The 136,707-nt window shown below is 45.3% G+C and overlaps 21 protein-coding genes, 1 non-coding gene and 1 pseudogene across 33 annotated transcripts; 12 read left to right on the top strand and 11 right to left on the bottom strand.

Annotated features, from left to right (window-relative positions):
- Nucleotides 1–2,580: 2,580 nt before the first annotated feature.
- On the top strand, nt 2,581–3,582 carry LOC127774704 (oleosin G-like). Its single transcript, XM_052300988.1, has one exon. It carries the CDS (start codon nt 2,643–2,645, stop codon nt 3,162–3,164), a length of 522 nt encoding a protein of 173 aa, XP_052156948.1. The 5' UTR covers nt 2,581–2,642; the 3' UTR covers nt 3,165–3,582.
- A 5,520-nt stretch (nt 3,583–9,102) lies between these two features.
- LOC127774339 (uncharacterized) lies at nt 9,103–10,021 on the top strand. Its single transcript, XM_052300565.1, has one exon. It carries the CDS (start codon nt 9,242–9,244, stop codon nt 9,773–9,775), a length of 534 nt encoding a protein of 177 aa, XP_052156525.1. The 5' UTR covers nt 9,103–9,241; the 3' UTR covers nt 9,776–10,021.
- A 1,162-nt stretch (nt 10,022–11,183) lies between these two features.
- LOC127772609 (probable 2-oxoglutarate-dependent dioxygenase AOP1) lies at nt 11,184–13,703 on the top strand. The gene is made up of 3 exons (XM_052298558.1): nt 11,184–11,622; nt 11,716–12,037; nt 12,646–13,703. The coding sequence occupies exons 1-3, from the start codon at nt 11,228–11,230 to the stop codon at nt 12,886–12,888; spliced, it is 960 nt and encodes a 319-aa protein (XP_052154518.1). The 5' UTR covers nt 11,184–11,227; the 3' UTR covers nt 12,889–13,703.
- A 2,079-nt stretch (nt 13,704–15,782) lies between these two features.
- LOC127772608 (zinc finger CCCH domain-containing protein 39) lies at nt 15,783–18,255 on the bottom strand. Of its 2 annotated transcripts, none has more exons than XM_052298557.1 (3): nt 18,144–18,255; nt 16,881–17,613; nt 15,783–16,748 (listed from the first exon to the last, which is right to left on the bottom strand). In XM_052298557.1, the coding sequence occupies exons 2-3, from the start codon at nt 17,583–17,585 to the stop codon at nt 16,410–16,412; spliced, it is 1,044 nt and encodes a 347-aa protein (XP_052154517.1). In that variant the 5' UTR covers nt 17,586–17,613; nt 18,144–18,255; the 3' UTR covers nt 15,783–16,409. The 2 variants fall into 2 exon arrangements, with proteins under 2 accessions (XP_052154517.1, XP_052154516.1); XM_052298556.1 differs by having other exon boundaries at nt 15,784–16,748; nt 16,881–17,619.
- Nucleotides 18,256–37,585: 19,330 nt separating this feature from the next.
- On the top strand, nt 37,586–39,085 carry LOC127775093 (uncharacterized; annotated as a pseudogene).
- Nucleotides 39,086–44,536: 5,451 nt separating this feature from the next.
- On the bottom strand, nt 44,537–48,251 carry LOC127773233 (uncharacterized). Of its 4 annotated transcripts, XR_008017549.1 has the most exons (8): nt 48,014–48,251; nt 47,489–47,877; nt 47,260–47,366; nt 45,637–46,524; nt 45,368–45,523; nt 45,149–45,277; nt 44,982–45,068; nt 44,760–44,857 (listed from the first exon to the last, which is right to left on the bottom strand). XR_008017549.1 is itself a non-coding variant. In XM_052299261.1 (7 exons), exons 2-7 carry the CDS (start codon nt 47,538–47,540, stop codon nt 44,755–44,757), a joined length of 1,602 nt encoding a protein of 533 aa, XP_052155221.1. In that variant the 5' UTR covers nt 47,541–47,877; nt 48,014–48,251; the 3' UTR covers nt 44,537–44,754. The 4 variants fall into 4 exon arrangements, 3 of the variants coding, with proteins under 3 accessions (XP_052155221.1, XP_052155222.1, XP_052155223.1); XM_052299261.1 differs by having other exon boundaries at nt 44,537–44,857; nt 44,982–45,277; XM_052299263.1 differs by lacking the exon at nt 44,760–44,857 and having other exon boundaries at nt 44,916–45,068.
- A 923-nt stretch (nt 48,252–49,174) lies between these two features.
- On the bottom strand, nt 49,175–55,808 carry LOC127773232 (translation initiation factor IF-2, chloroplastic). Its single transcript, XM_052299260.1, has 12 exons — nt 54,281–55,808; nt 54,168–54,200; nt 53,541–53,654; nt 53,295–53,444; nt 53,109–53,207; nt 52,928–52,990; nt 52,692–52,847; nt 52,496–52,561; nt 50,901–51,137; nt 50,533–50,808; nt 49,964–50,152; nt 49,175–49,753 (listed from the first exon to the last, which is right to left on the bottom strand). The coding sequence occupies exons 1-12, from the start codon at nt 55,595–55,597 to the stop codon at nt 49,592–49,594; spliced, it is 2,862 nt and encodes a 953-aa protein (XP_052155220.1). The 5' UTR covers nt 55,598–55,808; the 3' UTR covers nt 49,175–49,591.
- A 6,507-nt stretch (nt 55,809–62,315) lies between these two features.
- On the bottom strand, nt 62,316–63,117 carry LOC127774510 (uncharacterized). Its single transcript, XM_052300769.1, has one exon. The coding sequence runs from the start codon at nt 63,064–63,066 to the stop codon at nt 62,641–62,643; it is 426 nt and encodes a 141-aa protein (XP_052156729.1). The 5' UTR covers nt 63,067–63,117; the 3' UTR covers nt 62,316–62,640.
- Nucleotides 63,118–68,683: 5,566 nt separating this feature from the next.
- LOC127775017 (protein SLENDER RICE1-LIKE 2) lies at nt 68,684–70,283 on the bottom strand. Its single transcript, XM_052301317.1, has one exon. It carries the CDS (start codon nt 70,231–70,233, stop codon nt 68,728–68,730), a length of 1,506 nt encoding a protein of 501 aa, XP_052157277.1. The 5' UTR covers nt 70,234–70,283; the 3' UTR covers nt 68,684–68,727.
- Nucleotides 70,284–73,576: 3,293 nt separating this feature from the next.
- On the bottom strand, nt 73,577–77,666 carry LOC127775014 (pentatricopeptide repeat-containing protein At1g15510, chloroplastic). Of its 4 annotated transcripts, none has more exons than XM_052301313.1 (3): nt 74,605–77,666; nt 74,459–74,520; nt 73,577–74,126 (listed from the first exon to the last, which is right to left on the bottom strand). In XM_052301313.1, exon 1 carries the CDS (start codon nt 77,532–77,534, stop codon nt 74,922–74,924), a length of 2,613 nt encoding a protein of 870 aa, XP_052157273.1. In that variant the 5' UTR covers nt 77,535–77,666; the 3' UTR covers nt 73,577–74,126; nt 74,459–74,520; nt 74,605–74,921. The 4 variants fall into 4 exon arrangements, with proteins under 4 accessions (XP_052157273.1, XP_052157272.1, XP_052157274.1 ...); XM_052301312.1 differs by having other exon boundaries at nt 73,577–74,113; XM_052301314.1 differs by having other exon boundaries at nt 73,577–74,086.
- A 672-nt stretch (nt 77,667–78,338) lies between these two features.
- On the top strand, nt 78,339–81,832 carry LOC127775024 (uncharacterized). 5 transcript variants are annotated; one of them, XR_008017860.1, is made up of 9 exons: nt 78,339–78,636; nt 79,975–80,017; nt 80,099–80,191; nt 80,291–80,353; nt 80,439–80,534; nt 80,617–80,694; nt 80,765–80,837; nt 81,307–81,413; nt 81,489–81,832. XR_008017860.1 is itself a non-coding variant. In XM_052301326.1 (9 exons), the coding sequence occupies exons 1-8, from the start codon at nt 78,452–78,454 to the stop codon at nt 81,397–81,399; spliced, it is 648 nt and encodes a 215-aa protein (XP_052157286.1). In that variant the 5' UTR covers nt 78,339–78,451; the 3' UTR covers nt 81,400–81,413; nt 81,489–81,832. The 5 variants fall into 5 exon arrangements, 3 of the variants coding, with proteins under 3 accessions (XP_052157286.1, XP_052157285.1, XP_052157284.1); XM_052301326.1 differs by having other exon boundaries at nt 81,383–81,413; XM_052301325.1 differs by having other exon boundaries at nt 81,383–81,832.
- Nucleotides 81,833–83,097: 1,265 nt separating this feature from the next.
- LOC127775016 (3-ketoacyl-CoA synthase 11-like) lies at nt 83,098–85,347 on the top strand. The gene is made up of 2 exons (XM_052301316.1): nt 83,098–83,339; nt 83,435–85,347. Exon 2 carries the CDS (start codon nt 83,624–83,626, stop codon nt 85,184–85,186), a length of 1,563 nt encoding a protein of 520 aa, XP_052157276.1. The 5' UTR covers nt 83,098–83,339; nt 83,435–83,623; the 3' UTR covers nt 85,187–85,347.
- Nucleotides 85,348–85,849: 502 nt separating this feature from the next.
- On the top strand, nt 85,850–88,143 carry LOC127775023 (GTP-binding nuclear protein Ran-2). Its single transcript, XM_052301323.1, has 8 exons — nt 85,850–86,004; nt 86,097–86,166; nt 86,803–86,859; nt 86,943–87,060; nt 87,178–87,267; nt 87,350–87,529; nt 87,637–87,714; nt 87,813–88,143. Exons 1-8 carry the CDS (start codon nt 86,002–86,004, stop codon nt 87,880–87,882), a joined length of 666 nt encoding a protein of 221 aa, XP_052157283.1. The 5' UTR covers nt 85,850–86,001; the 3' UTR covers nt 87,883–88,143.
- A 910-nt stretch (nt 88,144–89,053) lies between these two features.
- LOC127775022 (malate dehydrogenase, mitochondrial-like) lies at nt 89,054–92,986 on the top strand. The gene is made up of 7 exons (XM_052301321.1): nt 89,054–89,460; nt 89,549–89,722; nt 90,281–90,449; nt 90,572–90,633; nt 90,977–91,101; nt 91,975–92,092; nt 92,577–92,986. The coding sequence occupies exons 1-7, from the start codon at nt 89,227–89,229 to the stop codon at nt 92,715–92,717; spliced, it is 1,023 nt and encodes a 340-aa protein (XP_052157281.1). The 5' UTR covers nt 89,054–89,226; the 3' UTR covers nt 92,718–92,986.
- A 2,623-nt stretch (nt 92,987–95,609) lies between these two features.
- LOC127775025 (histone H2B.9) lies at nt 95,610–96,301 on the bottom strand. Its single transcript, XM_052301327.1, has one exon. The coding sequence runs from the start codon at nt 96,249–96,251 to the stop codon at nt 95,793–95,795; it is 459 nt and encodes a 152-aa protein (XP_052157287.1). The 5' UTR covers nt 96,252–96,301; the 3' UTR covers nt 95,610–95,792.
- A 5,362-nt stretch (nt 96,302–101,663) lies between these two features.
- Nucleotides 101,664–101,802, bottom strand: LOC127775267 (small nucleolar RNA Z247). Its single transcript, XR_008017939.1, has one exon. It is a non-coding gene; the product is annotated as a small nucleolar RNA Z247 (small nucleolar RNA).
- Nucleotides 101,803–105,006: 3,204 nt separating this feature from the next.
- LOC127775020 (phospholipase A1-II 7) lies at nt 105,007–109,112 on the top strand. The gene is made up of 2 exons (XM_052301319.1): nt 105,007–105,695; nt 108,504–109,112. Exons 1-2 carry the CDS (start codon nt 105,081–105,083, stop codon nt 109,110–109,112), a joined length of 1,224 nt encoding a protein of 407 aa, XP_052157279.1. The 5' UTR covers nt 105,007–105,080.
- A 59-nt stretch (nt 109,113–109,171) lies between these two features.
- Nucleotides 109,172–110,810, bottom strand: LOC127775018 (phospholipase A1-II 6). The gene is made up of 2 exons (XM_052301318.1): nt 110,083–110,810; nt 109,172–110,008 (listed from the first exon to the last, which is right to left on the bottom strand). The coding sequence occupies exons 1-2, from the start codon at nt 110,683–110,685 to the stop codon at nt 109,376–109,378; spliced, it is 1,236 nt and encodes a 411-aa protein (XP_052157278.1). The 5' UTR covers nt 110,686–110,810; the 3' UTR covers nt 109,172–109,375.
- Nucleotides 110,811–114,316: 3,506 nt separating this feature from the next.
- Nucleotides 114,317–118,989, top strand: LOC127775015 (protein CHUP1, chloroplastic-like). Its single transcript, XM_052301315.1, has 6 exons — nt 114,317–115,759; nt 116,883–117,014; nt 117,116–117,297; nt 117,404–117,515; nt 118,461–118,595; nt 118,743–118,989. The coding sequence occupies exons 1-6, from the start codon at nt 114,488–114,490 to the stop codon at nt 118,872–118,874; spliced, it is 1,965 nt and encodes a 654-aa protein (XP_052157275.1). The 5' UTR covers nt 114,317–114,487; the 3' UTR covers nt 118,875–118,989.
- On the bottom strand, nt 118,959–122,646 carry LOC127775021 (uncharacterized). The gene is made up of 2 exons (XM_052301320.1): nt 122,152–122,646; nt 118,959–120,077 (listed from the first exon to the last, which is right to left on the bottom strand). The coding sequence occupies exons 1-2, from the start codon at nt 122,418–122,420 to the stop codon at nt 119,210–119,212; spliced, it is 1,137 nt and encodes a 378-aa protein (XP_052157280.1). The 5' UTR covers nt 122,421–122,646; the 3' UTR covers nt 118,959–119,209.
- Nucleotides 122,647–125,460: 2,814 nt separating this feature from the next.
- Nucleotides 125,461–128,828, top strand: LOC127774344 (ketol-acid reductoisomerase, chloroplastic). The gene is made up of 10 exons (XM_052300569.1): nt 125,461–125,790; nt 125,893–125,985; nt 126,258–126,323; nt 126,657–126,797; nt 127,038–127,265; nt 127,351–127,468; nt 127,535–127,674; nt 127,745–127,912; nt 128,027–128,182; nt 128,299–128,828. The coding sequence occupies exons 1-10, from the start codon at nt 125,530–125,532 to the stop codon at nt 128,662–128,664; spliced, it is 1,737 nt and encodes a 578-aa protein (XP_052156529.1). The 5' UTR covers nt 125,461–125,529; the 3' UTR covers nt 128,665–128,828.
- A 733-nt stretch (nt 128,829–129,561) lies between these two features.
- LOC127772532 (uncharacterized) lies at nt 129,562–130,562 on the top strand. The gene is made up of 2 exons (XM_052298466.1): nt 129,562–129,967; nt 130,494–130,562. The coding sequence occupies exons 1-2, from the start codon at nt 129,599–129,601 to the stop codon at nt 130,560–130,562; spliced, it is 438 nt and encodes a 145-aa protein (XP_052154426.1). The 5' UTR covers nt 129,562–129,598.
- Nucleotides 130,563–133,355: 2,793 nt separating this feature from the next.
- LOC127772699 (nuclear transcription factor Y subunit B-4) lies at nt 133,356–136,216 on the bottom strand. Its single transcript, XM_052298653.1, has 5 exons — nt 136,046–136,216; nt 135,761–135,968; nt 134,590–135,604; nt 134,432–134,509; nt 133,356–133,748 (listed from the first exon to the last, which is right to left on the bottom strand). Exons 2-3 carry the CDS (start codon nt 135,964–135,966, stop codon nt 135,436–135,438), a joined length of 375 nt encoding a protein of 124 aa, XP_052154613.1. The 5' UTR covers nt 135,967–135,968; nt 136,046–136,216; the 3' UTR covers nt 133,356–133,748; nt 134,432–134,509; nt 134,590–135,435.
- Between the last annotated feature and the right edge of the window lie 491 nt (nt 136,217–136,707).

Raw genomic sequence — 136,707 nt, 5'->3', positions numbered from 1 at the left:
GGCCCGCGCAGATTTCGCGGCTAGCATCATTATATTTTCTCTCATATAATAGCATATATGTTTTCTCATTATATTATTCAAATATATTACAATAACAACATAATTTTAAATTTTGCAATAACTTTACAAAACTACTAATGTGTAATATTCATATTATATTTTATATACATGTTAGTTATTAATTATTTTTAATATTAAATTTTAGTTATTTGTAAATTATATATATTCCTATATGGACTCTAGACTCGTCTTTTAATATTTCTTTTTTTTAATTCCGAATTTCCTGCAAATTGTATTTCTATATAGACTATATGCTCTTCTTCCAATATTATTTATTTTTATTTCTGAATTTTCATATTATATTTTATATACGTGTTAGTTATTAATTATTTTTAATATCAAATTTTAGTTATTTGTCAATTATATATATTCCTATATGGACTCTAGACTTGTCTTTTAATATATTTTTTAATTTCGAATTTTCTGTAAATTGTATTTCTATATAGACTCTATGCTCTTCTTCCAATATTATTTATTTTTATTTCTGAATTTTTATTATTTCTAATTGTATTTCTATGTGGACTTTAAACTCATCTTTCAATCTTTAATTTTTAATTTCGAATTTCAGTTACTTCTAAATTGTATTCCTATATTTGTAATCCTATATTGACCTTAAACTCTTCTTCCCATGTTTTTCTTAATTTTGAATTTTTGTTATTTGTAAATTGTATTTTTATACGGACTCTAAACTCTACTTTTAATTTTATTATGTTTATTCCAAATTTTAGTTACTTTTAAATTCCTATATGAACTCTATACTCTACTTCTAATATTCCTTATTTTTAATTCCGAATTTCTATTTTTTTCTTAATTGTATTTCTATATGGACTCTATACTCTACTTCTAATATTTCTTATTTTTATTTCCGAATATCTATTATTTCCTAATTGTATTTCTCTATTCCTTATTTTTATTTCCGAATTTCAGTTATTTCCTAATTGTATTTCTATATGGACTCTATCCTCTACTTCTAATATTCCTTATTTTTAATTCCGAATTCCAGTTATGTCATAATTTTATTTCTATATGGACTCTAGTCTCCTCTTCTAATATTACTTATTTTTTAATTCCGAATTTCAGTTATTTCCTAATTGTATTTCTATATGGACTCTATCCTCTACTTCTAATATTCCTTTTTTTTAATTCCGAATTTCAGTTATTTTCTAATTGTATTTCTATATGGACTATAGTCTCCTCTTTTAGTATCCCTTATTTTTTAATTCGAAATTTCACTTATTTCCTAATTGTATTTTTATATGGACTCTAGTCTCCTCTTCTAATATTCCTTATTTTTTAATTTCGAATTTCAACTATTTCTAAATTGTATTTCTATATGACTCTACCTTTTCTTTTTCTCCAATTAATGTGAGAATTTCTAGGCCATGAGAGCGAACGTGGAGGCTTCTTTTTCTATTTCTTTAATAATATAATAGATATTTATATTTTTTTTAAAGAAATAAAATAAATGGTTAAACGTTATGCGAAAACTCAACGACATATTATATTTTGGGATGAAAAGATGACATACTATCATTAGTCATGACATTAGTACCTGATTGTTGCAGTCTGATAGCTTATTTATCATTAATCATGGCAAGTCCGGTTTTTCTCTACTACCTGATGTTCATGACAAGTACCTGTTGGCTGTTGCAATCATTGTAGTTGTGCCAAATGGGATAATATATTAGCAGTTTGCTAATGACAGAGTAGTGACGTTGTTTTCATACATAGAGAAATCCCTAGGGAACATGGCACCCTGCCGGCTCCCTTCGCAACTTGGTGACACCGACCGCACAAGTTTCAGCTGTCACCATCTCTTGGGCCGCATGTTGGTGGAGAAAGGCAGCCCAGCCGTCTTCTAGTTGAAACTAAAAGGCCCACCACAACTCATCCCGCACGGTTTCGCTGATGAATCGTTGCGGGTTGCCGCTTTGGACACCGCCTAGGCGCCTACTCCACGCGCCGTCGGATTCCTGCCCGGAACTAGCTCGATCTCACTCGTTGTCGCTGGTGACTTGTGCCGGCTTGGCTAAGATCAAGTTTAGTAGAGCCTACTCCTATCTTAAAATCATCTATAATTAATTTAATAGCTAATACATATAATAGTTATCTATAAATATACACTATACTATTGATATATAATTTCTCATGTTATATACATAATACGTTTTATGTTTTATATATGTATGTATATAAGTTGATTTATAGTATACTATTGTATAACCTGCTCTGCTCGATCTCATCTCGGTGATCCCATACTTGGCACGTACACGTGCCCTCTTGATGACATAAACAAAGAGCAGACAGCTTGTGTGCGCTTGTCTAGGTAGAAAAAAAGGGATCCGATCGATCCGAAGAGCATGGTGAAAAGCACGCTATTACCAGTACCACCACTGTTCGTTTCGTTTGTTGGGTTTCGGTCATCGCCCCACACATGTCGCGCATGCATGGTTGTCGCCGAGACACGTGCCGGCGCGCGCACCTCCCTCTCCGCACCTTAACTCCTTCGCTCTCCGCCCACTTCCCCATCACGCGCGAGCGCTGCCATCCTCTCCTCCTAGCTAGGTCGATCGACGTCGAGAATGGCAGATCGGCAGCAGCAGCACGCGCACGGCGAGGGCCGGACGGCGGCGCAGCGCCTCGGGTACGCGCCCGCGGCGTCGGCGGACTCGCCGTCGACGACGCTGCTCCGGCGGGTGCAGACGCACGCGCCGAACTCCACCCAGGTGGTCGGCTTCCTCACGCTGGCCGTCTCCGGCGCCGTCCTCCTGCTCCTGACCGGGCTCACGCTCACCGGCGCCGTCGTGGCGCTCATCTTCCTGGGGCCGATCGCGCTGCTCACCAGCCCCATCTGGGTGCCCGTCGCCGTCGCGCTCTTCGTGCTCGCCGCGGCCGCGCTCTCCGCCTGCGCCTTCGTCGTCGTCGCCGTCGCCGCCGGCACGTGGATGTACCGCTACTTCACGGGGAGGCACCCCGTCGGCGCCGACCGGGTGGACTACGCGCGCAGCCGGATCGCCGACACGGCTAGCCACGTCAAGGACTACGCGCGCGAGTACGGCGGCTACCTGCATAGCCGGGCCAAGGATGCCGCGCCCGGCGCGTAAGCCGCCCGCGCGCGCCACATGTGTGTCGGTGTGTGGCATGCAGCTTAGATGTGATCGTTCTTCTTCGGTGTGTTTGTGTTGTCGATTTCCTCACTTCTTCTGTAGGCTACTTTAATTTGGTATTTTGATCTTCTTCTTCTTCTCTGGATCGTACGTCACTCGGGTTGTATTTAGTTTGGATCATAAGACGTCGCACCGGGCTGAATTGATCTTCGTCATTTGGCCTGATTCGATCTCGCAATGGTCGATCGCAATTCCTCCCAGCTCGAGGTTACGCTCAATGACGACTCTTTGCGTGTGAGATGTGACCTAGCTAGAGAAGTCCAAAATTTTATCGTTTTCGCAAAGCAAAAGATGTGAAGAAGCAAACGGCACAGCATTAAACAAGCAAGAAGTTAACCAAACAATCTGAATTGGAAGCGGTTTTGATATGTTTTTTCAGTTGGGACTGGAGGCGAGCGGCGCCACAAACCAAATTCTGCCTCACCAAATGAGCTGAGATCAGCGTGCAACGGCGCAACCAGTTCCGTGCAACAGTCGAAGATGCATTCAGAGATCAGTGCGCCCACCAGTTCCAGTCGAGCAGAGGGCATCCGCCATGCCGGCAACAACACCGAACCATCGCATCACGAACCGCCGTGAAGACCGAAGAAGAAACAGGGAGACAGGGTAGAGATAGGAGAGGAGGGGATGACACGTGGGGCCTATTCTTGTAAAACTTTTGTGATGACTAGGCTGCCGCGAGGATACCAAGTACTCCGTAAATGAAAACCGCCATCTAAACAATGAGGTAGTTTTGAACGATTTTAACAGGGGAACGGCTAATGGGCGATCGATCTGAACGATCGATCCCCATCCCCTGTACACTCCTCTCCCCGCTTCCTCCCTCCCCTTCTTCTTCCTACTACACCATAAATTTTTTAAAAAATTAAAAAATAAAGTTGGAAAAATCTATGTATAGAAATATTATATATAAAAAAAATTTTGAATTCAAATTCAAATTTGAAACGGGTATGTAAACTTTTGACTTATAAACTTTGGGTCTATAAACTTTAAGTGTGTAAACTTGAGATGTATAGAAATACTATATATAAAAAATATTTGAATTCAAATTTGAATCGGGTACATAAATTTTTGATTTATAAACTTTGAGTCTATAAACTTTAGATGTATAGAAATACTATATATAAAAAATATTTGAATTCAAATTTAAATTTGAATTGAGTATATAAACTTTTGACTTATAAACATTCGCTCTACAAACTTTAGATGGATAAACTTTAGATATGTAAATTTTAGGTGTATAAACTTAATAAAAGAGGAAAAGAAAAAAATGAAAAAAAAACGATCGCCGCCAGCGATCAATCGCTCGTTAGGACTTTCGTTTTAACAGTTGGAGAATCAATATATCAGGCTTGACTGATTGAGGGGGGGGGGGGGGGGGGGCTAATGGGCAATCGATCGCCAGGGCGATCGCCCAGCGATCAGATTCGCCCCCCTCCCCCTATAGGCAATACCTCCTCCCTCTTCTCCCCCTTTCTCCTCCCCTTCTTCTCTTGGGAATGCTAATGGGCGGGTGATCGCTCCCCCGTCCGCCCAGCGATTACTCGCCCGCTCCCTCCTCTATACTACTCCTCTCCTCCCTTCTCTTCATACTATAGTAAACCACAAAAAAAATAAAAAAAACAAAAGGTTAGAAAAATTTATGTATAGAAATACTATGTATAAAAAATTTGAATTCAAATTCAAATTTGAATCGAGTATGTAAACTTTTGACTTATAAACTTTGGGTCTATAAACTTTAGGTGTACAAACTTTAGATGTATAGAAATACTATATATAGAAAATATTTGAATTCAAATTCAAATTTGAATATAATTCAAATTCAAATTTGAATCGGGTATATAAATTTTAGGTCTATAAACTTTATGTCTATAAACTTTAAACTTTAGATGTATAAACTTTAGATGTATAGAAATACTATATATGAAAAATATTTGAATTCAAATTCAAATTTGAATAAGATATAATTCAAATTCAAATTTGAATCGGATATATAAACTTTAGGTCTATAAACATTAGGTCTATAAACTTTAGATGTATAGAAATATTATATATAAAAAATATTTGAATTCAAATTCAAATTTGAATCGGATATATAAACTTTTGACTTATAAACTTTTGGTCTCTAAACTTTAGATGTGTAAACTTGAGGTATATAAACTTTAGGTGTATAAATTTACTAAAATAGGAAAGTAATAAGGTGCCAAAAAAGGAAACCAGGTGGAGGGAGAGAAGGGGGAGGGGGGTAGCGAATCTGATCGCTACCCCCATTGGCAGGGCGATCGATCGCCCATTAGGACTGCCCTTCTTCTCTTCCTACTACAGTGCACCACACAATTTTTTTTTTAAAAAAATAAAAAGTTAGAAAAATTTATGTATAGAAATACTATATAAAAAAATTTGAATTCAAATTCAAATTTGAATCAGGTATGTAAATTTTTGCCTTATAAACTTTAGATCTATAAACTTTAGGTGTATAAACTTTAGATGCATAAAAATACTATATATAGAAAATATTTGAATTCAAATTCAAATTTGAAACAGGTATGTAAACTCTTGACTTATAAACTTTGGGTCTATATACTTTAGGTGTATAAACTTTAGATGTATAGAAATACTATATATAAAAAAAATTTGAATCGGATATATAAACTTTTGACTAATAAACTTTGGGTCTCTAAACTTTAGATGTGTAAACTTGAGGTGTATGGCAATGTTTGGCTAATGGGAAATAGAAATGATTTCCCACCCACAAAAAGACATCTTTAAATCCTAACCATTCATTCTCCCTCTTTCATTTAACCCTAACCCTTCATTCATTTCCCAATTCCAATCCCACCCTCCATTTCCCATTATCCAAACACACCCTATAAACTTTAGGTGCATAAATTTGCTAAGATAGGAAAGTAATGCGGTGCCAAAAAAGGAAACCAGGTGGAGGGAGAGAGAGGGGGAGGGGGGAGGGGATCTGATCGCTACCTGATGGGTCGGGCGATCGATCACCCATTAGAGCAGGTACAATAACGTGATTAAGCTGGCTCCAAATTTTCTCTCACCTTCCCAATCCTAGATTAAGCTAGCAAAATTGAAGAGAGAGAAACGAGCAGGCGCTTAACTTGGCGCCGGGCGCTAGCGCTTCATCCGACGCCGCACCGCTCGCATGCAGCCCACGAAGGCTTTTAACGCTCGCATGCAACTCACAACAGCTGGTATATTCCTACAAGTATTTAATGCTTTTGTGCTTTAACCAAGACAGCTTATAGCCAACTTATAGCTAGCTTGTTATATGAGTTGGCTCTTAAGTTAGCTCTACCTCACTTGACAAAATTTTGGAGATATCTGCTAGCTACACTATTGACTTTCGCTGATTGAGAGATAAAAATCGGATTAAGGGAGTCTTACTAGACTTTTTCCTTGAGAAACCAGCAAAACTAATTCCTCAGCCCACCACGCTGCATCCTTTTAAGACTCCCGTGGTAGCCAGCTATGGGTCATAAAACGCTCAACAAGGTCCAGCTATGGGTCTGTAAGCGGGCTCTAAATTAATGTGGAATACGTAGGTATGCACGAATCCACTTGGGTGTTAAATAAGGGTCCTCCAGTATGGAAAACGAAACAGTCTATTAGTACGTGATTCATTAAGTATTAGCTGTTTTTTAAATAAATTGATCAATATGATTTAATATGATTTTTTTAAAACAACTTTCGTATAGAAACTTTAAAAAAACGCAGCATTTAGTAGTTTAAAAGGCGTGCGCGTGGAAAACGAGGGAGATGAGTTGAGAAAATTGTGATAAGAACACAACCTAAGTGGGTAACCCGTAGTCCTCATGTCGTGATCTGGCTTGCCACATTTAGGGATACAAGTGGGTCAACCCATAAACTTATTTATGGGAGCATCTATCCATTTGTCGGGTGATTACTAATAACCCGTAGGATATCAACTAATTTTACTTATAAGTGGTTTCGCGGGTTGGTCCACTTACATCCCTTGGAATACGGCCCATCTATCGGCTTGCGTGAAGATTATACTATCTCCGTCCCAAAAATAAGTGCAACCGTAGAAATTCGTGTCCAACGTTTGATTGTCCGTCTTATTTGAAAATTTTATGATTTTTTTTTAAAAAATAGTCACACATAAAATACTATTCATGTTTTATCATCTAATAACAATAAAAATAGTAATCATAATTTTTTTTAAATAAGACAAACGGTCAAACGTTGGAGATGAATAGTACAAAATTTCACTTATTTTGGGACGGAGGGAGTAGTACACATGTCCTCCACTCTAAAATAAGTTCATTATTTATCCAGCATCTCACAAGATATAGATCATAATACTCTTAGTTTCTTAAATAATGTAATTAGTTTCCTTTTATTTATTTTTAATATATTTATTTTTCATTTTTATAAATCTCAATACAATAATTACTTGAAGATAAATTTATTTTGGGATAACCGGTTAAACGGTTAGAGCTAAAAGTGAACTTATTAGTGTACGTGATTCTCCTGTGAACACGAGCACCAGTATAAATATGTTTAGTTTACGTTAAAATTGAAAGTTTGATTAAAATTGGAACGATGTGACGGAAAAGTTAGAAGTTTGTATGTGTAGGAAGTTTTGATGTGATGAAAAAGTTAAAAGTTTGAAGAAAAAGTTAAGAACTACTTAAACCAGTCCTTCGAATTAGGTACGACTGAATCAGTGGCGAATTGGCGGCGTTTTACGCTGCCCGATTGGCCTGGGGGTTTGAGTACAAATATGTACCTGACAAGTTTACAATAACGAACCACAAGTCCAACCGCGATCGCACGTACAATGCAAAACGCATGTAACCCTTGCACGCGTATTAATTAGTGCATTTTGCTTCTTTAAACAGGAGGCACCGCCACGCCACAAAAAGGTGATATAACCTGACGAAAATTCCATCACGGACGCCGTGCGATGGCCGTGGTTCCGTCCAAACACCGGAGCCCCAAAACGTCAAAACCTGCGTCTGATTGCCATGACCCGGAAGCCTTTTAATTTTCTGTACTGTCGTCGGCCAACGCAGCCAGTTAGACCCACGTCAGCGCCATTCAAGTCCATTCCTCCGTCACCATGTTTGCACCTGCTAGCTGAGATTAACAAACGTGAAACGTGTACTCGAGTCTATGGCAAATCGTGCACAATTTTTTAAGGTGGGTGATGCATGCGTCGTCAGTTTTAATTTGAGCATTTGAAACACAAGCTGCTGACCTGATCCCTAAACCTGAATACTCAACTCTCAACTTTTCAGTGAACAGATTATTCGGCGATGATGACTCCTGGTATTTGTCTGACCACGTGCATAATGCATTAGTAATTCGTAACGTCACTAATACTTTGACCACCAATTCTAGATGTCATCCAGTTCTGATAATGCACGCGCGAACCATCCAGGTAATATCAAATGTGATAACACAAGACTTTTCCAAGTAATAAGCTAGTAGTTTCAGCTGACCATTAGTCACAAACAAAGTGAAATTAAACAAGCAAGAGAATCTTTCCATCGTTCAAACTACCACTAATTCAAGCTACTGCGTTCTAGTCTTCTAGACGTTCAACGTACACCACATCCCTTTCCCGTTAACTTGGGCCATGCAGTGATGCAGTAGACGGCGCCGTGGGCGAGACAACGACCACCACGCCACAGCGCGCGAGCGCGACCATCACCAACCGGTGCGCACCGCAGGGTCGCGATTCGCGAACTCGCTTACGTGCCCTTCTCCACGACGCGACGCGACGCGAGCGAATCCCCACCGCGTCGCGCTCGTCTCGTTACCGCGCGCTCCTACTACTCCCCACCAACCACGCCCCCACTCCTCTCCGCTGCTTAAAGAGCAAGCCCCCGCATCGGCGTTTCACCAAACCAAAAAACCAAAACCAAACGCGACGCCTCAGCTTTCTCCTGCTCCTCCTGCCACTCACCAACCCAACCCAACCCAGCGCGCAAAGCAGCAGCAGCTGACGACGAGAGAGAGGTCGTCGATCGATGGAGGTGGAGGCGTTCCCGATACGGTTCACGAGGGGGATACGGTCGCACTGGGGGAGGCGCAAGTACCAGCGGCTGGAGGCGGCGAACGGCGGCGGGAAGGCGATCAGGGCGACGCAGCAGCTGGGCGGCGCGCGCCGCGGCGGCGGGGGGTGGGGGCTGCGGCTGCGGCGGCTGCTCCGCGTGCGCGTGCGCGTGGCGAGGGCGTGGCTGTCGTCCCCGGCGCGGCTGCTGGCGCGGATCCGCGACGCGTACGTGGGCGGCATGCTCGCCGTGTCGAGGAAGGCGTCGGGCATGGCGCTGCCGAACGCGCCCGAGGGGCTGTGGCCCAGGCGCGTGCCGCGCCGGAAGCAGCTCCCGGCGGCGCGGCCAGGGCAGCTCACCGACTTCGAGCAGAGGCTCGTCGTCGAGATATACAAGTCCATCGTCGCCTCCAAGGAGCTCACCACCATGCTCCACCACTCCACCGCGCACCTGCCGCAGCAGCACAACACCACGGCGCCGGCGTCTAGTGGCCAGCTGCTAGTCAATTAGCGTGCTGTCTGTATCAACCATCGACATGGAAACTGAACCGCGAGAGCTCCTGCAAGTTCGTTTGCTCGATCGCTGCTCATGTTGATGATTATTACTACTGCTGTTTCTTCCTTGTAATTTGTAAGAAGTATTAGTTAGGACAAGATGATGATGTACACTTAATTTCTACCTGGTGCAAATCACCATGCCGCCGCGAGTATGTTTAATTTCGTAACCAAGAAATCGATCAAGCAAAGTTCGTGCCTCGGCCGCCTTGTTCTTGTTCTTCTTTCATCTTGTATGCTTGTTACTTAAACCAATCCTCGCCATCTCAGAGGGTTGATCACCATAGTGAAAAAAAAAAAAAGAGAGACAATGTCACTGTCATGGTAAACCCTACCACTATCACTGGCTTCGTCGCTGCAGCCTCTGCGGTCAAACTTCAACACATCAAAATCATGTGTTTTGACAAAATGAGACGTGGAAATTACAGACGAAAATTCTCTGTGACCAAAACATGCTATTGGAAAATTTTGGAACAAATGCTTACCTGTTGGCTCATGATCTTTTTTTTTTAATCTAAAGTTTCTTCACCGTCAACGCATGCACGTGGGATTCCTCATGTTCTAATGTTACAAGTAAAATCTGGCCGCTCGCTTGTTCATCTAGAAGCTTTAATCAAGACTTGACTCAACTGAGGCTAGACAATTATTCTATCATGCGTCACGCAGTTCGTCAGGCCTTTGTTTATTGGATCGGTGCAGTTCGTTAGGCTGGCTTGCCTCCATCCGTTTTTCAATAGATTAGCTGAAGATGCTAATCGAAATGTCAGGTCTACCTAGAGCAACAGAGATTGATTCTTTTGTCCTGTCAGGCGAGGTAATCTGCTTTCACCATACAGTCAGCCTCTAATTTGTCGTTCCTCCAACTATTGCTCACGAAATTACTGCTAAAATCCTAGTGTAAAATCACAGCGTTTTAAACGGGTGGCACATGAATTTTGCAGCATTTTGGTTGCAGTGCCCTGAATAATACCCCAAGGTTTTAAGTTTAAATTTTCACATAAGCGAATTTTAAATTGAGTTGTTTGCGGGGCTAAGTTCTTAATTTAAATGGCTGCATATATCCGCTTAGATGTAAAGGCTAGGAAACAAATACTTTTCTCTAAATTTTTTTAAAAAAACTAATTTTGCAGCATTTTGACACAAATCCTTAGCTTAGCTTTGGAGGTCTGGTCAAGTCATAGAAGAACACGGCTACATTTGCTACGGCCCATTTGTCTTCTGTCATGTGCTATGAGTAAGCAAGGCCTTAGGCCTGAGAAAACAAAGCCCAGCCTGAATTCCAGCCCGTCCAATGTACCCACGAGGCTACGACGTCAAGTAGTCAACACTGGCTGCTGTCGCCTATCGCCATTAACGTGGAAGAAAGAAGGAAGCGAGCTCTTGCTGGGACAGTGTCACCGTGAACACGATGGGCGGCGAGGCGGCACAGCTCACACCGGCCAGGATCGACTTCTCCGGCGTGGACCCGGCGGCACCGGGGACCGGGCGGTGGGCGGAGGTGCGCGCCGAGGTGATGGGCGCGCTCACCACCCACGGCTGGTTCGACGCGCACTACCCGCAGCTCACGCCGGAGCTCCGCGCCAGCCTGTTCGACGCCGCCGTCCGGCCGCTCTTCGCGCTCCCCGTCCACGCCAAGCGCCGCAACCACTACGGCCCCGAGAAGCCCTTCCACGGCTACCTCGGCGGCCTCCCGGGCCTCGACTCCTACGAGAGCCTCGCCATCGCTGACGGCCTCAAGCCCGAGAGCGTCCGCGCCTTCGCCGACCTCGTGTTGCCCCGCGGCGCCAACGACGACGGCTTCTGGTAAGCAAACCAATCCCTCGCGTCGCATCCCCCATTCCATTCTCCTCAAATCTTGTTCAAGATTTGGCCAATTTGCTCTGCAATGACACACAGTGAGATCGTCAATGGCGCGGCGAAGCGCATCGCGGATCTGGAGGGGATGGTGCGGCGGATGATCCTGGAAGGGCTCGGCGTGGCGGAGCACCACGAGGCGCAGGGCGAGCCCTTCTGGCACCTGTTCCGGATGTCCGAGTACAGGGCGCCCAATTCCGACGAGAAGGTGACCGGGTACATCGCCCATCAGGACACCAACTGGCTCAGCATCGTGTGCCAGAACGAGGTGAATGGGAACGAGATGCGGACCAGGGACGGCGAGTGGGTCCTCGTCAAGCCGTCGCCGACGTCGCTCATCGTCAACGTCGGCAATGCTCTCCGGGTAAGCATCAGTGTAAATTCTACCATGTGACACTGATAATGCTGTACAAAAAAAAAAGTTTGTTTCCCCATCATTTTTGGATCGAGGATTTGGTGGATTGGCGGTCACAGACAGTAGCTAAGTGAGACTGGTGATGTTGTGGATATCGAATGTGTAAGCAACATTCTTAGTCCGTAGTTAATGTTGCTTACTCATTGTTAGCCCGGCGAAGAATGTATAAGCAACATTTTGCTGGGATGGCCGTAAGATTGAGGGGAAAATGTGTAAGCAACATTAACTACGGACTAACTGAATTCCAGAAATTCAGCAAACATTCTGAAAAAAAAAACATTGTAAAACACAGTAGTAGATGTCAATGGGTCCGTTCCTAACAAATTACAGAATGTGACTCTTCTGCTGCTAGCTGCAACCTTTTTTCAGTTTCAGGCATTCCATGTTTGATACGACAAGAAATGTAGGGATAATTTGTTTGAGTATACATGCATTCCATTATACTTACCACACGTACACACTTCAACACTCACCTGATAATTGATGCTCGTCCTTAATCCTTTAAGAGAAGCATATCTCACACATTCCTTTTTCTTTCGTTTTTTCACAATTTTCAGGCATGGACAAACGACCGTCTGCACGCGCCATTTCACCGGATAATGGTGAGCGGGCATGCCACGAGGTACACCTGCATGCTCTTCTCCGTCCCCAATTTCATGATCCAGATACCTGACGAGCTCGTCGACGAGAGCCACCCTCCCCGTTTCAAGACGCATGACAACGACGATTTCATTCGCTTCTGCGTTTCTGAAGAAGGAGCTCGCCACGAGGATAAACTCAAGGCCTTCTGTGGCTTATAGCCTATAGGCAACATCAGAATATGTGAAATTATTATCATGATTAATATTTGTGATGAACAATTGGTTGTGCAAATGATTTAATCAAAGAATTAGTTTGAATAGATGTGTGGATGTTGGTGTGAGTGTGTGTGACTAATGTGGGTCAGGTTGTGATATATGTTCCCAGAAACGGTTGTTTTGTTTGATTATGTGCAGGTGACTTGAGGTCAGCCTTTATCAATGGTGAGGACTGAGTCTATGTTCAGGGAGGAACAGAGGTCTAGTGCGGTCGGGATACCATGTGAGAAGGTGACTAGAGTCAGGATTCTTGGAGGTCAACTTCGGTCAACTTCGGTCAACGGTGGGGATTAGGACTAAACTCAGGGAGGAGTTGATGTCCAGACGGTGAAGGATACCGAGTGACGAAGTTGGATACGAGATGGCATACGATGGATGAACATCGTGTGGGAGATATCTTTGCAACGGGCTTCACGAGGTGTGCATGCAAGCGTCGGTGTTCGCGAGGAGGAACGAGAGAAGGTAGAGATGTTCATGCACGGTGGAGTGCATGGTTGCTACAGTACTTGTGGTAGTGTAGCGTGGCATGTGTGCATGCAGTATGTATACATGTGTTTGTGCTTGGATCAGTGGATGCTGTCGGCTTGGGAGGCAGTTGGAGGTAGAGCGCAGGAGATGTCCGACTCGGTCGGGATCGGTTGCGGCTGTAGTTTGAGAGTTTGGATATTGGAATTGATTTAGAAATTAAGGATTAAGTCCTAGAGGAACTAGGAGTTCTACACCTACTTTAAGTAGGGGATTTTCTGTGGTATAAATAGAGAGGGAGCGTGAGGCTTCCTGGTATCGGTTTTAGGAAGCCGAATTTGACAGATTAGATAGGGTTTCGTGAGAAACTTTTAAGGGGTGCTGTGGCTGCACCTTGTGAACAATAAAGATCATATTCAATCATCAAGGCATCGACGATTTATTCCGGTTTCGTAAGTTTTATGTTTATGTTTGGTTTCGGTATTAACTTGTGATTATTCGTTTTGCCGCGATTTTGTTCAAGTTAATCCATCCAAAACCTTTCTAATACTTCATAGATCACATCTGGAAAGTTTCGTTGATTGGTTCTTGTTAGATTTGAATTTGCTTAAGTTTTAGGTTTTGTTCCAATTTGCTGAAATTTTGATACAGTTGACTTTCGAGGGTGTTTTCTCTTAAACCGTTTATTATTTTGCAAATCCCTCCGATGAGTTGTTCCTTAGTTTGTCTCGTTTATTCTAGCAAGTTTGCAACTCGATCTAATGGTTGGTCTAAGAGAAATCGTGTTTTTACCGAAGCGCTGTTGTGCTGTTTTCAAGCTGACGGTCAAACCGCGAGAGGACTTGCGATCAGACCGGTTAGTGTTCGGTCAGACCGACCCTAGTAGGTCGGATAGACTGCCAAACGTGTGTTCCATTGGCTTCTGAGGTTGGGGTGTGTTTTGATCTATTAAGATTCGATTATTTGACTTCCGCTGACGTAATCTACCATTCACCCCTCTCTGTTAGGTTTGGTTACTTGTGTTCGATCCTATAGAATCTGCAGCTGGTTGATCCCCAATAAGTGCACTGTCAAACAAAGTAACCCTGGACATCTTGCACAGGTCAAATAGGACATCGATTTTGTGCTGCGTTTTGTACTTCGGGAAGAGTTCAATACCGTGGCGTGCTGTATGTGAACTTTGTTCACCATCTTACAGCATAGCAGCAGCCTTGTGATGAACATGACCACAGCATTGTCTATTTGGTCGAACACCTGGCTGGCATGCCCAATGAGGCCCATCTTCATATACAGAACTACAGATCGATCAACTAGCTCTGGCTGCTGACAAAAACAACCCCAAGTCGCAGTACCTGAAATAAAGAGGAGTTTGGGGTTTTGACCCCTTTTATTACTCATTTTGATTTATTTTTATCTTTACCTTTTTTTTAATAAACTTATAGTTGTATGTCTTATGACAAAAGGCAGAGATGTAATCTATTTCCACTATTTAAAAAGTCGCAGTACCTGACAGCAAGGTTAACTGATTCGTGAAGCCAATCAGTATTAACTGGTTTTCGTATAAGTCAGTTTTTACCGACTTTCTATCAGTTTTCCGTAAACCGGAGAGGAGCAGTTTTTAGGGTGTGTTTAGGTCACACTAAAATTGAAAGTTTGATTGAAATTGGAACGATGTGACGGAAAAGTTGGAAGTTTATGTGTGTAGAAAAGTTTTAATGTGATAGAAAAGTTGAAAGTTTGAAATTAAACCCTGCCTGGCATTGCGCCTGCCTGCACAGAACCAGAAGGTGGTCACCGGGCGCGACCATGACCGTGCCGGAGCGAGTTATCCGGCTTGGCCTGACGTGGAGCAACGCGCGGTAAGCCTCGGTCGCCCGGCAGAACAACTGTCCAGGGTCCACCCATCACAATACTCGTCGAGTTCAAAGTCATTATTTGAGACAAAACACACGCTCAGAAAATTCACAAGGCACCAAAAATCCAAAGTTTACGCATTACCAGTATCACAGGTTTTGTCCGCAGAAAGCAACGTAAAATACTCCCATTGCAATGCAGTTATACACAGGTGCAGGCATAAAGTAGAAACAGAATGGCATCACGCACCGAAGCTTCACATCATCTTCAGTAGTGTAGCACTGAAGAGTGAAGACATCTGAACAAATCTCATAAGACGCAGGATGCAAATAACAACAAAGTGTATACTTAACTATCCATCATATGTCAATCTTTAGTTAGACAGCAAGATCTTAAGTCCTTCTCTGCCTTAGTTAAAGAAGACAGACAAATCACCAGGCAGCACACACACCAGGCAATGCAGTCATGCACTGACAGGCTTCAATTCAAGTTCATCAACTCAAAAGTATATAGTAATTCATTACATGCGCCGCCAAAAAAAAAAAAGTAATTCATTACATGAATGAGCATAGAGAAAGTGGACACAAAATGGCACCAATGCCTCAGTTCAAGTTCACCAAAAAGTATAATTCATTACTTCAACTGCCAATAAAACATTACAACTGAAGAATGAAGATGCCTGAACCCTCACCATACAAGTGTTCCAACACATCAATCAAATTGCAAATAACAGCCTTCAGGCACTTTCATAGCGTACAAGTGTTCAATACATAATTCAGATATCCAAATAACAGCCTTACTTACATGAGTCCAACAATTTGTCACCCGGTTTGCTTAAAACGAAACAAGGAAACAAGATCACAATAACCTATATAACAATATAAACCATAGGACAAAATAACCCCCAATGTAATAACTAATAACTCACATATCTGACCACAACTTAATAGCTAGAACTCTCTAGTATTCACATTTCGCCTGTGTGCTAATTGTATAATTCAGTTCTCATTTGCTTTGTGCAACTAAATAGTATACCTTATTTACGGCCTCTTCTTTTTTCCCCCTCTTTTCATGTCATTGTCAAAGAGAGAGGAGATTAGGAGGGAGTGAGAGAGTGGCGATCGGTGATGGACTGACATGTATGATCAATGGCCGAAGGAGAAGCGGTCGGCGGGGGTGATGGAGTGGCGGAAGTGGCAGCGGTGGCCGTAGGGGCAGACGCCGCCGGCGAGCACCATGCGGCAGACCTGGGTCTTGTAGCGAGGGTGGCGGATGACGGGGCGGAGCTCCGCGACGCCGTGGGCGAACTGGCACTGGTCGCCGTAGGGGCAGGCCCCGGTCTCCTCCCACTTGTTGCACAGCTCCGTCTTGAACATGCCCTGGTTGTACACCTCGAACTCCAGCCCACCCATGGGCGGCTCCTCCTTCACACCAACCTTGTGCTCGCCTCCCTCCGCGCCGTCAATGCCCACGAACACGCGCTGCTGCTTGCATTGTCGCATCAAGAACATCGTACTAGTTAGGATTGGGATTTTGGATTGAGCACTGGAGTTAGTGCACTGCAACAGTGGGAGCCAGACACAACACAATGGAGGAATTGGGGGATTTGGTCTCACCGAGCCGACGTTCACCGGCTTCGACACGCGATGCTTGCCACCCTGGTTCAGCTTCTGGTATCCGGTCGAACGGATGGAGATGCTCTTCGGAAGAACAGCCTGCTTCTCGGGCACGGCGACGGGATTCATCAGTGCGGCCGGTGGCGACTGCGGCGGAGGAGGAAGAGCTGGCACGGTCTGCTCCTTGGGGAGGCGGAGGCGGCGGAGGTCACCGGCGAGGGCGATGGCGGAGCTCTGCCTTCCGCCGAACTTGGCGATGCGGCACGCCAGGTCGTTGTTGGCGACGCGGAGCTCGGCGTTCTCTTGACGGAGCGCGGCCGCCTCGTCCGCGGCATCGGCGAGGTGGGAGAGGCAGAGCTCGAAGCGGTTGGCCATCTCCTGGTACTGGAGCGCGAGGTGGGCGAGGTGGAGACGGTGCTCGGTCGCTGCCGCTGCCGCTGCTGCTGCCCCCGCACCATCTCCATCGTCGACGACGGAGTCGGAGGAGGACGAGCAGTGGGAGAACGAGGCGGCGCGCCGCGGCGGCGGCGGCGGCGACAGCACGCGGGTAGGGCTGAAGGGGGAGTAGCAGCCGTAGAAGAGATCTCCACCGTTGGTCAGCAGGTTGGGCGAGGAGAGCCGTTGATCTCCGCCGCCGAACGGCTTGGGGCCAAAGTCCGAGTAGAAGCGGCCTGGATGAGCCGGAGGTAGGAGAGCTTCCTGCATGGCGGCGATCTCCGCGAACAACTAATCCCTGCAACTAAACGGATCAAAATGTCAATGAAAATTCCAACAAAAATCACACTAAATTCTCCACACGAAGCGAACCAAAAAAAAAAAAAAGTAGAGATGCTTTCCACAGAATCTAGCGCTGAGAACAGGAAAATCGTATCATGGAAGCAATCAAAATCGCATTCGAAGCCACGATCTCATCCACAGTAACAACGAGAACAAGTGATCAACTAATTTCTAAATCGAGAACCAGACTGATTCGAAAAAAAAAAAAGCTAAATCCACGAACAAGCTTGGACAAAAACGCTGAACCGGATGCCTGATCGCGAAGAAAACGCTGAATCCACGAACAAAAACTAGTTTCTCACCAATGCAGCACGAGAAACAGCAAGCTTAGAAAAAAAAAAGCAAAATCGATCAAACTCGCATCCCAAGTGGAGCAGAACAGCACGCCCAACCCCCAACTATCCACTGATTAACTAACTAGTGGCGCAAGCGCAACCAAATCACCAAGCGGTTAACCCCAAGTGTAGATTGGATCAAGCAGCACACCTCTCGATTAGCGCTCACCACCCGGAGCCTTCGATTTTGAGAAGGATGATTTGGGGGAGAAGGGGATAGGGAGAGGAGGAGGGTGTCGTGGGGCTCGCGGCTCTGCCTCTGAATCTCTCTGGCAATCTGAAGAATGCAAGTGCTCTGCACCTGCGCATATATAGGCCGCCATTCCGTGCGGTGGATTCTGTGGGGCCGGTACGCAGTACACCCGCTCCGCGAAATGGAAGTACGTACTGTGTTGTACGAGAAATGGATCGCGCGCGGCGAACTGTTTCTTGCCGCGCGTGGGCGTGGCGGATGACGGTGTTTGGGATTTGGGAATTGGGCGCTGTGACCGCGGGTGTTTTGCACCCCTCTCATCCCGCTACGCGTACGCGCACACCAGCGAATACACCGCTTAACACACGCTCAAATAGAGATGAAGGCCAACAGTACTCGTTAATATCCTATTGAAAACACACCCATCGGCTTGTGTATTATATTTATGAGTAAATTTTACTTTTGAGTCACTTTTATTATCGGTATGTCTATCTGAATAACTCTTTAACCAATATTTTTGTTTTGGATCGGATAATCTTATCTTTATTGTATTTTGGACCACCATAGCTTTCTTACATATGAACAATCTCGATTATACTAACTCTTACTCGTTAATGAATTCCCAACCTATTTTCGACATATGAGATGTAGATCAATAGATGGATAAAGGAGGTAAGAGTGGTCCAAAGTGTCACAAAGTTACGATTATTGGTTAAAAGATGATCCAATATAAAATACCAGTAATAAAAGATGACACAAAGTAAGATTCACTCTATATTTTGGACATATCATAGTGGGGGTGAAGTTCTGTATCCAAGATTTCACCTCAGCATCGTTGGTGCTTTCCATTATTCCTAACTATTTTCAGTACGTTAATGCAGTATATCATTATTACAAGGTCCATGGTCAATTCTCAACTTGAAAAAAAAAACAAGCAGCATGCCTAACATATTCTTAACTCGATGCTCCATAACAAACAAATCATCGAGGGTCCACTCTGCAAAAAAATAATCCAGCAGGTAGCTGAGCTACTAGCAAAATATATCCCTTTGCACGTTAGACACACGACACAAAAACAACGGTATGCTAATATGCTACTCCTATCTAGTGCGGTTCTTGATGCAAGGGATCATTACAAAGCTTTGCTTGCTTGCTTTGCTTTTACGGGTCCGTCCCTCTCTCGGACTCCGATCGATTGATCAAGCGAGCTAACCAACGCCGTCTCGGGAAAGATAGTTAACCAACACATGTACAGAAAAAAGAATTAAGCCGTCACCTTCCCTTTTAACGTTGCTTCCTTGATACAGCTTTAACTAACTTGTCCCACCCATCTCATGCCATTGCCATGCACACGTACGAACGAACTACACACATCACCCACCCCGACCTCCAGGCTCCAGCTGCTAAAAAAATATTGGGGATTTTTTTTTTTGGCTCCTGCTGCCTCGCGATATGATCTCCCGTGGCCGCGACGCCCAAACGAATTCGTGAGGCTTTTTAGGTGCGTCGTCTCTGCTTTCGTTTGGCGGCGACGGCAACCGGGATCAGGTCGGCTAGCTTACACACATGTGCTCGGCGATCCAAATCAATCAGATTAGTTATGGACTTGTTTGTTGGTACGTGCGAGTGAAGACATGCACGCACGCGATGGCGAGCGCACTGATGTGCAGGTTGGACCTGAAATTAATTCAAGGGGATATGCATTAGTATTTCTTTTCAATGTTATTTTGTTTTTCAAGTTCCCTGGATTGGTAGTGTACTATTGTCCCTCTGCTCAAATTAAGCATGGTTATTTGGACATCGATTTCGTGCCGAAGATTTCAAATCATGCACTTGAAACGGGTAATTATGTGGCAGTACGATGTACGGATATGTCCATGAGAAACTTGTTGGAGCTGAACCATCACTGTAGCGTGCCAGAGGCTTTGTTATGGGCCTGGCCTGCTTACGTGGGCTGGTCGATGTCAATCGTGGGCCACGACCAGAGCCACAGCGATACGGCATAGGAAAAAGTACACCGAAGGTCCCTCAACTTGTTATCGAATTACAAAATCGTCCCCCAACCGTAAAACCAGATATATGACATCTCTTAACTTACAAAACCGTTCATTTTACATCCTTCGGTGGTTTTCACCCGGTTTTATTCGACGTGGTGGGTGAGTCAGTGTGGGACCCATGTGGGTCCCACATGTCAGGACACCCCCCTCCTCTCCCTTCCTCTCTCTCTCACTCATCTCCCTAGGCAGGCTAGCCAACAGAAAGATTTACAAAAATAGACCCTGCGGCCCTCCATTTGGGCGGCAAGCTGACGTGGCACACGGCGTCGTGACGTGCCGTGTGCGCATTTTGAGCTTAGACCCTTGGGGCTAAATGTAATTTTTGCCCTGCTAAAAAAAATTGACTAGTTCTTTTTGCATCTGGGCCCCTTGCCGCCCTTGCGAATTTTGCATGGAGGCTCCTTGCCGCCCAGACAGAGGGCGGCAAGGGGGCCACGTGCAAAAAATCGCAGCCCCCAAAACGACCGTCCTGCACCGTGTGCCACGTCAGCTTTTCGCTGATATAATATTTTTATAAATATTAAAAAATAAATCTAAAAATGAAAAAAATTAGTGTTCAACATCTACTCTGAAACAGTGCCAAATATTTCCTGCATCCTTCGTACGGCCCACAGCTAAATATATTTTGGCTACAAAATGTTGGTACCTAGAATGAAATTTAGATAACGAATATGGATAAACTTTTATCCAAATTCGTTGTCGAGTCTGTATATAATTTCTATTCAGATTAATTGTTCTAGTATGGATTAAATCTCATTTTAGATTACAACATTTTAAGACGATGATACCTTCAGAATAGACAAAATGCCAGGTAAAACCTCAATAATATAAAACTCGAAAATGTAAATGAAGTCTGCTCTGCCTTGTGAGGCTAGGCTGTCCAGGGAAGCAGGAACCAAGTCAAGCATGGACTGTAACATATCCATCGTGGCATCCAAAAAGCATGAATGAACAGGACAATCTGCAGAGTGCAGTTATCAAAGATACAGGGTATCTCAACTCCCCAATGTTGAGATGCATTGCAACTCTGCAAGTTCAGTAAAATTTAAAAGAAGCTTAGCATGAAGATTTATTATCACATATTGGCAGAAAAGGTGTCAACTGTAAGGCCTTTGTTGTATTTCTGCATAATCTGACCTTTAAGGCTGTCATAAATAGAACAGTATCTCAGTGCCTTATAATTAATGGAGAGCTCATAAGATAATCACACCTCACAATCCATGCACGTAAACTCGGTTCATACAAGTGAAACTCTCATCCATCAGAAATGTCTAAAACTATTATCCCATTTACAAGTGGGTACTATTTTTTTTTTTTATTATTATTATTATTAGTGGTTGTTCTTTCGTGTAAACACCATAAAGTATGAAGACTAGGTTAATGTACCACATGAGTAAATACCAACCTTAATACTGTTCCGTGAGTCTTTTTACCGGGTTTAACAGTTGAGAGAGTCGTTATACCCAATTTTTTTACGATTGAGGCGAACGATGATCGTACAGAGTCAAACAAGACTTTATTTAAAGCTTTTATCGATCGTAGTAGGCCAGGGCAAAATCACTTCTCTATCATTGCCCAACTGTTGATCCGCAAGTACGTTCAGCCCAATTACTAGCAACTTTGATTGTTTAGGCCCATATTTCTTGCAGGATACTGGATTGGAATAAGTTCATTCTAGGTCCCTCAATTTGTCGCCGAGTCCGAAATTCATCCCTTTAGTACAAAACCGGGTACAACACATCCTTCAACTTACAAAACCATGCAAAGAAGGTCCCTCGGCAGTATTGTACCTGGTTTCAGCTGACGTGGCGCCTATGTGGCTCCGTTGACTAGGTATTCATTCCACGTGGTATTGACGTGGCATTGACGTGGCGCTTACATTGCAATTCAATCCCTTAAAAAAAATAAAAATCATGGAGCCTACATGTCAGCTACATACAAAATAATAATGAATGGTGGGACCCATTTGGCCCCACATGTCATCCCTCTTCTCTCTATCTTCTCTCTCCCACCTAGGCAGACCAGGGTTGACTGGTTGAGCGGGATGGAGGCGACAGGCGGGGCGGAGCTGGACGGGCAGTGGCCGGAGCAGGCCAGTGGAGCTTATAGGATCGAGATGTCGACTAGAGGGGGGGTGAATAGGTGATTTAAAACTAAATGACACCTAATCAAAACTAACCTAAGTTGCTAGGCTTGGTAAGGGTCAACTCTAACTAAGCAACTAAGTTATGTTTTGCAAATCTAGGGTGATAGTGGCTCAATTATATCTCTAGGAAAGTAAATCACACTCCTATGTCAATGTTTAGCAATCCTAGGGTGATATGATCTCAAGTTTGTCTCTAGAAAAGTAAATTACACAAATGTAAATGCGACAATTAAATGAGACAAGGAGACACGAGATTTTTCACCGAGGTTCGGAAACTCGCCGGTTTCCTACTCCCCGTTGAGGCGAGCCCAACTCCACCGCTCAACCACGAAGCCTCCGCATGCCCCCTTCGTCAAGGGGTGGGCAACGCGGGAGCCGACCCACGGAGAGGACTACCCAAGCCTCGATCACTAGGGTAGTTCTTCCTTCACTCCGAAGGTGGTGAACTCCAAACCACTCACAAACCGGCACCGGGCCTCCTCCACAATCTTCTCGGAGAGGTCACCGGGCAACTTCTCCACAAGCCGCCTAGGAGGCGGCAACCTCCAAGAGTAACAAGCAATGACTCGGCGTGGAGATGACCAAGTGCCACACTAGCTCTACAATGGAAGCAAATGCACTCGACTCTTAGCTAATCAACCCTTTAACACTAGATGGATGAACACAAAGCTCAAGTGAGTGTGAGAGAGGTGTAAGGGGTGTATGCAATTGAATTGGGTGCCAAGAGAGCCCCCTTGCTGCTGGTGGGGGAGTATTTATACTCTCACCCACCAAAACTAGCCATTGGGGGCGAAATCCCCCAACTCTGTGCTCTGCCGGTCTGACCGGAGGTATGTGGCCGGTCAGACCGTGCTACTCTGCAACGGTTAGAAAACTAGCCGTTGTAGTGCTGTCAAAGGGCCCCATCGGCCTGGCCGGTCAGACAGGCCTCGGCTCGGTTAGACCGCCATCAGCTCGGTCTGACCGAATACGGCTCCCTCGGCTCTGTATCGGCCATTCCGAGCAGCACCATCCCGGCCTCCAGGGGGCCGGTCTGACCGCGCATGTGCCGCCGGTCAGACCGCCCGCTTGGGGCCGGTCAGACCGGCCAGGGCTCCAATGGTCCAATGGTCTAGATGTGGACATGATACTCTTAGTAGGATGAGAACATGCAACTTGCTTGCCGGCTTGACAAGCACTACAAAGCTTATCTTTCTCAAACTTTACATCTTTCAAGCCCACAACTAGATCACGTTTTGAAAGTTTGCTCAATTGATTGATGTCAACATGGGCTAGCCTTCTATGCCAAAGCCAACCCAAAGAAGTTTTTGCAACTAAACAAGTTTTCAAATTTACTTCACTAGAATTGAAATCAACCAAATAAAGATTTCCATATCTAAAACCTTTGAACACACAAGACTTGTCAAGAAGGCTAGAAACAATAACTTCTTGCGGGAAGAAAGTACATGACAAGCCAAGATCACAAATTTGAGCAACCGAAAGCAAATTGAAATTTAGAGATTTAACAAGAGAGACATTGTCAATTGACAAATCATTGGAGATAGCAATTTTACCTAACCCAATTACCTTTCCTTTGCTATTGTCTCCAAATGTCACTTTCTCTTGTTCATTCCCTCCTACTTCAAATGTGGTGAACATAGCCCTATCACCGGTCATGTGTTGAGTGCATCCACTATCAAGCACCCAATGGCTCCCACCGGTGTGGTAGTTCACCTACAAAAGAAGATCAAGCTCTTTTAGGTACCCAAACTTGTTTGGGTCCTTAGAGGTTAGAGACCAAAGCTTTGGGCACCCAAATGGCATTCTTTTTACCACCGAGTATAGGGGAACCCACATATCTAGCAACAATGCTACCATCATGAGCCTTCCTAAGCATATAATGAGAATCAAACATGCATGTTTTAGGAGGCTTACCACCGGGACAATCATTCACTAAATGCCCAACCTCACGACACTTGGAGAAATACTTACCATTGCTCTTGACAAAACGAGTGGCACGGTGAGAAGGTTTCGTACCCTTCTTTGGAATGAATCCAAGTCCCTCCTTGTTAAGGATGCACCGTTGCTCACTCAAAATCTTGTCAAGAGTGTTCTTACCCTTGAAGCACCTCTCCAAGCTCTTGTTGAGCTTAGCCACTTGCTCCTTAAGCTCATCGTTCTCAACAACAAATGAGGCATCACAAATAGAAACACAAGAGCTAGAGCTAGAGCTAGACATATCCACAAGATCATCACAAGAGGTAGAAATGCTAAATGATGCAACATGAGCAATATGGCAAGTAGCACTATCATCAAGCAAATCACAAGATATGTCAACATCAATGAGAGCTCCATGTTGAGTAGTGGAAAGGAGATTGTCATGAGCTTCCTTAAGCTTCTCATGAGAAATGGTGAGTCTCTCATAAGAAGTCTTTAGCTCCTCATACAAGACCTCCAAAGAAGCATGATCCTTCTTTAGGGCCTTGAACTTGACAATCTCCTTCTCACTATAAGCATGGAGCTCCTCAAACATACTCACAAGCTCATCATAGGAAACATCATCACAATCATCATCACTCTCACTATCACTAAGAGATGTTACCTTAGAAGAGCCCTTTGCCATTAGACAAAGTGGAGCGAAGAGTGATGGAGCCTCCTTGATGGCAACAACGGCCATCTTCTTCTTCTTGGAGCTTGCATCATCACCATCTTCTTCCTCGGACCCGGATGAGGCGGAGCTCTCCTCATTTGAGTCCCATTCCCCGATGAAGGCCTCAATCTTCTTGCCTTCCTTCTTGAGCTTCTTCATGAGCTTGTAGCCTCCACTCTTATTCTTGGATGACTTGTCTCCATCATCATCCTTGGAAGGGCACTTGGAAGCAAAGTGTCCTTTCTCACCACACTCAAAGCACCTCAAGTTGGAGAGAGTCTTGTTGGGTCTTCTATTTCTTCTCCTATTTGAGTTGGAGCCCCTTCCTCTCTCCTTTCTCCTTCCCAAGAGATCATTGAACCTTCTAGCAAGAAGGGCAATCTCTTCCTCCAAGTTCTCATTGGCTTCATTCACCTTGCCCTTGCCCTTGTCTTCAATTTCGGCTTGGAGAGCAATGCACTTCTTGGAAGGTGAGGCTTCCTCCATCTCCTTCTTCTTCAACTTGTACATGTCATTGGTGTTGATCTTCCCCAAGAGGCTTGCCGGTGTCATCCTTGACATGTCGGAGTTGATGAGCATGGTAACAAGGGTCTCATACTTCTCCGGTAGAGCCCTAAGCATCTTTTGGGCAACCTCAAGATTGGTATAGTTTGCCCCAAGCCCCTTGAGATCATTCACAATGATATTGAGCCTTCCATACATGTCATTCACACTCTCATGAGGCAACATGGAGAATGTCTCATATTGGATCTTGAGGAAGTGAAGCTTGGCATCCTTATACTCACTTGTGCCCTCATGGATCTCCGCCAACTTGTTCCAAATCTCATATGCGGTCTCATGGTTGCTCACTCTATCAAACTCCTCTTGGCTCAAAGAGTTGAATAAAGCATTCATGGCTTGGGCATTGAGTTGGAGGTTGCGGTGATCAATCTCCGTCAAGGGCGTGCCGGTGATAGCAAAGCCTACATCCACAATACTCCAAATATGGAAGCTCATAGCCTTGAGGTGAGTAGACATTTTAATTTTCCAAGTGGAATAGTTTGTGCCATTAAACATGGGAGCCTTCCCTACATGGTTCACCTCGTTCGATATTTTCTCTCTAGGCGGTGAAGCTCAATCAAGAGAGACCAAGCTCTGATACCACTTATAGGATCGAGATGTCGACTAGAGGGGGGCGTGAATAGGCGATTTAAAACTAAATGACACCTAATCAAAACTAACCTAAGTTGCTAGGCTTGGTGAGGGTCAACTCTAACTAAGCAACTAAGTTATGTTTTGCAAACCTAAGGTGATAGTGGCTCAATTATATCTCTAGGAAAGTAAATCACACTCCTATGTCAATGTTTAGCAATCCTAGGGTGATATGATCTCAAGTTTGTCTCTAGAAAAGTAAATTGCACAAATGTAAATGCGACAATCAAATGAGACAAGGAGACAAGAGATTTTTCACCGAGGTTCGGAAACTCGCCGGTTTCCTACTCCCCGTTGAGGCGAGCCCAACTCCACCGCTCAACCACGAAGCCTCCGCACGCCCCCTTCGTCAAGGGGTGGGCAAGGCGGGAGCCAGCCCACGGAGAGGACTACCCAAGCCTCGATCACTAGGGTAGTTCTTCCTTCACTCCGAAGGTGGTAAACTCCAAACCACTCACAAACCGGCACCGGGCCTCCTCCACAATCTTCTCGGAGAGGTCACCGGGCAACTTCTCCACAAGCCGTCTAGGAGGCGGCAACCTCCAAGAGTAACAAGCAATGACCCGGCGTGGAGATGACCAAGTGCCACACTAACTCTACAATGGAAGCAAATGCACTTGACTCTTGGCTAATCAACCCTCTAACACTAGATGGATGAACACAAAGCTCAAGTGAGTGTGAGAGAGGTGCAAGGGGTGTATGCAATTGAATTGGGTGCCAAGAGAGCCCCCTTGCTGCTGGATCCCCCAACTCTATGCTCTGCCGGTCTGACCGGAGGTATGTGGCCGGTCAGACCGTGCTACTCTGCAACGGCTAGAAAACTAGCCGTTGTAGTGCTGTCAGAGGGCCCCATCGGCCTAGCCGTTCAGACCGACATGGGGTGGCCGGTCAGACAGGCCTCGGCTCGGTTAGACCGCCATCAGCTCGGTCTGACCGAATACGGCTTCGTCGGCTCTGTATCGGCCATCCAGAGCAGCACCATCCCGGCCTCCAAAGGGCCGGTCTGACCGCGCATGTGCCGCCGGTCAGACTGCCCGCTTGGGGCCGGTCAGACCGGCCAGGGCATGCCGGTCAGACCGCCACTATGTGGCCGGTCTGACCGCCCCTGGTCAGGCCGACCCCAGTGAAGAGTGTGTGTGTGAAGAAATGTGAGCAAAGTCTAAATGCATAATGACCTAATGTGGCAATTAAAATCATCTCTTTGCTAGGTCATTACCCCTCTTAATAGTACGGCGAAACTAAAAATAAACTAGCAAATTTGATCGCCCTACACCTCGATCAATTCTAAATTAAAGCGCTAGTTTTACCGTCTTCTTTTCTTCACTTCGCGCCATCAAATTTTAATCCATCGATAGTCATCCATGCGCATACATGACGTGGACCTAACTTCAAATATTATCTCAATAGCAACGGTTAGTTCACAATTAGCGCTTGTCATTAATTACCAAAATTAACTACAGGAGTCTAGATGCTTCAGAGCTAAGCGGCGGTGGCCAGAGCAGGGGCAAGGGGCGACGGCACCGCGGCGCCGAGGGGTGACTGGCGGAGAGAGGGGCGGCGGCGGAGCAGTGGAGAGTGGCGGTGAGCTCCTGGGAGATGGCGACGGGATGAGGCCGAGAGGACGCCGACGGCGAGGTGGAGCACGCACCTCAAGAAGCGGGTGTCGCCGGAGCAGAAGAAGGGTGGGGGCAAGAGCAAGAAGAAGATGACCTAGACCGACGTGCTCGTCCCGTCCCCCTCGCCATCGCCATCCTCCACCGCGACGACCAACTGCTCCAGCGGCGTCTCGGCCGATGCGCAGAGCAACACAAGCAAGGAGGAGGAGGCGGACAAGATCGAGATCCCCATGCTCGACCCTTGCAGCTTGTCATCACCGACGCAGCCACTGCTGCCGTTATGGCCATGGCGCCGCCTATCAACACCAGAACTTGGTATTTCCCTGAAGAATATCGCATATTGTTTGCTGCTGCTGCTATACCAGGGTGGCGGTGAGCGGTGCCAAGCAAGACGGCAGCAACCTAGATGGCTTGCGATGAAGTTGAGTAACCAGTACAGTATCAAGCATTCAAGCTCTACTGCTTTTGCTCAAGCTAAAATCATCGCATTTAGAAAGAATTAAGAATTAATTGGCCAGTATCAAGAATAATGACGCGGGCTGTCGTCCTCGTGAGCAGCCTCCTCTCCATCATCTTTAGCGCCCAGCGCCGCCCCGCCAGCCCCTGGGCAGCCCACCGCCGCTCGTGGTTCCGGTTGCGCTCCACCTCCCGAAGGTGCGTGACGGCGACGACATGTCGCCTGTGCGTGACAGTGCTGGTCGCCGACATGTACACTCCGCTGTTCGCCGACGTGCTGTGGTGGGAGGCGTTCTTGGTGGCGGTCGCCGACGTGTCCAGACTGAGGGAGTCGCCGGCGCCGGAGGTGGAGCGCCTCCGCGACGGCGTGCGGCTAGTGAAGAGAGGGGAGAGGAAAGAAGGGAGGTGAAGCTGACAGGTGGGGCCCAGGGCCCAGGCCCCACCATTATTATTTTTTTGTGTTTAGCTGACATGTGGGGCCACTGTTTTTATTATTTTTCTGGGATAGAATTGCCACAAGGGCCACGTCAAATGCCACGTGGGACGAAGTCCAAGTCAAACCGGCCACGTTGGCGCCACGTCAGCTAAAACCGCCTTCTAAACCGCCGAGGGGCCTCGTTTGCACCGGTTTTAATAGTTCAGGGACCGATTGTATTTGGTTTTTTGGTTGAAGGATGAAAATCGGATTCGGTGTAAAGTAAAGGGACCTAAAATGAACTTATTCCTACTGGATTTCGCTCTCGGTCTATCCCATCTTCGTCTTCACGCGCGGGGAGGCTCAAAATTTGCCGTTGCGAAGTGTCCCTCAAAATTTGCATAGGCGAACACCATATTTGTCTTGAGACCCAGACTGTGCCTGTGACGTCGTTGCGTTGAGGACAAGAAAACAACATGGGCCACGTGCTGATCGATCGATCCAGAAATAAGTTCACTTTAGGTTCCTTACTTTGGTGTTGTTCGAATCTTATGGAGATGAAGATTAAGCGTTTCACGCAAAATGAGATAGTGATAACGTGTGATTAATTAAGTTTTAATTATTACAAACTTAAAAAATAGATTAATCTGATATTTTAGAACAACTTTCATATAGAAAGTTTTTGCACAAAACGCACTGTTTAGCAGTTTGACAAGCGTGCCACTTTAATCCAAAATTTAATCCACTATTTTCAGTGGATTCGAACAGGGCCTTTATCATCGAGTATGAAATTTGTCCCTAAACCAAAATACCAAATATAACAAGTCTTCCAATTCACAAAACCGAATCACCTGAGGTTCTAGGCAGTATTATGTCTGGTTTTAATTGACGTGGCAAGCTAAGTCTGCGTGGGATCAACACAGGCCCCACATGCTAGTTGAAACACTTTCTTCCACCTCTCACCTCTCTCCCCTCCCTTCCTCATCCTCACCACGGATCTTCTCACCGCCTTCTTCCCAGCCACACCCCTCCCCTCCTAGGTGATCACACCGCCGTGTACCGCTGATGCCCTCAAAACCATTGTCCCACCGACGCCGGCGATAAAATAGTAGAGAGAAACGGAGAGAGGGAGAAGGAGAGGATGGGTCACTAATGTGTAGGGTTCGCCAAATGCTATTTTTTTTAATTTAGACTGAATTGCCCTGACACGTGGATCTCACACTGACTCAGCTTGTTACGTCAGCTAAAACCGGATATAATACTACCTAAGATCTCGGGTGATCCAATTTTACAAATTGAGGAGCCTGTTATATCTAATATTGCGGTTCATGGACGAATTTCGGATTTGCCGATAAATTAAGGGATCTAAAGTGAACTTATTCCACCGATCGAGCATGCGCAGCAAGGAAGGCCCTGGCCCGCTGCTCCTCGTTGGGCCTTGTTCTTCTTCGAAGGTCTCTCCAATCCAACCGTGTGAGCTCCTTCCCTCCCATTCGAATGCGCCTGCAAGTGCCAGGCTGCCAGCTATATAACACACCACCTTCTTCTTCCTTCCGCTCCATCTCCGCCTTGCTCCCCAATCCCTCTCCTCTTCCTCGTCCTCTTGCAGTGCGAGCTCTCCCACCGCCCCATCCCCTATCCATGGCGACCAAAGAGGCGCTCCGATCGTTGTGGTCGGCCTTCGACAAGCAAGCGTCATCCATCATTGAGAAGCTCGTATGGCCTTGGCTGATGCCAGCGGATGATACCGAGGAGGGCGCGAAGAGGCGCGCGGAGGAGATTACCGAGGAGCTCGCGCAGCTGGAGAAGACCAGGATGACGACGTGGGCGCGATCGGTGGTGGAGAGCTTCGACACGGCGCCTCCTCCTTCCCCTCCGCCGCTGAGCGCTACTACGCCTCATCCTCCTCCTCCGTCGCCTGCGACCAGCAGCAGCAGGAAGCCTCCCGCGACGGCGACGGCGACCTCACCGACACCTCCCCCGACCTCGGCCACTTTGCTGTGGCCCCCCATCGTGTTCACTCCTCCGCCTCGCCCGACGAAGGAGGAGGAGGGGGAGGGCCTGCAGCGACGCACGGACGCGGTGCTCGTGAAGAGGCTGAGGAGGGCCCGCTTCGCGGCGTGGACGAGTGCGGCGCTGCACAAGTTCGACTTCGACGCCGCCGCCCCCACGGTGCCTCCTCCGCCGCCGGTCACCATGATACCTCCCCCGACGGTGACGGCTACGATCACGCCGCTGTGGCCTCCGCCTCCCCCGACGAAGGAGGATCATGAGGGCCTCCAGCGACGCACGGACGCGGTGGTCGTGCTCGTGCGGATGCAGAGGAGGGCCCGCTTCGCGGCATGGACGAATGCGGCGCTGCACAAGTTCGACTTCGGGGCCGCTCCCCCCACGGCGCCTCCTCCTCCGCAGCCGCTGCCGAGTCCGAGCACGTCGACGGTTGCCGCGCCGCCGCCACCGACTACTCCGACTCCTTCCCCGAAGTCGACGGCGACGCCAAGTCCTGCCACTGAGATCACCTCTCCGCCTCCCCCGACGCCACCGCTTGCTACGGCAAGGCTTTCTCCGACCACCGCGCCAGCGACTTCCTCTTCGCCTCTCGTCGACTCACCACCACCAGCGGGCACGGATCCTTCTCCCGCGTCGACTGACTCCGCGCTGACATCGTACAGAGTTCTGGGCGGTGCTGTCGCCATCATTTTAGGGGTGGCGATTTACTACATCGTCACCTAGCACTGGACCGGACGGGAAGCCGATCGAACTGACGACTGCGACCTCTGTCAATCAAAGGGACATCGAACTGGTTCTTACTCGTCTTCATGTTGCTATCTAATTTTTTTTCTTCATCTGCATTTGTGTTCCATTTCTGATGATTTCTCTTTTGAGATAGCTACTGATTAGTATGTCTGCGTTTTGGTTCTCCCCTCAGCTGAAGCAGACAATTCATTACTGCAGTATTTGCCTCTATTCATATGTTGGCACTTGGTATTCAGAAAATTCATGAGCCTAGTAGCTCTCTGTGTTTGTGCTTGAACTTTTTGTGACGACTATGCATCATTTTCTGGATAAATGGAGCTACAATTTGTCTTCAAGCTGAAAGAAATCTGAATCATTTTGTTGTTCTAGAACTAGCAGAGTTGCAGTACATATGTTATCCTGTTTAACTTTGTTTACTATACGCAGAGACTAATCCCTGTGTGGTGTTTGTTCTCATTGGGTCCCCAGGGCTAGTTCTTATGTGTTTAAATGCTGATGCAACAACCATACTTGTTGTAATTTGTATCAAACTCCCTCAAGATTTTAATGAATTTGGTCGGCGAAACTTTAGTCGCCCACGAAAAGCAAAATGGGAATATTGAGCCCTCCATGCCCGAATGATGATTTGCTGGTGATTGAGCTTGGCTGTGTGCCTTTCTGATCTTATCATCTGAGATTTTAGTTCCTGCAGATTCATAACAACTTTGGTTCCTGCAGATTGTAGTCTCAGAAGAAATAGCTTGAAGTCTTTGAACTAAAATGTGTGACATGTTCAGACTTAAGAATGCACGGCTAGCATTACTTCTGTTCAGTAAATAGCTTGTTTTACATCCCTGAATTTGCGAAGCTTCCCAACTGTGAGCACAGATAGCTATACCTCTTTTTTTTTTCTTTTTTTGCGGGAATAGAGAGCTTTATTGATTAGGGCACCAAATTACAATCCTGCCGCAGCACATGCAAAATACAAGACGGAGCTTGATCACGCCAAACCGCGCAATGAGCTGTCCGTTTCGCAAGCTGAGCAAGTTTATGAGCAACCCTATTACACTCTCTATTGACATGGTGCACACGCACCTCTTGCAGACGCCTAACAGCCGCTTTTATTTCACGAAGAAGAAAAGTCCATCTAGACCGTTCCATATCCTTTCCTGCGATACTTGCTGTTGCCATTAAACAATCGGATTCCAGTATCACCGGCAAGTGTATCCATTCTGCTGCCAAGTTGATTCCTTCCGAACAAGCAAGAAGTTATGCCTCTTCTGCCTGAGAGCATCGTCTGAGATAGCGCCAGGAGCTTAGGAGCACTCTTCCCAGGCAGTCTCTGATAACCACTCCGATACCACATCTTCCATCGCCCTGATCAAACGCGCCATCCACGTTGATTTTGGCCCAGCCTTCTGGAGGTGGTTGCCATTTGGACTTCGCATGTATCTCCTTCACAGAGGGCTTGGACACACCCCCCAAGGTATTTCCAGATTTACCATTAGGATCGGCTGTGGCTTGTCGGACGAGCGACAGTATTTTCGCATAATTCTGCAGGAAAGCCACCGAACCTGTCACAGATAGCTATACCTCTGATACCTGCATGGCTGCATATCTATCTGTTCCTCTATGATTGTTATACCACTCTATTCAGAAATACTCAGTGTTTAGAATTTAGTAATTTGCAACTTTGCAACTAATATATTGCCCCAGAGTCATGCGTACAGTTGCAGAGGCCAGAGATTACCTCTTGAATAGTCTTGACCTTCCATTATCTTTTTTTTAATAAAATAAATTCACCAACCAGCGGGCCTCAAATGATGTTTTATTTGGAGAGGAAGCACGAAGATGAATACGGTAGTCATACAGACAGACAGTTGGCTTGACTTCGTTTCACTTCCAAATAAGATCTCTGCCTTGGCCGGCGCCGGCGACGCGGAGTGGTACTACGCAACGGCAAATTTTCAGGCTCCCCCAAGTCCGCGCGCGTATTCTGAAGACGACGGAATAGGCCGAGAGAGAAAATACAAGGAATAAGTTCATCTGAGGTCCCTTAATTTTACACCGAATTCGATTTTCATCCTTATAGACATAGTATACCACCTAACGATTTTGTTTCCCCTATGAGGTATAAAAAGAAAATTAATGAACCCGCAAATATCGGCAAAACAACAAGTATTGTTAGCAAAGAAAAATAACTCATGATAAAGTGATAAAAGACGATACGTTTTGACCAGAAAAGCCCATGCCGTTGTTAGACGAAAATCGGATTCGGTGTAAAATTAAGAGATCTCAGATGAACTTATTCCAAAATCCAATGCACGCCGTTGTTGGGCCTTTGGGGTTTATGGGCCTTAAATAACTAGATCAAGCAACAATTGCTTACACATGTAATGGAAGAAGAAAAAAACGTATGCAGAGAATAATCAGAATATTGTGCTACATATAAAGAATAACAAGTATGGGGATCCTGCAGCATAGATCTATATAATTTAATGTTTCCTTTTTGAAGTGTTTAACTTGGTTCTGAATAAATGACTTGTAGCCATTTTTCTGAGTTTACTCTCACTTGTACTGACTGTTCCTGAACTTGTTGATTGGGTCACAAGATAGCTATTGCTAATTAAGGTTACATTCAGACCTACCTCTCGTTACAAAAAGAAACTAATCCTAACCATAAAACTGAATATATGTGTGTCCAGATTTATAGCTAGGATTTGCTTTTTTGAGAAAAGTACGAATTACCCCCTGAACTATTATGTGAGTATAAATAACACCCCTAAACTTGAAAACCAGACATCGCTCACCTCGAACTTTTAAAACCGAATAAGAAACCCCCTGAACACTATTGCGAGCGGTTTAGAGTTCCAATATTACACGTGGCAGTCCAGTCAGCAATATTTTTTTAAAAGTAGTGTGCCCATTTGTCTGATTCCCCACCCATCTTTTCTCTCTCTCTTCTCCGTCTCCTTCAGAAACGCGCGGCCGCCCCGCTGTCCCGCACGCGGGAGAGAGGGCGAAGCGGCGGGGCGCCTGCAGAGGCCGGCGTCATGGAGACGGAGGCGAGGGCAGTGCAACCGGAGACACGGTCGACGGCGAAGGTGCGGCGGCGGAGGCGGCCATGGCTTGTGTCAACACCGTGACAGCGACGCATCGCCAGCTAACCACCGTGCCGTCGGTGGGGCGACGGGCGTTAGCTGCCGGAAGTCCATGGGGCGGAGAGCTATAAAAAAAGAAAAAGAAAAACTTCTTCCTTCTTGGTGGCGTCCAAGCTCTGGGCCACCGTGCATGGCGGAGGAGCTCAAGTGCTCAACTGTGAATCGATTTGAAGCAACAAACGTTCCGAATTCCATGGACACATCAGATCGAGATCGATTATTATCTCCATCTCAAAAAACTGAGTAATGATTTTATCGAACTCGGGCGACCGTGGTACATGGCGTTGTGCGTGAGGTTGTGGTGGTGGCGGTGGCGGCAGAGGCTATGGTGGTGGTGGCTCTCTATCTCCGCCGCCCCACCTTCGCCGTCGACCGCGCGGCCCTCGCCTCCGCCTCCATGCCACTGGCCGCGCCCCGCCGCGTCAACCCTCTCCCGCGCCGCCGTATTTCTCCGCATGCACATCGTGCTACTCCTCCAGAGCGGGCCGGCCGCCGCCGCCGCACTCTTCAGAACGAGAGGAGGAGAGAAATAGAGGTGGGGATTCTGACAAGTGGGCCCGCTATTGTTTTTAGAAAAAAATTACTGACTGGACTGCCACGTGTGCTATTTGAACTCTAAACCGCTCGCAACAGTGCTCGGGGGGTTTCTTGTTCGGTATTGAAAGTTCGGGTTGAGTGATGTCTAGTTTTCGAGTTTAGGGGTGTTATTCATACTCACCCAATAGTTTAGGGGATAATTCATACTTTTCTCTTGCTTTTTTATGGGACGGAGTAGTATTTGCTACTACCGGTCTTCTGTTCCTAACCATGTACGTGCAGTTAATTAAACACTCAATCGTCTTTTGGATCGTCGAAAGTCCTTGCCTGACACCCCCAGTCTAAGAACACACACACCTATAGCATGCCAGTGAGCATAAATGTAGAAATTTACAATGGTAACACATGTCTAGGATTATTGTCTATATATTAATTGATCAAGTTAAACATTCATTTATTATGCAAGTTTGAACATTCATTCATATCAAGGTACATGTGTGCTGCGTAGTACACGATCAATCTTAACCATTAAAATATAAACTCACTATAATCAAACAGTTAAGATTTTTTTTTCTTTTTCTTCAATTACTGTGAGAATTTCTAGCCTCCACAACGAATATGGTGCTTCCTTTCAAAACTATCTTATCATAAAATAATAGATAGATAGATAATTAATGTAAAGTAAATCAAATAATTATTGTTGACTAGAATGTGATGATGCATACATAAAGGTTATGACCTATCAACTTGAATTGACAAATTACAAGTCCATGCATCATCATATCTTACAATCTTCCTCTACTCCATGGTCGTGCATGGGACGAGTTGATCTTATCTAGGACTAAATATATAGTGTTACATGTCACAAACGTGCCTCCCATGAATACGCCATACCAAAATGAGTGTAAATAACATTCGTAGGTATTGTAGCGATCCAAAAAGCGGAAGCAACAAAGATATCCAATCTCCCAAATAACTCTTGCTAATGGATCGGCATCCTGATCCCCTAATCGAGGCATATCCTTGTATGAAAGTTATGTACCTGAAAGCACATAGGATTTAGGATAAATAAAACGGCAGTTAATTACATAAGAAAAAAATGGCACTAAAGATGTCATCCAAAACACAACAAACCCAGGCCAAGACAAAGTAGTCAAGCCACTCAATAGTTTTTCAAGTTAACTTGCAACAGCGATCTGGATATGTATAAACAATTAAACTTTTTTTTCCAAAAAAAGATTTAAACGAAAACTAGGAACGATAAATAATTAACCAGCCTATGAATTAGTGTCAAGGTAACAAAATTAACAAAAGAAGGTAACAAACACTCCCAAAGGTGTAATGGTCCACCTAACACAATAGTAACCGACATAGCCTACCTAAAAAAATGAAGTGGCTTATATTAGTAAAAAAAAATCTTTTTTTTGATCATTAGTAAAAAAATTCTCGATGACATAAATTGCAACATAAAATTTACAATATTATAAAAATTCCTTCCCCCTAACATTTTTTAATCTCGTTAGAAAGAAATCAAGCGACAAGGAGCTGCACCAACTGTTGAGAGAGGGAAGTAGAATAGAAGAACATAAATGTAGGACTCGGTGATGGTACTTGTCGCTGGTGACCATGCACGACCAATTGGGGGAGAGAAGGTTGTAGCGGGAAACATGAAGGAAGCTCTGGAGGAGGATAGGGCAAAGAAGAGGCACACTTTGGGATGATCTGCATTATACAGCAGCGGTGTTGGTTAGCTGGTTGCCCGATGAGGAGGAGGGGAGAGGTGTAAGGATCGAACATGGACAAGAACAAGTCTACCAGAGGAAGCTAGGATGGTGAATGGTAGCAAAAACCAAACAACCAAATCTTTTAGCAGAAATAAAAAGAACACCAAAATTTAATGGACTAACCTGTTAGTGTGATCGTTCTTCTCCTGCTGATCCGTCTGCTTACAAAATAAGGAAACAGAATTTGACTAAAGTTTTGAAAGTGCCCACAAAAAACCCTCTCTCATCTATTAAACTCAAGTCGTTACCCTAGATAAACCCTAGCTTTTCTCTATTCCTGTAGTTACTTGCTCTTGGGTTGAGCCCTTGTCTATTTATACCGAACATCTCTTGCCGTACGGATCCCTGTTTCGTCGCGCGCGCCGATCTCGACTACGTACACGCTCCGGCCTTTTGTCAGCTGGGCTTGCAGCCATGGGCCGCCTCCAGCTGCTGTTGCCTTGCTTCCGATAAAATAAGTTCATTTAAGGTCCCTTCTCTGTTGCTGAGTTTGACATTCTTATGGATCAAGAAATTGGGTCTTGAGGAGAACCGTTTCTAGAAGGGACCCACATCAACGGCCGACAAAAGCTGGCAAGCCGCAAGTCTAGCCTTTCCTCGTCGTCTTCCCGTCTCCTTGTCCGAAATCCCAAAATCCCCCAACCGCCCACCTCGCCATCCACGACCATCACCATGGATGTGTCTCCGGCGCCGCCATGGGCGGAGCTCCCGGACGCCGTCCTGCTCGGCATCGTCCGCCGCATCCCGTGCGCGTTCGACCGCGCCCACGTGGGAGAAATCTGCCGCTCATGGCGCAGGACGCTGCTACAGATCCCGCCACCGCGGCCGCTCCCGGGGATCCTCCTCCTGACACCCCACGGGCCTACCCTGTCCTTCGTCGTCGCCGGCGACGCCTGGTGCACCCACCCCGTCTTCGTCCCCGAGGCCTTCCGCCGCGCGCGCTACTTCGGCTCGTACGACGACTCGTGGCTCTTCCTCGCCGTCGGCCAAGACAACGGCCACGTACTCTTCAACCTCACCGACTCCCAGGAGGAGGAACTGCCCAACTGGGGCACCTTCCAACTCCATGACCGCGAGCTTGAGGCCGAGATTCTCCTCGTCGCCGCCACCCTCTCGTCGAGTCCAAATGTACACGGATCCGTCGCCGGCGGCATCCTCACGGCTGACCTTCCGCCCGCCAACTCCATGGAGCACATCGCGTTCTGGCGCACAGGTTCTGATGTGATGTCAAAGACCATCAGGACAAGCGGGGTTGGGCTATTGGAGGACGTCGCATACCACGACGAGGCCTTCCATTTCCTCACCCTGGACGACATTATTGTCGTGTGCAGAGCGTCGATGGCAGAGCCATGGTCACCAGGCAAGATCGTGGTCGTGGATGAGGTGAACGTGAGTATCGAGCTGGGCAACATCACGCCACGCGATGAACTCGGTTATCGCGACCTGCGCATCGTAGCCAGCTACCTCGTGGAGTCCCGCAATGACCTGCTCATGGTCGAGAAGCTAGCTCCCAACTTGCTGTCGCCGGCATCGGCGTTCCGGGTGTTCCAGATGATCAAGGAGAGGTTACACGACGGCCAGGTTCATTACTCATGGGAGGAGCTGACGACCAAGCTAGATGGCCGGATGCTGTTCGTCGGACAAGGTTGCTCCAGATCTTATGAGGCGGCTAACTACCCCGGCTTGGACGCCGGCGTCTACTTCTTGGATGATCGGAGCACCCGCCACGACCCCAAGATTCCATTTCAAGGAGCCCGCGCACGGCGGTATCTCTGCAGCGACAACGGGAAATGGTCAGGAACACCTCCCCAGATCAAGCTCTGCGTTCACGGATCCAGGCCCATCGAACCACTCTCCTCCCGTTTGGCTTTTCCCTTGAGACGACAGGTTTCTGACACCTTGCTCCACCGATCAAGTTACTCTGTCATCCGGCTAGCTAAATCATGCTTCATCTGCACTGAGTTTTCTGTTTCTGCTTGCTGAGTTCGTTGGCGCTAGCTCCTCATGTTGATAGTTGCCTGATTTGTCTCATGTAGTTGTCTGTGTTTTGTTTCTGCTGGAGTAGAACTCCTACAGTGCACAAATCGGCAAATCACTTGCAGCAGATCAGTGTGTAGTTCAGTTCCTGTACTTTACATCCCTTCCACCATTCTGGAACCTTTTCTGATGATAACCGTGAGCCCGTACATCTTTGCATTTTGATTGATAACTGATGTCTTTTTTTGAACGGAACTGATAACTGATCTCTGAACATCTGCAGTTGTTGAGTTGTGATCCAAATTCATTTGCACTTAATAAAGGCCAGCTTCTGCCGTAGCGGAGCGAAGGCTGAAGCTGACCCATTGGGCTGTGCGCCTGGGGACGCCCGGGGGTGCGGGGGCGGAGCCCCCGCGGTAGGCGGAGCCCCCGCGGTACGGATCATCATCCCTTTTAGGGTTCCACTATATATATATACCTCTTGTAAGCCGCCGTGCGGTGATGTAACCTCACCTCAGATATAGTGAAGATATTTTGCTGGCTGGCGCCCGTGGTTTTTTCTCTCCTATTTTGGGAGGGTTTTCCACGTTAAATCTCGTGTCTTTTGTGATTGATCTATTGTTCTTTATCGTTTGTTCGCCTATCGTTTCCTAACAGCAGTTGTGCATGTTTGTGCTCGTTTTTCGGGTGGATGGAGTTTTACTTAGCTTTTCTTGAAATTGCAATGAATCTGACTTAGTTTTCTGTTGCACTCATCCTGTATGCTTTAGCTTTCTAAAATTTATTTAGTCTCAGGAGAGCTCTCTGATAAGTAACTGAAGAAAGTGAGAAGATTGATGTTCTAGCTGAATTTCAGTCTGATCAATGGCCATTGTAAACTACTCTGATCTTAATTACTTTCTCCCCTTATTGTTTCTTGGCTTGGTTTGGCCGTTGTAAATGACTCTGACCTTAACTACTTTCTCCCCTTTCTTGTTTTCTTGGTTTGGTTTATCCACTGTGAATTACTCTGATCTTAATAGTAATAGTACAAAGATACACAAAGTGTATTCCCGGAAAACTTTCAGACTCATCAATGGCCGAATGATGACTTATTTTATAATCCCTTTTCCATACATTGCTAGTAGAATTTTAATGTCAAGCTTGGTCATGTGTTCAGAGCTTTGTGCACATCTCACCTGAGTGTGTATAGGCTCAAATTATTTTATGTTTGGTGCCTGCAGATTATTCTGATTGTTTCAATGTTGTGGAGTTGGTAGCACTAATAGTCCTTTTCTAGCAGAGAAAACTTGAAACTAAGATGTCTGATTCAGTAATCGTTCTTACAACTTTCTGGTTCTATTGTTCTTGATGAAGTTGTATGCAGAAATAACTGTTCTGGCGTTACATGATCTTTGTGTTGGAATGGATAATTCAGTGTGAGAATGTGATGTTAATTACGTCAAAAAAAAAAAAGGAATGTGATGTTAATAGTGTTTAGACATCCCTGATAGTTGAGGGTTTCACCTGTGAACCGGGTTTACATGCACGGATTGTGAAGTGTGATTACGTTATAAGCTTTCTAAATGATAAGGCATTGCTGCATGGAATATTGTTCTATTTATTATATTATTAAAACAGTTTTGAAAGTAGACATCACATTTGTTATGAAGGCTAGAAATTATCACATTAATCAGAGAAAAAAATTCAAGTAAAAATACAATTTAAAAATAACTGAAATTCAGATGGTTTCCCCACACCGCCACATGAGCTAAGCGAGGACAACGATCGACGGTAGTGGCGCGACGACGGCTCCATGGCCTCGTCCAGTGGGCAGGATGACTTGGATCATCATGACACTAGCCTCCCTTCTCGACATTGCCATCCTTATTCGCACTTCCTCCTCCCCCAAAGGCGGCCTGACGTGGAGCATAGGAGGGTGGTCGTGCAAGGGCGGCGGGGGTTAGAGTGGCCTGACTCCATCTCCCTCATCTAGTCACGTGTGTGTACGAGCTCACCCCCTCCAACGAGTTCAATGTCACCCACCTCGCCTTCTCCACGTCGCGGGCAACCCCATTCTCACCGCCTCCTATTCAACCTTCGTGCTCCTTTTCTCTGGGGACCTCCTCTTGTCATTTCCTTGGATCTCCGTCTCCGAGGAAGTCACCTATACTCGCCGTCGTTTTGCTTCGACTGTGCCCTCCTTGCCTTCGGCGAAAAGAAGGGTGTCGTCCACGTCTTCTGTGCCGACAAGTAGCCATCATTGGACTTGCCCACATGCTCAACGCCCACTCCACCGAGACACAGTTTGTCCAGTACCCCTATCCTTGGCGGTGAAAAGGTCCACCTCTTTACCGTTGGCAATGTGCGCTCCTCCTCTACTAGGATATGTCCTTCGAGATGGCTGTGTTCATCATCCCCGCCTCTCACCGTGACTACATCCGTGCTGGCGTGGTGTCCCTTGCCAACCACAACAACTTCGTCGCAGGATCCTACAACCACAACATCAAATTGTGGGATGCCCGCATTGGGAAAACCTCGATGCTGTCTTCTCTCGTGGCAAATTGGTGGAGAATGTGTTGTTTCGGCAGTTCAACAGGCTGCTGGCAATCGTTGGGCTCGTGCGAATCTTGGCCCATTGTATTGATACGAGGGAGTTAAATTACACCACTTTTAATAATTTAGGGGTGAAGATATCCAGTATTACGGGTGAGAGGTACCTTGGATCTTTATATGAGAGAGTCAAAGTGGACTTACTCCAAAAGATTGTCAAGATCCACAAGAACCAGACAAGAGACCATTGAGGCCCATATCGGTAGAAAGGATTTTCAGGCCTACTTCTACGCTCAACTGGATTTGTTTACGGCCATGAGCTACTACCGAATTCGACTTCGCTCACGGCCCGTCTTGACGGACAAGATATCTATTCAAATTTGAACGAAAGGGGCATGACACGTGTTACTGCCAGCTCAGCACGGCACCGTCGTTCCGGCTATAAATGGCCCCACGCTTCAGCGTCTCGTGCAGAAAGTCCATTACTCTCCTCCCCGCATCAGAACACACACACACACACACACACACACACACACACACAGAGGTAGGAGAAGAGTGGAGGAGCGCCGCGAGGAGGCCATGGCGGGAGGAGGAGAGCTCCAGTGGATCGTGATCCATGGCGTCCGCGATGCGGTCCTCAGCGCCGCTGCGATCGTCGGCCCGCGCCTCGCCGTCATCGGCAACGTTCGCGTCAGCGACGCCCCTGCGGTGCTGGCTCTGCTGGACAAGGAGGGGGTGCGCCAGGGCTGGGAGATCGAGCGCCGCCACCGCCTGGCCAGGCTTGCCAGGCTGGACCACGAGCTCGCCATCGTTCTGGAGGTCATCGTGCCGATGCTGATGCATACGCCGTTCCACATCGTCGCCGGCCAGGAGCTGCAGCGCTACGGGTGGTCGATTCAGCATCTGGCGGCGTCGATCTTCGGCCCCGTCCACGCCCTTCACGCTGCCGTCCGCCCCGTCGGACGCTTCCTCCGCCGACATGCTCGGCATCAGCACCACGGCACGAGGGATGCTGCTTGGCTCGCCGGCAACATCCTGGAGGTGCGCGATCGGGTTTCGGCCCTGAGGTCCCTGGTTGTGATGTTCCCGGAGGAGGACCCTGCTGCCGCTGCAGCCGCTGCGGGCGACGACGACCACGACGACGGTCCAGAGTTCGCAGAGGACGACGAGGAGGAGTAGAGAGGATGACGACGAGCATTAAGCAAAGGTTCTTCGAATTACTTCTCTCCGATCAATTTACTGTCATCTGCACTGAGTTGTTTTTTTGAGTTTGTTGGCGCTCCTCATGTTGATAGTTGTCTGATTAGTCTCTGTAGTTGTCTGTGTTTTGTCTCTGCCATAAGCTGAAGCACAGCTCGTTTACTGCAGAAATCTGTAAATCACTTACCATCATTGCTTTAACCATTCTGGTAACCCTTCAGATAGTTCATGAGCCTACTTGATCTTTTTTTTTTTTTGGTATTCTGAACTTTCTATGGGCATCTCGCTTGCTTAGGAACCAAAATGCAGGTTATTTCGTCTTAGCTGCCTGCAGATTATAATCTTTGTGTCGCTACGATGTTAAATGAATCTAGGAATCCTCCTCTCTGAAATCTGAAGTAAAACTTGTGATTCAATCCCTGTATTTGGTACTTTCTGGTACCCTTTTGTTCTCTGTGAATCTGAATGCTGATGGTTGTGCATGATTTGTGCGTTGAAGAGTTGAACTGAATAATTCAGTTTCTACAAACTGAAAATGTGGTCCTCAGCTAATACGCATCCATGATAAATGCAACTACTCATTCACTGGAGTATCCCATGAACTGGATTTACATGCATGGGATGTGTTCTGGCACTGCACTCAAACGATCAAGTTGCTTTGTCACCCATGCTTCATCTGCGCCTTGTCTGTTTGTCAGTTTAACATCTTTTAACCTGTGTGGAATGCTGATTATTTCATCTTTGATTCCTGCATATTCTAGTCTCAGAAGAAACAACTTGAAGTCTTGAACTAAAATTTTATGAGATGTTCAAGTTCAGACTTCAGAATGCATAAATAGTTGGACTAGCATTACTCCACTGTTCTATTGAAATAGATTGATTTACCATCAAATTAGAAATGAATCAAATTAACTTAACATGGAACCATTTTCTGCTTATGTAGTTTATAAAATTGCTTGTCAATCTTGTTTTATATCCCTGAATTTGCAAAGAAACCCAACTGTAAGCACAGATAATTGTACCTTTGATATATGAAGATCGATTTGCTTCTTTATGGATTGCTAATCCCTATCCGACCACTCTATTTTCACTGCCAAATAGGTACCTTCTACCTATTTGAGCACAGAAAAATGTATGTTTGATAAACTATACATTTTATTTCTACTGTAAGCTGAAGCAGGACTCCTTTACTGCATAAACCACTTGCTCCTAAGAACTTTACTTATCTGCATTGCCTCTCTGGGGAAATTTCATAGTTAGTAGCTCTCGGTGTCTCATTGGATGATTGAAGTGCGGACATATGCATGTTTGTGCTTGGACTTTCAGTTAGCAGTGCTCATCATTTTCTTGCTAATTGGAATTATATTTTACCATCCAGTTGCAGGAGATCTGAATTAGACTGGTGCTGTAGGTCTTTCTATACATATTATATTGCTTGAATTTGTTTACTGTATGCAGGGATGCCTGAGAAATAACTGAAGAAAATGTGAACATTGAGGTTTCAAATTGAAATTCAGAACCCTGCATGGCTGACTGATGATTTGTTGGCTATTATTTTATTTTCCATGTATTGGTACAACCTTTTGTCATGCTTGGTTATGCCTTTCTGGAGTAAACATCTAACCTGTGTAGAGTGCAGATTATTTCATCCTTGGTTCCTGCAGTTTGTAGTCTCAGAAGAAATAACTTGAAGTCTTTTTTTTGCGAACGCGCAAGAGTCTTGAACTAAAATGTGTGAGATGTTAAGTTCAGACTTCAGAATACAGAAATTGGTTGGATTAGCAACTAGCATTACCAGTCTACTACGGCACTCTCTCACAGTGTGAGCTACTTCTCTATTGAAATAGACAGATTTACCTTTAAAGCAGAAATGAATCAAATTAACCGACTTAACGTGAACTCATTTTTCTGCCTATATGGTTATTAATAAATTTATTAATAACAAATTTATTAATAATGTGAGCACAGATAATTGTTTACACCTCTGAATTTATTAATAATGTGAGCATTGAAATAGACAGGCTTGTTTACACCTCTGCCTATATGTCTATATATGATGCTCGAGCCAGCCAGTGCCACAATAATGTCAATTAAGAATGCATAATAACAAGCTTACTAGATAGACACTGAAACTAAAGAGGTAAATCTGAAGCTAACTTATCCAAACTAATCCTGCGCCATCTTAGCTCCTGTGGTGTTTGCCTGTTTTTTCTTTTCCCGGCGACGGCGCTGATACTGAAGGCCCCACATGATGAGACACAGCATAATTAGCATGATATACGCTGTAAACCTTTTGTATGGCACCTACTGCAGGGCTCCAGAACAGTTAACTGTAGTTGGAACTATCTTTTCAATGTACCTCCTAATAGCTGAGAGCTCTCTTGGGGCTTCCATGAGAATACCCTCCTCTATGTGATTACAAAATGGAGAAGTTTTTAGGTAACACCTGCAATCACCATAAATGGTGTCCAATGTAAGAGACTCGAGTGACACCACGTTCTTCAGAATATAACAAGTTAGCTCAACCAAGCTCTTTGCAGAGCAGAAACCAGAGATCTTCAGAGTCTTGAGGCTGTCATGGCGGTTTTCAGGAATTTGCCTCAAACCCAAGGATTTTGCAAAAACCGATTCATGCTCCATGCGTCGCTGCTGCACCTGAAGATGGAAAGGAGAACACGATTGAGATAAATGGACCCAGAGTGAACAGCTATGTTAGCAGGACAGAGTTAATGGACAGTGCCTTACATCCAAGATAAAAGTTTCCAAGGAAGGAGAAGCGTCAAGGAAAGAAACCAGAGAAAAATAATCATAGGACGGGGAAAGTGTCGATACTGCTATCAAACTAATGCTCAGGTGCTTGAGGTAGAGGAATTTGGTAGGCAGCACTGGTGTATTTACCGCCTGTATAACAAATATGACACGTCTAAAATCATACACAGGTATGACTAATGTAATACGCATATATATGTAATACTAGTCTATAACACCTAAAGCTTCTGGATATATATACATACCTCAGGTCCTGAACGTATGTTAAGAGTTTCAAGATTTGGCATAATGGAAGGCAGCTCAGCACGAGCATAATGCACAGCATTCGCACGGCCCATGCCTAGCTTCTTCATTTTCAGTGTTTCTCCAAGTGAGAGCTTTGCCCCGACTCCTCTACAGAAAAAACTGGAGAGATTTGGAGTTTTGTTCTCTAATATTGTCAGGTTAGAGCATCCAGAAACAAAAAAACTGGAGAGATTTGGAGCTTTGTTCTCTAATACTTTCAGGCTGTCACATCCAATAACAGTAAGGTTGCTGAGCTTCTGCAGGGAGCAAGGTATCTTCAAGCAAACTATCTCCGTGCAACTAGAAATGCGCAACTGCTCCAACGCAGGAGAATTGGAAAGAAGACACTGCAATTCTTCCCCCCTGATACTCACCGAACGCAGACGCAGGCTTGTAAGGCTTTGCAAGGGGCCGAGTTCAGCAGTGGGACGAAGGACACACCAATGGAGTCTGAGGTACCTAATTGAATTTTGAATCCCATCAGATAAAAGTGAGCATGGGAAATTGTACTCTCTCTTGGTTTTACACAACACAAGGGTCAGCTCTTCAATCCCTGGCTTAACAACCACCTGAAGCCAACTGTCAAGATAGCGACTGGCATCAAACCCCACGACGCCAAGGTATTCAAGCCTGAATATTTTCACGCCAATGCCTGAGTGGTTCCTCATAATATGGTCAACTTTGCGGCTGAAATTCCCTCCACAAGCACTCGCATTCAAGCCAATTGTATCCTTATTTAAAATGAGATTGGGATGACTTCTCCAGGACTGTAAAAAGGTTCTAGACAAACAAGCAGCACGGGCAGCATCACGCATTGGCATTAGGGAATGTATATGATGCCAGATGTCCTGCGTACACAAGCATGGGATGGAAGATCAACATTGCAGTCGTAAATCCAAATGGTTACTTCCATTAGAGAACGAAAAACGGTAGAACATCATGGCATGCAGCGTTACGTAGAAAGATGGTGCAGTGAAATGTAAACATGGCATATAGAGAATTTTTGCTACCAGTGTCATTAGTGGGTTTTCCAAGGAGAAGAAATAAAGTTGCTAATGGCTAGCACGAATTAACTACCATGAAAAATACTTTTGACTTGGATTAAAAGAATACTTTTACTTGCTGTAGCAAATCTAGCCATTTGTTCTGGATTAAGGTAGCAATACTCTTGTACGAAATGTGAAGCAGGTGGAAAGAAAAAATATTTTTCCAATTCTTCTTAATGCTAATAAGTGCAGCATAGCACTAAAGCACCCCAGTTATGCCAATTTATGAACATGGTACTAAATATGTAAAGCATCGCACTTAGGTAAAATTCTGAAGAGATTTGTTAGTAATACTGCCAGCCTTTGCAGAGAGAAAAGTGGTAACTAGAACGAAGAGAATCTGCTAGTTCAGTACGAGTGTAGGACTGTGGCCACATTGCAGTACTAAAATACTATATCTGACTTCTGTTTATATAAACAATACTGTAATATTCAGGTATTCAAGTATAGTCCCAAGAATTAGCCCTATCAGATCACTCATGGTAATATCATGCTTGGAATCTAAGCCTGCATCATCAGAATTTCATACAGCAGTACCTCAGGAAGGCATGGGTATGGGGTAGAACGTCTCATTGTTTTGACAGCTCGAGAATCACCATGTTGACAAGGTGATCCCTTTCTTTTACACCACCTAATCAGTTCATCTGCGACACAAAAAAAAGGATAAGGATGGCTATGGTTGCAGGTTGCTCATACATGAATGCAGAAAAAAGGAAGAAACGAAGGCCCAATCTCTTGAGTTCAGAGTAAGAGTAAGGTGGCTTACTCTGGGCTCTGATTTGGCGGCGGCGCCGCTTCTGGTTGCGTTTCGCAGGCATGTGGAACTAGTAGGTCGACGACGACTCTTCTTCGTCAGATCTCACCGAGAAATCACTTCCGTTTCCCCTCCTTCAGATCACTATTTCTCTCCTATCTACTACTATCTGTTTTTGTACTTGAATTTTGACCTCAATTTCGGCAAATTCGACTAGGCATAAAAAGGATTGCGATGGCCCTGGTACGAGCAAGAGGAACCTGGACTCTTTTTATTCCCTTCCTTTTCCTATCAGGACTTCTAGAATTGCTCCAAATTGCGCCCTCCTATAGAAAATCGTTAAGATAATGGGAGTCCTTTTTCCTATCAGGACTTCTTGAATTGCTCCAAATTGCGTCCTCCTATGGAAAATCGTTAGAGAATGGGAGTATAAAATTTAGCCATATTGTAACATTTGCGCTGCAAACTTGTCATTTAGATAAGCAGAACAATACTATCTCTCCATATTTAGAGAAGAATGAGTGAAATCGGACTCACCGGACTAGAGATGCAGCTTCTGGGGAGAAGGATGACGGCAGCGGCGGCGGCGGCGGGAGGAGGAGATTGAAGAGCAGCGTGCGATAAGGACGCGTGATGTGACCGGCTGCGGCGAGAAGTCAGCCAAACTAGAGACCGGGCGACGAACAGCAGCGGCGTAGGGCACGTCGGCGACGCGAACCTGGCGGTGGCGGCGGTGGTGCAGCGATGGAAGGAAAGGAGGGGCTAGAAAGAGAAAAAAAAAATCCAAAACATTAAGAGTAAATTACAGTTCATGCCACGTTTTATATTATCAAAGTTTTATTTTGATTACCTTTAAACTATTTTTTTATTTTAGACCATGTAACTTTTTTTATTATTTATGTCTACCCTCTGTTCCGGTGAAGATATGATATGTATAAAGACAGGAAAGTGTATTGAAACCAATTTGATTCAAGTTATTGATTGGTGCTGGAAAAGTTGTTTGGGTAGTTTAATCCGAAAAAATGGTAAAGTTACTTGGTTCAAAATAAAAGGATTAGTTGAAAGATGATTCAAAAGTGAAAATTTAACTATAAAGGATAGTCCAAACTGCAATTTACTAAAAAAAACTTAGTTTACAAGATCTCAATGGTGCTTTAACGGACAAACTAACTTATGGCCAGTATATCAAATACTAGTCATTTCCGGTTTCCACCACCAAATTCCTTGCACTCAAGTGTCAAAGTCGATATCTGTTGACAATCTTTGGCACTACGCTTTGTGATACTTTCCATGGTATATACCGATAATATAGGTATTTGGGATTCAAATCTCCGAAAAAAGATTGAACACAACCTGGGGTTACCTACTTTGAACTAGTTTCATAACACATTTTTTTTTTACTATAGTTGAATCAAATTCAAAGTAAACTCAAACTTGTTCAACACGAAGTTCAAAATTATTTAAAATTTTACATACCCTGCACATCTCGTACCCCAAATTTCACATCGATCAAGCACGTCCTCAAGACGGTTGCAGGTAAGACCGTAAGAGTGCCTAGCAGCGGCCATGCTAGATCATCAAATGGCCGTTTTGCATCACCAAACGGCTGTTTGAAACGAGACCAGGAGATCTTCAGATGCATAGAAACAAATGCATATATTTAGGAATTTAGGAACAGAGGTAGTAGAGACAGACAAATGAACATCATGAATATGCATGAATGATGATTGAATAATGATGGTGTCACCATTACAGAGTAATTACATCCTGTGTCAAAAATCAGGTGGTGTAAAATTAGACAACACTGCTTATCTACCTGTTAGTGGCAAACTAAAAAAAGGTAACAGCTGTCTCCTCTCTTGTTATGTACATCAAAATACAGCATCAGCTGATGCAGGCTATAAGAGACGGCTAAGCTCAGGTTTGGTGACTACTGTACTATGGCTTGCATAAGTTCGTCGTATTTACGATCGAGTAACCAGTTTGTTGTTCTTCGCTAACAACAGCAATGTGATCAATAATGCACCCCGTCTTTCTTTCTTTCTTGCCATGATAAATTTGGCTCCGATTCCCCTGCAGTTGTTGTATGATGGATGCCTATCAGCTTTGCCACTTCTACAGCTGGACGCCGGCATCCTTTAGAGCAGCAGTCACAGAAGCAGAGGCTTCCTCTAGGGTTCTTGTCTTCTTAACTGTGTTGAATGCGTCCACGACATCACCTTCCTCCCATTCGTCAAAATCATCTACCCCAATGCCACACTCTAGCCCAGCACCAACCTAGTGGGGAAAAATGTAAATGTTGAACATCACATTACGGGGACTAATATCAAAATAAAGTGAATGTGAATATAACAAATTAATAATGTGAAAACTTTTTCTTTTTGCAGTGATACTCAGGAAACACATTGTGATATTGCGGGTAAATAACTTTCTCAAAGAGTGCAGTGAAATAAAAATAGTTGATGGATTCATGTTTATCGTACGTACCTCCTTTACAGTTTCTTTCACCCGTCTTAACGAATCAAGTGTACCCATATAAACTTCTTTCCCTTTACGAAGAACCCGAACATTGCAGTCATGAACAACTTTCCCAGTAGTAATCATGCAACCCGCCACCTTGCCACTGCCACTACTAAAAACAGCACGAACTTTGGCTGAACCAATTGGTACTTCCTCCTGATAAAGAAAGACAATGAGGATGGACATCCAAATATTCCAGCAACTTGAAATGACAAGTAAATACTCTAAAGCACACCAAACTATCATGGAAATGGAGAAATAAATAATACTCCCTCCGTTTCAGATTGTAAGACTTTCTAGCATTACTCATATTCATTTAGAAGTTAATAAATCTAGACACATATATATGCCTAGATTCATTAACATCTATATGAATGTGGGCAACGCAAGGAAGTCTTACATTGTGAAACGGAGGAAGTATTTTAGAAGAAGGATTTCCCAGCATGCAAAGGAATGTGGTCCATGTGGACCTATCAACAGGGCATGTCCCAAGACTCAACTGGTTCATAAAAGTTGAAAAGCAATTTTCTGCTTACCTCAGCAAGTTCAAGAAGTCCTTCCATGGCATTCCGCAAATCATCAATCAAATCATAGATCACCTTGTACAGACGAATTTCCACACTTTTCTTCTTAGCATAGCTTTTAACTGATCCTGGAGCTTTGACATTAAAACCAAATATAATCCCTTCTGAAGCAACAGCCAGATCAACATCACTGACACTCACATCTCCCGGAGCTTGAAGTAGGAACCTCAAGGAGACATTTTCTTGAGGCAGCACTTGGATTGCTTGCCTAATGGCCTCAACTGAACCCTATTTGATCATATGCTTGGCATATTTAGCAAATAGAAAAAATGAATAGTTCATATTCGATAATGCATATAGTTTGCAAGAGCAGTGGATACCTGAAAATCAACTTTAAGGATGATATTAAGCTCGTGTGTATCAATTCCTACTTGTTTTCCAGATGAAACAGATGCAGCAATGGATGACAGAGTGACTTTCCCTTCCCCAGCTTTCGAAGATATCCTTTCAATTCTCAGTGCTTCAGCACGTGCGTTTGCCCTTTCACGTGCAACATCAAGGTTGTCCACAGACTCAAATTCATCACCAGCAAGGGGTACATTATTCAAGCCAATAACCTGTCATAACATATCATTTCTTGATAAATTCAGGATGCTTACAATAATACTACAAACTTTTGAAGAACATTTAATGCTCAATGGTACTAAAGTAAAAGGCAGCAAGCTATGGAAGAAATGTTTCCTTTTCAATCCATGAATTGTGATAGTATATGTGTAGCATCCAGCTTCCAAAATTGGCATTAGCTTAATCCTTCTATACGAGCAGGCCCATGTATGTATTGCACAGTACTTATACTCTCATCCTTGCTTCATGAAAAAAGAATTAATCTAGAGGAACACATGAACTTGTGATGCTCCCGGCAGCACAATGTCCTACATGGCAAATGACCAGAATCACTCTTGGTGCAATGCTGTATGCCTCCATAGGCTCATAGGCACTCACACTCCAGCTTCCAGAATCTACATTAGCCTAACCCTTCTGTAGGGACAGGTCCATGCACATATATGTCACGTGCTTCACTCGGTGAATAGCTAGAAGAATAGAGACAGTAGTTGTGATTGACAGGTATTTATTATTATTATTATTATCTCTAAACCTATTTTACTAAATTTTACTAAAATAGCTTATCTGTAAGCCTCATGTGCCTTCTGGCCATGTGCCCCGTGCATTTCCTCCGGTCAACACACCTTGGCCCTTCTACAAGTGTGGTCCCACATGGCAGATAGCACTGTACTTACACATTCTTGCCAAATTAAATATGTAAACCTGGAGGTTTTGTGGTTAGAACATGTGAGCTTATATGCTGACCACAAACTAAATTCTCCATTGGAGACTAATCCCACCATACTGCATAACATGGGCCACAAAGGTCTCCAATAATGGGCTGAGGTGTAATTACTCATCATAATATAGTCCCTGGAAGAAAGCAAGAGAAGTTGATAGCAACAATCAAGCTCAGGAATACCAGGGTGATTAAAGAAAACCCACTTGTGTTTTTTCTTGTCTTCTCCTGTCTACAAAATTGAAATTTTAGAATTTTCAGCTTCTGATAAAAGGGTGCATTTTTACATCATGTAAAAGAGCTCACATATAAGGATGCCATTTAGGACTTGAGCAGGTTTATATTTGCTAGCTAGTCAACAGCGACCTCTATTTATCCATATTCATCAATGTCATGTAACTAACAGTTCTAATGCACATAAACATTTATAGTTTCAGATGCTTTCTCTTTATGTCAAAATTGCATTAGACTTGTGATGAGTATTTTGTTTAGAGTCGTCATGGCCAGAGGGGCCATCTCATGAGGAGAACCAACTGTAATTTCAGTAACTTTTTCATCCGAAATATGGTATATTAGGAAATGTTAGGAAGGATCATGGTAAAAGGAACGGGGAAAATAAAGGAAAGGGAAAACCTGCACGGCATTGGATGGCCCAGCCTTATCGATAAGCTTGCCACCATCATCATACATTGCACGGATCTGAAATGATAACAATGCTATGTTATACTCCAAATGACCCATGTTTGTTAGTTTGTGCTTCTTTTTTTCATGCAAGATATATTACATATTCTGGATCAAATCATAACAAGTAGGAATTGAGCAAACCAACCTTTCCAAAAGCCTCACCACACACAACAATATCACCCTTGTTTAGGGTTCCATTCTGTACAACTAGGGTGGCAAGAGATCCTTTAGCTTTGTCAAGGCATGCTTCAATAACTGTACCCTTTGCATTTCTATGAGGATTGGCCTTTAATTCTTGCAGCTTCAAATCCACAACAAAAGCATGTGAAAAAATAAACTCAATAGATTAGAAGAAAAAGAAGGAACAAATCTGAAGCAAACCTCAGCAACAAGAATGATAGTCTCCAATAGTTCATCTACACCCTCTCCATTAAGAGCACTTATCTGACAGACATAACAACTAAATCAGATCAAATAGGTAACAAGTTCATGGGAAAAAAGATACAAGTTGATGTAGTATATAGCAAGGAAATTTCTCGTCCAGATTGTGAGAATCAACAACCTGAATCATTGGGATATCACCACCCCACGCCTCTGGCATAAGTCCAATTTGGGAAAGCTCTTGCATGACCCGTTCAGCATTAGCTCCTTCCTTGTCTATCTGCTTAATTAGGAGGTTACTGAAACATGACAAGAGAATTTTCCTTTTAACAACTGTAATCGATGATGAAATGACTAGGAAATAGACCTTGTTTATGGCTATCACAATAGGGACTCCAGCTGCCTTTGCATGTGCAATTGCCTCATTTGTTTGTGGACGAACACCATCATCCGCAGAGACAACAATGATACAGATATCAGTTACCCTAGCACCCCGAGCTCTCATTGCACCAAATGCCTATTGTTGTTGAAGAATTAGGAGTTGTAATGCCCCACGTTAATACAACCAGAAAGAGAGAACATATGGTAAAATATACATATACTTTTGCTATACCTCGTGCCCTGGAGTATCAAGAAAAACACAAGCATGAGGGTTTCCATCAACCTGTACAATAACCTGATAGGCACCAATCCCTTGTGTTATTCCACCAGCCTCAGATGCCACCACCTGTAACTAACTTTATTTAGATCTACAGGTTTATAGGAAATAGGTGTTTCCATGTTTTAACATTAGTAATTATTCCACTCCCTTTGTTCACCAAAACATGATGTTTTAGCCAATGTTGCAGAGAACAATGCAACTGTTCAATGCCAGGAAATGGACTAATTAGCCCGTCATCTACTCATTAATCTAAAGCCTTCATTCGTTCCAATACCAACACTGGTCAGGCAAGGCACGGTGAAAGTTCTTCGAATCAAGAGGCAGGGTGCCACATGGAACTGTGAATGTGATTGAACACTTTGAAGAGAAACTATGTACTATCAACTCATCCTAGAATGTGCATCATGGTAAAAAAAACAAATACACATTCCACTAGCTTTAATTTTACCCAGAAAATCCAAGATGTTTCTATTTGAGAACAAAACCAACATACTAAAATGTCATCTAAAAAAGAATGAAGTGAGTATCATCTAAAATCCCAAAATCACCAACAGGAGGAACATGCCAAGGAGTGTCTACCTTGCTCTTGCGTATATAATCCAACAGGGTAGTCTGCAAACAGAAATAACAGTGTCATACAAACAGTGCTTCAGAACAGTTAACAAACTGAAAAATTGATACTGGCTTAGTACCTTTCCATGATCGACATGGCCCATGATAGTTACAATAGGGGGTCTGTCTTCCAACTTGTCCAAATCTTCCTCGTCAAGAAATTCCTTCTTCTTTGCCATCTCTTCCACTTTCACTGGACCACTTTCCAGTACTTCTACATCATATTCCATACAAACCATCTTAACCAGATCTTTATCAAGTGTCTGAACATTGTCAAGCATAGCTCCTCTCACAGATAAAAATCGCAGAATTTCTGATTCGTCAATTGCCAATTGATATGCCAATTCCTCAATTACCATTCCTTCTTCACCAACTTCAAGGATCTCGACTCTAACTGGCTCTTCAACTTGTGAAGCCTCAAGCTGAAGTCTTGCAGCTCTGCGTTTTGCCTTGCTCCATCTCCTCCCCTTGCGCACTGCAGTATCCTCATCAACTAAACCATCATTTTTTGGCATTCGTCGGCGAGGACCAGCTGGTGTGCTTGTTTTTTTACGACGATCATCCTTGACTTTTGCTGGTGGGCCTCGTACTGGCTTTACAGGTTCTATCAGTGCTGCAGCTACAACTGGATCCACTATTGGTTTATTGGAAGCAAATTTATCAATCAGGATGGGTCCCTTTTTCTCCTTTGATGTATCAGCCTTGACAGGCCGACGAGGTGGTGGTGCTACTGAAGGTTTTGTTAGTAGAGGAGGTACTGGTTTTGTTGGAGCTGGCATAGAAGGTTTTGCTGTAGAACTAGACTGATTCCTACTTTCAGAGCGTGGATGATCTCTGACCACCTTATGTACAGTTGACACAGGGTTTCCCTTTCGCCATACGCTCTTAAGTGTTTTTGTCTTCCTCGAATTCGCACCCTCCGCTGCTGGCGTTGCCGAACTATCAGGCTTCGACGCGCCATTCTGCCTCAAGTCACCATTTCCAATTCCATTTCCAGAGGTTGATGCCTTGAGCTTCTCAGCCTTCTCCAACACCTCATCCAATGACTCCCTAACCTTATCCCTATCCTCCAACGTCGGCCTCGACGGAGATGGTGATGCCGCATTTACGCTCTCCGGTGGCCCATTCGCCCGGATTGGCTTCTGCGGTGGCTTCAAAAGAAGATCGCTATCATCACTAGGCTTCACACTCACACTCCCTCTCGACGAGAACTGAACCCCCTTCTCTTCATCGATCAAATTGGTCACAACCATGCATCTACACAGCCTCCCAGGCGCATACTGCCACCGCCGGATACTGCCCAGACCAGCAAACCTGATCCTCGAAGCCAAATGCGATGAGCTCGCCGCGGGCCTCCCGTTGGTCCCCAGGTTGGCAACAGAAGCAGGGAACCCCATCGAGAGAGGAGAGGACGCCCCCCGTGGCAACGGATACAGGGTGGATGCTCACCGGGGATGGCGATTCGGGGGCGGCGGGAGGCGAACGACGGCGCGGCGGCGCCCCCTGGTCGCGGGGTGGAGAGAGATTGGCGCAGGCGGCGGGCGAGCTCGCGAGGAGGCGAGACGGGAGCCGACGCCGAGCCGAGGGGGGAGTAGTAGAGGAGATAAGATCCTCGGCTAGGGCCGCACACTCATTTTGGAACACAATTTTAAGCACCGCTCAGTTTTCTCTCTTTCTTTCTTTCTTTCTTTCTTGGGCCCAATTTTACGCTGGGAATCTGACACGTTTCACTAGTTACGCGACACCTCCTTCCGTGCGAAACTTGTAAATATTTATTTGGCAAGAAAAAAATCAACGATAAAATTGTAATGTAATAGTCCAGCTCTATAACTTTCCTGTAGAGTTTGTCTCCATATAAAATCGTTTCAAGATTTTAAAAGTTTGTTTACACGAATAGATTTGAAGACTTATAACATAATATATTTGGACATATAGGCCTTCGTTAAGATTCCAAAAAATTTTAGCCAAAAACGTCACATCAAATGTTTGGACACATGCATGAGCATTAAATGTGGGAAAAAAACAAATTGCACGGTTTACATGTAAATTACGAGACGAATCTTTTGAGCCTAATTACGCCATGATTTGACAATGTGATACTACAGTAAACATTTGGTAATGACGGATTAATTAGGCTTAATAAATTCGTCTCGCGGTTTATAAACGGAATCTGTAATTTGTCTTGTTATCAGTCTACGTTTAATACTTCAAATGTGCGTCCGTATACTTCAAAAATTTTACACCCAAAGAACTAAAACACACCCATAAGCAATCGTAGACAAAAATGTTATCAAGTGGAAAGTTTTCTTCATCCAACTTAGGACTCCTTGGAAATGCTGAACTGAAAAACTAGAGGAACAGAAAAATATATATAATTGACAAAAGAAATGCAAGTATGAAATAGAATATCAAGAGAATAAAATAAATACAAGAATAGTATTTAATTGAACCGCTACATATGAAAAGATGCATATTTGTTGTTATGTTCTACTGAATAGGAACTATGATGATGGATTCTAATAGCTCGAGTGGACGTCCATCTGTTTATTGCATGTCAACTAAATAATTACGATAAAAAATCAAAAAAAATTGACAAGATAGATTAATATGAAATATATCACTCCACAACACATGTAATTTCAAATTCAGCTTCTATAAATTGTTACAAAAATATCAAATTTACCTGTAAATATACGTATAGTAATTTGAGTTTTGTTTGTTATGTTTGTTACAATTTTGTAGAAGTTGAATTTTAACTTGTATGTTTGTGGAGTGATATATTACATATTAATCTATCTTGTCAATTATTTTTTTGTTTTTTCATAACCATTTAAATGACATGTATTAAGCGAGTGGACATCTACCACTATAGCTTTGTTGTTTTGTTGTTACCACCACCACCACCATTACTACTATTAAAACGGAATTGCTAAACTTTCTATCAATAGACTTTTGGGGGCAAAATTTTTTATCTTTCAACCATTGGATTTGTTCCAAGATTCATGCAGGTAAGGAGATGATGGTATGTACGTTTTGAGTTCTTACATACTCCCTCCGTCTCAAATTTAAAGGGACTTTGGACAAATGGAACACATTGAGTGTCCAAATTCATAGTATGTGTTTATATTCATAGTCTTATAAAGTGTCTAATCCATTTAAAATCTCTTATATTTTAGAGCGAAGAAATACAATTACATACTACTTCAGTACACTCAGAATGAAAAAAACACTATAGTTAATTAGTTGGTGTATGTTTAGAAGTTATTCTCTCGATTTCCTATCGAAAGTTAAATAGCCACTTTAAGAAACAAATCCGAGTGTGAAATGACTTTCGGGATGTAGGCGCCATACAGTAATTTTCTTCTTAATCATACGCGACTCTGCTTTGAATTCAGAACGCCACCACAGACCACAGATCCGCTCGTAGTACGTACTACGAGTCACCACTGATTTCGATCAAAATTGAAAAAGAAGGGATGAAACCGAAACGAACAAACTATGAACAAACGCACCAGCACGCACGCACTCACGCTGTCACGCGCATCCATGGACACGCGACGAACTCCAAGCATCCTTACGCTTTACGCGAGCAATTTTACTGCGCGGTACTTCAATTCACTCCTCTGCTTGATCGGCCGGTGACACTGACGCCGACGCCGACCGGTTTATGCCCTGGCGGCGGCGCCGGGAAGCTCCGGCGTGACGATCATGTTGTAGATGTGCTCCATCATCCGCCGCTCGAAGTCGCCGCCGCTCCCCTGCAGGCGCGCCCGCGGCACCCGCCTGTCCAGCAGCCCGGCCGCCGCCTCCGTCGCCGCGCAGCTCCGCGACCGCGACCTGGACAGCGCGGCGCCGCCTCCGGCGGCCAGCGCCAGCATCGCGTCGACGTACGCGTCCCGTATCCTCGCCATCAGCCGCACCGGCGACAGCAGCACCGCGCGCGCCGCCGCCCGGGCGTTCCAGGACGACAGGCGCCCGCGCCGGACGGCGGCGTCCTTCGTGCTCCGCGCGCCGCCAGCGCCGCCGCCGAGGCGCGCCACGCGGAGGTGCCGCGACGGCGGCGAGCCGAGGCGCCTGTAGTTCCTCCGCGCCCAGTACATCTGGATGCTGCGCCGCGGCTGCGACACGAGGCTGATCGCCATACGCGCGATCCTGCTGCTGATCGATCGAGTTGCTGCCGGTGCTGCACTGCTGCTGCTGCGTTGAGGTGTGTACTGCGCAATGGATGCTTATATAGTAGTAAGAGCTAAGGTTAATTCAGATTAGTGACTGGAGATGAGAGAATTTGTGGTCAATATAATTGGATCAAGCACAAGCTAATCTGACTGTGATTTGGGTTCTTCCTTGACGGCGCATTGATTGGGAGTTGTAGCTCGTCACCGTTGAACCGTTCGAACTGGGTGGGTCGAGTAAAAAAAAGAAGAGCCGCCAAAGTTGCACCGGGAAGAAGCAGATACTGTGCGTATCTGTCGGCGAGGCATACGCCATTCTCGTCTCTTGCTGGAGGGGAGGGTATCGTTGACGATTGACGAGAAATGCGTCGTGACCTAGCAAGTTTTGGATGCCGCTTAACTTTTCGGGGTGTTTAGATTTAGGGGCGTAAAGTTTTAACGTGTCACATAAGGTATTATATAGGATGTTGTATGGGGTGTTCGGGTACTAATAGAAAAACTAATTATAGAATCCGTCGGTAAACAGTGAGACGACTTTATTAAGCCTAATTAATCCATTATTAGCAAATGTTTATTATAGCACCACATTGTCAAATCATGTAGCAATTAGGTTTAAAAGATCTGTCTTACAAATTAGTCGTAATATGTGGAATTAGTTATTTTTTAACTTATATTTAATATTTCATACATGTATTAAACGTTCGATGCGATAGTGCGTAAAATTTTTACGTGTTAACTAAACGGGGGCCTTTAACCCAATCGACGAGTTTCTCAAGCTGCAAATGTACAGCTCATGGAATCCCCCTTGGGATCGTGCACTCATGGAACCATCTGTACAATTTGAGACAAACACACTATTTTCCACACGGAAATTCTTGTTCTCTGACACGTCGCTTTATTTATCACAGCTCCAGCTCCACCTTTCTTGAGGTGAAGTCTAACCAAATAATTTCAGCTCCGCCTAAAATAGGAATGGTGCTAGATGAGACGCTATCATAAAATAAACTAAAGATGTAAGCTGGTTTTAGGCTGCTACTACACAAGTCCACTCTAGATCCAACTCCCGACACTATATTTATCGGTTAGAGTTCTACAAAATAGACCCGTCATATTGTGCGTGCGACTGTGAGGCCTTGTTTGGAAGTTGGAACGGCCCGGCACATTCGCATATAGTCCGCTGCAACTGGGCCGTTATTTTTCGGTGCCGAAAGAGGCCTTATGGAGACCTTGGACCGCACGATTTTCAACCAACGTTAAACGGCAGGCGCTTATTTGCGCAAAAAAGGAATAAGTTCACCTGAGGTCCCTTAATTTGTAGCCGAGTTCGAAATTCATCCCTACACCACAAAACCAGATACAACACATCCCAACTTACAAAACCGTACAAAGAAGATCCCTCGGCAGTATTATCTCCGGTTTTAACTGACGTGGCGCCTACGTGGCGCTCCATTGACTAGTTTTTCATCCCACGTGACATTGACGTGGCGCTTACATCAATTTGATAAGAAAAAATAATAAAATATATGGGACCCACTTCAGTTAAAAACAAATGGTGGAGGACCTAAGTGGGACCCATATGTCATCCTCCCTACCCCTCTCTTCTCTGTCTATCGTTTTCTTTTCTTTTTCATTCTTTTTCTTCTTTTAATTTAGAGGATGGCATCCGGCGACCGGCACTCGGCGGAGAGGGCGGCCGACGAGAGAGGAGCGGCGGCGCGTGCCGCGCCGACGGAGAGGAGGCCGCTCGGAGCGAGGCGTCGCGGGAGAAGGGCAGCACGCGGTGAGCGGCGGCACGCATTCCTCCGCCGCTAGATCTCCGGATTCGTTTTTGTACTTGCTAGTCGCGTCCGGAGAAGAGGAGAAGAAATCCAGTCAATCAGCATCGGCATGTCGTCGCTTGGGGTGGTGGTGGTTCTGAATTTTGATTGATTCGTGCTTTTTCGTTGGGGGTTGCTTGCCATGGGATTGGTGAACGAGGCGAGCTCGTCGTGGACACCATGCTGGTGCTCAAGCTCAGGCTCAACTCCATCAAGACGCTGACGCTCCTCGTGTCACTCAGCATATTCGCCGATGTGGTTGACCTCGGCGCCGTGGGCGTCATTCTCAGGGAGGACATGTCCGTCTGGCTCACCAAGCCACCACTCGTCTTCGCCTGCGGTGGCCTGAGCGCGATCCTTTACAGCATCGGCGTGTCTGTGTACGCTTTCGAGGGATTCGGCATGGTCCATCCGCTTGAGGCGGAGGCCGCCAACAAGAAGAAGTTGGGCGCACCACGCTCGGGCTATCCATGGGGCCATCTCGTCTCCGCCCCCCTGCCCCATCTCCGCCCCCCTGCGGAGGAAGAGGTGCGCAGCGGGCGGCGGCCAGCGACCGTCTCGGCCCCACTCACCGGCCGCCGCATTTTTCCCTCTCGACGCGCGCTCGCCGGCCGGCGAGGAAGGATGGCCGGGAGGGAGAGAGAAGGAGGCGCCGGTCCATCCTCTCCCGTCGTCCGTGGATAGAGAGGAGGGTGGGACCCACTGATACGTGGGTCCCAATATTTTTCTTTTGTGTAACTGATATATGGGTCCCACTTTTTTGTTTTTATTTTAAATTTTTATATTTTGCTTCCGGTGCCACATCACCGCCACGTAGGACGAGGACAAAACAAAAGAGCCACGTAGGCACCACATCAGTCAAAACCACCATCGAAACCGCTGAAGGACTTGCTTTGTACCGGTTTTGATAGTTGAGGGACCCGTTGTATCTGGTTTTACTGTTGAAGGACGAAAATCGGATTCATTGACAAGTTCAGGGACCTCAAGTGAACTTATTCCGCACAAAAACGAAAGGAAATGGGCTTGCCCTGACGAAGAGCTTGAACAGCATTTTAGACTATTAAAATTTTGTTAGCATTAAATCTTGGGTAAATTTTGGCTAGTAGATTTGGCTCAGCTCTACAAATTTGGTAAAAGTTTTTCCTCAATCCAAATGTTTATCAAGTACTATTCGTGGCTATCAAATATTATCTCCCTCACAAAAATAGTTCATTCAGGTGCATAATCATGAATGGAAGACTTGTCTACGTGCATAGCTAGAGATAATAGACTTATACTGGTGCATAGTAAAAAAAATGGGAATTTGTTTTTCAACCTTAAATTCAAAGTCGATTTTGGGTTTTCTTCATCAAAATTTATTTTTTAGCCTTTGTTTTTAGATTGTTAAGAACATGTATATATAAGTTTTATTCAAATTACTTTTTTTCTATAAATATAAAGTCAAACGATGGGGCCGGAAGTCTTTTTGACGGACGGAGCAATTGGTAATGCCGAATTAGTATCAAACCAAACACAACCTTTAGATACGTTTGTGGTTCTATGCCAATTTTTTTACAATTGCAAGATTTGATTACTGATGCAGTCGGCAATTTTTTTCAGAACAAGCAAAAATCATGCAACCTTTAGATACGTCTGTGGTTCTGTCTGTTTTTCTTTTCAGAAGAAACAATCCTGAATTTGACAAAGTACTTACCTTTTTCTTCGTAGAATTAGACTAAAACTAAACCAAACCAAACGAAAGATTTTTCCCATACGACAGGATGGCTGCACTCGGCGAGATGAACAAGGTCACTGTCGTACTACACGAAACGGCAAGAGCAGCTACATGCCTGTACTCCACTCCAACCTCATTTGTTGTACACTTGTACTGCCGATCAGTTCCAAGCAGCAAAACTTGTACGTTTCATCTGAGAATTGCAGTGGTAGTACCGTACGTCTCACACGCGCTGGCCAAATCGCTCGCATCGTGCCATGTTGCCATGTCAAACAAGCTCAAACCGCTCTGTAAAAATCTGAACCTTTCTGATCTGAATTTTCGGTTTCGCTGTCATTTGGAGTTCTTGCTGTGTCTTTCTCTGTCTACTTTTCCTCGAAAGCAACATGGTCAGATTAAGAAACTGTGCATAGGCCAAATAAGCGAGTTATATTGATCAGCTGCAGGATTTGCTTATTTGCAAGCAAAGAATTAAGATACATGGAACATATCACAAATAGAACCATATCTATTTTTCATTTCCCGGCTACTAATAAGTGGGAAGAACATTTATTTCTTCTAGAACCTATAAATAACCAATAGTCCAATACTACCATCTTCCTCGACAAATGACAAGGCAGTAGTAGTCGTATACAAGGCTATGCTAATTTTGCTAAACTAATTTGGGGGTATCTAATTAATCTTCCCCTTTACAAATGCCATGCTCGATCGTGTCACGTACCATTCGTATGTCGCGTTTAGAGGGAGAAGCAGCCCATGCCGGAGCGCAGCGCCAAGAACGGGAGCACGGCGTCGGGCGACGCCGACGCGGGGGGCGGCGCGCTCTCCGCCGCCGCCGCCGCCGCCGTGATGCTGTTGAACCTCCGGCGAGCCGACGGCCGCGGCAGGTTCTCCGGCACGATGTTCTCCAGCGAGTTGGCGCGCCACGGCGGGCACTGCCGGCGGTCGCTCCACCGCGCCGGCCCCGCCGCCGCCGCCGCCGTCGCCTCCGGCGCCCGCGCCATCACGGCGCCTTCGCCGGGGCCGCCCGCCGTCCCGAGCACCGCGCACGCCGCCGCCGCCGCGACGCACGCCCGGCGCAGCTGCTGGAGGTGAGGCGCGCCGCCGCCTCTGCTGGCGGCGGCCGGAGCCGGCGCAGGCTTGAGCTGGCAGGAGACCACCATGGTTGCCGACACGTCTCGCAGCAGCAGCACAGCAATTTTGATGGGAAAAAGGCCAGTTCGAAGCGAGATTTATAGCGTTTTTTTTCCTTTTTTTTTGTTTGGGTGAGCAGAGGAGGGTCAGATCACGGCTGTTGATCTCGACGTGGACGCTGGATTTTAGTGCTAGCTTAGCAAGCGCGCGCGTGTTGCTTTGCTTGGCGTGTGGAACCACCTGTGGCGTGTGAAAAGTTGCATATGGCACGTCGGGGGCGTGGGGTGGGGCCCGCGGGCGTGGTTAGATATTTGGCATACAGTAAATAGCGTAATTAGCAGTTTTCGAGCTTGCAACTTTGCAAGGGGGAAATTACTCAGTCACAGCGACGAGAGGAGATGCATGGGAAACCCGGGAAATTACTTGGCTGCTGCTAAAATAGTCTGCCTTGGACGGGTTCCTTCGTATACCAACCGGAGCGAGACATGTACCGGACTTTCTATTTGCGCCACGCTTGGCACTTGGACTCTTAAGCCCTTGTTCGGTTAAACCCGGATTCAATCCAGGCCAGAAATAACATGCATATTAAGAAATTTATAATAGATATAACGAGAGACTGGATTTATTCTGAGCCGGGAACCAATTTATTTATAAAAGGAAAAATAAAACATCCAGATTAGTTCCACACCTCTTGATTTATTGGATTGATTTCCGATCTCTTATTGTCCCTATCATAAGTAAATTGATTCCCGGTCCAGAATAAATTCTAATATGTTATTGTATCTACATAAATTTCTTAGTTGTTATTCCGGCTCGGATTGAATTCGGGCGCAACCGAACAAGTCCTAATTCGTTTCAGGAGGGTGAGCTGTACGAGCCACCAAGTCGCCAACAACCTAGGAAGAACTCGTATCGCCATTCGTCGCATGCCAACTTGGAAATCGACGTTTTTTTTTCTCTCTCTCTCTACAGACTACAATTACCTCAACTCAGTGTCAACTCTGCTTTCGTAGATGGGAGTTCCCAACACGGCGGCACACTGGAAGCCAAGGGAAGGCAATTAGGCAAAAACCCCTCGCTGGACACAATCACGCGCACAAACTGTTCGAGGGAATTCCGCGCTGAAACAGGCACAGCTTCGTCGCATGATATTTTAAGTGAGAAAGCTAATCAACGGTGATTCTTTGAGGCTAGGGGAGACCTTGTTTAGATGAGACAAATTTGTAAGTCACTGTCATATCGGATGTTTAGACGTTAATTATAAATATTAAACGTAAACTATTAATAAAACTCATCCATAATCTTGGACTAATTCACGAGACGAATCTATTGACCCTAATTAATCCATGATTAGCCTATATGATGCTACAGTAAACATTCTCTACTGACGGATTAATTAGGCTTAAAAAATTTGCCTCGCGAATTAGCTTTCATTTATATAATTAGTTTTGTAAGTAGTCTATATTTAATACTCTAAATTAGTGTCTAAATATATATAGACTAAATTTAAGTCCATGGAATCCAAAGTTCCAAACACCACCTGAAGCTTCATTTCTGGTGGCACCATGATTTGATTCTCTTGCCGTTGGATTGGATGCCGTCCAATCGGTGATTTGCTCGTACATATTTTTAACCGCGTGTCAAAAGTTTGTAAGAATATCTTTTTTACGTGAATCATTTTCGTATGTTAGAATCACTGGGGTTCATCTGCAAAGGAACTGAAACAGATGCAGAGAGACTTGGAACTTGGAAAAACTGAAAACCTCTATTCTGGATTTCTGGTCTTTCAGGTCTCTTTTTTTTGGGCCTGCTTTGGGAGCCCATCACCGTGGAAAGGCTAGGAATCATGGGCCGCCAAAACAGGCCTTAAAGATCACAATTCTTCCAGTAGACACCTGTTACGGTAAAATTACCAGATTAGGCAAATAAGAAAAATCAGATGAAAGGAGTTATCAAATAGACCATCATAGTCAATAACAGAGTGCTGAAAAAGGAAAGACAGTATATATTCCAAAAATTGACAACAAATTTAATGTTGATAGTCGGAATTTTAAATATATGACCGTTATTGGCTTTTAAATATATATGCTATTGTGAGCCAAAGACATAAATCTAAAAAAAAAGTGAGCCAAAGACAACATAGAGAGATCAAGACACATCTGTTTATTGACTTTTAAATATATATGCTATTGTGAGCCAAAGACACAAGATAGAAATCCATTCAAGACACATCCGTTTCTTGACTTTTAATTATGTGCTATTGTGAGCCATGCCAAAGACATAAATCCTCAAAAAAAAAAGTGAGCCGAAGACACAAGATAGAGATCCATTCAAGACACATTCGTTTATTGACTTTAAATATATGCTATTGTGAGCCAAAGATATACTTCCTCCGTCCCAAAATAAACAAACATGTTATGTAACCTTTTTTAGTACATTTATTGTACTAGAATATCTATCCAAATTCATTGTACTAGGAAACGTCACATCCTATTCTAGATTGATTTTTATGGGATGGAGGGAGTAAGATGGAGAACCATTTAAGACACATCCGTACAATCCTTGTCCTAATCAAGAAAGAAAGATAGTACAATAGGTAGGTCAGTATGACACTAGTACAAATCAAGAACCAGGCAACACCGTCATGCATACTTTAGGCATGCCTCTCATTTAAGAGTGCGAGCGGATAGGCTGAAATATTGACCTATCCAATTGAGATACCAAGTATTAACCTATCTCACATAGTCCAACATGGACTAAATCAGTAGAAGGAAAAAAAACTATTTTTGTTGTTTTCGGCGTCCACCACACAAGTGAGATGAACGACATTTCACTGTGCTCGGCACCATGTCTCTCATTCATGACTACTATCGCAATTCCCAAAAGCCCTCACCAACACACTGTATGACCGAGATCTTTTGGTCATATCGAGCATCCACCACAGAGTTAGGTAGAGTTACCTTACTCTAGTCGGCATCCTATCTCCATTCATGATTACTCTTCACAATTTTTCATGCGTCATGACCAACGACACCATGCCACCAAGGTCTTGTGGTTGTTTTCAACATTCACCATTGTTAGGCTAGGTTGGAGTGACCTTACTCCAATTGGTACCACATCTTAAATTCATGGCTACTCTCACAATTCCCATGCGCCTCACTAATGGCACCATGTGGCTAAGATCAAGGCCACTCTTAGGTGTTGCATGACGAGTAGGTTCCCAATTTCATTTTAGGGTCAAAATGTGATCCTTAGCAAGATGCAAAATTTCATGAATTTTGAGCGATATTTGTGAAATCCAATTTATTTCATTTTGAGGAAATATGGTTTCTTTTGCAATGGAATTTGATGAAAATCAAACAAAATTGTGAACCCAACCTATAAGTCCTAATGCAATACTTATTTTAAAGGATTCTTTTTAAAGATTATCGATCTATTTTTTTTATTATTACCAAGAAGAGATTAACATTCACCAATGGGAATTTTTTTTGGATTACCGGTTGTAGTTAATAAGTACTACTGAACCGGAATAGCATTCTATTATAATTCGAAGTACATCATGTTACTCAAAACGCATTACAACTTTAATCTGCTTCGTCTAAATTGATCGCATTGTGCTCCACACCATGTCTCCCATTCATGACTACTCTCACAATTCCCACGAGCCCTCACCAACGCATTGTGTGACTAAGATCTTTTGGTCATATCCAACATCCACCACAGAGTTAGGTAGAGTGATCTCACTTTGACTAGCATCCTATTTCCATTCATGATTATTCTCATAATTTTGCATGCATCATGACCAACTACACCATGCGAAGAAGGTCTTTTGGTTGTTTTCAACATTAACCAATGATTAAGCTAGGTTGGAATGACCTTACTCCCATTGGCACCACATCTTAAATTCATGGCTACTCTCACAATTCCCGTGCACCTCACTGACGACACCGTGTGGCTAAGATCAAGGCCCACTCTTAGGTGTTGCATGATGAGTAGGTTTCATTTTCATTTTAGGGTTGAAATGCGATCCTTAGCAAGATGCAAAATCTCATGAATTTCAGACGAGATTTCTGAAATCCAATTTGTTTCATTTTGAGGAAATCTGAATTTTTGGAAATGGAATCTGATTAAAATCAGATAAATTTGTGATCTCAACGTGTAAGTCCCAATACACTATCTATTTTAAAGGATTCTTTTTAAAGATTACCGATCTAACATTTAATTCCTACCAAAAGGAGAGATCAATCAGGAGCGACATTCACACATGGGGATCCTCTGAATTAAAAGCATCGGTCAATGAGTGTGACTGCACCAGTAGTAATGTAGAGGATCCATGTCCGCCATTCACCCACACGAATGAACGGAAACTACATTTTATTATAATTTGGAGAACAACATGTTACTCAGACAACATGCATTACAACCTTAATATGGTTAATCCAAATCGATCATATTCTTTAGACTATTTGCGCCAGGGACGTGACTATATGAGACAATGATACTAGTCACTGGCTCACGGCCCAAATTGGTGGGAGAAAAAACAACTCACTTTTTGGTTGTTTTCAGCATCCACCGTAGAGTAAGATAGGCTAGAGTGACATCACTCCACTTGGCACCACGTCTACCATTCATGGGTACTCTCGTAATTTTGACAGGTCCTCGCCAACGCATTGCGCAACCAAGATCCTTTTGTCGTATCCAACATCCACCGCAAGGTAAGGTAAAGAGTGATCTTCTATGCATGATTATTCCCGCATTTTTCCATCTACCCTCACCAATGATACCATGCGACCAAGGTCTTTTGATCGTTTTTAGCATCCACCGTAGAGTAAGCTAGGCTGCAGTGATCTCTCTTCGCTTGGCACCACTTCTCCAATGCATGGCCACTCTCATAATTCCCCCAAGTTCCCACACCAATGGCATCGTGAGGTTGAGATCGAAGTCCTAGGCAACATGTGACGTCCTATAGGCAGGGTTTCCAATTTGGTGTCAAAATGCGAGCCTTAGCAAGATGATGAATTTTGTGAATATTGAGTGAGATTCATGAAATTTGGGCAATTTCATCTAGGGGAGCTCCAAATTTTTGGCAACGAAATTTGTTGAAATCAAATGAAATAGTGAAGCCATCCCACGAGTCTTGGTGCAATATCTCTATTTTGATTTCGAAAGATCAGGATCTAACACTTAATTCTTACCCAAAAGATTGATTAGGAGTAACATTGATGAAATGGGATCCTCTGAATTACTATTGGTGCAGTAGCACTCACTGATATGTAGGCCGGAAAACACATGTTAGTCGTGGGGATTGCTATCTAGAGCAGCTGTGTTTTCAGCACACACTTTCATCTGAAAATGTTCATCCAAATAACTTTTGTTTGAGAACTTCCATTCGAAACACTTTCATCTCACACATTCATGTGAAAACTTACATTTGGAAATTAAAAGTGTGTGCTAAGGGCATATAGGAACACATCTGCGTTAAATAGCAGTTAATTATGGTACTTCAAAGGATCCATTTTCAACATTCACACATTGCCAATGAACTAGAAACGACATTTTATTATTAATTCGAAAACCAACATGTTGCTCTCTCAGACTAAATGCATTATTACAACCTTTTAATCTGGTTCATCAAAATCGATCACATTGTTTCCCCCACATAAACTTCGAAACCCAAACATCCCTCTTCTTCACTGCATGATTTGGTTGAGAGCACCATGGCCACCACCACTGCTTCCGCCGCCGCCGCCGCCGTTGGTGTTGCTGTTCTGGCTCTCCTCCATGGCGTCGGCGGCGCCGCTAGCCATCATCGTCATCTTCTTCCCCGCGGTCGCGCGCCACGCCGACGCCGAGTACAGCCTCTGGCTATGCCAGGTGAGCGTGAGGAAGCCGCCGTTCTCCTGGACGCCGAAGCCGGCGCCGGAGAACTCGCGGAGCTGCATCACCGCCTGCCAGAGGCCGGTGGCGCCGAGCGGCAGCTGCGTCATCCCCCCGCGCCGCAGCCTCTCCACCCACCGCGGCATCTGCTCGTGGCGCTCCACCCGGCTGCTCCCCTCGCGGCTCACGATGTCGGCGATCTCCCCCTGCAGGTACGCCTCGGCGAGCGGGTTGCCCGCCCCGTCGCCGCCGCCATGGCGGCTGATAGCCTCGAACGAGTCGAACATGGAGGCGTAGTAGAAGAGGGAGTTAGTGAACCTCTCGAGCAGCGACGACTTGTTGTGATCCGCCTCCTGCTCGACCACCGTGAAGACCCTGGGGTTCATGGACGCGACCCAGTCGAGCACTCCGTCGATGGGCGCCGGGAACGACGCCGCGGCGGCGGCGTCCTGGTCGACCAGGAGGCGGTGGAGCTGGAGCACGGAGTTGATGGCGACGGCCTCGCCGGGCGCGACCTGGAACATCCACGGGCGGAGCCCGTCGAGCTGGTCCGCGGCGATCCCGCGGAAGGCGAAGGGGACGCTGCAAGATCTCGCGAACTCGGCGAGGCGGAGGCCCACGTCGCGGAGCTCGTCGCGGTTGCCGGCGGCGTGGGGGCCGATCCCGGTGATGCGGAGGAACGGCGGGCCGCCGGGGCGGACGGCCAAGGCCTGGATGAGCGACGGCCACTGGATGCCATCGGTGAGGGCGAAGTCGATCACGTGCACGCTGTTGCACCCCTCGAACGCCTCGAGGATGGCCTGGTTCGCCGCGAGGTGGGCGAACTTGAGGTACGGCCCCGCCTCGTAGAACCCGCGGAAGAGCTCGCGCTGCTCCCCGCGTGGCGGCGGCGGCGGCGGCGCGGACTGCGGGAACGCCGGGAACAGGCGCTCGGCGAGCGCGTCGGCGAAGTGGGTGAGGACGCGGCCGATCCCGGTGCGGGTGGTGGGCATCTTGGCGAAGATCTCGCGCGCGTCGGACAGGCTCCCGGCCGCCGCCGCGTAGTCGCCCGCCTGGATGGCGCCGGCGCACGTCACCATGAGATTCACCGACCGCAGGGCCATCTTCTCCAGCTCCTTCCACCGCCTCGCCGCCTCGATCTGCACGGCGGACGGCGGAGCACGCCCGGGGACCACAGCCATGCCAGGGACTAGAGACGCGTACACGGCAGCAGCAGGATCGGCGTGGTACACCACGCCGCTGACGTTGCCCAGAGCAGCGGCGGCGGCAGCGGCAACATCCATGGCGGACCAGCCACCGAAGCCGCCGAACTGAGCCATGCGCGACGGCGGCGAGGAGGAAGACGACGCGGGCGAGGGTGTGAGGCTTGCTTGGCTTGGTTTGGTGGAATGGGTGGTCGCTCTCGCCGAGGCGGGGTTTTTATAGGGGGAGGAGAGGAGCGGGGAGCGTGGTGCAGGATGACGTGGCTCGGGACACGTGTACAGGGAGGTGGTGGAGGGGAGGGGGTGGGGTGGGGATACACATTAACGCCTGGATTTGTGCAAGATGGCTGGATAGCTGGCTGCCCCTCGTGTGTGTGCCATTTATTTGTGCTGAATTTCCCTTTTTCTCCTTTCTCCTTTTTATTTTTGGCTCGGTTTATCTTGCCTTGTTGGATGCCAAAAGAGATGGAATTTTTTTTGTTTCATACTACTATGCTATATATGTTGCATAAGTGATTCAACATGCGTGTTGTTTTGCATTGGAGTGAAATGTGGCGTCTAAGGGATGAGAAATTTGAGGAGGTTTTTTGAGAGAGAAAAATTTGACGTTTCTTAAAAGAAAAGAGAAGATGAAGATGATAGATTAGTTGGTTTAAGTGAAAATCATGGATTTTAGTTTGTCTTATTAGACATTGAGAATGAAGGTGATATGCGGGCAATACCGCACAAGCCATGCAACTATGAATCCGTATAATTAATTTCTAAAGACTAAAAAATGAATGATAGTATTCGTAATGAATTTCACTAGCTTTTAAAGCAGGTGTAACCTATACCGTGCGTGCGAGAAAGTTGACCATGCATATCGTATCTTTGAATTACAACCATTACGATCTACTTGTTTGAGCCATAGGTTTATAAGTTATAGACAACTTTGAATTTTAGAATTTAACTATAGAATAATATAATTGAATTCTTTTGACTAGAAAAAAAATCAGTATTCATAACGGATGTTTTACTACATTGAATTTCGTCGTATCTTTCGCATCAGCGCATCACTAGCTTTTAAAGCAGGAGTAACCTATACCGTGCGTGCGAGGAAGTTGATCATGCATATCTTCCCTTTGAATTACAACCATTAAGATCTACTGGTTTGAGCCACGTAGACAACTTTGAATTTTAGAATTTAACTATAGAATGACATAATTGAATTCTTTTGACTAGAAAAATATCAGTATTCGTAACGGATGTTTTACTACATTGAATTTCGTCGTATCTTTCGCATCAGCACATCACTAGCTTTTAAAGCGGGAGTAACCTATACCGTGCGTGCAAGGAAGTTGACCATGCATATCGTACCTTTGAATTACAACCATTATGATCTACTTGTTTGAGCCACGGGTTTATAAGTTATAGACAACTTTGAATTTTAGAATTTAACTATAGAATAACATAATTGAATTCTTTTGACTAGAAAAAAATCAGTATTCGTAACGGATGTTTTACTACATTGAATTTCGTCGTATCTTTCGCATCAGCACATCACTAGCTTCTAAAGCAGGAGTAACCTATACTGTGCGTGTGAGGAAGATGACCATGAATATCATATCTTTAGATACCAATAATTACACTCTACTTATTTGAGCTATGGGTTTATAAGTTATAACCAACTTTGAATTTTAGAGTTCAACTTTATAATCAATATAAAATTGATTTCTACAAACTAGAAAAAAAATACTACATTGAATTTCATTGTATCTTTGGCATGAGCATACTAGCTTTTAAAGTGGGCGTAACCTACACCATGCATGTGATGATGTGAAGAAGATAACCGTGATATATCTTTGAATACCAACAATTACGATCTACTTGTTTGAGCGACGGGTTTATAAGTTGGAGCCAACTTTGAATTTAGAATTTAACTTTAGAATCAATATAATTGATTTTTCCAAACCGGAAAAACCCATGTCATAACGGATGTTTATTTAGCATTGAATTCTATCATATCTTTGGCTTGAGCATATCAGTAGCTTTTAAAACGGGCTATAGACTATGTCGTATATCATATCTTAGGATATGGGCAATTACGATATACTTATTTGAGCCACAGGTTTATTAGTTGTAGCCAACTTTGAATTTAGAATTTAATATTAGAATTAATTTTGATTTTTTTTGTCGTTTTCTAACTCATGTTTGGCTGAGAGTGTAAGAGCGTAAGGCTGTGTTGGTGAGCCATTAGCATATAAATAATTAATTACTATGTACATAGGAGATCTTTGAGATTTTGTGAAATGTACAATAAATATCACATTGATTACTATGTTAAATTTAGAAGATAATTAGGAAACCGATTTTCAGCAACTGGCTACAAACCCCACACATATCAAAACAATCCATTGTGCTTTGTGATTTTTGAACTCCCTTTGTCCAAAAAGACAGATTCATCTTCAGGATTGTTGTTTTCTTTTTTTGCTTTACAGAGAAAGTAGTGCACTGTACTCTCTAATGCACATGATAATATCGTATTGTAATATAATATATTAGTGAATAATGATGTAGCATTTTTGCATGTTAAACTTTAGGATGCAATGAGTTGCAACTATACAAAAGGTATAGATTTGCATTTACTAAAAATCTTATTACCACATAGCTTTATAATTAAAAAATATATTTTCTAATTTAGAGGGAAGATTATATTTGCACTTTTCCATTCCAAACAAATATATTTGCGCGATTGCAAAAAGAAAACATATTTGCATATTTCCATACAAAAAATAAATACGAGTGCATTTTCGTGGAAATTTATATTGCACATAACATAAAAAAAGATGTAATTTTTATAATTGCAAATAAAATATCTATTCATCTTTCATGAAAATTCGCATTTCCATAAAGACAAAATACACGTCACATTACTATTTTTTTAAAATGCATCTGCACATAAAAATGTTTGTACATTTACATTGCACAAGTGCACATTTATATCTTGTGCAACGAAAATGTGCAAACTCTTTTGGATATGCGCAACTATGCAATGTGTGCACTTGTGTTTTTATAGTGCAGATATCCAAAAAAGTTTGCACATTTTCGTTGCACAATCCACACATTATTTATGCACCATTTTCATACAAAGAAAATACATATGTGCACTTTTCCATTCAAAAGGAAAACATCTGTGCATTTCCATAGAAAACACATATGCACATTTTCACCCACAAAAGATACATCTGAATTTGTCCATCCACATTTTCACACAAAATGTTCTGCACACTTCACTCAAAATGTTTCTGCAAATTTGACATAAAATGTTCTGCACATATTCACTAGATCATTTTTACCTTGCACATCTGTGGACAAACTCTGCACATAACACATTTCCCACTGCAGAACCGATAAGCACATATACATTTCTTCAAAACTTTAAAAGAAAAACTGTAGGGCAGGAAAAAGTGCAACACGTTCCTGAAAAAAGGCAGCACAAGAGATCTACTCATTTCGAGAGAAAAAATACATACTGCACCAAAAAAAAAAACACATACTGCACAAAAAAAAAAGCAGTAGGCGGACATGTCCTACACAAAATTGTATCTACACAACGTACGTGAATTTTCAGTCATGAACTTCCATGAGTATACGAGAGAGTGTGGTTTTAGTCCCACATTGCTTAGCCAAGAACACAAGCATACAAGGCCAAGGCCCAAGGGTGCAAACAAACTTAAAATTCCAGATTAACAGTCTGGTACAAAACACTCAGTCAAAAAAAAAAGGGGAAAGTAGGAGCTGTGTTTTTGCGTTCGTAGTTTGTTCCAAGCAGGAAAGAGCCCTTGGACCTTGGCCAGTTTGGGTCTTGTAGTAAACTAGTAATGATGCCAAGATAACCATGCATATCGTTCCCTTGGAGATAGGAAGTCAATCACTCTTGTAGTATCTTTGGAAGTAGGAGGCAGGGCACTTTTAACACCTGTTTAGAACGCTGAAATTGAATTGTTCTGTGAATTTCCTGCAAAAGAACCCTTCAAATACATCCTGTAAATCAATTTCTATGCCAGCTATACCGGTGTTATATGTGTGAATGTAGAAAGATTTTAAAGAAGCACTAACACATGCTATTTTGCCAATATCTCTAGTTACATATATTCACTATCACTAACATGGAACAGGCAAAATTCTTTAGCCCTATAGTCGACACTGACAACCATTACAGCGTTGTTACTCCTATTTAACAAAATACTCCCTCCGTGTCTTTTTGTATGATGCTGGTTAGTTCTAACCAACGTCATATATTTAGGGAAGGAGGTAGTAGCATACAAAAGCTATAATATTCTCACTGTAAAGCTAATCTTACTTGGATATTTCTGGACATTGTTGGACGCAAAGATCATCTGCATGAAGCACCACTTAAGGGGACTGCAAGGAAGAAACACTAAAAATGTAAGAGCAACAATAAAGTATCTCCTTGTGATCCAACAAATAGAGCCGAAAAGACAATACCTTCTGTGCAATAAGAAATGACAAAAGCTGGAGTACCAGTATCTGAGCTAGATTTTCAACATTTTTTGTCATGTACCAAGCTGAATACTTGCACAAACCTAATACATATAACTGAAAATTTTAGCTTTGTTGATCCAAGCAGGGTTGCTGGGGCTTCTTGCTATATGCCTATATCCAAACTGCTAGTGAGCATTTATATTGTTAGTGTGGTTAACAACTGTTGTTGCAAAGGATTTCTGTAGCAGTTCTTGCAGCAGATGCATAATAATGCATGGCCACATCTTGTATTGTTATACAGCCCTCTTTCTGTAAGTTCTTCATCCATATCCTATATCTCCACATGAACAATCTCCATCCTTAAAGCAGTGTAATTGCTTAGTGTCTCTAACAGTTATCTCTCTTCGAACAATTTCAGAAATTGCCTTGAATATCATATGACAACTCTGGCAAGTGTATCGGTTCTTTGTGACAGAAATAGTGGTACCAGGTGTAGTATTGATCAAACCAAAAGCTACAGCTAATCTTTCACTGTGACCGCATAAGATGTCGTCCTCAGATACTTCTTTATCTTCTAAGGAGTCAACAGGAGCAAAACCACATGCTTTCATTCGCTCATATATGCCATGTAGAACAACATTTATTTCTTTTATCTGTGGATGTGATTCATCATCTGTAAGAAATGCATGAGTTACTCCCTTAACCTCAACCCAGCTACATCCATTATCTTGCTCCAATCCCTTCTCTCGCATGGTTTTTCTCACTCTAGCCACTTGAGCCCATTTGCCAGCATCAGTATATAAATCACACAGAAGAACATGATATGCAGCATCATTAGGTTCCAACTCAAGGATAACTTTTGCAGCAAGCTCGCCAAGTTCAACATGTCGGTGGATCCGGCATCCATTCAACAAGGCTCCCCACACTGCGGCATCAGGTTTGATAGGCATTCGATTTATGAGGTTGTAAGCTTCTGTTAATTTCCCAACACGACTCAATAGATCTACCATACATGCATAGTGCTTGAGATTTGGAACTATTGAAAATTTCTCGGTCATCATGTGAAAAAGCTCCCAGCCTTGAATAACCATTCCAGCCCTACTACAAGCACACAATAAAGCAATAAATGTAACTTCATCCGGATGCTCTCCCATTTCTACCATTTGGTTAAAGAGTGATAAAGCAATATCTCCATGCCCATGAGCGACAAAACCAGAAAGCATTATATTCCAAGAGACAACATCCTTTTCACTGTGCACACTGAATTGTGCCCAAGCATAGCTTGTCTGGCCACATTTCACATACAAGTCTAGAAGAGCATTGGGTACATAACCTTCAGATCCAATACCACACCTTAAAACATGTGCATGGATTTCCTTACCAGATCTCAAAGCCCCAGTAGCAGCACAAGCACTTAGAGCAGCTATAAATGTAACAGAATTGGGTTTTACATGTCCTAGCATATACCGGAAATAGTACAAAGCCTCAAAACTCCTGTGGTTAATGCAAAACCCAGCAATCATTGAACTCCATGATACCACATCCTTCTCAGCCATGAACTTAAATACTTCAATAGCCTTATCAATGTGCTTGGATTTAGCATACATTTCAAGGAGCGCGTTAGCAACGACAACGTACCTGATGAATCCCTTGTTCTGAGCAAGCTCGTGCAATTTGATGCCTACATCTAACCTCCCCAAGCAGGCACAAGCAGCAAGGGCACTTGCAATTGTAACATCATCAGGACTTACATTATGCAATTCCATCAGTGCATAAACTTCAAGGGCTTTATCTGGGAAACCATTTTTCTCATACCCCGATATCATTGCAGTCCATGACATGGCATCTTTAGTTTCCATTCTTGAGAATATTTTACCTGCATCCCCCATCCTCCCGAGACTGGTGTACATCTGAATCAACGAGTTACAGAATGCAACATCAATGGCGAAACCTCTCTTTACAGCAAACCCATGCATTTCTTTTGCAAAACCCACTTCAGACAACATTCCAGATGCAACAGTCACACTGGTTATTGTCATGAGATTCGGTTGTACCTCATTCTCCAGCATGGTGAGAAACAACTCCAACCCTGCCTCACACTCATGATTCTCAAAATGCCCAGCTATCATCGCATTCCATGATATGCAGTCTGTCACGGCCATTCCATCAAACACCTTCCTCGCCGCCACAACATCCCCACATTTGGCATACATGGTCACCAGAGCATTCAATACATCGACCTCGTCACCAAAACCAAATCGAAGCACGTGAGCATGCACCTCCCTCCCCATCCTCCAGTCGGGGATGCCCCCGCAGGTACGCAGCACGCAGGGGAACGTGTAGACATCCGGCCTCATCCCTGCCCACAGCATCCTGTAGTACAGGTCCAGCGCCTCCTCAAGGAAGCCCACCTTGCCGTACCCGCCTACCATGACGTTCCAGGAGAAGACGTCCCTCTCAGGCATTTTGGCGAACACCCTCCACGCGTGCCATATCTCCCCGAACCTGACGAGCATGCTGAGCATGGCGTTCCCGAGGCGGAGCCTGAAGCTCGGGTGCTCGGCGTCGGCGTGCGCGCACGCCCGCATCCCGGCGTCGACCGCGCGGCGCCACTCGCAGAGCCGGAACAGCGCGACGTAGGCGCCCTCGTCGGGCGGCTCCGGGGAGGACTCGAGGAGCCAGAGCGCCTGCGCCAGCTGGCCATGGCTACAGAGCGCCCGCAGCGCGGCGCTCCGGTCAGAGTAGGTGGCCTCCGCGGAGGCGGCGGCACGCGGCGGCGGCGGCGCCGCTGCGGAGCCGACTCCGCGGGGACGCTTCCGCGGCGGGAGGTGGCCGTGCGCCGGCGTGAGCGGGAGCGGCTGCGGCGCGCGGTGGGAGGCGAGGAGGTGGAGGAGGGGAGGGTTCGGGTGGGTTCTAGCTGACGGTGGCGGCATCGCGGGAGGCGGCCACGAGCATGGCGGTGAGAGACGCGGGGGTTTAGGAGAGGTTTGGAGAGGAGGAGGACGACGAGGTGGTGGTGGCGCCTCGGTGGCCACCTGATCCGGGAGCGCGAATGGATAGAGCTCGCCTCGCCTCGACGCGGTTGGGAAGTGAGGAGAGCAACGAAATTAACCGTCCTAGTACGTAAATGGGCCTCAATTGGGCTGGAGATTAAGGCCCAGGTAGAATTTTTTTTTAGTGAATTGCACTTTGGACATTTTTTATTGATAAAGTTTCAGTTTGGACAATCTTATACCAAATTTTTTTACTTTGGACCACGTAATTTTATACTCCATCTGTTTTTAAATATTTAACACGATTAATTTTTAAGCATATGTTTAACCGTTCGTCTTGTTATATACTTTTGAAAATATGTAAAACTATATATATACATATAAATATATTTAACAATGAATCAAATGATAGAATACATATTAATAATTACTTAAATTTTTGAATAAGACAAACGGTCAACACATATTTAGAAAAAATCAACGGCGTCAAATATTTAGAAACAGGGGGAGCATTTGTTATGTAATGGACCACTTTAACTATATTCGCTAGTTATATTTAGCGTCTCCTTTCAGAAAGATATGACATGCATATACATAAGTGCTAAAGATGTGGTTTGAGATGATCCGTTGTGTAACAAATAAAAAAGTTATCTAGTTCAAAGTAAAACGATTAAAAAATAATCCGAAATAAAACTTTGGCTCAAGGAAAGTTAACTCTCTTTTTTTGGACGCGAGAGGAAAATTCAGGATTTTCTACGCGTCAGTTCAGTTCAGCGGCGTGAAATTTTCCGGGCCTGAATAAACCGGAGACAGAAACGAAGCAGCGGAAAGAGACGGAAGTCGGAGTAGTGGCAGCCATGGCGTCGTCCGCTCCCACGGCCGCGAAACCCGTCGCTCTACTGCCAGCCCCAATCTGCCGCTGCGGCGGCGGAGGTCTCAGATCGACGCTCCTGGCCCTGATGCCGCCGGCGGCGGCGGCGGCTTCCCGGTTCCGAGTCTCCGCCTCCGCCTCGGACGTGCCCGATTTCCTCTCCTCCGACTGGTCGGTATCCCCTTTCCATCTTGTGCTTTCATGTTTTTTCCTTCCTAGTTTGCTTGTACGTTGCAAGTTGCGACGTTTATTCATGTGGACAATCGAACCAACTTGCGACTATATTGGGGAAAAATTGGGTAGCGTAGTCAGGCAGCCAGTTCAAATGGACTATCCGGAATTCCGGATGCGGTATGGTCTCACACACATTTGGAGAATTCCTTTGCCCAGTTGCTCACTCTTCCAGTACTTTAGTATCTGTGCGACTGTGCCTTAAGAATGGAACAAAGCGGGTGGAAGCAATGGAAGGTACAAATGCGTTGAATTGACGCGGCTATCTGCTTATCATTTACGATGAGGGCAATTTACGGATCATTTTGTAGATTTAAGTTATAAGTGGAAAGGAAGGAATGACAGACATTTGCTGTGGGTGATAAGTGTGAGCCGCAAATATTTAACTCATGCCATGTTCGTCGAGAACTTGTTCTTCAGACGATTCTGTTACCCTGAATATCCATCCCTTCTTTTTGGCATTTGTATAGAACAGAATATTCTACCATTGTGCTAGCAGGTTAAGTAACCGCTGTCAAGTGGGAACTTCCTGAAACTGTAATTTGTAGATGTAACCATGGAGTGAATTATGCAACTAGAGTACAATCATATATGAATGTACCATTAGATGATTCAAACAAAAAAATCATCCACAACATGAACTGCAACTTATTCAGTGCCTCAACTGTTAAGTCTGTTAAAAGCTTTGTTGGTTTTTTTTCATGTATTCTCATGTGTGCATGTTGCATCCAGTTTTACCTAAGGATTGCGTGAATCAGAGAGAAGCATGTCTGCAGAAATTTACAGTTGGTAGATACTTAGTGCATTGTGCAAAGCTAGCTTTACCTATCAGATATATCTGTAGGCAGAAAGCTTATGTTCATCCTTACATTTACTTCCCTGAAAATAATTGTTGATGGCATGGGCCTTATCTTCTGTATTCCTTGTAAGTGCTACGTGTGTCATCTTCTATATCTAGAGAGTATAAACTTCAATAGCTGCTCACTTTGTATCTAATCAAGGTCTACATAATTCAAATTTGGGGACTTGAGGCCTTTGCTAAGTTCCTGTGCAATGATATAGAACACCGCATTTGTTATCACAGGAGTTTGACATGCCATACCAAGATGTGAATGTGCAAAAGGCAAGCCAGTGTTACACATGTTGTGTATATGATATTTAAGTCTGACATTGGATATGTTGAACATGAATATCAGTTAACCCTTCTATTGATGTTTTTACTGTGCTGGTAGGATCTTACTCTTGTTCTCTGAATAATTCCTCATTTTTCTGCTTCAGGCTCGAAACACGGAAGAAAAAGCCTTTCGGCCCCAGGTTGAATGTAATGCTCAAACTGGAAACTGTGAAATAGTCTGATGTTGATGTCCTGAGCTTATAGATTTTGCATGGTTCCATCTTTCAGTTTAATGCAGAAGAAGCAGTAGAATACCAACTTGAGGCATTAAAATACAATGATCAGCCACGCCAAGATTATGGGATAGAAGTCATGTACAGGGTAATAGGCTAATAGCTGCTTGCAAATTGCTCATTTTTGCTTAGATGTGGTAAAGGTTTGACACAACTTCATAAGTCTGAATCTATATGGCCTTATCAGTTTGCAGGCTTTGATCCTTTTGAGAGATCAACTTATTTTGGGCGACAATTTGATCTAGGACAGGTAGACCAGAAGTATTTTCCTTCTGACATATATGGTTGTTCATGCTTCATAGCTGTCTTGCTGATTGCCACTAGTGCTACTCCAGTTTGAACGTTTCCGGCGGATATTTCACCATTCAACTTATAGGGTTTTGCTTGCCCACAAAGAAAGAACTATATTGAGCAGTTTATGGGTTGAAGAGGTTGGTCTTAACCCCCTTAATATTGCTGTCTATCGTACAATGAGACAAATTATCTTGATCTTGAATCTGATCGTGCTAACAGAACCTATATAAGCAAAGAGTGTGGGTTCGAGGATCACGTCCGGAGGAAGAAGCTATATTTCAGTTTACAATGGTTCAGGTACCTATCAACACATCCTTCTGTCACCTCTGTTCCAGCTACTTTGTTTTTTAACCCATTGTTGTTGTAGAGGGTTGGTGGCTCATGGGATGGGTACTGGTTAACTGAGAGCTTAATCAATGATGATGGAGATGCACTCTCAGGTGGTCTTGCTTACTGACCGATATGTGTCTTACACTCAAGCTTCTAGCGTATTGATGTATTGATGAATCTAGAAAATTATATAGCCGTGCAATTATGCACGGTTGGTCCAGAAATAGGTTTTCTTTTTTAAAAAAAAAAAAAGATTGTCCGGTTATATGTCACGGAAAGAGTAGCAATAGTACATGTGCTGTGGTAGAATTGACTGCGACACTCCCATTCTGGGAGCATTCAATATGTCAATGGTCAAACACGCCGCTATTGTACATAAGTTTGGCGGCTGTATGGTTGTTTGTGAAATACCGTCATCTGGAAAGCTTTCAGCGATAGCTCAATGTGGATGTTCAGGTCAGGAAACGGCATTGTCAGAAGAAACAAAGTCCTATATACACACATCTTTGTTTTTATTTTGTGTACGCTATGATTGTCTATTGCTCCATCCAATCAGAAGTTGAATTGTTAACTGCTCAGGTACCTGATTTCCGAGTATATCTTCGATGTTTCCTGATTGACTTGTGAGTTTATCATCTATGTTTCCTGCTTTTAGGATTACATGGCTCATGACTGCAGGTGACGAGGTAAGCAAGTAAACACAAGTTGTCTTATTGCGCTTATATTTTTGACCGATCTTCTGTTTTTACATGTTTGGTCAGGGTTGTGGCGTCCTTTCCGATCAGAATGTGTAACCTTCAAGTACTTGAAAACATGAAAGAAGAACCGGAAGGTGGATTGAATATGTTGTTTCACACTCACCAGAAAAGGGCAGGTAACTTGTTGGGAATATTTTTTTAGGTGACCATCATCGTCAGGTCAATAACTTGCTTGCAAGATGAAAGTAACATGATATCGATATCTATATCTTTTCGCACAACCTGATGATGAGGCAAAGAAATTTGTGGATACGGGTAAAGTTCCATTGCTTTTGTGCTTGAACTAGTAATTAATCTGACATTTCATAGTCGAGCACTGCTCCACGTATTAAAAGTTTCTTACAAAACTCGTGTGCCCTATTTTTTCAGCTTATTCATGAATTATTGAAATGGGATATTTGTTCAATGTTTTTAAAATACGTATTCTCAAAAAAAAACTTTCTATTACATTATTGTAATACTTAGACCACTTGTTTTTAGCTGTTTGTTCACTTTATTTCTTAAAATATTTAACTTGCTCATATATTCAAGAGATAGTCCGCCCATCAACATTTGATCGATCAAACGGGGCCTTAGTACAAAATTCATAACCATTTGATCTAACTTAGGTGGAGGTTGTAGGGAATTTAGATTTACTAACATAATGTAAAACATTTGTAAAAGCTTTTCAAGAAAAACTTTTGTAGCGTATATACTTGCTTTTGAACTAAACTAAGAGCTTTTTAATAAAACTTTTTGTACGTATAGACTTGCCGTCGAACTAAACTAAACTGACGAGTAATTAATAAAAGACCACAAGGACATAGAGTTGGGTGTGTTAGATACGGGTAAAGCTCCATTTGCTTTTGTGTTTGATGCAGGGCGTCCGTGAGCCGTGTGGTGTACCGCCGAACCGGTGATGCCATGCATCCATACACGTCTACACTCTACACCCATTAACCATACATGGCGTACAACGTCCCACCAGCTCGTGGCCGCTGCCACGTTGAACCCATAGCAACCTCTCGCGTGAAATATCACGTTGGAAACAAAAAAACGTTGTTAAGTCTAAGGTCTCCGTCGTTTGGCTTATTTCCTAATAAGATAAAACGGTTTATTAGAAAATAAAAATAAATTTGTACGTAAAACTTTTATAAATGTGTTCTTGGTGACTTAGAAGCTAATGTTAAAAAAGAAACTATGTTGAAAATATTTCAAAATCAATCTTAAAATTAAGCTTAAAAATTTAAAATTTAGCTTTTTCTTTTGCTGATTAGGTCAATCGATGAGAGCCTAACTCCGTGTGACCATGTTGCCTACGATTTCCCTGAAAGCGAGGACGGAAGTGGGCTCGAAATAGCCAACCCCGGGACAGACAAATGGATCGATCGATCTATCGAGCAGCCCACCACAGGAGCTTCCCGTCCACGTGCGCGGAACGCACGCTACCGCTCCCAAGTCCGAAACCTCCGGTGCCTCGCCCGTTTCCCCCCACGAATTCCCCGGCCGCGCGAATCGCCGAGCCCCCGTCACGCACGCGACGCGCGCGAGCGAGCGTACAGCCGCCACCTCCATCCACGTCGCGGTCGCTCGATCTCCCCCCCCCCCCCCCCCCCCCCCACCCAAGCAAAAAGCCCAACAACCGCCCCCGCGCGCCGATGGAGACGAGCCGCCGTCCCGCCCGTCCGCGCCTTGCGTTTCTGAGGCCGTTCAGGCGGAACGCATGAGCAAGCGCGTTCCCCCACGGCCGGTTGCTTATCGCACAGGGCCTTTCTGCTACGCCGGCGCCCGACCGGCTCGGCGTTTTCGCGGTGCGTGCGCGCGTGGCTGGCATGCATTATCCGATACGGATCGACTCGATCGACCGACCAGCTGGTGCGTACCTCGATTCGGACACGGGTGAGTTACGTTACATAGAATCGTAGATGATGTTGTAATGTCTGCGTTTGTGTACTTGTGCTGTAGTGCAGGTCGCAATCGGACTCCTGTTCCGCAATATTGGTGATCGGTGCATGCATCTCTTATCCCTCTCGTCTATATAACTCAGTCAGGGGACAAACGAGTTCGTCCAAGTGCAAGTAACCCCACGTTCTTGGTGCTTGTGACCGCAGTCGTGGTTTGCAATCTTTGTGTTCGGTGAGGTTTGTTTGCTGCATGCCATGGCCGAGCAGCAGCAGCAGCAAGCGCCGCTGCTGCAGAGGCCAGCCGCTGCACCGCCGTCGTCGAGCCGGCTGCCGGACTTCAAGCAATCGGTGAAGCTCAAGTACGTGAAGCTGGGGTACCACTACCTCATCACCCACGGCGCGTACCTCCTGCTCGCCCCGCTCCCGGGCCTCGTGGCGGCGCACCTCTCCACCTTCACGCTGGGCGACCTCGCCGACCTGTGGAAAAACCTCCAGTACAACCTCGTCTCCGTGCTCCTCTGCTCCACGCTGCTGGTGCTCGTCTCCACCGCCTACTTCCTCACGCGCCCGCGCCCCGTCTACCTCGTCGACTTCGCGTGCTACAAGCCCGACGACGAGCGCAAGTGCAGCCGCGCGCGCTTCATGAACTGCACCGAGCGGCTCGGCACGTTCACGCCGGAGAACGTCGAGTTCCAGCGCAAGATCATCGAGCGCTCGGGCCTCGGCGAGGACACGTACCTCCCCGAGGCGGTGCTCAACATCCCGCCCAACCCCTCCATGGCCAACGCGAGGAAGGAGGCCGAGATGGTCATGTACGGCGCGCTCGACGAGCTGCTCGCCAAGACCGGCGTGAACCCCAAGGACATCGGCATCCTGGTCGTCAACTGCAGCCTCTTCAACCCGACGCCGTCGCTGTCCGCCATGGTGGTGAACCACTACAAGCTGAGGGGCAACGTCGTCAGCTACAACCTCGGCGGCATGGGGTGCAGCGCCGGCCTCATCTCCATCGACCTCGCCAAGGACCTCCTGCAGGTGTACCCCAACACGTACGCCGTGGTGATCAGCATGGAGAACATCACGCTCAACTGGTACTTCGGCAACGACCGCTCCATGCTCGTGTCCAACTGCCTCTTCCGCATGGGCGGCGCGGCGATCCTCCTCTCCAACCGCGGCTCCGCGAGGCGGCGCTCCAAGTACCAGCTGGTGCACACCGTGCGCACGCACCGCGGCGCCGACGACCGGTGCTTCGGCTGCGTGACGCAGCGGGAGGACGCCGACGGGAAGACCGGCGTGTCGCTGTCCAAGGACCTGATGGCGGTGGCCGGCGAGGCGCTCAAGACCAACATCACCACGCTGGGCCCGCTGGTGCTCCCCATGTCGGAGCAGCTCCTCTTCTTCGCGACGCTCGTCACCCGCAAGGTGCTGAAGCGGAAGGTGAAGCCGTACATCCCGGACTTCAAGCTGGCGTTCGAGCACTTCTGCATCCACGCCGGCGGCCGCGCCGTGCTGGACGAGCTGGAGAAGAACCTGCAGCTGTCGGACTGGCACATGGAGCCGTCGTGGATGACGCTGCACAGGTTCGGGAACACGTCGAGCAGCTCGCTGTGGTACGAGCTCGCCTACGCCGAGGCCAAGGGGCGGATCAAGAAGGGGGACAGGACGTGGCAGATCGCCTTCGGCTCCGGCTTCAAGTGCAACAGCGCCGTGTGGAGGGCGCTCCGGTCGGTGAACCCGGCCAAGGAGAAGAACTTCACCAACCCGTGGATCGACGAGATCCACCGCTTCCCAGTGCCCGTCCCCAAGGTGACGGCCATATGATCCAACCACACGCGTTGGCTGTTTGCCCTGAAACATTATTACTAGCAGTAGCTTAGTGGTAGTAGTAGAAATGAACTAAGATCTATTCGTTGTTGCTTGTGTATTGATCTGATCATATCTGGTTCGCTGTTCTTATGTGAAGTTGCTCTGTCGGTCTGGCATGTAAGAAGGTCTGATCATAAGTTCACTTAAAAAGTTAATTTACAGCTTCATAAAATGGCAAGTAAATTAGCTGTCAACCTGGAAAACAACAATGAAACAGAAATGTACAATTTAGGCTCTCTTTTTTTTCACTTAATTAACGAGGAATGCACAACTTCTCAATTGCCCTGTGACGAGGAAAAAAAAAAGTTAAAATAGGTTGTCATAAAACGGCCTTTTTAAAAGGGCCAACAGTTTCAGCACCCATTGGGCTGTTAACAAACACCGAACTGGGCTGTACAGTAAAGGCCGAAACTTCCAAGTGGACGAAATGTATTCCGTCGTGGAGAGCATCTCGGCCCATTAGGCCCATATCCCACAGAGCCAACGGCAACTTCCGAATCCGACGGCCGAAAATCTCGCGTGCGACGAAAGCTAGACCGATCCGATCCACACCTGCCGACCAAGATCCAACGGCCACAATTCCTGCGTCCATCCAAAGCTAATAAACCCCGCAACCTTCGAGAAAAAAATTGATGCCACCGCAGCTATAAAACCCTCCGCCTCCGCAAAATACCCAATTCCATTTCGAATTCTAGGGTTTTGTTGGCCCCCATTCCTCCCCCACCCCGGTGTCCTCCCCTCCGCCGCTCGCGTCGCCGCCTTTTTCCCCTATGGTGAGTACGATCTCGATTTCGCCGCGCCGTGTGGGTTTGGATCTCGGGGTTCCTGTGTTTGATCCGCGACGTTTTTTGGCTTTTTTTTCCAGGCGCTGCCGAATCAGGGGACCGTGGATTACCCCAGCTTCAAGCTGGTCATCGTCGGCGATGGCGGGACTGGTGAGTTCCCAATCTCGATTCGGATCCTATTCCGTTCTGAAACGGCCTGTTATGATATGTTTGATGCGTCTACTCGGTGTGGTTTCTACTAGATCTGATGGGCTAAGATTTGTACCCGTGGCTGAAATCCGATGGATTTTTTTTATTTCGCCATTAGACTGGGATTTGGGTATTGGATGTTTCCATTTTATGATTCAGCTTATCCCAGGGATGGGTTATTGCTCTATTTTTAGATCACGTCTAAAATTTTGCTACTCCTATCGTGATGATTAGGATCTTGAGAGTTATTTTAGGATATTGAAATCGGCATAAATATGATGCTATACAGGTCGTATTTAGTCAGATGTATTTATTATCTTATTTTAGAATGGACCATCGTGCTATGCTGTTATTCTAGGATTCGCCTGGGACTGAATAAATTTGAGGAAAAAGTAAAATAGTATGTAAATACCTTCGCATCAGTAAACTATTGCGCTTTTTGATCAGTTGAGATTGGTCAAAACATTAGTTGCAGTCTGATTAGTTTAGGCCGGCAATATGCCTGAACGGCTTCATTTCCGTAAGAAAAGTTTACTTATTGCCTTCTATATCATTGTTATTGGATGGATTTTGATGGTATGCCATGTTTGATTGCAGGTAAAACTACATTTGTGAAGAGGCATCTCACTGGAGAGTTTGAAAAGAAATATGAGCGTATGTACTATGACTTATTTTTGTTGTTCCTGTATTCTTTGCTAAATTAGTTATTGAACTGCTATGCAAATTTGTCACTTCAGCAACCATTGGTGTCGAAGTTCACCCTCTAGATTTTACCACCAACTGTGGTAAGATCCGCTTCTACTGCTGGGACACTGCTGGACAAGAGAAGTTTGGTGGACTTAGGGATGGATACTAGTAAGTGCTAGAGAAGTGCTTAAGCCAATTATCATAGCTTCCCTTAATATTTTTCCATGCATATGGATGTCTCCTTGTGCTTGCCTGATTGTTCTGTCCTTAACTTCTGTTGTGCAGTATCCATGGTCAATGTGCGATAATTATGTTTGATGTCACTTCAAGGCTGACTTACAAGAATGTTCCAACATGGCATAGGGACTTGTGCAGGTTTATTTCTGAAGACACGATAAACTTTACCTAATATATTATATGGAAGAGAACTCTTATGATTAGGTATCAACTCTTGCAGGGTGTGTGAAAACATCCCCATTGTCCTGTGTGGTAACAAGGTTGATGTGAAGAACAGGCAGGTTAAAGCCAAGCAGGTCACATTCCACAGGAAGAAGAATCTGCAGTACTATGAAATTTCTGCCAAGAGCAACTACAACTTTGAGAAGCCCTTCCTTTATCTTGCAAGGAAGCTTGCTGGGTAATAATTCCCTCCTTATTGTTTTCCTTTTCATGCTTTCTTCTTACATTGTTTGTGTTTATTATGCAACATATTTTAATCTGTGTTAATGCTTTTGGTGTATGTAGTGACCCGAACCTGCATTTCGTTGAAGCTGTTGCTCTTAAACCTCCGGAAGTTCCCATTGACCTGGCAATGCAGCAACAGTAAGTGTTTATGCTTTGTCCAATTCATTTTCAGATGGTGTTGATGAAATACCTAGTTTCTGCAAACATTTCAGGAACTAATTTTCATACTCTTGCAGGCATGAGGCTGAGCTTGCGGCTGCAGCAGCACAACCTCTCCCAGATGACGATGACGATCTGATCGAGTAGAGAGGATCATGAGTCTATCATGCTTCAGCCTGAGTCTCTTCATAAGAGTCTGATTTAGGCCAATGCATGCTAGTGTTAGCTTGTCTGTGGAATGTGGACGTTTCCTGCGTGCCTGATGGGTTGAAAACTTTTGATGTGTGGTGTTACATGTTGCTGCCATGAATTTGTTGTCTCTCTTTACACACTGCTGTGTTACTTCTATGGTTATGCTTAAACTATTTGTATCATCGAGCTGGTACTTATTCATCCGGTGTTGCACAATATTCTTCTTCGCTGCCCTAACTGCGAGTGCTGACCGCCCAAGATTATGTAATGTTCGCATCGCATTAAGTTTTGTATATCTGTGATGAAAGCTAGGCTCAACTGTTCTGGAGAACAGGGGTGGTGACTGGTGGGTGTCCGGTGTCCCTGTATCGGTAAACAAGGACACATTTGACTGCTGGTCCTCGTTGTCGTTGGTGGCGATATGCTGATATAGTGAGTATGATGGCAGTATAGTAGTACAGCTCCTCTACCAACTTACTCACTATGCCGTATGCTCAACTAAAATACACCATTTCATTCGACCTGGTAAAGCTGAACTGAAAATGAGTAAGCTCTTCCAGTTACCAACTTACCATATGCTCGATAGAAAATGTAGCATCATCTTACTGCAACTCTAAAAAATTAAAATCCAAAGGGAGAACGAACCGGGCGTGAAGTTATGATTAAGAGCTTTGATGGGGAACGAACCTGGAGGCACATGGACAGGAAATCAGGATTAAGTGATCACTTAATTAATCCCAATTCCAAACGTTTCCGACATTGATTAAATCATCAAACAGCATTAATCGACCTCATTTCAAACTTTGCCAACATTGCTCAAACAACATAGGAGTACACCGTATTAGTCCTGGCAGAAAAAGAACAGCAAACCAAAGAGAGATCGTCATCGATGATGAATACGAGTACAATAAAGTAGCAACGTTTCTGGAACACTCCAGAAGTCACTCTCTCTCGAAGAAAAGATACTGCACCGAAATCACCTTCTGAAAGGCACAAGCCAAATCCATCGTTGGTGCAGGCGGCAGGTCCAGCCAGGTGTAGTGCGCGTCACTACGAACTCTAGTGCGCAAGTGGCCTCGGCCAGATAACCACACAGTCACAGCAACAGGAAAAAAAAAAAATCGCCTCGGCGCGGCGGGCGGAGGCGTCGATACCCCCGACGAATCCTCTCTCTCTTTAGATCCCATCCACCCCTTCCACCTCTCCTCTATTAAATCCGCCGCCGCCACTCTCACTCCCACCCACCGCCGCGACACACACGCACACCTGAGCCGAAGCACGCACGAATCCAACGCCGAGATGAGGCCGTCGCTGCTGAGATACGCCGCGCAGGCGCTCCGCCGCCGCGACTACTCCTCCGCCGCCGCGGCCGCTGAGCGGAAGGTGGCCATCCTCGGGGCGGCGGGCGGGATCGGCCAGCCGCTCGCGCTTCTCATGAAGCTCAACCCGCTCGTCTCGTCCCTCTCCCTCTACGATATCGCCGGAACCCCCGGCGTCGCCGCCGATGTCTCCCACATCAACTCGCCGGCGCTGGTACGTCTCCACCCACCCGCCTGCATCCCTCTCCTGGCTGGATCTAGCCGTGTGACGATGCTGGGTTTTGGATTCTGCTCCTCCGCAGGTGAAGGGCTTCGTCGGGGAGGAGCAGCTCGGGGAGGCGTTGGAGGGTTCGGACGTCGTAATCATCCCGGCCGGTGTGCCGAGGAAGCCCGGCATGACCAGGGACGACCTCTTCAACATCAACGCCGGCATTGTTAAGGGCCTCTGCACTGCCATCTCCAAGTACTGCCCCAACGTAAGCACCCTAACTTTGATTTACACTGTAGAGTTTAGATATGCAGTGAGGTTCATGGATCTGGTTGTGAAGCATGCTGATTGCGCTGGTCACGGCTTGGGGATTGCACTTCATTGCCCATCGTGTAGATCTAGCGTTTATTTGTGGTCTCGGATCGTACACTGACATAAAACTGATGATGGAGACTAAAATAGCTGGTTGCCCCCAAAATTCAGTGAGAATTTAATAGTGACCAGGACTTGATGGGAATAGAAATGGACGTTTGCCCCAAATTCATTGAGATTTAATACTATAGGAAGGTGAGGTGCTAGTTGCCTGCCTCAATGTTGTGTGGTGTCGCTCGAGGCTGCCTCAATGTTGTGTGGTGTCTCACTCGAGGAGTCTCGCTCTCACCAGGCCTTGTTTTGCTCCATTTAATCGCATACCGCCGAGAACGAATGGGATGTTAGATTGTGTTCTGTGCATGTCTACTCCAATATATCAGCTGACCATTATGAAGTTTATTGTGCTCACTATATATGAATACAATTGTTAATCTTTTGATTGTATGCTTTTTAGGCTCTTGTCAATATGATCAGCAACCCTGTCAACTCGACTGTCCCCATCGCAGCGGAGGTGTTCAAGAAGGCTGGTACTTACGATGAGAAGAAACTGTTTGGTGTGACCACGCTTGATGTTGTGCGCGCTAAAACTTTCTATGCTGGAAAGGCTAATGTGCCAGTTACTGGTATGACCTTGATCTTTTACTCATAATTTTAGGGGACATTGACATTAAATATAGCTGTGGATTTTATGATAAAATTTTATCTCCGCTTTTCTAATCTTTGTGATTGCTGTGATCTTCTGCAGAAGTGAATGTCCCTGTGGTTGGTGGCCATGCTGGTATTACTATCCTGCCACTGTTCTCGCAGGTATCATAGCTTACGGTCTTGTTTTTTGCAATTTCCTTCCGTGGTTACCCACTTTGAGCTCAATATACATATACAGAGTGTAAATACTCGATGATGATGATGATAGAACCTCATAGAATAGGTGTTGGAATCCTGCATGTTTTAAGCTTGCTGTATAAACTTGCATTTTTTATTCAATGAAGAGGTTGTGCTTTGTGGATTGGAGTCAATACAGAATGGTTATCTTCATTTGACAATCACGAAAACAATATGCAATTGATGTCATGGAATTTTTTCAAAAAATCAAAGTGCATTTATGGTGTGTGGCCTACCTCCTAACGGAGTAATTTTTTGTGTGATGTAGGCAACCCCTGCAAGTAATGCATTGTCGCATGAGGACATTAAGGCTCTGACCAAGAGGACACAAGATGGTGGGACGGAAGTTGTTGAAGCAAAGGCTGGAAAGGGTTCTGCAACATTGTCTATGGCGTAAGTCTTCATATCAACCTTAACCAACTATATCCTTAGTTTACTAGTTAGTCTGTCAATATTAGTATGCTACTATGCCTATTTGTGATATTCTTGATAAAACATCAGGAAAAAGTTCTCATAATTTGCAACCAACCGATCCCTTGGATGTTCTTGCCATCCTTTAGATATGCATGCTTCAAAGTACATTGCCTCTAGGTTCAACATATTGGCTTCAGAGTACATATATGCTTGGTTCTGTCCATTGGATGTTAGCTGGTTATATATTTTCCTTTAAAAGTCCTGTCCACTTGCTTCCAGACTGTTGCGGAGTTGTTTTTTCTATTCTTTATAGATCCTACTCCATCTATGAGATGTTAGTTGGTATATATTTGCCTATTGCACTATTGCCCGCTGGCTTTAAAAAAAAAACAGTAGCAACATATCAGCAAAATTCAGTTCTAACTTCTTGCTGTTCTCATGCCCATTTGATTTTCATTGCAGCAAAGCTTTACTGTCATAATTGGATATATTTAGGTTGTAATGCTGCCAATAATAGATGGAAACCAAAATTTTTCTATCCCATGATTATACATTTTTATAAACAGTTGGCATATCTGAGCTTGTTTTCAGTTCTTGTATGCAAAGCAATTGTACAAACTAATTTATCCAAATGAATTTCCCCTTCTGCCTTATAACTCTCTGTTATTGCTTTCATGTGAGCACACATGCATTCAAATTTTGGAAACATATTTGTGCTCATTTGGCTCATTGTGCTGGAGTACTATCTGGAACTGGAATGAATAGGCCACTTGGATCCATGTAGATAAACTGTGATTTTATGGCTTTGCAAGTTTGTATACTTCGCCCTGACATACTTCTCCTTTTCCCTAGATATGCTGGTGCGGTATTTGCAGATGCGTGCTTGAAGGGGCTCAATGGAGTTCCTGATGTTGTAGAGTGCTCTTTTGTGCAATCAACAGTAACAGAGCTGCCATTCTTCGCCTCAAAGGTGTTTTTCTTGCTTCTTTATGGCATTGTTATGTTGCTACCAGATTTCTATCGCTAGATCTTCACAGCTCTTGCTTTTTCTTTCTTTTCCCACACTATTATTTCCGTAAACAGGTTTTGGATGCAACATACAATGTGTTATAGACAGTTCTACTATATGTCTTCTCACATTTATTGACTGAAGTATTGAACTATTGCAGCTTGTGTTCATTTGTTAATAGCAGCTGTTCTATGGTCATAGTTTGAAGATTTGAATGGAATAGTTTGTAGTAGCAATAGATATGTTTACCACCAGGGACTAAGCTTTTACAATATTTGTTGTGTTCCACTGCCTTTTCAGTTAGTTGCAAGTTGCAACAGATTATCTCTTATCTTTTGGTTGGATCAAAATAGTTTTTAAGACACCTTTTTATTTAAATCTGCTTTTCTATCGTTGTACTGTTGTCTTGGCTGTGGTTTGAACACTGTTTCGTTGTATCCTTCAGGTAAGGCTTGGCAAGAATGGAGTGGAGGAAGTACTTGGGTTGGGCCAGCTTTCCGAGTTTGAGAAGGAGGGTCTGGAGAACCTGAAGGGTGAGCTCAAGTCTTCGATTGAGAAGGGCATCAAGTTTGCTCACGCGAACTAGGCAACCTATGCAGATTCTAACAATTCAAATGTGAACTAGAGGGGGGGGGGGGGGGGGGTCCCTCGAATTTTTGGTTTGACTGTTGTTCTGCCCCGATCTGCTGGGGCACCGAGATGTTGTGCTCCAGAATAAAATCTTGCGGCTTGATGCCAACCTGAACTCAAAACTTGTACCTGAAACAGCGACTCCGGTGGTATTTTTCACCTTGTACCTGAAACTGCGTACAGTGAACCCAAATCATGAGTTCATGACTCGAGTGTTGGTCTTCAGTTTGCATGACTGACCTGTCTTTGCTGTTCTAGCAGAAGTCGAAGTTTGCTAAGGTTCTCATGGAAGTGTAGGCTGTCGAGTCGTTAAAGACGCGCTAGTGCAACCGCACATGATGTGTGCCTACCCAAGTGTGGAGCATCAGGCGCTTGGCTGGGGCACGGGTACAAGATGAGTACCTTCAGGCGAGCGCCGTGCTCGTCATTTCAGTTTCAGCGCATGATTTCGGCGAGTTCCCATGGCGCACAACCGCAAAAAAGCCCAAGACGATCACTTTACTGTCCCGTTCACCGTTACAAGGTTGCAGCTCCCGTAGAGACCTGCAGGGCAGTGCAACAAATCGAGCGGTCAGCTGGTATGTGTATGGCACGCATCAAGAATTGTGATGCACGTTGTCAACAAGCAGCTTTATGCAGCTGTACTTTGTCATCCTAGTACCAGTACCGATGTTCAAGAGCACGTCCTACAATACTCACGGGCATTTGATCCTTCATCGCTGCTAGTCTATACTCCTACATGACGATGCATATGCTCAATGCTTCCACTCAAAAAGAAAAAGAAAAAGCATATGCTCAATGCAACTAAATGATATCGAACGGATCAGTTTCCCATAACATGTACAGTACTACAAAATCTTGGTTTGCCAGTGCTTGAACAAATAACCCAGTTACTGCTTATCAGTGTAACTCAAACCGATCAGAGCCAAATAGCACGCTTGGACACTTGACAAGCATGGCGTATCCAATAATCACGAAGAAATTGGATTCAGGCTGTGTTTAGTTTACGCCAAAATTGAAAGTTTGGTTGAAATTGGAACGATAGTTCACGCCAAAATTAGAAGTTTGGTTGAAATTGAAACGATGTGACGGAAAAGTTTGAAGTTTACGTGTGTAGGTTTTGATGTGATGGAAAAGTTGGAAGTTTGAAGAAAAAGTTTACATCTAAACACGGTGTCAATGTTTGGCAGGACTAACATGAGATGGATAATTAGCTATCCATGGTCAAAATTTCTCAAGAGCAGGAGCACATCCGCAAAAGGTACTGCTGAGGATCTGCATTCGACAGGTTGGGTTCCAGGTGTGAACAACGGATGCTCCTATATTAAACAGCATACTCACCTTAGAATGTAGATACAGCATACTCACCTTATAGTGATCTAAGGTCCAATGGGAAACAGCGTAAAAACAGATGCAGATACCAATGTATTCTGCAGGTCTTACCTCAGGGCCCTTTGAATCGTAGGATTGAAAAAACGGAGGAATAGAAAAAACACAGGATTTTGATAGGAATGCAAGTGTAAAACAGAGGATTGCAAAACACAGGAAAAACCGCAGGAAAAATGCAGGAATCAGATCAGAGAGATAGCCTCAAGGAAAGTTTTCCAAGAGGTTAGAGTGGATGTTAACTTTCCTACGTTTTTCTCTAGAATTGTAGGAATAGGAAAGTTTCCTACATTTTTCCTTTTCTTATTCCTACAAATCAAATGCATGAATAATGTAAGATTTCAATTCCTTTGTTTTTCCTCTATTTTTTCTCCAATTCAAAGGGGGCCTCAATCTAATTTCTTCTGGAAATTTCTCTTTTACAGTATCAGCAGTTGACTGGAAAAGGCAATGAAGGAGTTACTGAGCTCAGCACATATATATTGTCTCCAGCCACCTACATAGGTCAGCATGTAAAATATCATAGTTAGAGAGCATTTTGCTGTTTGGAGGAACAATGGAAAAAATCAGGAAGTCTACAACAATTAAAGAAAATAAGTAGTACTGCAATTAGATTACAATTAATGTTGCACATGCTATTCCTTATCCCATATTTTAGCTAGCTTCGATGTGTTCCATATATATGAACAGCAAACTTTAAAGGAGTGGCATTTCTGTACTGATAGTTTGAAGGCAAAATTGGTTATATAGCATCGAAAGTTCACGTTTTTTGTTTATAGCACCGAAAGTTACCGGTTCACTTTAATAGCATCCAAAGTTCACCTGTTCTCATTTTTAGCACTTACGTCATTTTTTCCGTCCGTCTTGATCGTTATTGATACAGCCACACACACATGATATGACATTTCTACCCCTCATTGACATGCATTATACTTGTACTTGTGAGGGGTAGAAACATCATATGTGTGTGTGGCTGGATCAAGACGGACGGAAAACGATCGAGAATTGACGGAAGTGTTAAAAATGGGAACATGGTGAACTTTAGGTGCTATTAAAGTGAACCGGTAACTTTCGGTGCTATAAAACCAAAAACGTGAACTTTCAATGCTATATAACAAATTTTGCCATGTTTTGAATTACAGATTCTTCACTTGACATATCATCTCCAGCTTCTCTGAAAAATAAAAGCTTCTGGACATTCTAGCAATCTGGCAAAGTTGTCACCTACACAAAGAGAACAATGACTGATGGACCTTAGATCACTACACATAGAGGGTTTATCAGTCTAGCATTCACTACAGGGTAAAAAAATCAACTCCCCATAACATTACAAAGAGTAACTGCAGAGGTCAGTGAAGATCCTCCTATCCACTGAAATTCAGACAAGCACATAGCGATAATAGAGGCACAATGAACAAATAATATATGCGACGCAGAAATAAACCAAGAACAGACAAAGGCAAGCAGATTAAAGTAGCATAACTACTATTTCTCCATAATAACAATGATAGTGTTCCTTATCCACCAAGATAGTCAATAGCCAGGGTAAATACACCACAGTACCAAACTATCCAAATCTGCAACCTACTACAACTACAACTAGCATTAGCAGCAACCAGACGAGACAGGAGGACAGAGAAAAAGCCTAAGCGGAGGTGAACTTGGTGACGGCCTTGGTGCCCTCGGAGACGGCGTGCTTGGCGAGCTCGCCGGGGAGGACGAGGCGGACGGAGGTCTGGATCTCGCGGGAGGTGATGGTGGGCTTCTTGTTGTAGCGGGCGAGCTTGGCGGCCTCGGCGGCGAGCTTCTCGAAGATGTCGTTGATGAAGGAGTTCATGATGGACATGGCCTTGGAGGAGATGCCGATGTCGGGGTGGACCTGCTTGAGCACCTTGAAGATGTAGATCTTGTAGGTCTCCACGCTCTTCTTCCCCTTCTTCCTCCCGGCCTTCTTCCCCTCGCCGGCGCCGCCCTTCTCGCCCTTCCCCGCGGGGAGCCGCTTCTCCGCCTTGGGCTTCTTCCCCGCCGCCGGGGCCTTCTCCGCCGCGGGCTCCTCCTCCGCGGGCTTCTTCGCCGCCGGCTTCTTCTCCGCCTTGGGCGCCATGGATGGCTGCTTCTCTCTTCTTGGATTTCGCTGCGTGTGTGAGCTTGATTTGTGATGTGGGGAAGACGAAGGGGACGAGTTTATTATATAGTACTAGCAGGCTAGAGGTGGGCGCTGATTGGTGGAGACGCTTACCACGCGGATCGGTGACGTGGAGCGACGTGGGACGTCCGGTGCTGTTTCGGTAGACGGTCGCGATGAGTTCCCGTGCGGATCGGTGACGTGGCAAAAATTTGTAGGCGGGAGAGGGGATACTGTGATTGGTTTTCTGGCGCGGGATGGTGCTTTTCTGGTTGGTGGGGCCTTTCAATCAGTTTTTGGGCTTTTTGGCACGGAGCCCACTACTATCCATTTAAAGGCCCATTTATCATTTAAAAGCATTTTCTAGGTAATTTAGCAAGGATTTGGTCAAAATTTGAATTTGAATTGCCTAGATGCATTTCCCAAGATTCGGATTGTTTCAAAATGTGTGGTTTTTCGTATATTAAAATTGGTGTACACATACATAGCAAGACAGTTACCATGGCATCAACCGAAAACCGTGTGAATTTCATCTTCGACGTTTAGAATTTAGAATTTTGAAGTTTTTAAATCTCACGACAACAGCTCGAGTGAAAATCATAGGCATGTCGGATGTCATCATCTTCTACGCTGTTGCTTGGAGAGCATCCGCTGTAAACAATTTTCATACAGTGATACTAGTGCCATCCAAGAAAAATATTCAAGTTATTCCTAGCAGAACATTTCCTCCCACGTTCTTTCTCCTTGCCTCTTGCATGTTCCATGATATTGGTAGAAGTACTGAGGACTATGTAGCCTGTAGCCAGACAAGTTTGTCCTATTGCATTTCTTTAAATGTGTACCCACTGAAATGTGGGTCCAATTGGTGTTTCTATTTTCTCTTCTAGTGTTACGTAGTTGCATCGTAGGCGTCACATAGGATGAAGACCGAGTTAACAAGCATATAGGCACCAGTCGAGACCATTCTTAATATTGTTGAGGGCTCGATTTACAGTGGTTCTAGTAGTTGGAAGACACTTTCGCATCTTGTTTGCGATTGAGGAACACAGATGAAACGCTACCTAGGTAGCATTTGAATCTCATGAAAATGAAGATGAAGATAAAGATTAAGTGTTTCACATAAAACGAGATGGTAATAACATGTGATTAATTAAGTTTTAATTATTACAAACTTAAAAATGGATTAGTCTTATATTTTAGAACAACTTTCATATAGAAAGTTTTCGCACGAAACACACCGTGTAGCAGTTTAACTGTAGATTTTCTCACTAGTACGAAAAGGCATATATAAATCAGGCATAGTGAGAGCTCAATGTGCACTAGTCAATCTGATCAGTACCAGACATAATAGTGTATCGTCAAAGATTACCAAGACAAAAATAATCTTTTTATTTTTCACAAGCCTCGCTCCATGGCTCGGGAGACATATTGTCTTGCCAAGACATCTGGCCATGCCTGCCCAAGCTCAATTAATATATCACAACTCAAAGTGCCTAACTAAGCAGCTCTCTCAAGACCTGGTCGTTGATGCTTCGGAATGCTTCGAAATGCGATCCAGGATAATTCTTTTAACCTATCATCTTTAGGAGGAGTAGAAAGGAAACAGAGGTGCAGGAAGCGGTGTCGTCACCGATCTTGGTGCGCCCGCGTATATTTATATGGTTGCCAATAGCCGGCAACATGGCTTTACAGGATCATAACAACCTTGGCTAATATCTCTCTAACTAATCCTAATTACAATCATTATCTATCAGCTAAGATAAGATCGATACGGCCAGGTTGTTATGCTTACACATGATTATATCTAATACTCCCCCTCAATCACAACCTACCTAGATTGAGATTGTACTTAAAATTTTCAAGTTGTCTTACCGATAACGCCTTTGTAAATCCATCGGCCACTTGATCACCTGTAGGAACAAACTCCACTTCAAGTAATTTTCGTTGCACTCTTTCACGTACAAAATGATAGTCAACCTCAATATGCTTAGTTCTAGCATGAAAGACAGGGTTAGATGATAAATATTTAGCACCAAGATTATCACACCACAGTCGAGCCATTGGAGGACTTGGCACACTGAGTTCCTCTAACAGAGTTTGTATCGACATGATTTTTGCTGTAGCATTAGCCAAGGCCTTGTATTCTGATTCAGTACTAGACCTTGACACAGTAGGTTGTTTCTTTGCATTCCAGGAAATCAAATTATCCCCTAGAAATACTGCAAAACCTCCTGTAGATCTTCTATCACCTATATTTCCTGCCCAGTCTGCATCTGAATATCCACTAACAAGCATAGACTTTGACTTACTAATCTTTAAACCAAGTTTAGTACATTGTTTTAAATACCTTAATATTCTCTTCACAACAACCCAATGAACTGTAGTAGGAGCATGTAGAAACTGACATACCTTATTTACTAGAAAGTAAATGTCTGGTCTAGTCAGAGTTAAGTACTGGAGTGCTCCTACTACACTTCTGTAATTAGATGCATAATTGGGACCTAATAAATCTCCTTCATGCAAAGTGAGTTTCTCAGTAGTTGACAAAGGTGTACTAACAGGTTTACAATCAGTCATACCAACTCGTCTTAGTAGATCAGTAACATATTTTTCCTGGGTTAGAACAATGCCACTAGATGCCTTGTTTACCTCTATGCCAAGAAAGTAGTGTAAGTCACTTAGATCCTTCAAGGCAAAATCCTTTTGTAGGTCCTTTAGCAGAGCTGGAACTGCATCCTGTCTCGAGCTAGCAACAATTATGTCATCAACATAAACAAGCACAAAAATTATCAGACCCCCTTTATTATAAAAGAATAGAGAAGTATCTGCCTTGGATCCTTGGAATCCAAGGTGTTGAAGCTTCTGACTTAACTTAGCATACCATGCTCTAGGTGCCTGTTTTAAACCATAGAGAGCTTTGTCAAGCTTACACACATAGTCAGGATGGACCTTATCTTCATACCCAGGTGGTTGTTTCATGTATACCTCTTCTTCAAGAATACCATGAAGGAAGGCATTTTGCACATCTAGTTGTCTTAGAGTCCAACCTCTAGACACAGCAATTGATAGAATAATTCTGATTGTGGCTGCCTTAACAACAGGACTAAAGGTATCCTCATAATCTATCCCATACCTTTGTTTAAAACCTTTAGCAACTAGCCTAGCTTTATATCTATCAAGGCTACCATCTTGTTTTCTTTTAATCTTATAGACCCATTTACAATCTATAATATTTCTTCCCTTTTGAGGAGGAACTAAATGCCATGTTTTATTATGCAATAAAGCTGTGAACTTTGCATCCATAGCATGTTTCCAATTTGTGTCATGCAAAGCATCATGTAAATCCCTAGGTTCTCCGGTGGTAGTAAGACAGCCATACTTAACAGTACCATCGGTATAAATTTTCTCTTTGTGAATACCTTTTTGAAGATGTGTGACAGGACGGCTCGCTTCTCCCCCGGGCGCAGAGGATCTCGGCGCCTGCTAGTGTTGTTGCGGATTGGGAAGTGTGGCTTCTGGTGCCGTGGCGATGGACGATTGGCTGACAGGAGAAGCCGACGCACTGATGTTGCTCTCATGTGTCGAACTGTCATGCAAATTGGGGTTGGCGGTCATGTCACCTGCTGCGTCGTCTGCTGGATCAGCGTTGGAGATCGTGCCTGTGTCGCTGCCATCGGAATCAGCTGCATCATCACGAGTGCTGGCGAGATTTTCTTCTGTATTTTCCACGGGATTTTCTGCAGCAACCATATTAGCAGGAGCAGTAGGGTAATAGTTCACATGATCATTCAGCTGAACATCCCCAGGGTTAAGCATATCGGCAGGAAGAAGATTAACTTCTTTACGAAGATTGGTTCCAGCATTTGGATTTAGTTCGGCAAAAGGAAAAACAGACTCATCAAAGACAACATCACGGGAAATATAAATGCGTCCAGTAGATGAATCTAAGCACCTAAAGCCTTTATGAAGAGGACTGTACCCAAGGAAAGTGCATCTCTTAGAACGGAAATGCATCTTATGAGAGTTATATGGCTTAAGATTTGGCCAGCAGGCACACCCAAAGGTTCTAAGGGCTTGATAATCAGGGGTTTGTTTAAACAGACATTCAAGAGGAGAGGAATAACCAAGAACCTTGGTGGGCATGCGATTAATCAAATAAACACCAGATTGATAGGCCTCATCCCAGAATTTTAGTGGTAGAGAAGCATGGGCTAAAACAGAAAGACCAACTTCAACGATGTGTCGATGTTTGTGTTCAGCTGAGCCATTTTGTTGATGGGTGTGTGGACATGAAACATGGTGTGTGATGCCTATTTTATTAAAGAAGCTATTCAATTTTTGATACTCGCCTCCCCAGTCGGTTTGCATGGATATGATTTTTCTATTAAACATACGCTCAACAAGGCACTGAAACTCTTGAAACTTCTGAAAAACTTCAGACTTATACTTGAGAAAATAGATCCATGTAAACCTACTGAAAGCATCAATAAAACTTACATAGTACTTCTTTCCACCCCCAGCAACAGGAGCGAGACCCCAAACATCTGAATAAATCAACTCAAGAGGATTGCTAAAAACGCTAGACGACTTGGGAAAGGGTAGCTGATGGCTTTTATGGACTACTTTCTCTACTATAGCATAGGAGGGATGACCAAAGCGGCAATGCCATCGCTCAAGGGACGGTGTGGTGGCTGCTAGTGCTTCCTTGTCTTGTTGAGTCGAAAGCGATGAAGATGGAAGCGGGAACAGCCGGCCACGACAGCGTCCTCTAAGAAGCATCTCCTTTGTGGCCTGATCTTTGAAAGAAAAATGTTTAGATTACAGTTCAAAGTAGGTTGCATTGTCAACCATAAGACGATAGGCTGAAATCAAGTTTTTACTAGCATTGGGAACATATAGAATGTTTTTCAAGGGGACGTGATGGGGTGTTAACAACTGAATGACCTATGTGAGTGATTACCATACCTGCGCCGTTTGCAGTTTGCACTTGGTCCTAGCCCTTGTATTTGTCCCGGATGGTCAACTTCTCAAGTTCCCCGGTGACATGGTCCGTAGTGCCGGTGTCTACATACCAATTTGAATCTACTCCATAGGATGCTGTTGTGCCTGCATATTTCTCATCAGGAACAAAATCCTCATCATACCTGTACCAGCAATCAATCACGGTGTGCCCCCTTTTGTAACAAAGTTGGCACTTGGGGCGATTATCAACGCCATTGCCTCCTTGTCGCTGGTTGGAGTTGTTGCCGCGTCCTCTGCCGCAGCTGTTTCCTCCACGGCCGTGTTGCTGCTGCTGCGGCTGCTGATTGTTGCGGCCCCTTCCTGGATTGCCGCGGCCACGCCCTCTGTTGGCGAGATTGGCCGAGTGTTCCTGGCGCATCTTCATGCGCTGCTCAAAGCTGAGCAGCTGTGAGTAAGCCTCTCCTAGGCTTACATGCTCAGATTTGGACACCAGGGAGGAGATGATGGGCTCGAAATCTTCATCTAATCCCGCAATTATATACGAGATCAGGTCTTCTTCATCAACGGGCTTGCCGGAAGTCGCCAGCTCGTCGGCCAGCGCCCTCATCTTGCTGACATATTCAGCAATGCCGAGGTCGCCCTTCTTCGTGTTCGTCAGTGCGATCTTGGTGTTGATGGAGCGCGCCCTTGTTGCCGAAGAGAACATCCCTTCGATCGTGCTCCAGAGAGATGCAGCACTGCTGCATGTAGCCACCTGGGAGAGAACATCTCTACTCATAGTGGTTAGCAGATAACCTAGTACCTGCTGATCATTGGCGATCCATTCATCGACCGCCGGGTTGGAGACCTCAACCTCCTTCTCATTTTTCTTGATGATGATGGTCGCCGACGGCTTCTTTGTGGCACCGGTGAGGTAGCCGTCGAGGCGTGCTCCTCGGATGACGGCGAGAACCTAAACCTTCCAGATCAGGTAGTTTCCCTTGCTCAACTTCTCCGTGACCGTGATTCCTCCGAGGGAACCTGAGGCCGAAGACTGGGACGAACTTGCCATTGATAGATTGGATTGAAAGGAGTTTGTGGTGCTCTGATACCATGAAAGGAAACAAAGGTGCAGGAAGCGGTGTCGTCACCGATCTTGGTGCGCCCGCATATATTTAAATGGTTGCCAATAGCCGGCAACATGGCTTTACAGGATCATAACAACCTTGGCTAATATCTCTCTAACTAATCCTGATTACAATCATTATCTATCAGCTAAGATAAGATCGATACGGCCAGGTTGTTATGCTTACACATGATTATATCTAATAGGAGTGATTCTTGAGATTAAACATGTAGTTTTGAGCTGTTTTCATTCCTTCTCTATTAGCTACTCGCCCCGGAGTTGTAATAAGGTGGCGCATGAGCTTGCCGCATATGGCTGTAATCTCCAGACCGTGTCTTCCTGGGCAGGCTGCCCGCCTGGTCTGTAACGGCTGGTATCCAGCGATTCTGCTGGTTTGGTAGTATAAATCTCTCGGTTTCTCAAAAAAAAAAGAGACCTAGTCGTTGAGACCCATTTAATATGCACGTAGATCGGTCAAGCTAGGGCACTTGCACTAGTGGGAACACGGAATAGCGCATGTTTGACGTGGAGCGGCATGTGCGACTTGGGTTCAGACATGTTAGTTGGGAGCGACGGAGCGCTAGATGCGGGGGAGGTGACATCAACACTTATCCCGTTGAAACGAAATCCCGTTGTCTAGCCGTTCTCTTACACTAATATGTACTACTCCGTCCAAAAAAAAGATAACTCTTAGCAATGAACCAAGATACACATGTGTCCAGGTTCGTAGGTAGGATTGTGTTTTTTTTTTGAAAAGGGGGGGGGGGGGGGTAATCCTGATCCTGTCCAACGTTGGATGTGTGGTCGTTTTCAGTGGTCAGAAACAGTTGGAATGTGCTACTCTCACTGTCTTTTATCCTTGTTACCCGTACTGGAATCAATAACTCCTCCTGAATAAGTAAAACCCCTATGATAATATCAACCTCTGTTGGATGCTTGATTCCATTGATATCAATATCTGTTGGAGCATTGATTTCGTTGATTTATTTATGCCCATGCTGCACGTACGCTTGAGAGCGATGGATAGGTAGTAAGCGATTTTCATTCGCCATTGAGAGGAAACGGACATTTATTTTTGCTGAGCCTGTCTATATATCTACAATACACAAGAAGAGAACATGAGCAAGAAAATGGTCAGAATTTCGTGGCCACAAGCAACTAAAGCTTGCACGCAATCAAGTGACAAACTCACTGACCATGTACACACCAATGCTGGCCATGGCCAGTTGCCTAGTTGCTAGCTGGGATATGCCTCGAATTACCATCGGTTTTTGCCTCTTCTTACTGAAACCAGAGAACTGCAAAGTTAAGTTCATCAAGAAAGTAAATACTAATAAAAGGGGCACATGATTGCAACACTTGCCAACCACAAAATCAAAGTCAGGTTGCTACTAGCATCACAACCTATGAGCGACGACAAGAATCAAACCGATATATTCCTTGACCGAGAACAGCTAGTAGCCATCGACGACTCTATTTGCATTGGTTATTTACAAATTAAAATTCAGTGTGCATCCCCTGTTAGTGTTTATCCACGATGACAGTGGATCATAAACTGAAATAAACACAGTGCGATCTGGCAGAGGAACACGCGTAATTCTTAGCCAGTGTGGCAAACGAGTGCACGTAGGATATATCGCTTGTTAGATAGAAAGACCGCGTACGCACACGCCTAGCTAACACCGGCTGTGACGTTTGATCGGAGTCCAGCTCGTGCAAACCGGAGTACCGGACGCCAGACAAAGCCAAAAATGCATGATCAGTTTAATTAGTACGTTAATTTAGTAGTATCATGCACATGTATGTGTGGTTATGTACGACAGAGTTAAACTATATTTGATCGAACTCATGCATATATAAGAGTATATGTCCTGCACAGTGCATGTATGCACGCAGTTCTGTGACAATCTTATTTTGGCTTATATACTTCGTTCTCAAGTAACTAACAGTAATTATTTTCACCTTAGACTGCTTAATATAAGTTTTTCCTATATACACGTTTTAACAATATAGCATAATTTCTAGCATTTGCAAATATTTTGCTGAACGATCAAAATGTGAAAATGGAAGTGTCCAATAGCAGGTTTTTAAGTAAATTTCTTAGAGGCATGTAAATGTATATAGCCATATAAGTTACTCCCTCCGTCCCTAAATATTTGACGCCGTTGACTTTTTTAAACATGTTTAACTGTTCGTCTTATTAAAAAAATTTAAGTAATTATTAATTCTTTTCCTATCATTTGATTCATTGTTAGATATACTTTTATGTATATATATAGTTTTACATATTTCACAAAAATTTTTGAATAAGACGAAAGATCAAATATATTTAAAAAACTCAACAGCGTCAAATATTTAAGAACGGAGAGAGTAATAAGTTATAGTAGTTCAAGTTATATAAGGTATTTCCTCCGTTTCACAATGTAAGACTTTCTAACATTGTTCATATTTATATAGATGCTAATGAATATTTATATAATAATGTCTAGATTCATTAGTATCTATATGAATATGGACAATGCTAGAAAATCTTACATCGTGAAACGGAGTTAGTATATCTAAAAAAATTACAGGAATACAAGGCTACGTCGATCAGCATCGACCACATCGAAACGACCTATATAAATACACACACGCGCCAAAGCAGAAACGAACAAAGCATAAGATTTAGCTTTAGCTATCCTAGCAAGTCGCCAAAAAAAACCCAACGTAGCTGCAAGCAACAAAACACCAGCCGGGCCATGTCGTCGTCGCCGATGCTTGGAGGCATCGCCGACAGGTGGCGCGAGCTCCATGGGCAGGACTCGTGGAATGGCCTCCTCGACCCGCTCGACCTCGACCTCCGCTCCTCCATCCTCTCCTATGGCGAGCTCGTGCAGGCCACCTACGACTCCTTCAACCGGGAGAGGCGCTCGCCGCACGCCGGCGCGTGCGTGTACGGCCACGGCGACCTCCTCGCCGCGGCGGGCGCGTCCGCCGCCGGCAGCTACGCGGTGACCAAGTTCGTCTACGCCACGTCGGGGCTCCCCGTCCCGGAGGCGTTCCTGCTGCTGCCGCTGCCGTCGCTGCTGCCGCCGGCGTGGTCGAGGGAGTCCAACTGGATGGGGTACGTCGCCGTGGCGACGGACGAGGGCGTCGCGGCGCTCGGGCGGCGCGACATCGTCGTGGCGTGGCGCGGCACGGTGGAGAGCCTGGAGTGGGTCAACGACTTCGACTTCACGCCGGTGCCCGCCGCGCCGGTGCTGGGCGCCGCCGCCGCCGCGAACCCGCGCGCCATCGTGCACCGGGGCTTCCTGTCCGTGTACACGTCCAGCAACAAGGACTCCAAGTACAACAAGGCCAGCGCCAGAGACCAGGTGAATTCCACTTCACTTTTCCAGTGATTATTTGACCTAAGCTATTAGCCTATTACTACCACAAGACGAAAGTCTCGAGACAATTAATAACACCTTTAATTTGCAAATTAATCATCCATGCATGTGTCTCTTTTGACGTTGGAAAGGTAGAGAATTCTATATGACCACGGTAACAATAAATTATAAATGTTCTTTTTGTGAATACTGCAGAGAATCCCACTCGAATACTGAATGCACCTTTCAGTTTGCTCCATGTTAACCGATTTTTTTTATGAGAAAATCCAAAAAATACCATTAACAAATACCCAAATCCAATAAATATCATCGACGAGTGCAAGTTCTATAAAATGTCATCGTACAAGCGATTTTGTTCCAAACATTATCGTTGTTAGGGTTCCATCCATCATGTGTCGTTAAATGCACTGTTCATCTTATAACACTTAATGTAAGACTGCTAACGAATTGAAACCCTGATATTGGTGGTATTTCTGAAACAAAATTGTTTGTACAATGGCATTTCATAGAACCCGTACTTATCGATGATATTTCTCGAAATTAAGTGATTATCAATGGTATTTCTTGAATTTTTGTTTCTTATTTTTTATTATCATTACTTTTGCATAGTTGCATTAATTCAAGCAGGAAATTGGGATATTGATTTATCTTTGCCTGGAAAATTGACATATTAGTTGAAAGAAGCACATTTTTAATTATTTGCGAAGTACTGCATATGATGTTAAGGGTGGTCAGCTATGCAGGTAGATACATTTAAGTTGTTTCAAAGATAAGGTAGGTACATTCAACTCTGAAAAATCCTCCATACCAAAAATAGGGCCAAAATATAGGTTTTATAAAATTAATTAAAGAGAACGGTATTTTTGTTCAGCTATTATAATTCTACAAAGGGGTAGAAAGCAATAATGGAATAGCGTGACAGATTACGGATGATGTCAAATTAAGCTCATAATGAGCAGATTACCCAACTATGACCAAAATATTTTAAAAGATGCTGATACTCAAATTTTCATACCTTGAATATTACAACACGCCAATATATTTTGTCATGACCGGAAGGGGTAGTATGCTAGTTTCTTATAAAAAAGTGTGGCTAGTAAATTAAAGCTGTTCAATTAGTTAACTTAATTTTAATACAAATAGCATTCATTTACAGATGCATGTGCAAATTATTTTTTGTTATTTCTGGTAGCGGGCTTCGTCATTATATTTTTCTAAGTATCATCATCTAGCTAATTAAGTAGGTATACACACATAACGTGTTAAACTACGTTGCTATAAAAAAAAGTTTAAGTTATATAATATCGCTCGTCAATCTGAGCGCGCCTTCTTGCTGATTAATTTCTTCAATTATTCGATCTCTAATAATGTTCATTATTGTACCTGTCACAGCGACAGTCAGACTTGCATATATAGATATGTTGGATTAGATGCACCAAACTTGTGTTGTTGCCTTTGACTGAATTAATTGTAGCTATCCTATATTTGTTATGCTACTCGTCAGATTTATCTAAACTGTTCTCAAACAATGTCCTTATCGTTAGCATTTGACTTTGAAAGATTTGTTTTTTGATACTGATATTTCCTATCTAATCACATTTTTCTAAGATAATGTCTAATCACATGAGACTAGTGCATGAAGTCGTGCATTCACGTGACTATCACTATATTTCGATCAGTGACGTAATATCTATTTCTGATATTATGTCACTAAAATATTTATTGTGAAAAATATATAAAATATATGTTTGTTTCAAGAATAAATGGCTTTATCATTTCTCTCAACCATGCAAACATTTATTTATTTTTCTATATTTCTTATGTGTGTTTTCTTTGCTCTATATCTCTCTCCCACATATCAAGGAGACTCCGGAAAGCTCTAGAACACCATCTTTTATCCAATGGCTAAGATTTATTCTACCTGTTTTGTTTGCTTATTGATTTAACGGCTATTATTCATTAGATGATGTGGCACATTCTTGTTCTGTTTTGGGATTGTCTTTTCAAGAGTTAAAATGGCGTAATATCTATTTCACTAAAAAAATTATTGTGAAAAATATATAAAATATATGTTTGTTTCAAGAAGAAATGGCTTTATCATTTCTCTCAACCATGCAAACATTTATTTTTTTTCTTTAGTTCTTATGTGTGTCTTCTTTGCTCTATATCTCTCTCCCACATATCAAGGAGACAACGGAAAGCTCTGGAACATCATCTTTTATCCAATGACTAAGATTTATTCTACCTGTTTTGTTTGCTTATTGATTTAACGGCTATTATTCATTAGATGATGTGGCACATTCTTGTTCTGTTTTGGGATTGTCTTTTCAAGAGTTAAAATAAGACTTTGAAAGATTTATTTATGTGACACTGATATTGCCTATATAATCACAATTTAACATAATGCCCAACCATATAAGATAATCACATATTTTTACATAATGTCTGATCACATAAGCTACCTTCAAGTTACTACTTGGGAGCCCTCGTTTCTTTTATTCGTGGAATAAGCGGAATGACAAATTTACAAACGAAAAGTGATTTGTAAATAAAACTTTTATATACGTGTTCTTAATTAATGATCTAAAAGCAAACGCTGAAAAATAAACTTCGATGAGAAAACCTCAAAATCAGCTCCAAATTTAATGTTGAAAATTCAAATTTTGGCTGATAAATATAAGCATAAGCGAAAAGATGAGGCCCCATGATTACACCGAAAAAAAAACCTCTCGATTAACCATGCGTCATGTCCAAAAAGAAAAAAAGATTAATTCTGCAAGAAAATGCTTGCAGGTTCTTGAGGAAGTGAGGAGGCTGATGGAGTTGTACAAGGACGAGGTGACGAGCATCACCGTCGTCGGGCACAGCCTGGGCGCGTCGCTGGCGACCCTGAACGCCGTCGACATCGTGGCCAACGGCGCCAACTGCCCGCCGGCGAGCTCGTCGTCGTCGCAGCCGCCGTGCCCGGTGACGGCGATCGTGTTCGCGAGCCCGCGCGTGGGCGACGGCTTCTTCAAGGCGGCGTTCGCGTCGTTCCCCGACCTGAGGGCGCTCCACGTCAAGAACGCCGGCGACGTGGTGCCCATGTACCCGCCGCTGGGCTACGTGGACGTGGCCGTGAAGCTGCGCATCAGCACCAGCCGGTCGCCGTACCTGCGGTCGCCGGGGACCATCGAGACGCTGCACAACCTCGAGTGCTACCTCCACGGCGTCGCCGGCGAGCAGGGCAGCGCCGGCGGGTTCAAGCTGGAGGTCGACCGCGACGTCGCGCTGGCAAACAAGGGCGTCGACGCGCTCAAGGACAAGTACCCCGTGCCGCCCCGGTGGTGGGTCTCCAAGAACAGGTGCATGGTCAAGGACGCCGATGGCCACTGGACGCTCCACGATTTCGAGCAAATTTAAGCTCTCGATTTCGAAAAATTTGCAAAATGGATTACGTATAGAAGTGTTCGTTAATGGGCTTGACACGTCGAATAAATGGGATTTTCCCACATCATATAATTCATTTGTAAATAAAACTCTGTCCAGTCAAATGCATGTGTTGATTTGGACATTGTTACATACACAAAGATATTGATTTTGGACACGTTGAGATGTCCAGAAATTATTTCTTGATGCATATGCGAGTTCATGCTCGTGCACATTGATAAACTCCATCCAATCATTTACTCTGCACTATCCTCATCTTCCTCGCGATCCATCAGAGTCCAGCGGCCATCGGCGCCTCTCACCATGCCCCTGTTCGACGGGATCCACCACCCGGCCGGCACGGCGTGCTCGTCGCGCAGCGCGCCGTAGGACTTGTTCGCCAGCGCCACGTCGCGCTCCACGGCGAGCTTGAACCGCCCGGCCTCGCCGCCGCGCGCGCCGGCCACGCCGTGCAGGTAGCACTCGAGGTTGTGCCACACCAGCTCGTTCCCGGGCCTCCTCAGGTACGGCGACTCGCCCGTGTCGATCGCCAGCTCGGTGCCCACGCCGTGGTACGGCGGCGCCGGCGGGTACCTGGGGACGACGTCGCGCGCGTTGCGGACGCGGAGGAGGCGGAGGCCGAGGCCGCGCGCGCCGTCGAAGCGGCGCTTGAAGCCGTGCCCGCCGACGCGCGGGCTGGCGAACACGAACGCGGTGATCGGGCAGCCCGCCGCCGCCGCCGCGGCGCGGGGTGCCCTGTTGTACCCGTTCTCGACGATGTCGAACGCGTTCAGCGTCGCGAGTGCGGCGCCGAGGCTGTGTCCCGTCACCGTGATGCTCAGTTCCTCGTCCTGGTACATGCTCACCAGCTTCGCCACCTCGCTCAACACCTGCATGGCAACATCCATGTCGATCAGTGACAATGTGGTAGGTGACCGTGCCGTGCTACTCCGGCCATTACTACCTGATCTCGAGCACTGTCCTTGTTGTGGCTGGACTCAGAGTCCCTGGAGGTGTACATGGACAGCCACCCTCGATGCACCATGGCGTCGGAAGCTTTGTCCCGGAGGAGGCCCTTGGGTGGCACCATGACGAAGTCCATGTCCTTGATCCACTCCAGCGACTGCACCGTGCCGCGCCACGCGACGACGATGTCGCGGCGCCCGAGCGCGGCCTTCCCTTCGTCGGTGGCCACCGCGACGTACCCGATCCAGTTGCTCTCCCTGCACCTGCGCGCGCGCGACGCGGACCGGAGGATGAGCGGCTCCGGCACGGCGACGCACGACGTCGCGTACACGAACCTGGCGACGCGGTACGCCGCGGCGTGGCCCGGCAGCTGCGCCCGCTCGAAGAAGCGGCGCGCGGCGAACCTCGAGAGGCCCGCGTGCGGCGAGAGCTTCTCGTGGTTGAAGGCGTCGTACGTCGCCTGCGCCATCTCGCCGTAGCGGATGACGGTGCGGCGGAGGTCGAGGTCGAACGGGTCCAGGAGGCCGTCCCAGTCGCTCTCGCCATGGAGCTCCCTCCACCTCCGCGCCGTCCCGTCACCAAGCCATTGCTGCGACGACATGGCCGATCGACTAGCTAGGTCACAGCCACACAATTGAAACTGGCACACTGCAACCTAGCAACCATTTATACAGCAGCGGCAATGGTTGACATGGTGCCAATCTTTCTCGAGCGTTCTTGCGCTCGTGGGAATAATGATGAACACTCACAGTGCATGCCAATGGCATGAGCATGACATGTCGATGATGTAGATGCATGATGACATGAGCAGATATGCTTCGTGTGTAACTGCATGCCCTAACTGGGAAAGAAGATCAAATGGTAGAAGAGATAGCAAGAAGCACGCCACAGTAACGCGAGGGTGGAGTGGAAAGCCATCGAAACGGCATGAACGTTTGACGTGTTCGAGCTCAGAAATTCAGTTACGGACATCATCGAACAGAATCCTTGCTTCGAGGCTCGCAGAGTTGCAGTGCAGATTCGCGTCGGCGGCGAGAGATTCGCGCCAATGGAGGAGATGGGTCTCAGTCGGTAAAGAAACGGCACGTCAGGAAGTAGGCCCATTAATGTGGGCCTTACTGGTGGGCCATAAATTTAGATCCAAAGTGTTGTGGGCCTAATTAGCTTGGCGGGGAATTTCGTTAACCATAAACGGGCCTAGGCCTGAAAATTCATTTGGGCTTTATTGGATCGCAACTACCATTCCAAAATTTAGTGGGCTTATTTGGACCGTCAGTTTGTCCACAATAGGGACTCTAATCGGCCATCTACAAAGCCATCTGCTCAATATGAATTTCTGAATCCAAACTGATCCATCCAAAAACATTTCAGAACTCTTGAAAGCTGCAGCAAACTTTGATTAGGGCCGGCTAAAATAACCATGACATATGCAGCATTCATCCTGTAAGCACGCACTGTTGCAATTCATGAGCGATTTGGGGTTGCTTAAAGTGACGAACACGCCAGGATTAACTAGTTCCACCAACCTGGGGTCCGATCAATCGAATCTCTCATCCTCAACTCGAGCATGAAGACAAACGCTCAAGATATCCTCCCATGGCGATCGATAGTGCTCGATCCACCTAGCTATCTAGCAAATCCTTTGCGTCGATGCGAATACTTCCCTTGGCGACTAATTTGGTGACGTTCATACCAAGCGTTCCCGACCCCAAAACGTGAGTGATCAAATCAATTGCGTTAACCACTGAGCTTAGCTCTCGACTTTGCTTCTTCTATCGATGGCCTTTCTTACTGTTCATCCTTGCCGACACGTTGGTCACACGAGAAGCATCTTTCTCTTTGATGATCTGAAACTTTTCTCGTGATCTGTGACTCCCTGCAGATAGACAGGCATGTCATCAGCGATTGAGATGCTGTGAATCCTTGGACACGGTACGAATTGTTTGTTCACACAGGTTTCTTGAGTTCCTGTTTCAATATCACTGTCACTGAGCTTGGCTGTCATCAAGAGATCGACAAGTTTTCATGTGTGAGCTGCAGCCTGCAGAAGTGCAAGCATTGCACTGCAGAAGGCTTTGCATTCGTGCTCGTCTTCACTTGTTTGTGTCCGAGGCGAGAGAGATAGCAGCAGCAGGTGCGTGTGATGTGGAGTCAGCTTTTTTTCCGCAGGAGCATCAAAAGAATACGACATATGGTGAACGCCATCATTTTTTGTCCAAAAACACCAGGATTTTGCATCGATCGTGTGGGGGCAGGATGTGCTGCTGCTCATTTGGTCAGAATGCCGGAGGACAAATGCAGGCAGGACAGATACAGTTGCCCTTGATTTGGGAGTTCTAATCATCTCATTAACTACCATTGTTAAGATCACTGACGGCGTATTTATTATACTAGTACCTGCATTTTTTAATGGAACCATATGCGAGTGTCATTAAGAAGTTGGAGAATGGATAGCACTAGCAGTAGCAGCAGAGCAAGTCAGGGTTTGTGGACCTGATGATAGCATCTTGCTCCAGTACACACGATTATTGAGATGTACATATGTACAACTGAGAATATGATTAGCGCACAAGATCGGCGATGCAAATGAAATGATGTTTTTGCGAAATTCGTTTGGCGTTCAACTGCTGCAAAGTGCAAACTGCTTTTCCATCTGAACCATCAAAAAAAAAATCAGATATTCAGATAGCCACCGTTGCTATTCAATCTGCTCACAACTTTCTAACAATGTTTCAATATACAATCGACAATAATCGAAAGGATCACGTGAAATCGGCACCGAGAGAGCGTGTCGACCGACCGCTCAAAATCTCAAAATCCCAAACACAAACTAGACGGTGAATGAACGGGAGGAGCCAACGGTTTTCTCCCTCGCATTCATGGAAGTCCCATTTATTACTCCTACGCTGTATCGACGCTGAAAATGCTTACTACTGCTCTACTCCCGGTCCCTCGGTTAAAAAAAAAAACTTAACTTGTACACCCTCTATTTAGATCTGTTCCGTATTTTTAGGATAGAGGGAGTTCTAGATTTTTAAAACAAAAATCTGTATAAACCGTCAGACATTTACTAGTGCTTGGAGCAGTAAACCAAGCTAAGTTGTTCTTCAAAGCTGACACTGGTATAGCAAAAGCCATGGCACCCTTGTCTAAAAAAAAAAAGCCATGGCACCTGGGTGCAGAGCTCCTTGGCCCACAGGCACTGACATGTGGGCCCCCATGGGGTGAAAGGCTACCTTGTCCTCTGCTGGTTGTCTTGTACTACAGTACTATTTTGGTGCTACGAGCAATATACGGGCATGTAAGGCAGTACCAATGTACTACGACTACTCCGATTAGTACATGAAAATGGCAAGAGGTAATTAAGCATGACACTCTCGCTTGGATTTGATCAGATTTGGAGTATTCCCTCCGTCCCACGATACAAGGGATTTTGAATTTTTGGTAACAACGTTTGACCACTCATCTTATTTAAATTATTTTTTCAAATATAAAAAATGAAAAGTTATGTTTAAAGTACTGTAGATAATAAAGTAAGTCACAAATAAAATAAATAATAATTTTAATATTTTTTAATAAAACGAGTGATCAAACATTGCAAACAAAAACTCAAAATCCCTTATATTATGGAAGTAGACACTGTGCATGCAGCGTGCAGCCATGTGTGTGCATCGTTTCGCATGGCCCAGAAATTGCAACGGCAATGCGGGGTTGGATCGAAACAGCATCGTTTGGTCAAATTCCAGGTGAATTATGGCATCAGGAGCATCTGGATTCTGGAGTGTTTGACTGTTGATGATGCATGTAGCATGAGTAATAACCCCGGCCGTAATGACGAGGCTCCGGCGTCTTGTTGTTTAATGGATAGGGGCAAGGAGATGCAGACAAAGCTTACATACGGATCAGCGGCAAACACGGATCAAACGTGGTTGGAAGAATCCAATCCGGACCGTCCATTTCAAATCTGATGCGTGGGAGAGGCTCTATCCTTTTTTTTTCACCCTGAATGGTGGCAGTGGCACCAAAGCAGTAGTGCCACGCCCTAATCTGTTTAGATCAGTGATAAAATTAATCTTGGCCGCGCTGTTAGATGAACAGAGCAAAGCAGCAGCAAAGCAAAAGAGGTCAAGAGGGGCTTCCAGATTCGGATCGTGCAAAGAAGCAGATGCAGTTTTAATCCATCTCATCTCCTCCAACGTTCAGATTCCACCTCATATGAGCTCGAGCTGAGCTGACGAGGAGTACACCTACAGTATCCAACCTTCACTGCTCGGACCAAACCCAAGACCGTTCCTCGGAAACCGCGCCCAACTCCCCACCTCTCTTTAAACCCAAAACGCCTACCCATGTCCATGTCCGCCGCGCGATCCTAGTGGTGTTCGACGCCCGGAGTTTCAGAGGCAATGGTGGCCGGGCGTGTCAAGGCGGCCATGGGGTTCCAGCGTAGCCCTGCGACGCCCAAGACGTCGTCCTCGCGCAAGGCGCCGCTGCCGCCGCCGCCGCTGGTGCAGGCGGCGGCGGGGCAGCCGGAGACGCCGCGGCGGAGGTCGTCCGGCTCGCCCGCGTCGGCCTCGGCGTCGGCGTCGGGGTCCAAGACGGGCGTCTTCGCGCGGTCGTTCGGGGCGTACTTCCCGCGTTCGTCGGCGCAGGTGCAGCCGGCGCGCGGCGCGGCGCCGGAGGTCGGGGAGCTGGTGCGGCTCGTCGAGGAGCTGCAGGAGAGGGAGTCGCGCCTCCGGACCGAGCTGCTGGAGCACAAGATACTCAAGGAGACCGTCGCCATCGTGCCGTTCCTCGAGAACGAGCTCGCCGCCAAGAGCAGCGAGCTCGGGCGGTGCAGGGACGCGCTGACCCGGCTCGAGTCCGAGAACGCCCGCCTGCGCGCCGCGCTCGACGCCGCCGCGGCGAGCTCCAGGGACAACGAGCAAAGGATTCTCGAGATGGAGAGGCAGATGACCGAGCTGAGGAAGAGGCGGCAGAGGGATGTCGCGACCGGTCCCGACGATTGCTCGTCGTCGGCGTCGTCGGACAACTCCGAGAGCTCCAACGCGGCGACCAACTCGGCCAAGTCGGCTAAGGTCGCAGGATGTTCGTCCGTTCGTCCTCCTCCCCCTCCTCCCCCGCCGCCGCTGCCGCCGCCAATGCCGGCAACATACAAGTCCAAGTCCTATTTCTCCGGCTCGTCCCGCGCTTCGCCGGCGAACTCTTCGTCCAGTTCATCATCCTCGTCCGCCCCATCGACGCCATCCTGCTCTTCAGACACCGCAGCATCAAGAAGCCGCCTACCTGAGCTCTCGAAGCTCCCTCCAATACCCCCGCCACCGCCGCCGCCGCCGCCACCGCCAATGCCGAGGTCCCGGAGCGCGAGCCCGTCGCCATCCACCTCAAGCAGCGGAAGCGCGGGGCCTCCGGCTCCACCTCCGCCGCCGCCGCCCGCAGCGAAGAGAACCTCTCGAACGTCTACCCCCGCGACGACTTCGTCTTCAGCTCCGGCGTCCGGCCCGTGCGTGCGGCGTGTCCCGGAGGTGGTGGAGTTCTACCACTCGCTAATGCGGCGAGACTCGAAGAGGGACGGAGGCGGCGGCGGCGGCGGCGCGGAAGCGTGCCCCGGCGGAGGCGCGGCGGCGGCGAGGGACATGATCGGCGAGATCGAGAACCGCTCCGCTCATCTTCTCGCCGTAAGTCTTTTTCTCCTTGAAAATCGCTCATTTTCTCTGTTTTTTTTTTGAAGCATTTCCCCCATATTCTCTTTGAATTTTGTCTCTTGAAAACTCTTGAAAGCAAAAGGTTTGAACAAACTGGCTCAATCAGAGTAGTTGTAGTACAACTGAACAAAGAAACAACTGTAGAAAGTTATCGTCTTTTCGAGCGTGCATATGAATACAACCATTCTAACACCAACACACAGGTTAAAACAAGAACCTTTTTCTCTGTTCATCTTTCTCGAGTTCCCCACCCCCGATTCCATGGAGAAGAGAACTAGTAGTAATAGTGTATTCACTCTCTGAATGTTTGCAAGTCATTGACATTTTCTCCTTGTTACCTGCATTTCTTCCTCTTGGATTTTTCTCATCCATCTAAGATAACACGGCAATCTGCAGTTGGGAATTAAAAAAAAAAAGGAAATTAGAGTAGCTGCTTGGAATTCGAGGGTGGACCCTTTGTCAGATTGATTCGTGGGGCCCCGATACTGTCACTGCCACACTAAACGCAGTGACTGTCAAAAAAAAAAAAAACAAACACTAGTTCCGTGTCCACCGTTTGATCGTACGTCTTATTTGAAAAAAAAATATGAAAAAAATTTAAAAAATAAATCACGCATAAAATATTAATCATGTTTTATCATCTAACAACAATAAAAATATTAATTATAAAAAAATTTCATATAAGACGGACAATTAAACGTTGTTACGAAAATGCAGGGTTTGCCTTTTTTTTTTTAGAACGGAGAAAGTACCAGTGAATTAAAGACGTGGGCAATAAATGAGCTGAGCTGAGACTCGCACGTCCATAATTAAAAAAAGAAGAAGCAAAGTGTGGGTACACGTGGGCCACACACACGCCACTAGTACACCAGTTAGCCGAGGCCCAGCTAGCCGTTGGAGCGAATAGGCTTGACCAAATTGACCCCACGTTGCTGACCGTTGCTTCGCGCCAAGTTCCCTTGAACCATAGGGATTTTGAAAAAAAAACATACTAGGTGTTTGCTCTTGTTGTTGATGCTGCATTGCTGCGTGGTTAAAGTTCGGGAGTTGCTTGCAAATTTCTGACGGTTTCTATGCGTGGCTGGTGTTCGTGCAGATCAAATCCGATGTGGAGAGGCAGGGCGATTTCATCCGGTTCCTGATCAAGGAAGTGGAAGGCGCCGCGTTCGTCGACATCGAGGACGTCGTCACCTTCGTCAAGTGGCTCGACGTTGAGCTCTCACGGCTGGTGAACTTAGCCAGCTACATCCATTCACTCTCACATGAAACATCTGCTTAACTTGAAGCTGGACATGGACTGATCGGGATGTTCACCGTGTTGCTGCGCAGGTGGACGAGAGAGCGGTGCTGAAGCACTTCGAGTGGCCGGAGCAGAAGGCGGACGCGCTGCGCGAGGCGGCGTTCGGCTACCGTGATCTGAAGAAGATCGAGGAGGAGGCGTCGTCGTTCTGTGATGATCCACGGCAGCCTTGCTCTTCTGCCCTCAAGAAGATGCAGGCGCTGTTCGAGAAGTAAGCTGTCCTGCATTGGCCCGGCTTACTTAATGCTGATTTGAGCAATCAGCTATGTGCTAGTTCTGGTCTGCTATTTGTGCTCATCATCTATGATCATTGGCAGGTTGGAGCATGGAGTGTACAGCCTTGCGCGAGTGCGAGATGGCGCGATGAACAGGTACCGCGGCTATCACATCCCATGGGAATGGATGCAGGACACAGGAATAGTTAGCCAGGTAATTCAGTGTTTTTCTTTTCAATTGTTACGACAAGGTATCTGGTTTTAAGTAGAACAGCAATGTAGCGCGAACATGTACAAATAATGTCATTTGTGCATGCTTGTTTTGGTTTTTTCATGCACCAGAACACGCACAAGGATGCGAAAAACATTAACACATATAAGACACACACTCGAGATAACAACAAAAAGAATTTGGGGGTAAAATGGCCAGGTCTCGGGGGACCAATGAGAAGGCTCTCAGCCATTTGCTGTGATTTGCTTATTAGCAGTGCAATGTTCATGTGTGCCAGGGGGCTCTCGTGAGTCTGTTTTTTTGTTTTGCATGTACTGGTAGCAGAGAATGTTGATCGTATTTTTAATTCGACATTTGTTTTTGCTGCTAACATGGACCCATTCTTGTTGTTTTCCACTAGGAAATGGTCCAATTGATTGTTTGAAATTTCCTGCATATACTAGTAGGTGGTTCTTTTACGTAGCACATATGATTTTTATCTTGTTCAAGACATTGTTCGTCAAAGCTCCTTGGTAGAATGGTATATCAACGTACCACCTAGTGCCTTGACAGACTTCCAGCTAAATGGCATATATCTCATTGCTGGATTCGGATCAGCTTAAGCAGTAGTAGTGCATGCTATTGGATGCAAATCGGATGATCCAGATTGCATGCTGTACTGTACATAGTACTGTAGCACGAAATACTGTAGCCATTACTACTGTGGCGTTCGATCTGAACCGTTGATTGTAAAAATGGATGGCCAAAATTGTGCGCAGTTTTATCTTGCAGTTACAAGTGTAACTGCACCCGATCTCAATTCCTCATTGCTAGATGTTACAACCTCTTTTCTAGAACTTGCTGCAGGATTGCTTCTGCTGTAACTACACTACTTCCATCATTGAACAATTAGTAGCATTTCAATGACAAATTGACCCTGATGTGCAGATCAAACTCCAGTCAGTGAAGTTAGCAATGAAATACCTGAGGAGGGTTTCCTCTGAGCTTGAGGCCATAAAAGATGGCCCTGACGAAGAGGAGCTGATGCTTCAAGGTGTCCGATTCGCCTTCAGAGTTCACCAGGTACTCAATCAGAACGAATTCACTAATAAGTGCTCATGCAGCACTAGTGCATAGGAGTACTACTTATCTAGTTTCCATTTTCTTTTCACGAACACTTATCAACTTTCCGTAGCTCAGTATGGTATTCAATCCTTTTGTTCCATGCAGTTTGCAGGTGGATTCGACGGTGACACGATGCGAGCATTTCAGGAGCTCAAGGAGAAGGCCTCCACGTTCCAATCGCAACGGGAATGCCAAAATCAGCATTTGCAACAGCACAAGCTCGCTGGCAGAAGCTGAACGCCTGAAACGATGTATTATATACCACTCCTTTACTGTAGGAGTATAGGATATATACCCAATGTATCAATCACCATGGAACAATTTTCTCTCAAAAGTATTTATTTCTCTCTCCTCTTGATCTGTACTGTGGCTGGGAGTCCGGGAGTGAAGTATTAACAACAGTTACTTTCATGAATTGTGTTCATGTACAAGAAAGACTACAGGTGACTCCCACTCTTGTGCTCTAATTTCTGAAGACAGAACTACAGAGATCACACAGATCAGACAAACTGCATTTGAGCAAGAGCACAGCTGAAAAGAGAAAACTGAACATTTGCTCATGGAGTCATGAGTCATGGATGGAGGGTCTCGCAGGGCAAGCTCTTGGAGCTAGAGCTTCCAACCAGCAGCTTCACACTGGTCAGGTCCACGGACGCCGTGGCTCTGCGCAATATGGACTTCATGTTCCTGTCGAGGCTCTGCTTCACTATCCTGTCCACGGCGTTCCGGCGATCCTTGGCCCCCTCGCCGCCGCCGTCGCACGACGCCGACGACGCGCCCTCCATGCGAGGGCCGGAGTGCGCCCTGATCCTGTCCTGCCCTTCCTCCTTGAACCACTGCAGGATCTTGGCCGCCCTCCTCTGCGCCAGGGGGCTCCCGAGGAGGGACACCTCGAGGAGCGCCTGCACGACGCCGAGCCGGCGCATCCGCCGCCGCTGCAGCCGGCTGCCGTGCGCGAGCACCATGGCGAGGTACGCGGCGTGCTCCTGGCACCGCGGGGCGTCGTGCCACGTCATGGCCTCCACGAGCGCCCTCGGCGCCGCCTCGTCCTCCTCCATCTCCTCCCTCCCCGCCGCGGTCGCCGCCAGGTCGCCGAGGACGGACAGCGCCGCCTCCGACGTCTTCCGGTCCAGGGAGAGCGCCAGGAGCGCGCGCACCGCGCCGCTCGACGCCACGTCGCGGACGTGCTCGAGCTTGGCTGAGAGGTTGTGGAGCGCGCCCAGGCACGGCAGCTTCGTGTCGGCCGGCGCGTCGTCGGCGCTGAGGACGGCGACGAGGAACGGGAGGAGCTCGGAGGAGGCGAGGGGGAAGTCGGTGTTGACCAGGGAGGAGATGGAGAGGAGGAGGAGCGCGAGCTCCTGGCTTCTTGACATGTCCTTGTCGTCCATGAGCAATGGCAGCTTCTTCAGAAGACCGGCCTGCACAATGTGCACCTTGTTTCTGAAAACCAAAAAGCATTGCTACCCATTAGCAGAGAACTTAGATGTCACAACTACTGAAGAATATTCAGTGTACCGTGAACTATTGAATACATTAGAAACAGAAGTAAAAGTCAATTACAATATAAAAGCAAACATGAACATGATTAAGGTGAAAACAAATGAGAAATGCTTTCTCATGTAGCAAGCACTACTCCTGCAATTCATGCATCATGGTCTACGAGATTACACCTTTGTTTCATATGCTTCCACGGGTGTAATTGATGTTAGAAAACATATCTGATCCTACATGATGTTGTATAGGCATATGAGGAAAACAGAGGGGAATTCAGTGTCAGTCTACATCACCACATGTAAAACTGGGATTCCATATTCCTGAGTGGAATCACACGTACGAGAACATGAGGTCTACTTTTTCTACGGCACTACTCCCTCCGTCAAAAAAGACAAACCATGGGTTTCCGTGTCCAACATTTGACTCCGTCTTATATGAATTTTTTTTATAATTAGTATGTTCATTATTGTTAAAATGATAAAACATGATTTATACTTTATGCGTGACTTATATTTTTAATTTTTTTTCATAATTTTTTCAAATAAGACGAACAGTCAAAAGTTGGACATGGAAAGCTAGGTTTATCTTTTTTTTTTTATGGAGGGAGTACTATACACTATCAACGCAGTCACATCAGTGATGTCACACGGCTGAATTTGCACACCATGTACATGGGGCGGCTCTATAGCCATATCCACATAGAAAATGCCCTTTTATCATGCATGTCCACACATGGGTCTATTTAGTGTTCTTTTCGTAGAAGTGATTCAAACAACGAAATGAAACACATGGTTAGGCACACTTCGGTACGATTCTTTCAAGAAAACAAGGAAGATAATATGTAAGAACTATGAAGTTTGGTATTGCTCCAAGTCAATCTTCAGCAACCGGCCTATGCATAATGCATGCACCTGCCGAATATTATACCCCTGTGCTGCCTAATACTACCAACGAACAATGCTGAATTTTGAGTCGTGTAAAGTTCTGACATTTTGTTCCTGGTCAATGATTCTGTCATGAAGCAATGGCTTTAAGGGACTCAAAGAAACAAAAGTAGGCTCAACCACACCTAATGCCTACAGAAACTAGAATGCAAGAAATGATGTGGCGTGTGTGGCTGTTGTGCATGTTCGGATGTTGTTATGGAACTATTGGACAGGCTAGAGCAGCTAATATCACTCTCAATTCAGAGATTGAAAGCAATTGGAGGGGATTTGTCAGAAATGCTTGTAGGTTGAGACATAGTAAAGCTAGATAGTTTCAAGCCTGAATTCTCTGCCAGAGACTTGCAGTATGAAAGTTGTATCTGGTCTTTGCATGGTCCAGTTGCTCTTAGACATTCAGATCATGGTGAATATGTCAGTATCGTGGCTATAGTGCAGTCTAGATACGTGGAGATGTAACAACCAAAACGTATTAAATTCTACTTCTTCAAGAAGAGCGTACGGGCAGTTGAGTATGAAGGTCAATTTTGAACAGCAGGATCAAGGCTATGTGCAGTAAACTAGTAAAGTTCCATGCTAATTTTCTGCTTTAGAAAAAGGTTTACATGTTAATTAACTTGAACTTGTTGGAACAGCGTAGATCATGACAAGTTTAAAAACTAACCGAATTCTCAGCATATACGTTTCCAGAGAAGGAAAGCAGGATAACTCAGCCAAATGTGCCAAGTTGATCAAGAAGATCAGAGCGCGGCGTTTCCTTTTACAGTTCTACTCATTGCAAGAACCAGTAACTATTCTTCGCTCATGTTTGGTCCATGCTTTACTTATGACAAAATTATGCAAAGCGTAATTCCCACTCGGATTTAATTTCAGAGCAAGATCGGTTTCAACTTCATTTCTCTACTGTATCTCTACCCTGAGAAGTTGCACTTCATTTCTCAGATCGATTCACAGAACGAAGGTGATGCTCAAAAAACAGGTTGGCATCCGAAGCATGAACTGAAAGTCTGAAACTGAATAACGGATGGCTCAAGCAAATCGCAAATTCGCAACACACGGGAAGATATACAACTGACCTGTGTGCTCCCCTGGCGAGCTCAAGCAGCGCCCCCGCCGCGGCCATCCTCGCGCCGGCACCACCTCCCCTGGCGTCGGCGAGCATCGAGACGAGCGGCGGCACGACGCCGAGCTCGGGGAGCAGCCGCTTCCTCCCCTCGTCCGAGCGCGCCAGCCTCCCGACCTCCCCCGCGGCCTCCGCCCTCTCCTCCGCCGTCCCGAAGCTGAGCCGCTTCACCGCCGCCCTCATCCTCACCGCCGCCGCGGCATCATCGCCCGCTGCCTCCATGCCGATCGATCGTACGCGGCCAGCCTCCGGTGCATGTGCAGCTGCGCGCTACGAGACGAGACGAGACGACGCAGCCGTGAGACGCGAGGTGGGTTAACGTTTTTTTCGCGGCAAAGGCGCGGGGTTGGGTTGGGTTGGGGGGGCCTCGGCGTACGGTGGTTTTTGGGGGAAAAGTGTGGGATTTGCGTGGTTCCGGGCGACGTGGAGAGCACTTGGGGGTTGGGGTCGCGGGGGGTTTTGGGGCTTTGCGGGGAAAAAGCTTGGTGCGTGCGGCTTTATCACGGGCCGGTGAGCCGCGCTGTCTACTAGTGTTGGTGTCGATGGCCCGCCGCCTCTATCAACCGGCCTACCACCGTACCAAGGCCGTTGTGATCTCATCACACTACAATTTTACACCATGTTTTAGTATGGTTTTTTTGTGTGTGTGTTCTTTGATCATAAACTGTTTATCTGCAAACTGCAATGGCATCATAGAGTCGTGTCCTTAGTTCTAAAATTCTGTCTGCGTAATCATTTTGTTCTGGCTTAAACCCGCCTGCACACTTGATGACTATGATGATGCTAGTGACATCGTCGGGAATCCGGTCGTTGGATATATCATCAAATCTGCTTAAACCCATTCGCTCTTAACTTTTGCACACTCCTACGTGCTTACTGCTTTGGCATTTATGATGTGGCCGAAGCTGGCCGCCGAACTCAAGATCGCTACTAGTACCAGTGCCGCTACATCAGGCGTATTTCCGTTTGCTCGATCGGACCTTGACAGCGTTGTAAATGCTCCAACTAATTAAAAGAAAGTTCAACTCAAATGCAACCTTTCTGAACCAACTAAAGGAAAGTTCGACTCACAGGCAACCTTTCTGAACATTTCGATCGATAGCCCCACACTGAGTAACATCAATCACGTACAAATATTGGAGCAGATCTTTTGGTGCACCTTGGTAGGCTGGCTAGCTTGAGCATGCGTTGATTCGATAAAAAATAAAGATGCAAATGCTAATATGGGGGGTGGTGGTGGTCTGGTGTGGGTCGGCTGGATATTGGATAGAAAAGAAAGGCAAGACTATAGTGGAGCATTAAGCTAGGATTACTCCACTTGATGATAAGTGGAGTGCTTGGACAAGGACAGCCCTTGTAATCTTATCCTGTACTACTGCTAATTGTTTACCACGTGGGCGTACGTGCTCATGTGCAACGAGTTGGCACTGTACCGAACTAACTGATGAACAAACAAGTGTACGTGCATGAGCATGCATGATACTTCTATCATGTACACTCCTGAGTAATTGACCTGTTTCTGACAAAGTTTGGCAACGTTACTAACAGTACTGAAGTACAGTACGCATGGGGGTATTATGTTAAAAAATCCGAATGGGCCTCAAATCTGGCCTGGTTAAGATCCTCTGCCTTTTTTTATTAGGCCGAGACAGGCCCATATAAACAAGGCCTTCACGGGCTATGTCGCTCTGCTGCTTTTTATCTGGCCATCTCCAATACTGGTCTAAATAGAAGTCCACACTCTCCGCTCTGTCGTTGTCGGAGCGGATCCATGTGACCCACAGATATATCCCCGTGACGCAGCCACCGATTGCGACTACTGTATACAAACACACCGGTGCTTCACACCGCAGCCAGGGTTTCACTTATCGCACGATAATCGCGACGCAGCCACCGATTGCGACTACTGTATACACACACCGGTGCTTCGCATCGTAGCCAGGGTTTCACTTATCGCACGATAATCGCGTGATTATTGCGCTTATCGTGGGGATCCGGTAGGGGAAACCGGCGATATGGTTTTGGATGAATTTTGACCAAATTCAAAATTCCGGAAAAAAATCGAAAAAAATTGAAAAAATTCATGGATGTAGTTCTTGATTTGTAATTGCCAATGGTGAAGAATTTTTTTAAATAGAGTAAGCTAAATTCAAATTTGAGGACAAAACCAAAAATGGTTTACAAATTGAAAAATGAAGAGGATATTGGGCCTTAAGTATCCTGCATATTCTTCCAATTATTCTCAGTTTCTAGTTTTCTACACATATTCAACCGTATTTTTGATTTTTTTACCCTATTTATTTTACATTTACATTATTTCAGCTACACAGCCGCGATAACCGTGCGAATATCGCGGTTATCGCGGTAAACCGTGCGATTATTGCGGTGAAACCGCGAAACCGTCGAGTTTTGAATTCAAATTTTTGGATGTGATTTTTGTGCGATTTTAGACGATTATCGTGCGATTATCGTGGTTATCGCGCTACCGCGGGGTGGCGATAACCCCAACCCAAACGATAAGGTAAACCCTGATCGCAGCTCACCCCTTTCGCCAACCCAAACGGCCACCGATGAAGTTGACACAAACCCTAGCCCAAAATCACACATCGCTTCACGTAATCTACCGTAAATGTACTTTATCTATTAAAAAAAAACAAACTCTAACCATATATCTGAATATACATAAAAAAATAAACATAGCTAGAGGCAAATGCTATGATATATGTCTAGATATAAACGAGTCTTTTAAGGACGGATGAAGTACGTTGCACCGTTGCACGAGCACGTATTATTTTTTTTTCAAAAAAAAAAGCTTGACTTGCTCGGCTCGCGCTCGCGCATCTCCATGCGTTGCACGCTGAAACCGACAAGTTTTTTTTTTTACGCGCTGCTCGCCGCCGCAGCCGTGCACGTGATCCCATCCCCCCAAGGACGAGGGTGCCACGTCCGCGACGCGACCCGCTGGCGCTGTGGCCCCACACGCCTCGACGCATCGCAGCCGCAGGATTCACTGATTCACTCACGCTGTGGGTGGGTGGGAAGTTTTTCACACAAAAACGAGATTGCTCATTACTAGAACATAATTAATCAATTATTAGTTTTATAAACTTAAAATTTGAATTAATATATTTAAAATATTTTGTTATAAAATTCTTAGAGAAAAGTAAAAAATAAGGGAGTAGAAATTTAGAAAGTTTGGAAAATAAGACAGCCTACTCAATCGCGTCACCCGTGTATAAATCCATTCGGATTTCGGCTAAACCTGGTCCGCACCAACCAACCACTGCTCTCGCCGCCGTCCTCTTCATCTGCACTGCACTTGCACTGCACCATGGCGGCCTCGACCACCCTCGCCTTATCCCACCCCAAAACCCTAGCCGCCGCCGCCGCGGCCGCCCCCAAGGCTCCGACGGCGCCGGCCGCCGTCTCCTTCCCGGCCTCACATGCCGCCTGCGCGCCGCTCGCCGCCCGACGCCGCGCGGTCACCGCCATGGTCGCGGCGCCGCCGGCCGTCGGGGCCGCCATGCCGTCGCTCGACTTCGACACATCCGTCTTCAACAAGGAGAAGGTCTCCCTCGCCGGCCACGAGGAGGTCCGCTCTTCTTGCTCCCGTTCCTCCCTTTTTCTGGATTACTTCTCTCTGTTTTTTCTCATATGCGATTTGTTTGTCTCGCTGAAATGTTCTGTCACGCAGTATATCGTGAGGGGTGGGAGGAACCTGTTCCCGCTGCTTCCCGAGGCGTTCAAGGGCATCAAGCAGATCGGAGTGATTGGATGGGGCTCTCAGGTTCAACAAAAAGAAAAAAAAAACGCTTTCTTTCTTGCCTTCAGACTTATTTTCCCGTTCCATTTAGATGGTCAGTGTCGTGGATGTGACATTTCCAATCACTGGTTGATCAATTGCACAACAAATTGCTTGAATAATGAACAAATTGATGTGACCAATGTAGTGAATGGGTTGACAATTGATTTTTACTACATGGATTTCTCATGCTACTCGGGTTCAGGACAAGAAAATCACCTGTATTGTGCATGACAGAGTTACCGTTGCTTTTTCAGGGGCCTGCACAAGCCCAGAACCTGAGGGATTCACTAGCTGAAGCGAAGTCTGACATTGTTGTTAAGGTACTCTTATCTTGTACTGTATTCTCAGTTTTCATTCATAGGACACTTTTTGCAATACTTTGTTATGCAAGTCGCCCTGTTAACTGAAAGCTCTGAACCATGGTTTGAAGCCTCGACTGAACTAATATTCGTTCTCCTTTGTATATGGCTAGCTTGTTAAGGTGCACAGGCTACAACTGAATAATCCATTCTTATTTTGAAAAATAATTCGAGTTATACAATTTGTCAATTTGGACATTCTAATTCATAAGCCATTATATTTTTCTCCTCCTCACTTATGTACCTTTGCATTGTCCTGTTAGTCCAACATTCTATTCGGCCGTTTCCTTTCAGATTGGTCTCCGGAAAGGCTCTAAGTCATTTGATGAAGCACGTGCTGCTGGCTTTACTGAAGAGAGTGGAACCTTGGGTGATATTTGGGAGACTGTTTCTGGCAGCGACCTCGTGTTGCTGTTGATATCAGACGCTGCACAGGTTTACTTCAGGCTCTAGCTGCATGATTTTAGTTGCCACTTGATGTTGTTACTTTTACCAATGCTTGTTTGAATTGTGCTGAATTTCATGGTTCTGTTGTTTCATGGTCCTGTTTATTGAATTGAATCTCCTAGTTTTATTGTGCCCTCTACCCATTTAACATTTTCTATATGTTGCTTTCTCTTCTTACACTTTGCTGTGGTGTTCTGTCGGTATAATTTTTCTTTTCACTTTCTCCAGGCAGACAACTATGAGAAAATCTTCTCTCACATGAAACCAAACAGTATTCTTGGTTTATCACATGGATTTTTGCTTGGACATTTGCAATCTGCTGGCCTTGATTTCCCAAAAAATATCAGCGTGATTGCTGTATGCCCCAAGGGAATGGGTCCATCCGTTCGGAGGTTATACGTACAAGGCAAAGAAATTAATGGTGCTGGTATCAACTCTAGTTTTGCTGTTCACCAGGTAAGTTGGTTTCATTGAAAAACATATTTTCAATTATAGATTTTGTAAAGACATTCCTCTGTGCTTATGCACTTTTATTGCACAGGATGTTGATGGAAGGGCAACTGATGTTGCTCTAGGATGGTCAGTTGCGCTGGGATCTCCCTTCACATTTGCTACTACCTTAGAACAGGAGTACAAGAGCGATATCTTTGGGGAGCGAGGTGAGCCTACTTTCCTGTTTATGTTGCATTTGGTGATTGCACTGTAGCTAATCAGTTAGTGTCCAGGCATTCTTCTTGGAGCTGTTCATGGCATCGTGGAGGCTTTGTTTAGGAGATACACAGAGCAAGGAATGGATGAAGAAATGGCATACAAAAACACCGTAGAGGGCATCACTGGAATTATCTCGAAAACTATCTCAAAGAAGGTACACAATTATTGATAGTTTTATCATCCCTCTTTGTTGTTCACTTATAAGAGTATGTTTTAAAAACCAGGGAATGCTTGAAGTGTACAACTCCTTGACAGAGGAGGAGAAGAAGGAATTCAACAAGGCCTACAGTGCATCATTCTATCCTTGCATGGACATACTCTATGAGTGCTACGAAGATGTTGCCTCTGGAAGTGAAATCCGGAGTGTTGTGTTGGCTGGACGGAGATTTTACGTAAGTTATTCCTGCCTAAAGTTCACCATACTTTTCTTCGATTGTTTAGTCTGGAGTTCTCAGAGAGAGTAATGCCTGTAACTATTTGTTAACTCATTGGCTATGCATCCACAGGAGAAGGAAGGCCTTCCTGCTTTCCCTATGGGCAACATCGACCAAACTCGTATGTGGAAGGTTGGTGAAAAGGTGCGGTCAACCCGACCAGAAAACGATCTTGGCCCCCTGCATCCCTTCACTGCTGGAGTCTACATTGCACTGATGATGGCTCAGGTTAGTCTTCCCATAATTCCTCGTCAACCTCTCATATAGTGACAAAACCAACTGACAACAGTATATGCTTGAATCAATAGCGCTCAATTTTCCAATCTGTTTTGCAATGTTTGTAGATCGAGGTCCTTAGAAAGAAGGGTCACTCCTACTCAGAGATCATCAACGAGAGCGTCATCGAGTCCGTGGACTCACTGAACCCCTTCATGCATGCTCGTGGAGTGGCCTTCATGGTTGACAACTGCTCAACGACGGCTCGTCTGGGATCAAGGAAATGGGCGCCACGCTTCGACTACATCCTGACCCAGCAAGCATTCGTGACAGTGGACAAGGATGCTCCCATCAACCAGGACCTCATCAGCAACTTCATGTCCGACCCCGTCCATGGCGCAATCGAGGTGTGCGCTGAGCTGCGGCCCACCGTCGACATCTCCGTGCCTGCCAACGCCGATTTCGTGCGCCCAGAGCTCCGGCAGTCATCGTAGAGTGAGATAAGATAATCTCAAGGGAGCTTGCATCTTGTTACAGTTTGTCCGAGAGTATTGTATGTGTGTGCGTGACTGTCTGAACTTGTGAGCTTGCCATCAGGTGACCTGGAACTGGCCTGAGCATCTTTTTCCCGAATAAAATGAGGCCCGGATTCTGAATACTTAGCTTTCTCAGTACCATATACTCCACTTCTCTGGACAGATTCGTAATAATAGACACCACGGTGTGTCTAGTCGAGTACTAGACTAGGCTCTTTTGATTTATATGAAAAACATAGAAATTAATTTTAATCCTATAGGAAAACTTTAATGAATGTCTACGAAACAAACGATTGAATCATATTCTATCTTTGAAATTTCTACGCAATATACAATTCTATAGAGATTGCAAGGGAAACTCATTAAGAAAGAAAACTCATTAAGAGCTTTAGTCATTTTGAAAAAAAAAGGTCTATATTTCTCTCAATTGATTTATGCGTATTTTCTATGGCCCAATCAAATGGTTAATTTTGTGTTTTTCACGCGTTTATAATTTCACCTACATTTACATTTATATCAGAATTCTGTTTTTTTTCTTTTCTATCGTTTTCTATTCCAACAATTTAAACTCCTAATATATTTTAATACGGAGGTAGGAGTGAGCAGTGAAAAGAACGTGTGATTCCGCCGAAATCTCGACGCCGACGCTCCCAGCCGGCTCGCTGCCGGCCATCGGTATTGTCAACCACAACATCTGCGAGTCTGCGACGCCGATGCGCATTCAAACACCGCGCTAAACTCCCAAAACCAACGGCAAATCCGATGAAAAAAAAACAAGAAAAACAGCGCTTGCCCTCACCTACTTAAACCACCCCAACACATTGTTCACAGCCCACACACCACCAAGATCGGCGAGCTAGTTAGCTACATCGATCGAGGCCATCAGCTAGCCATGGCGGCGGAGAGGGAGGGAGCCGTGGTGGCGAAGGGCCACGAGGAGGGGATGAAGATGGCGGCGTCGCTGCTGGAGGAGTTCGGCCTCCCGCTGGGGCTGCTGCCGCTGGGCGACGTGGTGGAGGTCGGCTTCGCGCGGGCCACGGGCTACATGTGGATCGCGCAGCGGAGGAAGGTGGAGCACCACTTCAGGATGGTGGGCAAGCACGTCAGCTACGACGCCGACATCACCGGCTACGTCAAGCCCAGGTGCATCAAGAAGCTCAAGGGCGTCAAGGCCAAGGAGCTCATGCTCTGGCCCCCCGTCAACGAGATCGCCGTCGACGAACCCTCCACCACCGGCAAGATCCACTTCAAGAGCCTCGCAGTGGCGGAGCCAGGATTTCAAAGTTGGGTATTCCCGTCTAAGCGCTGAACTGCTGGCCGCCCCTGCCCCTCGCGGCCACCGGCCACCCAACCGTCCTGACCGCCTGAGCTTGGCGGAGTGTCGAGCGCCGGCCGTTGTGGCAATGGCCTCCCCCTCCGCGGTAGCACGGGTCAGCTCCCGCCGCCGGTTGCCGCCTTGCCTCACCGCGCCGCCGCCTAGGGTTTGCAAATGGGGAGTGGCGCGAGGGAGCCGAGCTATGGAGGGATGGGTCACGGAGGGAGAGCAAGAGGGCGCCGTCTGGAAGAGTGGTGGCTAAGTGGGTCAACTGATGTCTGATGGGTCATGACAAAGTGGGTCGGGTTGGTAGGAGGCATTGCAAGAGGTCGGTTGGGTCGTGTTTGGATCGAAAAGTTGAGGATTTAGGTGCACTAACATAACATGTGTACATGTGTATATATTAGAAGTATACTTATTTTTTGATAAAAAAAAGTTGGGTATTCCCGGGAATACCCAGGAATCTAGGTAGCTCCGCCCCTGGAGCCTCGCCGGCGTCACCAAGACCTTCCCTGTTGAAGCCTTCGCCGCCGGCCAGTAGCCATATGCATGCAGCATATATACATGCTTGTTCATGCTCTACGTAATATTCTTACTGCTATGTATTTCCTTGTTTCATGTTACCTTTGGTTAAAGTCAAATTATTCTAGGTTTGACTAATTTTATAGAAAAAAATAGTTTTAAAAATATTACTATTTTTTTTATAAAATTAGTTAAATTTAGAGTAGTTTAAATTTGACCAAAGTCAAAACATCTTGTACCTAAAACGAAGAAAGTACTTATTACTATCTCGTTTTTCTTTTTTAAACGAGCCGCACGACACAGCGCGAGGTTTCCTCCTCCTACTACTGCTGTGTATGCATGCAGTCACGGTACGTGATGGTAAGTTCATGGCGAGAGTTGCTGGGTATGAAAAATCGTGAGTTGCATTTGCTGCGTAGAGTGGGGAGAGCGCATGGAGTTTGGTTTGGAACTTGTTCGGTTTACATGGTTTTCATGAAACCTTAAATTATGCTGAATAAAGTTTTTAATAATCCCGTGCTAATTAAGCCATATCCATACATGATCAAGTGATATGTAGAGAGACGGATGTACCTCAAACTCGTAAGAATAAAAGAACTTGTGAAAAAGGGTGGATGCGCACTCATTCTGTATATTGAGGTTATGGAGGTCGAGAGATTTTCTGAAATATAGTATCAGATAATTAACTAAAGCGCGCCGTCAAGCAGTATTAGTACTACTGTGGAACAGTTAATCAAAGCAATCAGGAATGTTACAGGTAACAACGTACTGTTCTCTTTCAATGTGAGAACAATAATTAATGTTGTTGTGAGGAACTGGCATCTCACAAATCACAGCTAGCCGTAATTGAGACTTACAGGTAACTACTACTGGCCACTGGGAAGAGAAAATAACCGCCAACCCGGGTTAATTAATTGAAAATGGAGCTTATCACGTAATCAAGAATGACTAAGCTAATAACCTTCGGTTGTTCTTTCTGAATATATTTTTTGGGGTTTGTCGTTTTGATTCAAAGCGGCAAATCCAGTTCACCGTGGCTTAATTACCTCTATGCTCTATCATGCACGCTAGTCAGTCTTCTATGCAGAATTTTTTTTAAAAAAAAAGTTTTAACGAGCTCCGATCCATGCATAATGCATGGCCAGAAAAGAAGCCTAAATTTTGTTCATAGTGGCACAGAAAGTAGATGAAACGATGTGTTATTCATAGATTCTGACCTAAATTTACAAAGTAAAGAAAAGGGCAGAAAGATTGAAAGAACATTAGAACAGCTAGGGTAGAAATGAAGAGGAACTAAGATTAAGTAATTTACTAAAAAATAATAATTGAAGAGGTAGCATGCAAGTTATGCTATGCTTATTCATGCAGCAATAGCTTCTTTATTAGCTGCTCTTCTTTTCGCTGGAGGAGCCTACCTTGTGATCGCCATGGCGACTGGCCTCTCTCCCTGAGCCAAACCTCTGGGCACTATTCAGCTCCGGTGCATCGCCGGCGACGGCGTCCTTGCCGGTGAGCCTCTGGACGACGGACTTGAAGTCGTCGGCGGTGTCGGCCTCCACGTACACCGTCTCGATGATCTTCACGGTCACCGGCTTCGCTTCATCCTCCCCTGACATCGAAGAGGCGACACACCAAACAATCACAGAGAGAGGATGATAATGGGCAGCTTAGCTACAGTTTCTTCAGGATGAGGAGAACCGAGGAAGAAGAAGAAGAAGAAGAAGAAGATAATTAAGTAGATGATGAGCCGTCACTGGCAGAAATTTTGACTGTGATTTTGGACAGAACTTGAATAAGAGGTAGAGAGATAGGTAACACAAACATCGAACTACTCTTCCTTCTCGGTGCACTTAATGACTTAAATATACTACGGTAGATCATGTAGTGGCACTGACTTGTCATCCTCACTCGATATACTATAATTGAATCAGTCATGAAAGCCCATAAAAAAGTACAGCTTTTTCAGGCTAAGTATGATATTATATCAACTCTTAAATTATGAGACCAACGAAAAATGGTGATTTTCATGACGGCCACACGTGTTAGGAATATGCATTACGCATGCAGTTGGCAGTGGTGCTCTCTGGATTTTTACGGAGGAGGAAGAAGAGGTCGAGGTGGTTTGCATTGGCGTCTGCTCTTTGGGCCCCGTAGTTGACAAGTTACCATGGTCATACGTTACATCAGCTTTACTACATGCTGCTGCTGTTTGTTCTTCAGTCAATACCGTGACCGACCAAAACACTGTTACCGCTGTTTTTAGACCTGTTCAATCATAATATTGCAGCCAACAGACATTGGCTGTGGTTAGTTCTGTAGCCAATTTTTTTTTAAGTATACGGACACACATTTAAAATATTAAACGTAGACTAATAACAAAACAAATTACATATTCCGTATGTTAACTGCGAGACGAATTTATTAAGCCTAATTAATCTATTATTAGTAAATGTTTACTGTAGCACCACATTGTTAAATCATGATGTAATTAGGCTCAAAAGATTTGTCTCACAATTTACATGCAAACTGTGCAATTGGTTTTTTTAGCCACATTTAATGTCTCGTGCATGTGTCTAAATATTTAATGTGACGGAATTTTTAAAAGTTTGAAAAGAACTTAACAAGGCCATTATCAACTATAATAAGCTGCAGAGGTCGCATCGTAAATAGCGAAACTTCAAAAGGATGTGTCCTTTACTCAGATAGTAGAAGTAACATTGCAGAGCTGGTCTATTCAAGCGGTGCAGTTCTGCAGTTGTTTGGTGGCATGATAGAGTTTTTAATGTTTGTAAAAGTATTCAACAGATTAGAATTGAATTTGAAACCCAACTTTGCATAAACTTGTGTCAGCATCACACCTGCTTGCGTAATAGAGTTTAGAAAAGTTTCTCTTAGATCTCTTTACCCCTCTGAATTTAGCATATGCAGGACAGCCGGAAACGGCCAAATATGGTTAGACATAACCACACAACACACGACTGAGCTAGAACCTACAACAAATTTGGACATCCTGGCTAACACAAGAACATTTCAAAAGGAACGACGACTAACATTCGTGGTAACAAGGTATTGGAACTTTGGAAGCATCCTGCTTACAACATAACAGGATGCTGGAGCGTTCTTTCCCTAAAAACGATGGTTCTCCTTCCTAGATGCCATTAGCGTGCCAATCAGTATCACACTCCTCGTCCTACATGCCTTCAAACTGTCAATAAAATAATGCTCCAGTGAGATTTGCTTGCACCATTATATTCATCCAAAAATAACTTTTCAATATTACTAATATGGCTACCAATGGTTACCGATCAAGAATAGCAGGAAAACCAAAAGTAAGGGGAACAAATATATCATGATACAGAAATGGTATTAAAGGTTGAAAAGCAAAAGGAAAGAAAATGCATGGCTCAACAATGTGCAATCTAGAAGGGATTGATTTTTGAAAATAACAAGTTTATACAAAGTAAGCCAGCTTCCATGAAACCTTAAAACAAAACCAGGCTTTATGTTTGGCTTTTCAATCCATTTTTATACCAGAACCAGTCAAAGGCTAGCCTGACTACAGCCCTCCAACAAAATCACAGACCCATAATGCAGCAGCAGAAATAACAGGTTATGAATATGTTTACAGCCCAAACGATAATCTTAGAAACTAAAAAAAACAGTTAACATTTTCACGCTGCTGATGCATCAGCTAGTGGCATACTGGCATGAATAGAAGAATGGTCAAAACAATGAGAGTTTTGTGCATATTGATGTAGCACTTGCAAAAAAGATAATACAGCAAGTTGTAGGGAAAAATATGTGAATGTGTGCTTGACAATAAAGAAAGGCAGATGGTAGTGCAATGTTTCGTTTTATTAAAACTTGGCACAAGGAACTATATATTACCGATGATCCAGGATCTCCATTAAGTACAACATCTTTCTTTACTGGCAGTTCAGAAGCTCTTGAACCCTTTGTGTCACCCTAGAAGATCAACAGGTAAATTGAATAAACCTTCATTACCAAAACTTAAAGATTAACAAGTAATACAACATGGGAAATACCTCCGTCTTCAGTACCATCAAGGGTAATCAACGGCCGTTGTTATTCATGCAAGAAAGGGGAAAAAACTATCAGTGCACGTAAAAATTTGTGTATAATATGGAAAAGAAAACAAAGGAAATTATATCGGTAAATATCTTTTTCTGGAGGACAACGAAACATCCTTTTGTTGTATTTTATATCTCACTAGTGACTGAAATTAAAAATATATGCTGATGAAAAAAAATCAATCTTGGTCCAGGCACTAATGTCAGTTCAGCAAAAATGTTACATGTCTTCAGCATAAATGTAGTTCATAATCTGACAATTGCAAGTTTGCATTGGCGTTCATCAGATATGTAGCTTTATGGACATAAAACAAAATTACAGTCCATGTTAACCTGGCCACTCTGCCAGCAGCACGCCTACAGATGGAAGACTACGGCCATTTTGAATCGGTTCATGCCAATAAGTACAAAGAAAATTCCACCTTTACAGTGCATGCCCTGGACCTAGAAATATTGGGCGCTTAACATTCAGGCAGCACATTCAACCTTTCCGCAATCTACTGTTGGCAACTAAATCAACCATCCATCAATTTGGAGTGAATCAACCCATGTGACAGACCAAGTAATACTAAGTCAAGGCATTGATATAAGTACAATCACGAAAGCTCTCTCCTTTTGCACGAATCATGGCCTCATGGTATATGCACAATCCAATCAGTGCAGAGCTCGTATGAGCATCAGTCTGTGTATCAAAAGCTTAGGCAAACTGTGTGCGAATATAGAAGCCTACGCCTACCTAATCGAGGTGAACCAGCCTTCACTTCCCACGTAGTAACATATGCATCACTAGGCAATACAATACTAGGAAACACTCTGGAAGAGAGAGGAGAGGAACAATACCTCCCGGTAGAGCCTGAGGTAGAGCTTGAGAGGCTCGACATAGTCCTCGAATCCGAGCGTGCCCATTGACCAGATCAGGTCGTCCCCATTGATGGTCTTGCGCTTCTCCTTGAGGCACTTGTCGCTTGCTCTGCAGGGAAAGATGCCAAAGATGGCCGTCAGTCACCCTTGCCATCTGCAAGGCAGGTGCACGACAAAATGCGCCGCCGCCGCTCCGAACTGGATCGGATCAAGCAAGCTCCGGCACCGATATATACAGCAAATACAAAGGCGAGGCGACACTGACTCGCTGGTGATGAAGCTGATGAACTCGGAGACGCACTCCTGGACGGACTCCTTGGAGTCCTTGGCGATCTTGCCGTTCTCCGGCACGGCCCGGCGCATGATGCGGCCGATGTTGGCGATCGGCAGGAACCGGTCCTGCTCCTTCCCTACTCCGCCTCCGCCGCCGCCGCCGCCGCCGTTCTCCGTCCCGTCGAACCCCTCCGACATCGCTGGGCCATGGCAGAGGTCGGTGAGAAGGAGAGCGACTACCACTACTGCTGGTGTCAAGGGAAAGTTGGTGGCTTACCTTAGTTTTTTTAGGCGGAGATGGACGGAGATGGCGGAGGGGATCAGCGCCGTTGGTTGGGGAGGAGGGAGAGGGAGGAGGACGCCACCGGCCGCCGGATCTCGACTTGTCTTTGTGTTTGACTCCGCTGGAGACGATGCTGTGCCTTGCCTTTGCTTAGATTTCTTCTCTTTTTCAACTTCTCTTCCCCTTTTTTTCCTCGCTCTCCGTTTCTGCTTCTCTCGTTGCAGTCAAAATGGGCCGAAAGGGCTAGATTTGTTGGCAAGTATATGGGCCCGATCGAGTCTGCTCGGCCCATCAGTAAAGTAGCGGGCTAACTGCGCCGGTAGCGTCGGCGACACTTGTGTACGGCGGCGAGTCGGTAAGAGCAAGTTTAATATAGCCAACTGATGGCTCCTTATCATTCATAGTCAACTTAATAGCCAATCCATTACCTATAAACATATACTACATAATTAATATTTAGTCCCACCTATCATACACTCACGTGTCTTGGAGTCCGTGCTGCAGCTGGCTACAAATCTGTAGCACGCAGCTCTTATCTGTCCTCTTTTATCTCCTTAAAAAATGTTTATAGCTGGCTTATAGCCTGCTATTTTACATGCTCTTAAGCAGGTACAATAGGAGAGCTGGCTACAAATCTGTAGCCCGCAGCTCTTATC

This window comes from Oryza glaberrima, chromosome 5 (genome assembly GCF_000147395.1).
Source record: "Oryza glaberrima chromosome 5, OglaRS2, whole genome shotgun sequence".
Classification (NCBI taxonomy): domain Eukaryota; kingdom Viridiplantae; phylum Streptophyta; class Magnoliopsida; order Poales; family Poaceae; genus Oryza; species Oryza glaberrima.
This window is presented reverse-complemented; position numbering and strand designations above follow the sequence as displayed.

Excerpts from the sequence above, each read along its gene's own strand:
- LOC127774704 (XM_052300988.1), top strand. The coding sequence starts at position 2,643 with ATGGCAGATCGGCAGCAGCAGCACGCGCACGGCGAGGGCCGGACGGCG.
- LOC127774339 (XM_052300565.1), top strand. The coding sequence starts at position 9,242 with ATGGAGGTGGAGGCGTTCCCGATACGGTTCACGAGGGGGATACGGTCG.
- LOC127772609 (XM_052298558.1), top strand. The coding sequence starts at position 11,228 with ATGGGCGGCGAGGCGGCACAGCTCACACCGGCCAGGATCGACTTCTCC. Across the intron at positions 11,623-11,715 it reads GCCAACGACGACGGCTTCTG|TGAGATCGTCAATGGCGCGG; the intron begins GTAAGCAAACCA and ends AATGACACACAG. Across the intron at positions 12,038-12,645 it reads ACGTCGGCAATGCTCTCCGG|GCATGGACAAACGACCGTCT; the intron begins GTAAGCATCAGT and ends CACAATTTTCAG.
- LOC127772608 (XM_052298557.1), bottom strand. The coding sequence starts at position 17,585 with ATGCAGGAAGCTCTCCTACCTCCGGCTCATCCAGGCCGCTTCTACTCG. Across the intron at positions 16,749-16,880 it reads AGCCGGTGAACGTCGGCTCG|CAGCGCGTGTTCGTGGGCAT; the intron begins GTGAGACCAAAT and ends CAATGCAAGCAG.
- LOC127773233 (XM_052299261.1), bottom strand. The coding sequence starts at position 47,540 with ATGCCTGCGAAACGCAACCAGAAGCGGCGCCGCCGCCAAATCAGAGCC. Across the intron at positions 47,367-47,488 it reads CCGCCAAATCAGAGCCCAGA|ATGAACTGATTAGGTGGTGT; the intron begins GTAAGCCACCTT and ends TTTGTGTCGCAG. Across the intron at positions 45,278-45,367 it reads TGGAAACTTTTATCTTGGAT|GTGCAGCAGCGACGCATGGA; the intron begins GTAAGGCACTGT and ends TTCCATCTTCAG.
- LOC127773232 (XM_052299260.1), bottom strand. The coding sequence starts at position 55,597 with ATGGGGTTCCCTGCTTCTGTTGCCAACCTGGGGACCAACGGGAGGCCC. Across the intron at positions 54,201-54,280 it reads GCCATGTCGATCATGGAAAG|ACTACCCTGTTGGATTATAT; the intron begins GTACTAAGCCAG and ends TTCTGTTTGCAG. Across the intron at positions 50,809-50,900 it reads TCCTTAAAGTTGATTTTCAG|GGTTCAGTTGAGGCCATTAG; the intron begins GTATCCACTGCT and ends ATGATCAAATAG.
- LOC127774510 (XM_052300769.1), bottom strand. The coding sequence starts at position 63,066 with ATGGTGGTCTCCTGCCAGCTCAAGCCTGCGCCGGCTCCGGCCGCCGCC.
- LOC127775017 (XM_052301317.1), bottom strand. The coding sequence starts at position 70,233 with ATGGCTCAGTTCGGCGGCTTCGGTGGCTGGTCCGCCATGGATGTTGCC.
- LOC127775014 (XM_052301311.1), bottom strand. The coding sequence starts at position 77,534 with ATGCCGCCACCGTCAGCTAGAACCCACCCGAACCCTCCCCTCCTCCAC.
- LOC127775024 (XM_052301326.1), top strand. The coding sequence starts at position 78,452 with ATGGCGTCGTCCGCTCCCACGGCCGCGAAACCCGTCGCTCTACTGCCA. Across the intron at positions 78,637-79,974 it reads GATTTCCTCTCCTCCGACTG|GCTCGAAACACGGAAGAAAA; the intron begins GTCGGTATCCCC and ends TTTCTGCTTCAG. Across the intron at positions 80,018-80,098 it reads CTTTCGGCCCCAGGTTGAAT|TTTAATGCAGAAGAAGCAGT; the intron begins GTAATGCTCAAA and ends TCCATCTTTCAG.
- LOC127775016 (XM_052301316.1), top strand. The coding sequence starts at position 83,624 with ATGGCCGAGCAGCAGCAGCAGCAAGCGCCGCTGCTGCAGAGGCCAGCC.
- LOC127775023 (XM_052301323.1), top strand. Across the intron at positions 86,860-86,942 it reads GTTTGAAAAGAAATATGAGC|CAACCATTGGTGTCGAAGTT; the intron begins GTATGTACTATG and ends TTGTCACTTCAG. Across the intron at positions 87,715-87,812 it reads GACCTGGCAATGCAGCAACA|GCATGAGGCTGAGCTTGCGG; the intron begins GTAAGTGTTTAT and ends ATACTCTTGCAG.
- LOC127775022 (XM_052301321.1), top strand. The coding sequence starts at position 89,227 with ATGAGGCCGTCGCTGCTGAGATACGCCGCGCAGGCGCTCCGCCGCCGC. Across the intron at positions 89,461-89,548 it reads ACATCAACTCGCCGGCGCTG|GTGAAGGGCTTCGTCGGGGA; the intron begins GTACGTCTCCAC and ends GCTCCTCCGCAG. Across the intron at positions 92,093-92,576 it reads TGCCATTCTTCGCCTCAAAG|GTAAGGCTTGGCAAGAATGG; the intron begins GTGTTTTTCTTG and ends TGTATCCTTCAG.
- LOC127775025 (XM_052301327.1), bottom strand. The coding sequence starts at position 96,251 with ATGGCGCCCAAGGCGGAGAAGAAGCCGGCGGCGAAGAAGCCCGCGGAG.
- LOC127775020 (XM_052301319.1), top strand. The coding sequence starts at position 105,081 with ATGTCGTCGTCGCCGATGCTTGGAGGCATCGCCGACAGGTGGCGCGAG. Across the intron at positions 105,696-108,503 it reads AGGCCAGCGCCAGAGACCAG|GTTCTTGAGGAAGTGAGGAG; the intron begins GTGAATTCCACT and ends AAATGCTTGCAG.
- LOC127775018 (XM_052301318.1), bottom strand. The coding sequence starts at position 110,685 with ATGTCGTCGCAGCAATGGCTTGGTGACGGGACGGCGCGGAGGTGGAGG. Across the intron at positions 110,009-110,082 it reads AGGACAGTGCTCGAGATCAG|GTGTTGAGCGAGGTGGCGAA; the intron begins GTAGTAATGGCC and ends GTTGCCATGCAG.
- LOC127775015 (XM_052301315.1), top strand. The coding sequence starts at position 114,488 with ATGGTGGCCGGGCGTGTCAAGGCGGCCATGGGGTTCCAGCGTAGCCCT. Across the intron at positions 117,298-117,403 it reads ATGCAGGCGCTGTTCGAGAA|GTTGGAGCATGGAGTGTACA; the intron begins GTAAGCTGTCCT and ends GATCATTGGCAG. Across the intron at positions 117,516-118,460 it reads ACACAGGAATAGTTAGCCAG|ATCAAACTCCAGTCAGTGAA; the intron begins GTAATTCAGTGT and ends CCTGATGTGCAG.
- LOC127775021 (XM_052301320.1), bottom strand. The coding sequence starts at position 122,420 with ATGGAGGCAGCGGGCGATGATGCCGCGGCGGCGGTGAGGATGAGGGCG. Across the intron at positions 120,078-122,151 it reads CTCGCCAGGGGAGCACACAG|AAACAAGGTGCACATTGTGC; the intron begins GTCAGTTGTATA and ends TTTGGTTTTCAG.
- LOC127774344 (XM_052300569.1), top strand. The coding sequence starts at position 125,530 with ATGGCGGCCTCGACCACCCTCGCCTTATCCCACCCCAAAACCCTAGCC. Across the intron at positions 125,791-125,892 it reads CCCTCGCCGGCCACGAGGAG|TATATCGTGAGGGGTGGGAG; the intron begins GTCCGCTCTTCT and ends TCTGTCACGCAG. Across the intron at positions 127,266-127,350 it reads CTAGTTTTGCTGTTCACCAG|GATGTTGATGGAAGGGCAAC; the intron begins GTAAGTTGGTTT and ends TTTATTGCACAG.
- LOC127772532 (XM_052298466.1), top strand. The coding sequence starts at position 129,599 with ATGGCGGCGGAGAGGGAGGGAGCCGTGGTGGCGAAGGGCCACGAGGAG. Across the intron at positions 129,968-130,493 it reads TCCACTTCAAGAGCCTCGCA|CTCCGCCCCTGGAGCCTCGC; the intron begins GTGGCGGAGCCA and ends GAATCTAGGTAG.
- LOC127772699 (XM_052298653.1), bottom strand. The coding sequence starts at position 135,966 with ATGTCGGAGGGGTTCGACGGGACGGAGAACGGCGGCGGCGGCGGCGGC. Across the intron at positions 135,605-135,760 it reads ATCAGCTTCATCACCAGCGA|AGCAAGCGACAAGTGCCTCA; the intron begins GTCAGTGTCGCC and ends CTTTCCCTGCAG.